Consider the following 139342-nt stretch of genomic DNA (forward strand, 5'->3'; position numbering starts at 1 on the left):
CTAAAATCTTGTTGATTCATTATATTTATTTATTTTATTGTCTTTATTTCTTTTCTTTCTTTCTTTCTTTCTTTCTCTCTCTTTTTTTTTTTTTTTTTTTTTTGAGACAGGGTCTTTCTGTATAGCTCTGGCTGTCCTGAAGGGAGAAGGCTAAGGAGAGGAAAAGGAAAGGGAAGAGGGAAGAGAGAGGAGGAGAAGGAGAGAGGGGAGGGAGACGGGGGGGGGGGGGGAGAGAGAGAGAGAGAGAAGGAAAATGTGTCCACAGATTGTGAAACTGTCCCCGAGGCACTGGTAGTCTCTGCTCTTGGCTTCCTGTTCCTTTAAGATGAGGAGTTGAAGCGGAGCTATTCCTCTGACATGCCTTCCTGGCCCTGGTGGACTGCACCACCAAAATGCTAGTCTGATCGTCAAGTCCTCCCTTCTAGAATGGCTTAAAAAAGCCGAGAAGACAGCCAGTCATGGTGGCACACACCTGTCATCCTAGCACTCAGGGAGGCAGAGGCAGACGGATCCTCTGCTTTCCAGCCTGGCCTACAAAGTGAGTCCAGGACAGCCAGGGCTACACAGAGAAACCTTGCCTCGGAAAGAAAACAAAACAGGAGACTACAGTCTAATTCTTGTACTTTTTAAATCTTATATATTTTTTCATTATTATTTTGTGTGTATCTGTGTGTTCACAGTGAGTGTGGGGGGATGCACGGGTAGAGGTCAGAAGACAACTTTGTGGAATCAGTTCTCTCCTTCACCTTTCCGAGGTTCTTTGGGGATCAAACTCAGGTCCCCCAGGCTTGTAGAGCAAGCTCCTTTTCCCGCTGAGCCGTCTTGCCAGCTATTTTGTAACAGCAGCAAGAAAAGTAATGATTATTGCCACTGTCAAAGAAACAGAAAACGAAGCCGTGGAGGAATCAGAACCCCTGTGCACTGTTGGTGGGACTGTAAAATAATACAGTTGCTCTGGAGACCACGCTGGCCTTGAACTGGCGGAGCTCCGCCTGCCCCTGCCTCTAGACTGTGAGACGTGTGCCGCCATGTTCAGCGATAAGTCAGGATCTTGAAGTGTTTGCACATCTGCATTCCCTGGAGTGTCATTTACAACCGCCAGTGTGGAGTCACCTACTGAGTGACGACGTAGAGAAAATACGGTGTGTTCCGCTGTTTTCCTGAGGTTATTGAAGAAGGTTATTGAGCCCCTAGAAAGAAAACAAGAAGCGCATGAGGCGGCACACATCTGTAACCACGGCGGAAGGGAGCCTGTGGGAGGCCAGCCTGGGCTACCTTAGCCCAGAAACAGAACGGAGATCCAGTCGAATGCTGCCACACGCAGCACAAACTTTGATGACATTATGCAAAGCAAAACAGGCCAGTTACAAAAAAGACAAATACAGCAGGATTCCATTAATATGAAGTAATCACACTCATAGAAACAGAAAATGGAGTGGTGGTTTCCAAGGGCTGGGGCTGGGGGAAGTGGGAGATGTTGTGCAATGAGGTTATGATCCCATTCCTGCAAAATGAGACCATCATGCAGTCAGCTCCGCAACAGTGGCTGACAGCGAACACACTCTGCCATGCGTTTAATAGGTTACAGGTTTTCTGTGTGTTTTTTTTTTTTTTTTTTTTTTTTTGGACAGGGTCTCCTATAGCCCAGCGTGGTCTTGAAATCGCTGTGTAACTGAGGATGGGTCCTGAACTTTGATTTTCCTGCTTCTGCTTGATTAGGACTTGGATTACAGGTGTGCACCACCAAGACTGGTCTGTTGTTTGGTTGGTTGGTTTTTTACAATAATCATGATGATGATGATGATGATGATGATGATGATGATGATGATGATGATGGTGGTGGTGGTGGTGATAATAGACAGCAGCTCTAGAAATATTCCTGCAGCTTCCTGTGCTTCTCGAGCACTGTCCTCCAGCCAGGCCCTCAAGAGACTGTTTTTTAAAAAATTAATTTATTTTTATTCCATGTGCATTGGTGTTTTGCTTGCACATATATCTGTGCGAGGGTGTCCAATCCTCTGGAGCAGGAGTTACAGACAGTTGTGAGCTGCCGGTGCTCTTAACAGCCGAGCCATCTCTAGAACCCTCAAGACTTACTTTCTAAGCTCCTTCTCGGAAAGGAAAGATTGCTGGGTACTCTGGAGGCTGAAAGGGAAGAAGAGAGTCATACAATGTTAAGGGGCAGAGCCCGAGGGCCTTGCATTTGCAGTAAGTCCCTAACAGTGCCAGGGAAGATGGTAAAGGAGAGCCGGCACTCCAGCAGATGGGGAGGAGATAATGCCAGGAGGGTTACCAGTCAGATTCCCGAAGACACAGTCTTCAGTGTCATAGTCTCCAGGGTTGAAGTCCCAAAAGGTTAAAAATCAGAAAGTTACCGAGAGTGGTGACACAGGCCTTTAAGCCCAGCACTTTGGAAACACAGGCAGGCAGATCTCTGTGACTTCAAGGCCATCCTGGTCTGAACAGTGAGTCCTAGGCCAGTCAAGGCTACATAGTGAAACCCTGTCCCAAGGAAGAAAAAATTATGGGTGCATGTGTGTACATGTTCATTTGTGGAGGGGAGTGTGCATGTGTGTACAGGGGCTAAAGGTCACTGTGTCCTCCTTAACCACGCTCCTCCTTATACTTTAAGACAGGGTCTCTCACTGAACCTATAGTGTACCGATTCTGTGAGACTAGCTGTCCAGCAAGCCCCAGGGATCCTCCTGTCCACGCTGGTGTTACAGGCTGTGCCACTGTATGTAGCCAATGTTAGCTCCTTTGTGGGTTCTCCTACCCTTCCCCCTTTGCCGTCTTCTCTTTCAACTTCCTAACACTAGATAAGAGAGAAAAAGGATAGAGAGGAAAGAAAAGAGATCCCTGAATAAAGCCAGGTCTCGGAAAGGGGGCACCACATTCTTAGACTACTTCCTGCTGGTCAAACTTCGGGGCAAGTTTGAGCCTCACTGTCAGTACATTTAAATTTCTTCTTGTTGTTTGTTTCTTCTTTGTGCATGACTATTTAACAAATCATGACCAACAACAACCCACAACCAGCCCACAACCCATGCCCAACCTCTCAGGGCCCTAGCATTTATATGCCCTCTGAAAAGTTCCCAGAATCCCAAATGTCACACAATCGCAGAAACTATCTACATCTGGTAGAACCACGCCTCTGCCAGAGCACAAGGCAAATCGCAGTCAGCTGCTGCAAAGTGGCCCCGTATCCCCACACCTGGGATTAAAACAAAAACACATTATTTTTTTAAAGAAGCCAAAATTCCACAGTTCTCACAAAAGCTGTATCCAGTGGCTTCTTTCTTTTACATTTTTTTTCTTTTAAAATGTTTTTTTACTGATTCTTTGAGACTTTCATGCAGTGTGTTTTGATCATATTCATACACACCCACATTCTCCAGCTCTTCCCAGATCTACTCTGTTCTCTCTCTCTCTCTCTCTCTCTCGCTCTTTTTAAACCCAATTGAATCCAATTTGTGTTGCCCAAATACTACAAAAAAAAAAAAAAAACAAATACAGCAGGTGGGAAGGGAAGCCTGTCCTGGAGCTTGGTAGGATTATTGGGGATCGTACATCCTTAAAGGAAACTGACTCTCTCCTCTCAGAGCAGCTACCAAATGCCAGTAGCTCCTCAGCTACTCTCCCTCTCACCGTGTTGAAATTAGTGTGCTGAGGCGGAAGTTTTTATTTCTTTAAAAACTCAGTTATGGGAGGCTGGAGAGATGGCTCAATGGTTAAGAGCACTGTCTGCTCTTCCAGAGATCCTGAGTTCAATTCCCAGCTACCACATGGTGGCTCAAAACCATCTATGCCTTCTACTGCCCTCTTCTGGCAGGCAGGTGCACATGCAGATAGAGCACTAATATGCATAAAATAAATAAATAAAATCTTAAAAGAAAACAATAAAACCCAAAAAAACCTCAGTTATGTTATGTTATGTAAACAGGTTTTTGTTTTAATCCCAAGTGTGGGATATGGAGCTGCTTTTAGTTTGTCCACAGCTGATGATAACCTCGTTCAGCTCAGAGAGGGGCATAGCCACTGCCAGCTGCAGATAGGGGAAGAGGACACTCTGAGGAGACAGACAGAGGAGAGAGAAGGCTGCTCCCCATTTGCTGGTTACTTGGATTGCTGGATATCCTGATGACTGAGATGGGTAGTACCCCAAAGAATCCTGTGACCCTAAATAGCCGCAAGTAGCTAAAGAGAACTCTGCCCTTTTGCCCTTTCACCTTCTTTCTCTCCTACCTAATGTTGGCGGGTTGGTGGAAGGGAGGTAGAGGCATAAGAAACCAAAATAAAATGGCACCAACAGTGTGCGGGCAAGTTTTATGTCAACTGGACACAAGCTAGAGTCATTAGAGAGGAGGGAGATTGATTGAGAGGATACCGCTATACAAACAGGCTGTAAGGCCATTTTCTTTTCTTTTTTTTTTCCTGGAGCATTTTTATTTATTTTTTATTAATTACAGTTAATTCACTTTGTATCCCATCTGTAGCCCCCTCCCCCATCCCCTCCCAATTCCACCCTCCCTCCCTCTTTTTCTTCTATGCCCCTCCCCCAGTCCAATGATAGGGGAGGTCCTCCTCCCTTTCCACCTGACCATAGTCTATCAGGTATCATCAGGACTGGCTTCATTGTCTTCCTCTGTGAACTGGTAAGGCTGCTCCTCTCTCAGGTGGAGGTGATCCAAGAGCCAGCCCATGAGTTCCTGTCAGAAATGGTCAAGGAATGGCAGAGAAACACTTAATGAAATGCTCAACATCTTTGGTCATCAGGGAAATGCAAATAAAAACGACCCTGAGATTTCACCTTACACCCAGAATGGCTAAGAGCAAAAACTCAAGTGACCACACATGCTGGAGAGGATGTGGAGAAAGAGAAACCCTCCTCCATTGCTGGTAGGAATGTAAACTTGTGCAACCACTTTGGAAATCAATCAGGAGCTATCTCAGAAAAATAGGAATAGCGATATCTCAAGACCCAGCTATACCACTCCTAGGCATATATCCAAAAGATGCTCAAGTTCACAAGAAGAACATTTGCTCAACCATGTATGTAGCAGCTTTGTTTGTAATAGCCAGAATCTGGAAACAACCCAGATGTCCCTCAATGGAGGAATGGATACAGAAATTGTGGTACATCGACACAATGGAATACTACTCAGCAATTAAAAAAAAAGAAGTCATGAAATTTGCAGGCAGATGGTGGGATCTAGAAAAGATCATCCTGAGTGAGGTATCCCAGGAGCTGAAAGACACACAGGGTATATTCTTTTCTTTTAAATCTAACTTTTTATTGGATTCCTTGTGAACTTCATGTCATGCATCTGAATGCGCTGATCTCCCCATCTCCTCATACTCACCCTCTGCGCTTGCAACCTCCCTCACCCCAAAGAAAAAGAAATCTTGTGGAAGCTGCGGTGTGTCACAGTGTGTCCCACATTATACCCTTTGGTCCACACTTCTTAGCTTGCAGATGTTCATTGCAATGGCTGGGTTCATCTGGTCGAGGCCTCTGGCTTCTGCTACTCTATCAGTACTGGATCCTCACTGGGACTCCTCTCTGATGGCCTGTTGTTGCCCTGTGTCATGGAAGATCCTACAGCTTCATATCTGTAGGACTGGTTCCTTCACACTCCAAAAGTTTATAGATGGGGTAGATGTTAGAGTGGGCCAACTCAAAGCCCCAGATCTGTAGCAAAGCTGGTCAGAGTGCCAGCTCTCCCATACCCACACTGCCAGGGTTAGCTCTCTATCACTGCCTCAGCTGCCTCATCCAATGCTACAACTGGCAAGGGGCGAAGCCAGCTCTCCCCATCTCATGTCCTTCGAGGTGGCTTACCCACAGCCCCCGCAAGCAGGACAGGCTCTACTGTGCTGTTCAGGTGAGGAGCAGAGCCCCACTCTCCTGAGTGCAGCAGCCAGGGAGAGGCAGGGACAGCTCTCCCGCTCTCATGACCTGAGGGCAAGCTCTCCTGCCTGTCATAGGTGGCAAGGGGCAAGGGGGCATCTCTTCCTCACCCATGCTACCGCACAGCATACAAGTGGTGGGACCAGCTCTCCCACGACCACACCCTTGAGGCTGCCTCACCCACAACTCCTACAACCAGGAGCAGCTCTCCTGTGCTTCCTGGGAGAGGTATGTGGCCTCTCTCGGGAATACTGCAGCTGTCAAGAGGTGGGGCCAGCCCTCCGGCTCTCATGGGAAGGCATTTTCTTTATTAGTGATCCGTGGGGGAATGCCCAGCCCATTGTGGGTGGAGTTGATTCTATAAAAAAAAAGCCAACTGAGAAACGGGCATGGTGGCCCATGCCTTTAATACCAGCACTCAAAGAGGCAGAGGCAGGCAGATTGCTGTGAGTTTGAGGTCAGCCTGGTCTACAAAGTGAGTCCAAGACAGCCAAGACCACACAGAGAAAGCCTGTCTTGAAAAACAAAACAAAACAAAACAGCAGACTGAGTAAGCCACAAGGAGCAAGTCTATAAGCAGCACCCTACTCCATGGCCTCTGCATCAACTCCTGCCTCCAAGTTCCTGCCCTGTTTGAGTTCTTGTCCCACTGGCTTCTTTCAGTGATGGACTAAGCTGTGGAGGCTTTGCCTGTCCAACTTGTTTATTTGTAGTGTATCATTATAGCAATAGTAATCCTAACTAGGAGAGAGATCGGTACCAGGATGGTGGAGTGTTGCTGTGACTGACCTGACCGTGTTGTTTTGGGGAGGATTGTGTGGTAGGACTTTGGAACTCTGAGCTAGAAAAGCCATTGAATGTTCAAAGCCCAGTGAGCTGTTTTCTGGGAGCTCGGGCGATAAGAATGTTGAGAGCAGTGCAGAGGATGGAGGCCTGCTTTGTGAAGTTTCAGAGGGAAGCAAAGACTCTCCCGGACTGTTTGTGTGAAGAATCTGTGGTGTCTGGTCAACTGGAGCTGAAGAATCAATCTGTGATTAACAAGAGACCACAAACACGAAAGTAAAACCTCTGTTTTAATGGGACCACTGGTGCTGGTTTTGCTGGAGCTGAGAAATAAGTGGTGATTAGGAAGAGGCCAGCATCACTGAGGTGAAACCTTCTGGGAAGTGTTTCCTGAGGGTCAGCACACAGAAGCTGCGGTCCGCAGGCGGCCATGGTTGCACTTACTTGTTCTGGCAGCCAAATGAGGTGATGTAAGAGTCGCCCAGGTGGCGTTGGTTTTAGAGGCACAAATAGGTCTTGGAGAGCAGCTGAGGCTTGGCACTGTGAGAGGTCAGAAGAGGCTGTCGGTGAAGGGGCGGCCTCGGTTAGAACACCTAGGCTTACAGAGGTCAAGCGGAGAAGCTGAGGCTTGGCACCATGAAGGGAGTGTATGAGAAGCTACGGGTGAAAGTGAGGCCCAGTTGCAACAGAGACCCCGGCATTTTGGAGGCACCAAGTACCATGAGATGACCACCGAGAGCAGCGGCGGCAGGAAGTTTCCTGAGCTTGGAAGACAAGCTGTTTGTGCTGCAGAGGGCAGAGGCAGAGGCGTGACCCATGCCTCTTGGAGGAGCCCAGAAGATCACAAGTGATTTCCAGATATTGGACATTGAGTTATCTACGCTGTTGGAGTGTGGTTTTGCTTAGCTTTGGTTGTGACTGTGCAGTAGTTCTTCCCTCTTGAAGTAAGAAAGTGTTTAACTTATTTTTTTTTTAAATTTTATATGTGCCCACAGTTGAGAGATTTTTAGATTTTATTGTTCGTTTTTGTTTTCACAGACAGGGTTTCTCTGTGTAGCCTTGGATGTCCTGGACTCACTTTGTAGACCAGGCTGGCCTCAAACTTATAGAGATCCACCTGCCTCTGTCTCCCAGAGTGCTGGGATTACAAACATGTACCACCATACCCGGCTGAGACTTTGGATTTTAAAAGAGACTGAAATTTCAAGTGTTGGATTTTTTTTCCTTCGGTTTTTCAAGACAAGTTTTCTCTATACAGAACTTGCTCTGTAGACCAGGCCTTGAACTCACAGAGATCTGTTTGCCTCTGCCTCCAAAGCGCTTAGATTAAAGGTGTGCTCCACCATTGCCTGGCTAAGTGTTGGAATTTTTAAAATGTATTTAATTTTATTTTATGTGCATTACTGTGATGGTGTCAGATCCTTTGGAACTAGGGTTATGGACAGTTGTGAGCTGCCATTTGGGTGCTGGGAATTGAACCCGGGTCCTTTGGAAGCGCACATAGTGCTCTTAACCACTGAGCCATCTAGTCAGCCCCAAGTGTTGGAATTTTTAAGGATTGTGGGACTTTTACATTTTGGAATGTTTATAATGTAATTATTTGTAATGTTTATAATGTTAGTAATGTGTGATCCTGGGGTTGAACAGGAAAGAAAAGGTTGTGACTTAACAGTGATGTGTGGAATTGATAAGGGTCACTTGTTCTGGCTAGTTTTATGGCAGTCATCTTGACAGAATGACTTCAGAAGGGAGGGACCCTCAGCTGAGAGAAGACACTATTCGTCTGTTGACAAGCCTGTAGGGCATTTTCTTAATTCGTGATCCATGGGGGGAGGGGAAAGGGGCAACCCATTGTGTTCTCCTGGGCTGATGTTCTTGATTCTGTAAGAAAGCAGACTGAACAAGTCACATGGAACAAGCCAGTAAGCACCACCTCTCCATCAGCTCCTGCCTCCTGGTTTCTGACCTGTTTGGGTTCCTTTCCTGGCTCCCTTCAATGATGGACTAAGATGTGGAAGTGTAAGGCAAATAAACCCTCTCCTCAGCAACCCTGACACATCTGGCTTCAGCAGGTCTTGTGCACTCTGTCACAGTTGCTGGGAGTTCACCCGAGCACCTGCCCTGTTGTATGCAGGAAACACTGTTCCACTGTAATCTTTCTGCCGGGCTGTTCCTTGAGAGTCCCTCAGCCTTGGGAGGAGGGATATGATATAGAATCCTGTTTAGGTCTGTACATTGACCAGTTGTAGGTCTGTGTTAATCACCATCTAATGCCAGAAGAAGGTTCTCTAATGAGGGTTGAGAAATGCATTAATATATGGGTAAAGCAAGAAGTCATTAGGAGCTTAAAACTGTCCATTTGGGAGAATAATAGGCTGTCCCCCAGGGCCCATGAGCTCTCTAATCACAGGTCCTTGACCCTGATAATGGTGTCGGATATGGGTTCCAGCTGGTGGAAGTTTGCTTTTATGTAGATGGTAGGGATCTAAATTCAGATTCTCATGTTTGTACAGCAAGCAGTCTGCTGACTGAGCTATAGCCCACACCCCTGTCATTTTTTTTTGTTTGTTTGTTTGTTTGTTTTGTTTTGGCTTTTTGGTTTCTCAAGACAAGGTTTCTCTGTGTAGCCTTGGCTGTCCTGGACTCATTTGTAGAGCTGGCTGGCCTCGAACTCACAGAGCTCCACCTGCCTCTGCCTCCGCCCCCCTCCGCCCCCCTCCACCCCCCCTCCGCCCCCTGAAGGCAGGTGTTAAAGGCATGCACCGCCATGCCTGCGTTGCACTCAGTTTTAACTGTGCTCATCTGAAACACCATGATAGAAAGCTTTAGTCTTTTGATGTCATCTGTCGAAACCCACAGTGAGTCGGCCAAAGAGCAGAAATCTGAAAATTAAAAAAAAAAAAAAAAAAGGCTTTGCAGACGCCGCTGTCATGTGTCACCTTTTGCTGCAGCCATGGTCAACCCCACCGTGTTCTTCGACATCGAGGCCGATGGCCAGCCCTTGGGCCGCGTCTCCTTTGAGCTGTTTGCAGACAAAGTTCCAAAGACAGCAGAAAACTTTCGTGCTCTGAGCGCTGGAGAGAAAGGATTTGGATATAAGGGTTCCTCCTTTCACAGAATTATTCCAGAATTCGTGTGTCAGGGCGGTGACTTCACACACCATAATGGCACTGGCGGCAGGTCCATCTATGGGAAGAAATTTGAGGATGAGAATTTCATCCTGAAGCATATAGGTCCTGGCATCCTGTCCACGGCAAATGCTGGACCAAGCACAAACGGTTCCCACTTTTTTATCTGCACTGCCAAGACTGAGGGGCTGGCTGGCAAGCATGTGGCCTTTGGGAAGGTGAAAGAAGGCATGAACATCGTAGAAGCCATGGAGCGTTTCGGGTCCAGAAACTGCAAGACCAGCAAGAAGATCACAATTTCCGACTGTGGACAACTCTAAACTAATTCTTCTGGCTTGTGGGCATCTCACCCACCATTCCTTCTGGCGCTCAGGAGAGCACCCCAATCCCATTTGCTCAAAGTACCCTGTGATCTCTGCTCTCGCTGAAGTTCTCTGGGTTCCATGTTTTCCTCATTCCCCTCCAAGTCTAGCTGGATTGCAGAGTTAAGTTTATGATTATGAATAAAAAGTAAATAAGGAAAAAAAAATTCTTTCACAAATTCAGACCTGCAAGCAGGGACATCTCTTTATTTATTGGGGGAAATTTCACAAGATTGATGTTGTCATCATGCGGACAAATTGGCAAAAGAGAGCACATGCTCTGTTAGAATAGCACAGATGGCTCACGCCTCCAGTGCCGGAAATGATGTAAAGTATATAGTGTGCTGACCTGTAAAAACATGCTGACATGTGTCACGTGCCTACCTGCTGTGCTAACTCTCAGGAGGCTGAGCAGGAAGATTATCTGAGACCAGGAGTTCAAGACCAGTCTGTGCAGCACACTGAAACTCCAGCTTAAAAGAAGAGAAAACGGGCCTTGGAGAGGTGGCCCGGTGGTTGAGAGTCTCAGCAGCTCTTCCAGAGGACCCGGGTTTGATTCCCAGCATCCACCTGGCAGCTCCCAACCATCGGTAATTCCAATTCCAGGAGATACAACTCCCTTTCCTAGGCTCTGTGAACATTGTTTGTAGGCGGTACAGCATACAGGCAAAACGTCCACACACATAAAAAGAAATAAAAAGAGCACCAAAGAAAAGTGTGTGCGGGCAGACTAACAAAGGGGAAAATTTTAATAATTCAATACCCGAAAAAGTGTAAGATTGTGATCGGCCACCTGAGGGCAACCCACAAACTCTGCTCTCAGTCAGTAATGAGCTGTATTTGAAAGTCTCACATCTGAGCGGAATAGCTGCTTTTTCCTGTTGGGGCAGGGCTCTCTTTAGAGAGTACACCTACTTTCATTTTCCGTGTGGTGCTCTCCCTGGAACATTCTTCCGAGTTGATACAAAGGGGCAGGAGCATTCCTGCTAAACTTCCCCCTTCTTCTGAGCCAGGCTGCTGCGTCGTGAGTGTGCAGAAATTCAGTCCCGTGCCCTCGTAGGCAACCACAGATTTGGCATAAACAGTGCTGGTGATGGAAGGGGGACACCAGGGCGTAAGTATCCTACTGTGTGCAAAATCATCTTCAAGCTATTCCGTGACTTTGCTCACTTCTGTGGGCAAATGTGGCTTTAATTCATTAAACATTCCTTGGAATTGCACCAGCCAAAGGAATGCCAACCCCCGAACAGGACACACTTTTAAACTAATGTTTTTCTCATTGCCATATTATGTGGTTGATCCAGTCATCTGAGTTTCCTATCAAAAGTATTGGGCTGGGTGGAAAAAAAAAAGTTTGTTGGTTATGTAAAATTCATCTTTAGGAGCCTTGTTTGCGCCTAATTTCAAGTCCATCATTCCGGTCTGGGGTTCAAGTGGGGTACATTTTCTTCTGCAGCACCCATAAATGTTTAAATGAGTGCTTATAGACTGTTTTCATTTACTCAGCCATTAACCAACTCCTAAACAATCAGATGAGTCACCGACTTTCAGCTGGGCATTGTGATGCACACCTTCAACACCAGCATTTAGGAGGGCAGAGGCAGATGGATGTCTTTGAGTTCAAGACCATCCAGGGCTTCATAGAGAGTTCCAGGGCACATAGTAAGACCCTGACTTAAAAGATACAGAGAGACAGACAGACAGAGAGACAGAGAAATGGTGGAGTTTCTGATTGTTTTTCTTTGTTTTATTTATTTTCTTTCCTTATTTTTTTGAGACAGGGTTTCTCTGTGTAGCATTGGCTGTCCTTGCTTTGTAGACCAGGCTGCCCTCGGACTCACAGATCTGCCTGCCTCCGTCTCCCTGAGTTCTGGGACTACAGGTTTGCACCACCACACCTGACTGTTTTTTTTTTTCTTTGTCTTTTCTTTTTTTAAAAAGATTTATTTTTATTTATTATGTATATAATGTTATGAGTAGCCAATGTTCTTAACCTCTGAACCATCCGTCTCTCCAGCTTCCTCTTTCTTTCTTTCTTTCTTTCTTTCTTTCTTTCTTTCTTTCTTTCTTTCTTTCTATCTCTTTTTGTTTGGTTTGGTTTGGTTTGGGTTTTTTGTTGTTGTTCCTGTTTGTTTGTTTTTTGAGTCAGGGTTTCTCTGTTTAGCCCTGGCTGTCCTAGAACTCTCTCTGTAGACCAGGCTGGACTCAAACTCCCAAGTACCGGGATAAAAGGTGTGTGTGCCACCACTGTCTGGCTCAGATTTTCACTACCAATTAAATATATATCCATGTGACCATATAGCTAGAGCAAACATGGTTTAAGTACTCCCCAGAAGTGGAAAGGGAGAGAGAATACTTTGTGAATACCATTTACAGTCCAGATTGTTCTCTTGACTCCGTGGCTAGTGCCACAAAGAATCTGCATCCTGAGAGCGCCGGATAGTCTAGGGACCCTCATCCCACTCTCCTGGCACTTCAGCCCTTGAAGTATGGAAATGTAGCTTTTGATAAAAAGAACCCACAGGCCTGAATGATCTGACCTTGCACCTGAGAAGTCTTTGAAACAGAGTGCCCTGATGCCTGAGACCCTAACTCATTTTATTCTTTGAAAGGAAAAGAGGATGGAGTGGAGAGATGGCTCAGCAGTTAAGAGTACATACTGTTTTTGCAGAGGTCCTGAGTTCAGTTCCTAGCACTCACATTAAGACGATCACAATGGCCTGTAACTACAATTTCTGGGGCCTGGATGCCTTCGGCCTCTGCAGGTGAGTGTGTGGGCACACATACCCACTTTAAATAATAAAAATAAGTATTTTAAAAAGGAAAGTTGTGATGATTTGAGTCTATCATCTCAACACTTGGGAGATTGTTAGGATTGTCATGAATTTGAGCCAGCCTGAGCCAGCCTGAGATCTTCCTCAACCACCCCCCCCCCCCATTACCACCACCAAAAGGAGGAAGGGACAGGCACAGTAGCCCAAGCTTGTACTCCTGCCTATTTTGGAAACTGAGCCAGGAGGATTGCCCCAGTTCAGGAGTTGATAGGAAGAGCCAGTCTATTTTTGGAAAGAAAGATAAGTTTAAAAGTAACTCCACCCCGGGTATGGTGATGGGCACCTTCAATCCAAGCGCTTGGGAGGCAGGGGCAGGTGGAGCTCTGAGTTTAAGGCCAGCCTGGTCTACATAGTGAGTGGCAGGACAACCCAGGGATACACAGAGAAACCCTGTCTTGGGAAAGAAAAGAAAACAACAACAACAACACAAAAACAAAAAGAAAAGCATATCTGGTGGTATTCTCTAAATAACTCCAATTTTCCAGAGGCAGAACCAGAATGATCAGCACAAGTTTGAGGCAGCCTATACCACAGCGTAGGCACCTCTCTCTCTCTCTCTCTCTCTCTCTCACACACACACACACACACACACAAATATAAATAGAAGCGAAAATTTAAAAGAGGATGAACTGCAGGAAGAGACTTGAAAACAGCAAGAGTCATGGGCAAATACCCCAGCCCAGCATTTCTCCCTCAGTGAAAATAATTTCAGCTCTTTGATGTAGGCTTGTTTTTCAAGTAACGATAAACATGAAGCTAAGAGTATGTGTACAGCGGGGCAAGGTAGCAGAGGCCTGTTATCTCAGGACTCAGAGGGAGCAGAATCAGAAGTTCAAGGTCATCCCCGAGGCCATCCTGAGCCTTGTAAGATGGTTTCTCAAAAGACCCACCCGTGAACTAGACAACAGAAACACCGATAGGCACTCAAGCACTGACACGGTAGGCTCGCACAGCGGCTCTAACAGCCGCCGTCGTTTCTGAGCTGAAGGTCTCTGGCTCAGATGTAGCTTGCCTGCCTGGCTTACGTGAGGCCCTCAGTTTGATCTCCAGGACTGCAAAACTCACTGCCATACTGTCTAAGTAATGATCGGCATAACTGATATTTTAGCAACAGTAAAAAGGGTTGGTGATAGAGATGTGGCGACAGCCACAGGTGAGAGCCATGGGTTTTAACAATAATCACAAAATCGTGAACTCACCAACGTTTCAGAAACGTATAGAAATGACGTAACTGTCTTCAAAATTTACCCCTTTGATTATTTCTGAATTCCTTAAGTGGTCCTGCGGACCCCACTTAAAAACCACTGACCCTAAACCTTAACCAAGTAAAACGAGTTAAGTTCTAGATTAGTTGACTCTCGGCTTTTGTGCTAAGACCAGGGTAGGGCCTGGTCTGTGAGTTTGGATAAGTGGTACAGCATGGTTGGATGATTAAGCAGATGCCCAGGTCTCCCATGGAGGGAGATCCGAACCCGTCACCCTGAGCAGCCTCCGAGGATGCCTTACCGATGGCCTAACTGAGAGCCTCTCCTAGCACGATGCAGTTGACACCGAGTCTTTTCCTCTTGGCTTCACTGCGGGATGCTGGGCAGCCCCCTCCATGTCCTCAGACCCTCCTCCCCAGGAGCAGCTCCACATTCCATGGCACTGTGTGTCTCTCAGGCCACAGGAAAGGAGATACTGCTCACCTCCTGGGAGGAGGAGGGGAACTCCCCTAATGCAAGAACCTCCTTGCTTGTTAGCTTGCTGGCTGTGTGGAGACCCCCCCCCAAGAGGAAGGAGGACCCAGCCACTCATACTGTCACCCCCTCCACCCACCCTCTGGCTGGAAAGGGCTGAAATGTCCTGGAGTTGCTAAGCAACAGGACAGAATTCAATGAGAACCGTACCCAGAGAATTGCTACACCCTCAGTATCATGCAGTATGTAACGTAATGCAATGCTGTCCTTGGAGGTCTAGAGAGGGGGTGGAAAAGAGACACCGAATGTCTAACACAGCCTAACAGAGTCAAGACAGGCTAACCACGGAGGCCAGGCTCACCACACGGAGGAGCTTGTAGAGCTCTCCTCCTCCGGCACACCAGGGCCCGTCAAAACCTGTGGTGGCTCAGCAGAAGGCACCCGCCACCGAACCCGATGACCTAAGTTTCATTCTCAGGACCCACTCGGCAGAAAGGAGACCCAGCTCCTGTACGTTGTCTCCTGACCTCCAGTAGTGATGCATACAGGCCAAATAAATAAATAAAAGGCAATTTAAAAAAAAATCTGCCTTCTGTCACAGCCCAAGGGCTAAAGGGAGCTGTTTAAAAAAAACAAAAAACAAACAAACAAACAAACAAAACCTCTTGGGTTGAAGAAAGGGCCCAGTCCTTAACATGCTCGCTGCACAAGCGTGGGGACCCGAGTTTGGGCTCCAGCACAAGAAAAAGTGGGGTGCTGCAGGCTGTATGTGTAGCTGTAGTCCTGGAGGGGAGGATGCCTGGGGCTCCCTGACCAGAAAGTCTAGATGAGTCAAGTAGCTCCAGGTTCCATGGGAATCTTGTCTCCAAAAACAAGGTGAGCAGAAATTAAGGATGACACCCAGGGCTGACCTCTGGCCTCACAGTCATAACGCACATAACACGCACATACATTTCCACACGACCGCAAACCCTCGTGCTGAGAGTGACAGCCCAACACTAGGGGGAATGAGGCCCACGGATTGCTGTACTTAAGGCCAGCCTGGACTACCCAGTAAGAACCTGTTTCAAGAGACGGCTCTTAAGAGTGCTCTTAACCAGAGAACCGAGGTTTAAGTCTCAGAACTCTCGGGCTCCTCATAACCATCTATAATTCCAGTTCCGGGGAATCCGGCACCCTCTTCTGACCTCCCAGGGCACCAGGCATGCATGTGGAATGAAGACACACTCGTGAGCAAAATACTCATGTACATGAAATAAACCAAGCGAATCTAAAAGAAAGCCTGCATGGTTTAGTGGGCTTAGGCGTCTGCCACCAAGCCTGACGACGTTAAGTCTGATCCCCAGGACCCACGTGGCGGAAAGAGAGGGCTGACTGAAGAGAGCTGTCCTCTTCCTTCCACACTTGAAATGTGGCACACATGTGCACCCTCACACACATGCAGAAAATAAGTGAAATGTAATGACAAAGAACTAAAATCAGCCGGGAGTGGTGGCACATGCCTTTAATCCCAGCACTCAGGAGGCAGACGCAGGCAGATCTCTGAGTTCCAGGCCAGCCTGGTCTACAGAGTGAGTTCCAGGACAGCCAGGACTGCACGGAGAAACCCTGTCTCAAACAACACCACCACCACCGACAATGAAATAATAAAATAAAATTAAAGCAAACTAAGAAAACATGTCGATAAAATAGGGCCCAGCAGCCTTGATTTTTTTAAAAGTTCTAACAGTTATTTTTTAAGACAACTGGAAAATTTGAATGTAGGTAAATACAATACTGTTAAGACATTGGGTGCGGTGTCTTAACTTGGATGACAGTGGCGAGTTGCAGAGCAGACTGTCCTTTTTCTGGTTGGGGGGGAGGGGCACGCTGGAGTTTTAGGGGCTGAAGCTCCAGAGTCTAACCTGTCCTGAAGTGGCCTAACAAAACATACATATTCACAGAGAGAAAACAAAAGTGTCCGGTGTTAACTGGAGAATCTAGGTCATGGGTGCTCGTTGTACTATTTTTATAACTTTTATGTAGGTTTGAACATTAAAAAAAGGAAAAAGAAAAAGAAGGAAAGAAAGAAACAAACAAACAAAAAAAACAACAACAACAACCCAAGGCTTGGCACAAACAGCCTGTCCAGTCCGTTTAAGTCCCTGTCATCGTCTGAGTTGATTTTTAAACCTACATGAAGATGAGTTAAACGAGGAGTTGATGCTGCAGAGAAGAGGGAGACGTTCCTGGCAGGGACCTGAGGACTGGGACCTCCCTTCCAAAGGGCATGAGCAGTGTTCCCAGACACACAGAGGTCTCCTCCCACCACGGCTGGCCACCTCACGCTTCCCACCCTGTGGGAGGAAGGTGAAGCCTGGGCCATCAACCAAGTTCGCAGCCTGGCCTTTAGACATCGCCTCTGTGGAAGGTAAAGTGCCAGGGCTTGAAAAGATGCTGTCTGCTCTCAGGCTTGCTGGAGGCAGGCGCCCCCCCCCAATGAGAATGGGGTGAGGTGCTCTGTCCTCTGGAAGACCCACTGTATTGGGGTGTCAGCTGCTCACTCAGCACGGACTGATCCCTTCTCTGCAGACTTGAGGGACTTACTTTGATACCTTACAACTTCCCTTGAAAGAAAATGTTCATTTTTGTTCTTTCTTTCGTCTGTGAATTATTTTGGCACCTTACAATTTTCTTTTTTAATGTTTATTTTCATTTTTTTTCTCATTCTCTCTTTCTCTCTGTGTGTGAGAAAGACAGACAGAGAAAGAGAGGCACACAAGGGCATGCAATGTTGGATCCCTTGGAGCTGAAGTTACAGGGGCCACCCAATGTGGGAACCTGCCTTGCGTCCTCTGAACGAGCTGGAAGCCTTCTTAACTGCTGTCTCTTTATTTCCACTAACTCTTCCTGATAGCGGTTGCACTGTTTATTTCACGTGTGGGGAGATGGGCTCAGAAGAGGTTTAAAGGCCCGTGAGTATCTCCTGAGCAATAGATGGAGGAGGCTGGAGCCGGGGCTTCCCGACCCCTGGGCTCTCTCCGCACTGCTTCTCTCCATCCTTCCACTGGAGCAGAGCTGGGTACCATGCAAAGCCCCATCTCCAGCCTGGTCGGCAATGCCACAGAAGTTAGTGCAGGTGACGTGCTGGGAGACTGAGGTCGCAGAGGGACCTGTGGCAGATCCTGGGCGGAAGACAGGAATTTGCTCATTCTGTGACCTTCACTACCCTCAAAACTCCCTCCATAGCCACCACGAAAGACAGATAAACCCCCCTGAGGAGGGCAGGGTGGGGCTCTTTTACTTCTGTTTTAAGGACAGCATTTGATTGTTGGAAGTGTTTCCCTTGGGGGAATTTTTGCGGTCACACTTGGACTCCCGGACATCTCTCCTGGTTTTTCACCTCTCATGACAACCTGGTTATGTTTCTGCTAGTCCCCTGGTATCACCCCTTCCCTCCTTTGTCTCTGAAAACTCACGGTCTCATCATGCCTAAGCCACATGTGTCCATTTGGGGCCCCAAACCTCCGCTTCCTTAGAGGGACACCTTCTAGCTATCATCTCTTCTGAGTCAGTGTGCCAAATGCCAGATTCCACAGTGGTTCCTGATTTCTTCTCTTGCACGGGTTCCTCTTTCTGTATTCTCATTGTTGCCCTCCATCCCTCCATCCCTCCATCCATCCATCCATCCATCCATCCATCCATCCAGACATGTACACACACACCTATATTCACATAAACACAAACATATACACATTCAGACCTATCTACTCTATTATTTACCTGTCTGTCTGTCTGTCTATCTATCATCTATCCAATCACCTGGTCACTTAATAGTTATCAAATGCAGAGGGACACGAGGCCTAGCTCTTTCTTTGGACAGAGCGAGACAAATAACAAGCGGGGTTAACAGTTCTCCTTGGGGAGAGGGTTAACAGTTCTCCTTGGGGAGAGGGTTAACAGTTCTCCTTGGGGAGAGGGCTACGGCTGGGATACAAAGTAAATAATCTGTGATTAATATAAAAAAATATAAAGGGGCTTGGGAGATGGCTCAGAGGTTAAGAACACTGGCTGTTCTTCCAAAGGTCCTGAGTTCAATTTCCAGCAACTACATGGTGGTTCACAACCATCTAGAATGAGATCTGGTGTGCAGACACACATGCAGGCAGAATGTGGTATAATAAATAAATAAATAAATAAATCTAAAAAAATTTTAAAAATAAAAATTAATAATAATAAAAAGTTCTCCTTGGGAGCTGGAGAGATGGCTCAGTGGTTAAGAGCACTGGCTGCTCTCCCAGAGGTCCTGAGCTCAATTTCTAGCAACCACATGGTGGCTCATGACCATCTATAATGCGATCTGATGTCCTCTTCTGGCCTGCAGGTATACATGCAGAATGCACACTTATGTACAGTAAATAAGTAAACAAATATTTATTTAAAAAAAGGTCTCATTGAAGCGTGTGCTAGAACCATAGATACCAGAGGAAGAAAGGGTTAAGTGGTCAGAAGGCTTCCGGGAGGGCTGACGTCTCAGCTGACTAGGATCCTTCATCCTTTTCTGTTTCTGTCACCACATTCCCCAATTTAGTCACTCAAAACCACATGTATTTTGTTAAAGATTTATTTACTTATCATTTATACAATATCCTGCCTGCATGCCAGAGGAAGGTGCCAGACCTCATTATAGGTAGTTGTGAGCCACCATGTGGTTGCTGGGAATTGAACTCAGGACCTTTGGAAGAACAGCCAGTGCTCTTAACCTCTGAGCCATCTCTCTAGCTCCCCAAACCACTTGTATTTACATATGCTGAGATAGAAGGTAGTTTCTATGAGCAACTATCAAAGGTCCCTTCCCAAAAGTTGATAGGGGCTGGCTTTCCTGCCTTAGTGATGTCATTTCCCCAGGGTGTGTCCCTCTTCTCTGCTCCTCTCTCCTCTTCTCCTTGTCAGAATTTTTCTTTTTATTAGGAGAAACTTCCACTGAGGCAGCTGAAGGGACAGGCCCCAAACTCATGATGTTTTATTTTGGTTTTTTGAGACAGCCTTGGCTGTCCTGTACTCACTTTGTAGACCAGGCTGGCCTCAAACTCAGAGATCCACCTGCCTCTGCCTCCCAGCATGCTGGGATTACAGGTGTGCACACCGAGCCCGGCTTCCTGATGTTTTTGCCTTGTTTTCCCAGCTACTAGAATTTCAGGGCGCTTGGCCAGTGCTTTAACTATTCTGTTCTTAGAGGTTGGTTTTGTTTGTTGAGACAGGGTTTCTCTACATAGCCCTGGAACTCACTGTGTAGACAAGGCTTACCTCCAGTTTGCCTGCCTCTCCCTCTTGATTATGCCTGTTTAAAGGTTCGTTTCTATTATTTTGAATCATGTTTATATGCATATGTCTGCATGTATGTGCTTATGGTTCACGTGCCTAAAGAGACCAGAGGCCTCAGATGCTCCTGGAGCTGGAGTGACAGGCAGGTGTGAGCCACCTGACATGAGTGGCTGGGAAGCGGATTTGGATCCTCTGGAAGAGCAGTATTTTCAGTCTTAACTGCTGAGGCATCTCCCCAGCTCCTATGGGATTTTAAGGCTCTATTGCCTCTTCACTGAGTGTGATGACTTACATCTGTACGCCAGCACATGGACGGCTGAGGCAGGAGGACTACTGTGAGTTGGAATCCAGCCTGCACTACATAGTAGGTTCCAGGACAGTCTTAGCTACAGAGTGAGACCTTGCCTCAAAACAAACAAGCAAACAAAGAAAGTCAAAACAAATAAAAGGCAATGATAGCAATATTCTCTTGCCTCTGTTAATAATACCCTGCAGAGGTTACACGGGCAGCTAATCTCTCAAGGGCTAAGATGAGCAACAGTGAGGTGGGTGTCTTCTGCATGCTCCTGTCCCTAGCTGTTGTACAGTCAGCGTTTGGTTCCCTCCATCTGCAAGCTGGCAGTGAGGGAGGCAGTGGCCTAACAGGTCTGAGGACATTACCAGGCTACTGGTAGGAAATGTTTCACAAGAGATCCTTTTTATTTTTTCCTGCTCCCCAACAATGGCAGGATCAGAGCTGAATCCATGATGCTTTTTGCTTTGGTGGGGACTTTTCTGCTGGATCAGGCAGAAGGAAGCTGAAGAGCAGGGCGAGGTGCTACTAAAGAAGAGGCCTTCAGCCTAGGTGGTGGTGGAGCACACCTTTAATCCAAGCACTCAGGGGGCAGAGGCAGATGGACGGACCTCTGTGAGTCTAAGACCAGCCTGGGCTCATGTTTCCCTGGCTGCTCCCAGCATGGTGGAGTACCAACACTGGACTATCATTTCCCCCTTTGAGATTGCCTTCTGATGGGATTTCTCTTACAGTCCTGCCATAAACAACAGATTCAGGATTCTTCCTGGATTTTCATCTCACAGGTATAGGCTCTTCCCAACTCCCTGCTCCTTACCTGGCTGGTCTGAAACTCACTATATATATCAGCCTGGTTTCAAACTCACAGCAGAGCGCTGAGGTTATAAGCATGAGCTGTAATGGCCAACTAATTTGTTTCTTCTTCCTTTCCATTCCTTCCTTCCTTTCTTTCTTCCTTCCCTCCTTAGCCAAGATCTTAGGAAATCCTTCTGTCTAGGTCTCCCAAGTACTGGGAGCACACATTTACTCACAATGCCTGAGTTCTTCCAGTACATTTTTGGCACATTAGATTCTATATTCACAACCAGTTGACAAATCTGAACAGACTGCATTCATGGTCTGGGGCTAGTAGCACCAGAAAGTTGACCTTTGGGGGTGGGCAAGCCCGTCAGATTTGGAGAAGCCTGCGGACAGAATCAGCTGCATAGTGTTAGGGAAGAAGCCTGGAAGCGGGTGCAAAAACTCAGAAGAAAAAGAAAATGAACACATGGCCCACAGCAAGCACCACAGACTGGGTCACCTGCAGTTCTCGTAAGCTCGCTCTCTGGAGGCAAACACTAGACGGAGCTGGGTTTTAATCCTCAGTCTCTTTCCCCACCTCAGGCCTCCTCTCTAGGATAGAATCAGATTTTACTTACTATACTGAGTTGTGAGGAATGCATACACTACAGATTGGGATCTTAAAATTTAGAGCAGCCATCGTTAGTTACTATTTTTTTTTGGAGTCTGGAAAGCAGGTCAGACAGAAGCTGGCTTGAAAAAGAAAAGTCACGGGGGTCCATCCTAGGAGAGGGCTTGGGAATCTGGCCCTCTAGGAGAATTGGGAATTGGACCCCCTAGGAGATATGAGGGTTCTGTGTTCTCCTGGAGAGGTGGTTCAGCAGCTCTTCTGCACTTATTATGGCTTCCTGCAGGGTCCTGGGTGGTGTGATCTCCTGCAGGGAGGGAAAAGGACCTGAGAATTTAAGGTGACTTCTGTGCCAGACAGCCCCAGACAGGCAGAGAAATAGATGAGCACTGGAGCTTGGAAATGGAGTTAGGGTTCAGACTCAGGGGGCCAGACCCTACGGGGCTCCTTCCTTTTCCTCTGATCTTGGACCCCAACCGTGACAGAAGTTAGACAATGCTAGTCCTATCCCTCTGTGTCCAGGGAACCTGAGTTGTCCTGGGTGGAGTGACTTTTAAAGGTGCCCTTGTTCTCCTAGGGGCCAGCCTGTAGTAGAGGGTTTGGCTCTGGCTAGGAGTCCCAGCTGACCCAGGGGAAGGGAGGAATTCTCAGAAGGTGCAGTTTTGGAGTCCAGTCCTGAGAAGTCCCTTTCCCTGGTGAGCCAGAGCCCAAAGCCCCTTCCAACTCTGGCCTGGGCACTGAGGGAAAGCCAGTTCCCACTGGTGACAGCTGGGCCCCACAACTCTTGTCATTTCCTTGAGGATTTAAAAACTCTTCTTCTTTTTTTTTTTTAATTAAAAATTATTTACTTTACATTCCTATCGGATCTTTCCCTCCCTCCTCTCCTCCCAGTCCCTCCCTCTCCCCTCCCCTCCCTTTCTCCTTTGCCTACCTCCCTTCCTTCTCAGTGAAGGGAGACCTCCAACGGATATCAACCCACCTTGGCACGTCAAGTAGCGCTGGGCGAATCTTCTACTGAGGCTAGCCAAGGCTGCCCAGTTAGGGGAAAGGCATCCACAGGCAGCCAACAGCGTCAGAGACAGCCCCTGCTCCTGCTGTTAGAGGTCCCACATGAGGACCAAGCTGTACATCTGTTACATATGTGTGTGGGGCCCAGAGCGGATCTTTTTTAAGAAGTCCATTTCCTGGAGAGAAAATTTAGTGACAAATTCCTTGGCTGACTCTAAGCAAAAAGGCCCAGCAGGTGCCATTTGTCTTGCTGCTCTCTCTGCTCTAACCTACACTTCTTCTACATCACAGCCGTCCACCTCTGGCTAGCAGGATCCTCAGTGGCCCAGCATCCCTTTTCTGCCAGGTGGACAAGAACCAATAGGCTAATCAAGGATCTCATTTTGCCCTTCCCCCCTTCCCCTTCAGAGCAGTGCTCCTAGCCAACCAGTTAGGCTGGGTTCCGTTCTTTCCAAATCAAAGAGCGGAGACATTTTGCTAAATGCTCCCACCCCCTAGCCCATCAGTCTTTCATGTGAGTCCTGCCTTCCTAGCCTTTCTTCTCTCTACTCCCGCCTTCCACAAACTTTCCAGATCCCCCAGCCCGGTCAGTGTGGCCCATCTGTCTATGTGTCTGCCCTTTTCTTCTGCCCTCCTCCTTGGGAGGCACGTGTCCCCGGGGTGGACTCTTTGGGCGGCTACTCACACGCTCTGTAAAGCAGGATGATGATTTAGGGAACTGAACTCCTCAGCATTAAATGGAATGAAACAGAGCCAGCAGCCGGGCCTCACATTCTCTGGGCTTCCTAGGTTGCCTGTGGCACTAAACAGGAGACCAACTGGATGATACAGGTTCAGAATTCCTATAAGCTCCGGTAAGAAAGAAAGAGCAAGAGTGGAGGACTCCAGAGGTGCTTGAGGCTCATGGAACTTGTTGACAACCCCTTTTTGTAAATTCTCCATGCTTCCCTTGCTCTCCCAGCAATCCCCCTTCTTTGTTTGGAAATACTGGGGTGTGGGCTCCTCAGTCAAGTGGTATTCCTAGCTGGTGTGATGGTAGGCACCTATAATTCCTGCTACTTCAGAGGTTAAGGCAGCTCAGATTGTATGTTAAGTCTAGCCTAGGTATAGTAAGACCCCCCCCATCTCAAAATGAAAAATACAGTGGGGCCACCTTGCCTTTAAAAAAAATTAGCCAAGTGTGATGGCTCCCACCCTTAATTCCAGAAGTCAGGTGACAAGAGGCAGGTGGATCTCTGAGTTTGAGGCCAGCCTGGTCTATATATCAAGTTCTAGGGCAGCCAGGGCTACACAGAGACCGAATTCCATCTAAAAAAAAAAAAAAAAAAAAAAGGTGGGGGGGGGACTCCTATCTAACCTAATGCAGAGTCCATGCCTCGTATTCAGTCCCTTCTTCAAGCTTTACTTCACTTTTAATCACATGTATAGATCCGTATGGGTATATGCCACGTGTGTATGGGTACCCACAGAGGTCGGAGCCGTTGGCTCTCCTGGAGCTACAGGCAGCTGGGAGCCACCGGAGATGGGTGCTGGGAATCGAACTCAAGTCCTTGTGGACGTAACCGCGAAACCAGCCCTCGTTCCCTTTAAAGGCTAATCCAGGTAGGTATGCTATGTACCTGACAGCACACTGTCTATCCCTGGCTGGCCTGGAACTCCCTAGACATACCAGGCTGGCCTCAACCGCGGAGAGCATCCGCCTCCGCCCCTAGAGTTCTTGCAGTAAAGCTATGTGCACTCCTTTCCCCTGGCGGACCTCGTCTTTTAAGTGGCATCTTAGCGACGGAGTCTGTGAGCCTATTACGAGTCCCAAAAGGCTCCATGGTGTGACAGGGGCTGCCGGACCTGCTTAAGCAGGTTTAGTTACTTTGTCTTATTGTTGCTACCTGCATGGTTCCTCTTTTGACCTAGGGAAACAAGCATCGAGGAGTCTTCCAGCACCCACGGGAACTGAGGGGAATCACAGAGATGCTCATTTTGTATATATAAAAAAAAGCTTTATTAAAAGTCAGCCCTTACAAGGATTCTATCAAAATACACATTTTAAATAAATGTATTAGACAAGTGACAGCCAGGTACACCAGCCACAGTCACAGTCTCAAAAGGTTCGTAGGGAAGGGAGGCTTATTGAATTTGCTCCAAGAGCTCCAGGAAGAGGTCAGGCACAGGGGTCTTTGGATGCTTGAGGGCCTGGGTCTTAGAGCTGCGAGGTAAGGGCCCCACTTCACTCTTTCTTTCCCTAGAAAAATGAAACGGACCTAGCAAGAGTACGAAATTTAAAGTCTGGAGTAGAAAAGCATGAAATTCATTTCTAAGGCACCACAGCTCACGCCAGTCCTGAGGTCCATGGGGAGGGTGAGCAGAGGGTTGGAGCCATTGGTCCTAGGCACCGTCATGCCATTGCCTAGTACCACCTTTGGGATTTGGCCACAGGTTAAGTTACAACAGGCCCTGGAGCCTGGAGCAGCCAGGAGCCTGGGGTCAGTCTTGCGATCAAACATATGGCTTTAATAACACGCTGGTGTCCAGACAAGGATGCCACAGGCCTACGAGAGTCACCGGTGAGAGCAGCAGGCCTCCTTTCTAGATCTGTCCACTGAGCCACCGTGGGCAAGGACCTCCTGTGGACAGTCCCTACCGCTGGGATATGGAGACACCTAGACAAACCAGCAAGCCCCGGCAGCAGGAGTGTCTCTCAAAGACGCCTCAAAGCCGCTGGCATTAAATCCAAACTCCAAAAGGTGCTGGCCTACCGTCACTGGTGACAGGCTTCCCTGGTGACATTGGGCAGCGGATAAGCAAAGAGGGAGAAGTCCAGGATATACTTGGGCAGCACATCTTGAAGCAGGGCCCGTGGAGCATTGCACAGGTGGTAATGCAGACTTTCTGGGCTAGCCGGCCGGTACCAGGCCTGGCGAGCTGGGAACCGGACGTGGGGTGGAGCCCGCACCCACTCCAGCACCTGGTTGGCATCGGCCTCCAGCCTCTCATAGGAACCCACAAAGTCGTAGCGCACGGCACACGGTTGACACAGGTGGTACACAGGCATCCAGTGCTCATTCATGTGCTCAGGGTCCTCGTCCACCAGGTATCTGAGGAACTCCGGGAAGGTGACATCGTCCCCCGCAGGACTGGGGCCCGCCCCAGCCCTGTAGCGCCTGACAATCTCCGCCCCGTAGCGCTGCTGGTACTCTCGGATCTCCCCAAACTTGTTGCGGTAGGCAGACAGGAGGCGTTCTAAGGGTTCTCGCACAAACAGGAACTTGAAGTAATGCTGCAGGCGGTAGCGAATCTCCTCAGGCCGCAGGTCCGCCAGGAACACCAGGTCACTGCGGTGGTCCATCTTGAGGCGAACATCCACGCTGTCCAGGACGCCCGCCAGCACCTTGAGCACGCGCTTCCAGTTAGAGCAGGCCACTTTGGGGACGTAGCAGTAGAGGAAGCGGTAGCGGTCACTCACGAGGATGTGGCGCAGCAGGGTGCGCCGCTGTCCCACCGGCAAGTCCCAGGGGTCCCGGGGCATGCCTGGTTGTCCGCACACCGCCCTCAGGGTCCGGTTTCGGACGTCCTCCCGCACTTGCAGGTCCGAGTCCCCAGCATCCAAGGATAGGCCTCTGGGCTTGGGAGCCGTCTCGCGCCAGGCCTCGCCTTTGTGGCTGAGAGGGTGCAGGGGAAGGGGTTTCATTTCCGACAGGATGCCCCGTTCGATCATGAGCAGCAGCCCGCTGGAGGCCACGATCACGGCGAACATCAGCATGGACGGCAGCAGCAGGGGCTGCCCGCCGAGTCCAACCCGGGCCCTGCCCGAGGGGGGCCGCCTCGGGGTGCGGCCCAGGCTCTCGGCGCCTTTCGGGGCCGCCAGGGGGGTCAGAGGGCGGGGGAACATGGTGCTCCCGGCAGCCCTCGCCGATCTCGAGGCTGCGAGGGAGGCGAAGGCGGCTGGGGCCGGAGGTCTCGGGAGGGGCGGGTTAGTGGGTGGCCGGCTCCCGGGCGCAGCGAGGGATCAGGCCCGGATGTCCCGCCCGGCTGCTCTCCGCTCCCCGCCCCCCCCCCCGTTGTACAGGCGCGGGGGCGGGCCCACGTCGGGGGGGCGGGGAGAGGGGCGGGTGCCCGAGTCCCGGGAACTGTCTGCCGAGGCCGCAGGCGGACCCTCGCCCGGGAAAGGACGCTGGAGCCGGGGGACCACTCCAGACCCCTGGGCCTAGCGGACAAAAGCCCAGTGAGACCTGAAAAGCGGGAAAGAGCTAGGCTGAGGTCCCGCGTCTCTCGACACGTGCCCTCAGGGTGCTGGACTTTTAAAGTTTGCACTCACCATCCTGCCTTAAACTGCTTATCTGAAGACAGGACTGACTGCCCACCACTCGGCGCGTCCAGACATAAAGGAGATCTGTCCTGTCTGGAAGCATGGTCCTTAGCAGCCCTTACCGCTCCCAGCCCAGGACAGGACCCCTCTGTCAAGTTCTGGCTAATGTCTCCACTCAATCTTGACTCTACATGTGGGGGAACCAGCAAGGCTGTGAAACAGAGACAAGATTGGGGGGCAAAGAAAGTGCCTGCCAAAAGTTTTGCATCATTTCCTCCAGCGGTCCCAGCCACTTGCCGGGTGTTAGGGAATCTATGAGTATTCCTGTTGTATGGGCTTTGCAGTAGCTATGACTGCAGGGCTTTTTGTTCTTTAGATGTTTAGAGGGTTTCACTGGACAGCCAAGGCTGACCTCCAGACCTTCCCGCCTGACTCCCTACTGCTGAGACTGTAGGCATGTTCCACAAAGTCCATCTGTTGATCTTACTCTATAACAATTTCGAGTCACGACAGAGCGGGACACTAGATAGGAGGAGGACATGTTGACCTGGGGACACGTTATACCCAGAGGGTGATGGAAGGACTAGGTGATAATGGTGACAAGACCTGGCAGATGAGGGGAGTTGAGGGTTAAGATGAAGTGTGTGTTGTTCACAGACAGCCCTCCAAACCCCGCCACACAGAGGACACGGGGTAAGAGGCAGAACTGAGAGGTTCACTGGCCTCCCTGTACCCCCAGCTGGATGCTGAGGTGCATTAGAGGTCCACCTGTGACCCCTCACTCCACAGCGGTTGGCTTGCAGTCAATGGACATAGATTTCTGATGGTGGGATTCCTTGGTACTACATCTGTCTGTAAAACGACACCCCTTTAAACTCCTGCGGCCAGCACACACTGATGTCTGTCCGTAACACAAATGGAGAGCACTGTGGAGGAGCTTTCACTTTGATGTGGGCTAGCAGGTGGGGCTAGGTTCCACATCACCATACCAGAATGACAAAGCAGTAAAGAGGTCCCTGCCAGTCAAACCACTGGACCCAAGATGTGGTCCGGTTTCCACACCACAGGAGTGTCAGTTGCAATACATCAGATATGGAAGTTTCTAGCCAGTTCTCCATGGTTGCAGCATGATATTCTTTATGAATCTAGATTCACTCCCACCCAGGTCACTGAGCAGACCAGGACCGGCAACCCAAGAATTTCACAAACCTAGACGGTCGTTGTGGCTACCTCGTTGTTAACCTCAAGCTCCCATCTCATGTCTCTTCTCACTTTCCTGTTTTTCTAGCTTCGCACCCTCATTAGCCTGAGTAAATACTTGTGCAGCAGGGCGTAATTAACCAGAACCCCTGCAACAAGCATGGTGAGCCCATTCATATTTATATGCCAAAACCCAAACCAACTTCCCCAAACAAAACCCTCAAAAATGACAGGACACACAGACAATGATTCTTTTCTAAATCAATACAATTTCTCAAATTTATTTATTTTTCTTAAAGAAGTACTTCTAATCTCTGTCAAAAGGGAGGTCAGGAAAGTACCCCCTCCCTTGTAAACACTGAAATACAGATCTGGGAAACCAGGATCGACACACACAAAAAGTGCATTTTACAAAATATCAACTAAAATATATTTTACATGGATTATACTTCCATTGAAATTCTACCAGCTGCATTTTCATGTTCGAAAAAATATTTCCACATCTAAAGAGATTCCAAAAGCATTTAACATCTGGGCAGTAGCCCCACCTGCTAGGAGGGCTTTATCTCCTCTCCTGTGGGTGAGGCTGGGCTCCTTGGCAGCACCCTAGAATGAGCAGGCTCCAAAGGGGTCTACCACAACTCTGACAACTTACTTATGCCTTGCTCTCTCAGACTGATGCCTTCCTCCAAAGAGCTTGTTCAATACAAAGTCTTTCCTTTGGGTACGGGACAGGGCTTCCCAGACAAAAATTAACCTCTGAAGCCTTCAAGCCTCGCCCAGCCCAATTACCCAAAGGAATAATTTATCTTCTAAGGATCAGGACCTGGACCTGGGGTTGCCAAGTCTTTGCCTTCAGGGTTCACTTCTACCTCCCACTGCAGCCTGTGCCTGACTGTCCTCACCCCGGTGCCATATCCTCGAACTGCTGGACCCGTGTCTCTCCTCTCTAGGAGGACCCAGTGCCACCTTGCACAGATTATGCCCCTGAAGCATGCTCTTGTAGAAGTGCCTGGGTGGCAGGGTCCCAGCACTGGGCCCAAACCACACCGCACCACACTGCACCCTCCCAGACCCCATGCTCCTCTTTGGTACAAACAAGGTACAGATAGATAACCAGGCTTTCGGCCCCTCGGAAAGCCCAGGCCAGGCCAACAGGGGACTGAGCCTCCTGATCAATCCCTGGCAGGGAGCACGAGGCCAGAACGATCTCTGGGCAACAGGAACAAACTGAAAATGCAGGTCCTAGCTCCTAGAGGAAGTGGCTGCAGCTCGGGTCTGTGGACTGATACAGTGTTGATTCTCACTGGGATGTAAATTAGTGCAATCTACAAAAGACTGGGGTAAGGGGTGGCAGGGCAAGGGGAGCCACAGCACTCCTTTGGTTTGATTTCAGGTGGGTGTGGCTTGAAGAGTCATGTGTGAAGTTCTGCAAGAGGTTTCCCAGAACCTCCAAGTATAAGGCAAGAGGAAAAATCTTCAACAAATCAGGTAGCAATTTCCCTTGTCCCCTGCCCCCCACCCTCTCTCCCAGCACTCATCTGCTCTTCCAGACTTGACAAACTTCATATTGACCAGTATTCTGGGAAGCCAGACCTGCTGGGTGGCCCTTAATGGAAAGCTGACAGGAGGCTGACACCCATGGGTGGGCAGGGTCAACTTGTGCCAGCACCAGTGGCTACTGCAAGGGTAAAGGAAGAAAGCCAGGGAAAAGCCTCAAGTCCAGGAGGAGGAAGTCAAAGCTCAGCTCCCTTGACTCAACTGGAACAAGCCAGCGCTGTGCTGGAATCTACAGAGCCAGGCCCCAGGCTGACAGGGAAGCAGTGGGTCACAGTGGGTGAGGTAAAGCTGGCTCCTGCTCCCCTTGGAAGGCCTGGGGAGGCTAGAAAAGGGCCTGGTGGGCCTGGTTCTGGAAGGACCTTACCCCTTCTACATGCCCCCACCCTTCCTTGGCCCATGTCTCTCAGGCTTGGCCCAACCTCAGGGAAGACTGAATCTTCGGGAATCTCCACCCCGGGGTGCTCAGATGGGCACCCCAGGCCAAGCTAAGGACTTAGATGCCTTTCTCCCATAGGACCCAGAATCCATAGGGCCCCTGCCCTCCCTCCCCCCCAAGAGAACCACAGGCCAGCAACCCATGGCCCCTTAACCAAGTGCTGTGCTTCAAGCAGTGGCCCCTGCCCCAGGCCCCACTCTCCCGAAGGCAGCCCCAGTATGAGTATGAAGAGGCTACTGGGGGTTCTTGAGGATGCGGCCATGGCGGAAGTCATAGACGTGACGGCAAAGGAACACCAGCTCAGGGTCCGTATCTTCCGGCACTGTGCGGTGGGGCGGGGTGGAATAGTCTGCAGACGGGGGCACCAGTGCTGTCTTTCGGCTGGGAAGGCCCTCGCCCCGGCGCTTGGCCATGGCACAAAATCTGCATGACAAATCATTACTGTCTTGAGCACAGTCACTTTTTCAAGAAAACCAATTTCTTCTTCGCCCTACCACAGAGCTGGAGCTGAGAGGGGACATGCCTCTACTCTTATCCCCAAGGCTCTGTGCACTCTGCCAACTTCCAGTTGACCTCAGCCCCTGAACACATATACCTTCCGAGGCCTCCTCCCCAGATAGCTATTTTCTTTCTTACATTTCTCTCAGAACAGCAGTGGGCCACAACATGCTCATGAGGGTTGGGTTAACTTGTGATTTCTAATTACCTCAGTAGGGGACAGTTCTATTTGTTAATTAAAAAAATAAAACCCCAGCCAGGTGTGGTGATGCACACCTTTAATCCCAGTGCTTGGGAGGCAGAGGCAGGTGGAGCTCAGTGTTCTGAGTTTGAGGCCAGCCTGCTCAGAAAGTGAGTTCCAGGACAACGAGGATTATCTTGCCTCAACCAAACCAAACAAACAAATAAACAAAAAGGTCTACTTAAGAGAAAGGTTTTAGGGAAGAACATTTGGAATTGTAAGACTGGGCCAGGGCATGACTAAAGCCCCATGCAGTCACCCTGCATCACCCCGGTTGAGTCCGAGGGAGAGGTCAGACGCTGGTGGCCGAGGTACCTACCTGCAGTACTCGGCAAAGGTCAGCACATAGCATTTCTCTTCAATGCAGGCCACGCTGTTCTGGTCCTGATGTCTCGATGCGAAAACTTCATTCTGCAAAGGCTCAAGGGGGGGACAGGAGCAGGTTGGTTATGGGAGCTACAAAGAGGCACCTAGCTCCAGGGACAGGGCAGGCGCGAGTCCTCCGCAGGGAATACCGATCAGAGCCAACTCCAGCTAGCAAAGGAGTTTAATCTAACTGCCCACACCAGCCCTACGAGGAAAGGAAACTGGTCCCTATCTCCCCCATGAAACGAAAAGTCCCACAAAGGGGCAGTGCGTGGTGCAAGCCTTTCGTGCTAGCAGATGAATCTCTGTGAGTCCAGGGCCAGTGCGGTCTACCCATAGCAAGTTCCAGGCCAGCCAGAGCTGTACGGTGAGCCTTTGTCTCAAAAAGGAAAAAAGAAAAAGAAAAAAAAAAAAAGAAATAAAGGGGTGGAGGTGGGGAAGAAAAAGGAAAAGTCCTTGCAAAGGGGAAGGAAATAAAAGGTGAGCTTGGACTGCCTCAGCCACGGGAACTGAGCTCAGAGGGGCTAGGCGCTAAAAGCGGCCATGTGTGCCACCTATCACCTCACCATCCTGTTGTTAGACCCTAACTACTCACTCCCATTTTCAAAGCCCCTGGCCCTCAAGGGTCATTATTCCTATTTGGAACGTAAGTTGGGACAGTGTTTGGGGACTTGGGGAAAGGATTTCTCTGCTTCCTAGTTGCCCTTTCCCTATGCTGTGTCTTAATGCCACAATCTCCTGTTATGCCCGTTACACATCCCACCCCCCGCCAGGCAGCTCACCTCATGCATGCTGGGGCTGCGGCCTCCCTGTAAGTGCTCAGGCCTGTAATACCACAGGAGGCTCATCATCAGTTCTCCTAGGGGGACAACAGAAGAGGTCATGGCTGGAGCTGACAAGCCTGCTGAGTTAGGACAGTGGCCACCTGCCCTTGGGGTTTGTCCAACCCGAGCTCCCGGCCCTATCCTGCAGGCTCTGGCCACCTGTGTCCCCCGACCAAGGCCAGGCATTCGGCAACCTGGAATGCTGTTAGACGTGGAGAGATGGGCAAGAAGGTACCGATGGGTGATGTATGGGACAAGCGCTCAGGCTCTGGGGGCTAACATGAGTGCACAGTAACTCAAGCCACACGGTTGCCACAGCCTCTGCAGGAGAAAGACCCAGATGAAGGGTAGGCAGAAAGAACGGTGGCTTCTGCCAGGCCAAACTCTAGGCAGGGGCCACCTGAAGGCAGCTGTTCCTCTGCTTCCCAGTCTGAGGGAAAGGTACCTGATTCAGGATTCTCCCAGAGGGCAGAGATCTTGGCCACATAAGGTGTAGACGTCTTTCTTGGGCCTGACTTGAGGAGGACAGTGTCACGGACTCGGATTGTCTCTCCATGTCGCTCAACTGCCTGGTAACTCTTTCGGATGGCGGGTTCCGGCTCATCCTGGGCAACGAACCAGTGATACAAGTAAGTTTTCAGAGCCCCTCTCGAGTGAGGACTGAGGGACACAGACTAATATCCACTCTACTTCCTCAACGTAGTCAACCCACTTAGCATGGCTGCAGGCTGGGTCCGCCTGTCCAAGCCTGGCTTTAGGAGACAGGATTGGGGGTGGGGAAAAGAGTAATGTGAAAGAGTGGAAATGTGGCTGGCTCGCTAAGCATCTGAGTAACGGGACAATTTGGATTTAAACCCTTAGATAACCGTTTTAAGTGGCAAAGCCTTGGGCAAGTTAGCTTAGCCTCAGTTTCCTTATCTGTAAAAGAGACCATGGGAGTACATAACACAAGTGGCAGTGGTGAGGACTGAAGAGGATAAAGCAGGTGATGGACGTGCTTGGCTTGCTCAGCACTTTAGCTGACACGGCTGTCACCTCCTACCGTTGCTCTCTGAAAGGGTGGAAGGTGGACGGAGCAGGGATAGGAAGCGGAAACTCAGGTCACTGAGCAGCACGTGACAGTAAGACGCCACCAGGGCATGTGGTACAGAACTGGCGGAGAGGACTAGAAGCCACATGACCAGTTCCTGAACAGGCAGAGCCATCTTATTACATGTCCCGTGTCCTACTGGGACACGTGTTCCATTCCCATCAGCTAAGCGCTAACACTCACCAGGACATACACTGCCTTCTCACAGGCGGCACCTACAGGCACCCAGCCGTTAGTGCGGCGGCGGCGGCGGCGGCGAGGGCGTGGGCGCTGGGCACGAGGCTGCTTGGGGTGGCTGGGCCTGCGGGCGGTCTTGCTCCTCGCAGTGTGTCTACAGCTGGAGCCGGTGCGAAGACCTGACTTGGAACCGCTCGGAGGCTTGGCACTCTGCGGGCATGCCCGGGCTACCGTCTGGGGCTCTGAGGTGGGCGTCTGGAGATGGGGGATGGGCTCTGCTGCAGGCGGCACACTGGGCACAGGACATCCCAGGAGGGGGTGGGCAGGTGAGGCTGGGTGGCCAGCTTCTGGGAGAGGAAATTCCAACTGACCGAGGGACCTGCAGCCTTCTGGAAAAAGGAGAGTGGGTCAAGGCAAGTAGGGCAAGCCCCTGTCCAGCGACCCGCTTTCAGGTCTCAGGCCCAACTGCGTTCCAAGGTGCAACTCAAAGGCTAGTGAGGTGGCAGGTGGGACAGGGGCCTTTCTTCACCTTGGAAACCAAGCTGCAGACATTTGGGTGTCCCTTTCTGACTAGAAAGAGTAACAGCACAACATCCTCATTAGCTGTGACTTAAGTTTCTCTAGGGTTTGCACAGTACTGAGGAGCAGGGAGGGGCTCTGGAGTCAACCAGACTGCGACTGAGTCCCACACCTACCACTTACCAGCCACGTGACCTCAGGCAAGTCGCTCTGGCCCCTCTGAGCAATGTTAAGTAGTGCTTAGAGCATGACACAGAATTTCCTGACTGTTTTTGTTATTTATATATTAACTCGTTTCACCCCTTACAACATCCCTGAGGTAGGTACCAATACTGCTGCTTGTAAATGCACGAAACAGGCTCCTGGCTTAGCCAATGGTCGTGAGGAAAGAGAGCAGGGGAGAGCATTCCAGTGAAGCCACTCTGGAGGAGTCTGCCTAATTACACGCCTTGTGACCCGTGTGTCAGGCGCTGGGAATGGTGCTCACTGGTGGTCTTGCTTCCTAGGGTGAAGGGTGAGGATCTAGGAAAAAGAGCCAAGCAGCAGCCTGCTCGTTTCTTAGGACTCCAGTTCGTGCTAGAACCTGATATAACCAGTCTGGCCAGAGCCAAGTGGGCTATAAAGTTGTTTTATAGACCCCAACATGAAGGGACGTGGGGGGAAGAGGGAAGAACATAGGGAGGGCCCAGCCCTCACCTCTCTTGCGCAGGGCGGACCTGCTGGTCAGGGTGGCTTTAGTCACCTCACTTCTAGCCAGAAGCTGGTGAAAGCAGCCTGGAGAGGCAGGTGTTGACAACCTACAGTCTGATGCTGTTTTACCAGCTGAGCCAGAAACATGCAGGTGTCTGGGGCTTGAAGACAACATGGCTGCGGGGCTGCTCCCACCGCAAGCACAACAGATAGCACTGCTGTCTCTTCCTGAGTAGGCCCACTCACCCTGACCACACCCAGCCCTTCACAAAGCCGTGCCCTTGTCGTACCTTGCCTTTTTCAAAGCCTGTACAGCCAGGACAAAACTATCCCACCACAGCTGGCACTACTTCCTGAGACCATAACCACCAACCTTCCCTGTGCATGCTGAACTCAGCCAGCACAGAGATGGTCCGGACTTCTGGAACATGAAGAACATTAGCTTTCCAAGAGAGAGCCCAGGACAGAGGAGACGTGGGGATAAGTTGGCAAAGACAGTAGCCTGGTTTTCTCCCCCAGGATCAGGGATTGAACCTAGGGCCTCAAGCACACTAAGTGAGCATTCCTATCACCACTGAGCCCAGCCCTTTTTCTCCTTTTGTTTGAGACAGGTCTCTTTCTGTGACCCTGCCTGGCCCCAAACCCTGACTCAGCCTTCCATGTAGCTGAGCTTATAGGCTTGTACCACAGCGCCTACAGAAGCCCAAGAAGGAGAATATCCCTGTGTGGGAGGAGAAACCTTGTCCCAGTTCTACGGCAATGTTAACTAACTTCCAAGCCAAATCTCCCTGACAGTCTGTGCAAAGCAGGCTGTAAGAGCCGACCAAGGGCACTGGGATTGTTCCCAGGTCTAGAACACTGCCTACGTGAGTAGATACTCCCCTTCTCAAAGCTCCTGCCTCCCAGGTAGTAGCTAGACCCAAGAGAGCCCCCCCGGGACGCTGCATCTCGGCTTACCTGCAGTAAAAGGCATCTTGTAGGGGCAGCTGCCACAGGTAGTGCCAATTCGGGTGAGAGACAGGGGCAAGACCCCACAGATGCTGTAGCCATTCACTCCAGTGTCCTCACCGGAACAGTAGCGAGATGAGCTCCAGGGAGGGTGCTGGAAAGGGATGCCAGAGGGCACTGAGCTCGGGGCCATGAGCAGCCCCTCATTGGGGGCTGCCACCGGAGACAACTTGCCTTCCGGAAGCATGGGGCAAGAGGAGTAGCCCCCACACTGCAGCCCGTCTTGGCCACAGTACAGGTAGAAGCTGCCAAGTGCAGTGAGCTCAGGCCCTCCACACAGACCACTGTAGTCGGCTGGGTTGCCGGGCATCGGTAGCGGAGACAGCTGAGGTGCAGGGAAAGAGGGCTGATGCAGTTCCTGCTTGGGGGCAGGTGACTCCTCGCCTGGACGCCCAGGCTCTGGCTTCAGGGCTGCCTGCCCACCCATCAGCAGAGGCAGGTTGGGGCGCAAGGGGTTCTCCAGAGCCTTGCCTGGGGCCTGGGGAGATGGCTGGACGGGTGACCCGCGAGGAGTAGCAGATGGCCAAGGCTCATCAGGCTGCTCTTGCCAGCTGGGTGGCCCGGTAGCTTCCCCAGCGCCAGGCCCCTGCCGAGCCTTGGGGCAGTTCTTGCCATTGACCTTGGCCCACTTTGGTCGCAGGATCTTGGGTGCCAGGGGCTCAGTGGAGCGCCCATCTGCTTCTGCCTGGGCTCGAGAAGGTCGGAGAGGTAGCTCCCGCTCCTGGCTGAGCTTCAAGAAGGCAGCTGCATTTAGGCTGGCCAGTCTCTTGGGAGCCGGGTCTCCATCTCGACGGGCACCTTCATCTGGGGCTGGCTCTGGGGACAGGTCTCGGCTTCCTTCTCCAAGCTCTTCCAACCGAGGTCGCTTCTTAGAGAAAGACCAGGCCCCTGCAGCCCGGTCCCGGCTCCGGTGGGGGTCCCCCCCTCGGCTCCGGCGCGCACCTGCCGGGCTGCTGGTGTCCTCCCGCTCCAGCAACAGGTTATTGAGGGCCTCTGCATTAAGGGAGGCGAGACGCCGCTTGCGGGGCTGAATGAGGCCAGCATCCTCACCAGAGGGGGTCGGACTTGGGGGCTTGGGCAGGTCGGGGGGCAGCTCGTCAGCCTCATCTGCACTCCGTGGACCAGCCACACTCTCCAAGCGAGTCAGCAGCACTTTGCAGGCTTTGGGCTTCTCTGGAACCAGTGAACGCTTACGCAATGGGTAGTTCTTGCGGCGCCCTGTGAGATGTCCAGGGCTCTCAGGCATGCCAGGCTCCACATCTTCAGCCCCCTGCTCCATGTTGCTGTCTTCCATCTGCAGGGGCTCCCCTCGGCCAGTGGGGCCGGAACTCAGCATAGGAAGGGACTTCCTCCGAGTGTGTGTCATGGAATCCCTCCAACCTATAGGACAAAAGGCAATGAATGAGAAAACCCGGAAACGCGCCCTTTCTCCCCTGCTGCACCCCATCTACTTGCACCTGAGTGACCCTGGCTCACTTCTGCTCTTGTCCTGCAGCTTGGAATTTCCAAGGACATGCCTTCCACAGCAGCTGTGCAAGGACTGGCTCCCCCTATCTCCCTGGAAAGCCCAAGGAGTGCCACAAATACCAATGCCAATGCACAGGAGGGGCCAAGAGTAACCAGCAGACCTCGTCTTTTCCTCCCACTAGACACTTAAGAGGATGCTCTGAAGACACAGCCAGAAGTGGGCTGAGGTGGTAGGGGCCTTTCAGAAACATGACCAAAATATTACCAACTCCTTCTTCAGCCCTGGGCTTCCGAGACAGGCCACAGGAGGATGAAGAGATGGGTAGAGAGGTCTTGAGCCAAAGAACCTGTCTACTGGGCAGGGGAGAAGGGCAAGTCCATCCTGGTTATAATACTCTACAAAACTTTTGATTAGATACATACATCAAAAGAGCCATAACTGAATCTTTCTGAAAAAAAAAAAAACAAAAAAAAAAACAAAAAACCTACGAAAGGTAAGGCCTGAGTATGCCCATAATTTGATTCAGATTCTAGAGAAAGGAAGCTCAGAGACCAGTGTTGGTGAAAGATGTTAGGCTATGATCAACCCTGTCCCTCAGATCTCCCTGATAGGCAAGGTATCAGAGAGTGGGCAAGGAGGGGCAAGGAGGGACAGAGGGTTGTCTCGGGAAGCCTGAGGAGGCCTACGACCAGGCACGATCCCCTAACTTTGGCTTCACAGACCTTACTTACTATACAGACTCAGGGGCAGCCTGATCCCACGTTCTAAGTAACAAAGGCCAGACAGAGCTAGCTGGGCACCGCACACTTGTGTACCATGAAGACAATGCGGAGCTGCAGGGGTGAGGAGGTGGCCAGGCTGCAGAGCTGTTCGCTTCCTATCTATTCTGCGAAGCACAGGGGCTGCCAAGCGAGGCGCCAGACGCAGCACCCTGGGACCCCTCCCCACCCCGCAGCAGGCTGGGCTTTTCCGCTTAGTCTCCCCACTGTTGTTATTCATTCTGGGAGAAGTCCCTGATGGGCAGGGACTTAACCCCGAAAGCCCCAAGCCTGAGCATTTCCAGGCTTTGCCAAGTTCTTCCCAGTTAGTTCTGTAGTCTTGGGCCAGTGGAAGGGGTCACTGGGAGGCCCCTCTCCACAGACACACTGCACTGGCATTGAAAGGGTGCTGAGAAAACTCAGCTGATGGGACAGTGTAGACGACCCTCATGGAGAAAGGACCCCTCATGGAGAAAGGACCGAGACAACTGCAAAAGGGAAGAAGCAATTGGGCCACGTGGGGGCGGGGGGTGGGGCGGATTGCCACCGTCCAGAACTCAGGCCCCAGGCAAGACAGTCACAGGAGGTGAAGCCATTCATTCCTAAATGGCGGAGCACCTAACCCTCCCAGATCTGCGACGCCTTAGGTCTCTGCTGCTTTGAATCAGTGACCACTGTCCTGGCTGCTCAGCACACTCGCCAGCATGCCCCTTTCACTCTCAAAGGTATCCCAAGCGCAGACAACCCACAGGCCCTTTTCTCAAACCAGGGCGCCCTATGCCAGTGGTGGAACAGCCAAGAGCAAACAGCACCACGCCCCAACCATATCTGCATTTCTAGGCAAAGCCAAGTCGTGCTTCCCCATCCCCGAGGAGCTCGGAGATGAAGGATGAGGGAATAGACAATGCAGCTAAACATGGGCTGAAGCCCCTCAGCAGGCCCCAAGTCGCCAGAGCAGCTGGGCCTGGGAATGGCTTGGGGCCAAGGGTGAGGTCACCTGGTCCTGTGGCCTTTGAGGACATGGACACCAAGTACAGAGCAAAGGAGGGTGGGGGTGGGGGAGGGAAAAGGCACAAGCTTGAGAACAGCATGGCTGGTGGAAGGGCTTTGAGCAGGAAGGAGAATGGCTGCCTGCTGGAAGCTGGTTACATGGGTGGGTGGAATGTCCTGGGATATCTCTTTGTACTCAGCCTTTCCTTCTTAGCACCCTAAAGGTCCCAAGCAGAGGGCGAGAAAGAGCAGTGGCCCCTTTCAGGAGCCTGCCCCTACAGCATGTAACGATGGTTTCACTTTCCTCCCATTCAGTACTGTGGGAGCCACTGCTTCCCCCCTCCCCACCAGGGCTGGACATCCGGTAAACCTCTGCAACACAGGGTGTAAGCCCTGTTTCCCAGCCGAGCGCAGGAGCCTCCTGCTAGCCTTCGCCGCATCTGCCAAAGCTCCTGTCGCTGGCTAGAGACTGCCAGGGCCATCAAAGCACCCTGCAAAGGAACCTCCAGCTTTCATGTGGTGGCGCAGAAGCCGTGTCGAGGAGAGGCTGGGGTCTCTGCTGCCGGCTTCTGCTGGACTTGCATAGAGGAGAGCTGGTGTGAGTCATGCTTTGAAGCACCTGTGAGAACCTCAGCAGCAGCTTTTCCCTGGGGTGGGGCTGGGTGGAGGGGCTCAAAGCCTGCCAGGGGCCCTCCGACCTGCAAGAGGTGGGCCCTGGCTGGGGAAAGGGGATCCCAGGCACTTGGCCCCCATTCCAGGAGGACAGCAGTTCCTGCCAGCTCTCCCATTTACACTAGTTTAACCAGGACCTTTCTACTGCTGTCAAGTGGTGAGGCTGCTCTTTGGCTCTCTAGGACGCCCTGTCCCTGCACAAACAGGGCTGGCCCCCTGAGAGAAGGTTCCTGGGACGGACACCCCAGGGCAATTACCTTTTACCTAGCTGGTATCAAGCAAGCTCTTGCTGGGGAAAACCAGTCCGACAGTCATCAGTTCTGAGCAGCTGCCCTGAAGGACAGTGGCTGGCCAGATCTTCTAGGCCAAAGACCCCACAGGTCGAACCCCAAATCCCCAAGAGTATATGCCAAAGTTGGCAGGCCAGCAATCTCCACTCCAGGTACATCAAAGGCTCAGCACTGAGGGGGATCTGAAGTGTCAGGCTGAGTGAGGCTAGGCTTCAGTGTGACTCAGCTCCGCCTGGGGCTGGCTGAAGCCATCCCCCAGAAGTAGAAACGGCAAGATGTTCTGTCTCGTGTGCACAGATCACCACATATCATCCTGATCAATAGAGGCAGTATACATGCAAGGCGCTACGTGTCCAACTAAAGGCTCCAGGAGGGGAGGTCAGGGGCCCCGGCTCCAGGTCAGAGTATGAACCACTCCCCTAGACTAAATGTGCCCCTGGGTAGGAAAGGAGAACTGACTCCTGCTCCCCTGACTACACTGTGCCCCAGGCCTCAATCTTAGGGCCGGAGCTGCTCTACCTCTTAGAGAAGAAACCTTTGCCAGAAACACTGGCTTTCTTGAATCTTACTGAAGAAGAAAAGCAACAAGTGTGCAAAGGCGCTGTTTCCTTCTCATGTACACGAGTGATGTCGCCTGGGGAAAACAGCCGCTTCTGCTGGACTGTTTATGGTGAAGCCAGGCAAGGGTATCGCACTGCTTGAATCTCTTTGTGAAAAGCAGATAGAACTGAGCGCCTATCAGGAGAGGAAGACCTGGCTTAGGCTGGGCTGCAGCTCCATGGTAAAAGACATGTCTACCAAGCATGAGGTTCCAGGTTCTAGTTTCAGCTTTAGCAAAATGTGAAAAAAAAAAAAAAACAAAAAAAAACAAAAAAAAAAAAACAGCTAGCCCTGCCTCAAATGAACAAGTTACTTCAACATCTCTGAAGTTGAAGTTTCTTGTCTGAAATGGACACAGCAAAATAAACCTTACTTCCCAGCCTTGACAAGGATGGCAAGACACCCTGGGGAAGCCTAGCAGGAGAGCAGAAGCCTTTCTCTGCCAAGGAAGAAATACCAACCGTTAGTTCTCTACGGGAGCAGAGAGCAGCCTAGGCGAACACGCAAACATCAGCCTGCCCTTGAACTCTGCTGTTACCATTCTGCCCCCAAACGCACCATCCTAAAGAAAGATGGCAACACTGTCCCTTTTCCCTTGTGAAGCCACTACAGGTCAATGGGGTGGGATGGGGGAAGCGCAGGGCCACATTTGAGATGGGGTCAGGGTGGCAGGTGTATCTTGAGAATCCACTGAAGGCATCCACAAAGCCCTGGCACCACCTGCTAGAAGAGCAGTGGCTCTGGCCGCAGCCCTGCCAATTTGGCCTCACTTTGTTGCAGGTACTCAAGTCACCTTGCAACCAAGCTTAACCATAGAAACCCAGGGCCAGGAAAGACAGCGCAGAGCACACCCATGTGGCCACTGGCTTGTCTCTGACTGTCCTTAGGCCTGGCATGGATCTGAGGCGTCACACTTGCCATCCTGAGGCATCGATACTGTCTAGGGCCTGTAAGACCACACCTGCTCCTCCCAGGTCGCACTGAGGCCTTTGGGACCCCTGAGAGACAGAATGAGAGCTGTGCAGGGGAGATTCATGCCCACCCTGTGCAGGCAGAATCTGGTTCTGTCAGGTCGGCTGAGCCTGACAGCAAGGTCTGACTTTTATCAATTCTGACAACCCAGCATGAGAGTTTAAATGGCCAAAGCTTTGGACCTTGGCTTATTACTTCTAGCTCCAGAGAGAAGGTGGCCATCCCACTCCCAGTAACTATAAAGTCACACACATTCCCTGGGGGTGGGGGAGTTAACTCAGGCTACAGACTCTCATGTCTAGCGGTCAAGGTTTAGGGTAGTAACTGCAGACGGAAACGGTAAGCTTTTGATGGCCAGAAACTGCCAGTGCCTCAGAGCACTGAGGCACAGTGCTTTCTACAGGTAGGGGCTGAGGATAAGGAGTAAAGACATTTCCTCTCCCATCTACAGATTCCCAAACAAGGACAGTGGGCAGAGAGCATGGTTTTCGTCTGTGCTCTGTTCCACGACACAGTCTTTAGGGGCTTTCTCTAAACATTTTTTGGTATGTGTGCATAGGTGTGTGAGTGCATACACCAGTAGTACATGTGGTGGTCAGAGGACAACTTGTGGGAGGAGTTGGTTCGCTCCTACTGTGAGGGCTCTGAAGGCTGAACAAGACTGTCAGGCTTGGCAGCAAATGCCTTCACCCACTGAGCCACGTTGTTGGCCCTAGGGGATTTGTTTAAAGGCCTGAGCCTCTCTCTCTACCTTAGCTAGCTGACCCTCCCCTAGCTCTTCCTGGTGCACCCTGGGAGAACCCAGAGCACCCACTGCTCATACCCAGGCACCTCTTTTGACCTTTGCCTCTGCCACCAGCCATTCCCACAGCAGAGCTGAGCCCCGATCGGGACTGGAAAGGAGCCTGAACTCCTTGCTTGGTTTACTTTTCAAGGCAAGCCTCTTTGTTTTAAAGATTAAGTAAGGACAGGTGCCTAGTAAATACCAGGTGCTTAATACAAGCCCATTTCTTTCTTTCTTTCTTTTCCTTATTTCTAAAAATCACCATTTGCGTACGAAATGTTTTTAACTGCGTGTATGTACACCATCTGAGTGTCTGATACCCACTAAGGTCAAAACGGCATCAGATCCTTTGAGACTGGAGTTACAAACATCTGTGAGTCACCATGTGGGTGCTGGGAATCAAGCCTGAGTCCTCTGCAAGAGCAATGACTGCTCTTTATTTTTCACTTTATTTTATTTACATTGGTGTTCTGCCTCCATGTGTGTCTGTGTGAGCATGTCAGAAGCCCGGGAACTGGAATTACAGACAGTTGTGAAATGCCAGGTGAGTGCTAGGATTTGAACCTGTGTCCTTTGGAAGAGTAGCCAGTGTTTTCAACCACCGTGCCATCTTTCCAGCCTATTCTTCCCCTCCTTACCCTACAAGTCCCAGGCTAAGGGATAAAAAGAAAAGTACAAAAGACAGAACCTGGAGTGTGGGCTAGTGGAATGGGGGACTGGGGACAGGTGGACACTGCATGAGAAGGCTGTGATGGGGAGCCTGGAGCTTGGCGGAGAGGTTTGCAGAGGGCCTACGACACACCAGGTGCATCATGAGAACAAAAGCCCGGGCAGGGAAGGCAGCGCTAGCAATCCCTGAGTAATCCCTAAGGGTGCAGGAAGGCGAACGGAGGAAATCTGCCCTAGATTCAGCCTGGTGGGTTCCAACAAGGGTTACTCCAGGGTGGAGGGGGCACAGGGTCTCCAGGTCAGGCTCCCTCGGACCCCACCACCCGGGCTGGGTTGCCAGAAGCAAACTTATGTTTGGGGCATGACCCATTTGCTCCGGCAGCTGTTTAGAGACAGGGAAATGGACAGGGCTTCCCATATCCCAACAATGGGCTTTTACCACCAAGGAAAAAAACCTTGTACTATGGCTGCACCGTTCTTCACAAAGAGTCCACAGCTCACCAACCTGCTCTGTGAGCCTGCCCAGGAGCAGCAAAGAATGTGTGTTCATCCACCAGGAGAGATTTCTGGATGGAGCTCAGAGGAAAAGCACTTTCTTGCTTAACATTTGCAAATCCCCATCAACATCAGTTAAAAAAAGGGGGGGGGGGGCAGGGGGAGAAGGGATTTTAAGCCAAGCTCAGCAACCTAGGAGTTTCAAGTCAGCCTGAGTAAGACAGGAGACCCCAGTGGCTCGCCAGCTACCTCAACAGAAGTCACCCACCAGGTCAGGAGAGTTCCGCCCTAGACCTTTCCAACAAAGAACCTCCTGAATGAGGCAGCCATGAAAAACAAGTCCCAGGGCCTAGCCTTCCAAATATTCCTCTAAGGGAAGGAGACACAAGGCAGGCTCGAATGCTACCTCAACAGGTTGCAAGCCTCAGGGAGGGAAGGTCAGGTAGGCTCTGCCTTCCCCGCTACTAAACTCCATCCACAAGGTTTACCTGGCTGCTGGCTTGCAAGCCTGACTCACAAGGGTTGAAAAACCCTTTATTCAAAATTCTTGGATCTGTAAGAATTTTAGAATTCTGGGTTTGTTTGTTTGTTACCAGTTCATTTTGGAAAATGTACACATACTTTACCAGCTGCACACCTGAAATCCAAAAATCCAAAAACAGAATATGCTCCCAAACAAACAGCTTTTGAAGCAACCTAAGGACTTCAAATATCTGGATTAGGAAGCCCTCTGACCGTCAACTTCCCCTCATTCCCCGGAGTCCATTGTGCCTCCTGAGATTAATCCACATTCATAAATTAATTTGTATTTACTCAACTCTTTCATGACCCCTTTTCTCTCGCAGTTTGCCCTATCCACCTCAAGGGAAGACACTACCTGTCACCCCCACCCCCGCCCATTAATGAGTAAGTGTATACACATTTATGACAAGGAATGCTAGTGACAGGCTGGAATGAAGGGCAGTGCTTGCCCAGTGCAGGCAGCAATGGGTTTGATCCCCAGAACTTCGGGGTGACTGATGGACAGCTGTAACACCAGCATGCTAGAGGTGGAGGCATGAGGACCAGAAGTTCAAGGTCATCCTTGGCTACACAGTAAATTTGAGGCTTGCCTGGGTAAAACAGGATTCTGCCTCAGAACAAAAGAAGCAATAAATCCAGAAAAGGTAACAGGAAGGGGGACTCAGCAGCAAAGACCAATCCCCCAAATCTCTGACTGGGCAGGGAACTTGATTAACCAGGGGCTCCTCTTGCATCAGGAATGTTACTTTGTGTGTTTGGTACCCAGCACCACCTAGCACACACGACACCCACTGCATCTGTCCTAACGGTCCTGGGAAAAAGTGTCGCCACCACATCTTCAGCAGACCGAAACAGACACAAAGAGCTCATTAAGAGGGGGTAGGGGAGGGGGGCTGGGGGAAAAAAAAAGAGGGGGCAGGGGGCTATGGGGTGGGAATACTCTGCAGGTAAAGGCACATACTGTCAAACTTGATGACCTGAGTCCACGTGTACACGTCACACCTCCTCCACCCCACCTCCTAGAACTGCTACAAGCAAGAGCCAAGGCTGGACATCCAGGCGTGTCGCAGAGCCCATTCTTCTTCTACACTGTTATCGTTCGGCCACTTTTTAGGGCCTTACATGATATGGCTGCTGGGTCAGAGCACAATGGAAAAGTAGCCTTTCTTGAATCCTCGGCTTTAAGAACTGTTCACACAGACAGATGTGTTCAAACATCTGTAATCCTAGCACTCCAGGTGAAGCAGAAGGGATGGAGAGTTCCAGGCAGATTTGGCTATAAAGGATCCTGACTCCAAATAAGGAAAACAAACAAACAAACACACAAACAAACAAACAAACCCTATAAAAAGTTGGCTCAAAGTTCAGAATAAACTCTTATAAGCATTTCTGAAACAAATCAATTTTTATTACATAGAAAGTAGTGAGTGCTCCAGAGATTGTATTTTACAGTAAAGGCAGAAAAAGAGCCTTTCCCAAGCACCTACGAAAGTCTACAGGCTTGAGGGAGTTCCCGCTCCCCTGGCTTAGACGGCAAATGGCCAGTCATAGTGTAGATAGCCACCTTAGCTTACAGACAGTAACTGCTCCTGGCTTCCCTTCCTCAGAGCAGATAATCTCTAGTACTTTCAACTTCCTCTAAAGTTTTTCCTCTCTATAGAATTCTTTTTACACTCAGTAGAAACTGTGTGAATTCTTATAAGTGCAAAAGCAAGGGACCCCCAACTCGGGGCTGGAAGCAGCCAGCGACCTCCATGGCAGTACTACTATGGTTTTATGCTTCCGGCAAACCTGTCAGGATCTCCCAGCATCAACTGGTACCCCGACAATAACTATCCTAAGAACATACTTCTAAACCACCTTGCCACACAAAAACCCGACAAGTGTCTACATTTGAAGAAGGGCCCATTCCTCTCTTCTGTGGCAGGAAACTGAAAAAGTTTTATTGGTGGAAGCAGACACTAGACACTAGACACATCCCTTTACTCCAGGCCAGGGAATCAACACATCTGTTCTTCCCAAATCCCACAGAGGCAAGAGGAAATAATTAGTCCCAAGTAAGTCCTTAGCTAGTACTGGTATCATTAACTATGAAAAGCCACCTGTCTTTTTATTCAAGTAACTTGGTTATGGTACCTTGGAAGTTACCAATTCATAAAGCCAGACTGAGGGACAAATCCTTATTCCTCCCTGGCAGATCAAGCCTGTACGGAAGCTCACGGATATCGTCAGATAACCATCCTGGCATGTATCACCCACATGCAAAGAGAAATGTAACGACCACTTCTCCAGCATAGTGACTGCACCCTGGGTCCTGTTTTCCAAACCCAGAGACCTCTGATCCCCAGCTTTCTCACCTAGATGCCTGGGATGGACACCCATACCCTCGCTGGGACCCCAGGACCTGGCAGCCCTGAGCAGGTCGTTTGAAGCTCACTGCTTCCTCCACCTTTTTAGCCATCTTACAGCTCATTAGTGGCGAAACCAGGAGATGGGCTGGAGAAACATAAAGGAGTTGAAATTCAAACCAGTCCTTTTTAGTCCAGCTAGGTGCCTCCCATAAAACTAGGCAGGATCTCATCGTTCAAGACCTCCTCGGACTGACCTCCAAAGATCTACGTAGCTTGAGGGGTCAGGGGCTACAGAACCTCAGATCACCTGGTGTCAGGAGCCTTTGGCTGCCAATTTTCACGAGCTCGGGACCACACACGGTATTTTTCCATCTTTTTAGGGCTAAAAGACATTGTGTTGGCTCATAAGACAAGGCCAAACACATAAAGCCAGAGTGTCCAGAGTGCCCTCAGAACCAAAGCACACTCTGCTTACACTCCCCCTGTCTCTCCAAAGTCGAAGGCACAAAGGAAACAAGCCTTGCCAGACTGTGCTAGCAAGTTCCCATAAATGCTTGGGCCGGGGTAGTGCTGCTTATGTGAAATGCTTCCCCATTGAGAGATGCTTTATTTACATTCTTCACAACCCATTCATAAAAAGGAGGTCCTTTAATGTCGGGACTGTTCATATAATGCTCCATAAACTCGGCAGCTTTGGCTGGCAGCTCTAGTTCAACACAGGCTACTTTTCAGCTATGGGGATTTTTCCCCCCTTAAGATTTTTTTCCTCCTCCTTAATGACTCACCTTGCGACAGGGCACAGAGGCCAGATGTTGCCTGAGCAAGGCCAAGAGGAACAACAGTAGATAAAATGAAAACATTCTAAGCCCTCTTAGATGCTATGATGGAGAAGTAGGAAGAAATGAAAATAATTAGCCAATTTTCATTGAACTACAATTTCAAGTAGATATGACAGGCTGAATTTCTTTCAGGTCTGCTAAAATTTCCTTCTCTAGTGTCAGATGCCACCCAATTCAAGCCTCTAAACACCGGAGAGCATACGGAGGACACTTCCTCTATCCCTACAGAAGAGAGAAGGGCTCTTTCTGGGTTGTAATTTGCATCATGGATGAATAAATTAAAAGGTTGTTTCCTCTCCTGACTGTTCTAGAGCTGCTGGCTCCAGGAGGGGCAGAATCTGATCAATGTGAAGAAACTCAGTCAATGCCCGTGAAGCGGGAAAGGACTGTGTCCCAGGACGCACACTTCAGGCGAGGAGAACGCCCGGGAAAGGTGTTCTGAGGTGGCTTTTCTGTTACAGTAAAAGGAGAAGTAGTACGATTTTTTTTTCTTCTTAATTGATGGGGGAGAGGTCTGCATTGCCATAGCAACTGTGAGGGGTAGTCTTCCCGACAGGAAGGGAAACGCTGGTCCATTAATCATCAAACGGGGGCACTAAAGAGAGGTTTGGGGAAAGAGGATGGATGCAGGAGATGTTTCTTCACCACTTAGCCTCAAACCAGTCACCAGCCTTCTCCCGCGTCCCCATCGCCCAGGCTTGATCATCAATACAAGCCAACTTCTAAGACACCTGGAAGGATAGTATTCCTACCCCAAAGGTCCAACTTGGGGCAGACATAGTCCCAAAGTCAGTAAAAACACTTCCTACAGAAAGGAACACTACAAATCCCATCCATGGGACTGATCCAGGTTTATTTTTCGTCTCTGTTCTCCAAATAGTGTTTTCTCCCTCCTTTACACCCAGATGTGAAGAGGTAAAACATATGGATTCATTTAGCATGGACAACAAGTAGACTGCAAAGGAACAGCAAAGCTGGGTACAGAGAGAACGGTTTAGTGGGGACAGGAGGAAAACAAGATTCAGCCCCTTTCCAATCCACATCTGTGTGGCGTCATGTGAACAAGCTACAGGACTGATTTCACCAGCGGATGGATCAGAAAGAGCAGTTCAAGTGCCCATGCCAGGGCTTCACAAACATGCCCTATTTATATACCTTTCACAGAAAAGGTCAGAGACCTCCAAGGACTGAATCCATATGAGCATTTCTAACAAAGCCAAAGGTTCCCCTGCATCCCCACATAATTCCACAGCCAACTACATTTATTCATTCAACAACAATGCACACAAAACTGGGAGGAAGATTAGAGACACACAGACACGCCTGCGCACTCGTGTTTAGCTCATTCCTCCTATCCTTAAGAAAAGTTCCAACCTACAAAACAGTCTAGAAAATACCATGTAAGAAAATCCATTTTCAAAGCTCACTGGCCTGAGCAACAAACACGAAGACAATAGACAAGTGGGAGAGAAGGGAAGGGTAGGAGCCAGGAGCAAAGGGCAGGGGACAGACAAATGTGCAAGGCATGACTAACAAATAGCCTTAGGGACGCTGACTAGGGTCAGGCTGCAGGAAAAAGAGAGCAACCACAATTTAGTAAGAAACTGACTTGTGGAAGGGAGAAAGAGCTAGTAGCTGTGTGCAGACTGAATCAGAGGAGCCAGAGGAAGGAGAAGGAAAATGACATGGGAACATGGCAACAGAGAGGGAGAGAGAAAGATAACAAAAAGAACAAACTAAAACCAGCAGGGTAGTGCACACAAAGTAAGGCCAGCTCTCAGGAGGCAATCAGGGAGGAACGCTGCAAGTTCCAGGCCAGCCTTGGTTATAGAGTGATAGAGTGATGGGAGAAGGAAGCGAGGAAAGACAGACAGACAGAAAGAAACAGACAGACAGAAAGAAACACATCTCATTAACAGCTCAACTCCCCAGAGCCAGCTCTCCTAAACACAGGCATGTGTCTCCTGCCAGGTAAAAACCCTGTCACAGAGGAAAATGTTATTTTGGCAACTCCCACCTTTCAGCAGCCAAACCAGGTCACCCTTCTAACTGCCACCAGAAGTCACATATAGTGCAACCTGGCAATAGCACAGATTCTCCACCTTCTCTGGATTTTAGACATACAATTAAATTCTCTCAAACAAACTTCAGTCTCTTGTGTGAAGTAATAAATACCCCCCTTTCCTCACAAGCCTCAACTCCACCCAAGCTGGGGTCCAGACTCTCCTGGGGAGAGAGACGGGGTGCTTCGAATGAACTCCACACCCTACTGCCCCTTTGGCAGACAGGCAGCTTTCTCAAGGTGGGCTTACAGCCAACCACAGCCTAGTAAGCTCCTGACCAGTCCCACTGGTGTGCCATTCCAGACCAGATTTTTCTCAGCAAAAGGCTATGTTCTCAGCTGTTATCAGCCTCCTCTCTTCCTGTTCCCAACAAGATCACGGGGGAGGGGGCGAGGGGGGGCACAGGAACCGAGTGGATTTTCACAAGTGGGTAAAAAGCATACAGCCTAGAGCTGGTCGCCGCTGGGGTTAGCGATGCGCACAGCTGAAGCCAGGGCTTCTAAAGCGTCCTAAGACAGTGGTGTCCCCGAGAAATGTTGCCCCTCTGAAGACTGGAAGGTGTGGAAGATGGGGAGGAACGTGTCAGGTGGTACAAAAGACGAGAACTGGAAGCCTTATTTTATCTCCTCATCAAATTTCTGCCTGGATTCATAGATCTAGCTCACCGTGTCCCCATGTGGGTACCTTCTTGCCTAAGGAAAACTGCTAGAGCAGTAGTGAGGGCACAGTGTGTGTGTGGGGTCCCTTAGTCCCAAGCCAAGTAGTCTTCTGTGCTCTTCAGACTGCCGACAATGGGCCACTAGGAGACATCCCAGGTGGAGTTAAAGCTCTCCCGGTAGACAGACTCGCTGAAAGCCTTTCACTGCTGGCAGGCAGCGCTGACCTCCACGAGTCCAGCACCCCGTTCGCCACCGGCCAGGGCACTCGGTGCGCACACCCCCCCCCCCCACCCCTGCCCCTCCGCCTTGGCTAAGTCGACCCCACTCTTCCCGGAGCCGCGAGGCGATCTGCGGCCAAAGCCCAGAGCCAGTGCCGCAGCTCCTCCCGGTGGACGCCCCGGCCCCCGCAGTCCCCAGGGCAGAGTCCGGCCCCGTCGCCCGCCCCTTGGGGTGGGTGCCCCGGACTCGCTCCCCTCCCCGATACCTCTACCTGTGCCCACTCGGGCGCCGCCTTTGTCCGGCTCTTCGCCGCCGAGCGGGCCCCTCGGGCCCGACCTGACCCGGCCCCCGGCCCCGGAGGACAGGCGGCGGGGCTGGCAGGACACGACCAGGCCGGGCCTGGAGCACCGGGTCCCGCTGTCACTTGGAGGCGGTCTGACAACTTCGATTCCCCCCGCCCCACCTCGGACTCGGCCGCCGCCCCGCACGGTCCCCACAGGGCCTCCCGCGGCCCACACTCGCTGTTCGAACCGGTCCCCTTCCGTCTTCGGCGCCTCCCTTCCTCCAGCCCGACCCGATCGCGATCGGGTCCGCGCTCCCCCTCGCCCGGGCGCGGCCCCCATCCCCACCCCCCTCCGGTAATAGCCGGTCGGCTCCCAACCCGGGAGGGCGACCCCCCCCCCGAGAGGGCGATCCCGCGGCGACGCCCCCCCCACCCCGGCCGCGGCCCCTCGCCTCGGGGACCACGATGGGGGAGGGGGCGCGGCGGGGGCCTCGCCGCCCGCGCACTCGGAGGCGAGCGGGCTCCGCCGCGGCGAGGAAGCGCCCCGCGTCCTCCCGCCCTCCGTAGCCCGGGACGCCCGCGCCGCCGCCGCCCGGCCAAGCTGCCACCCTGCGGCCGCCACCCACCCCGCCCCCGGCCTGCGAGGCAGGCGCCCCCCGGGGGCTGTCACCTCGAGGCGCGCTGCGCTCCCCGATGGCGGGACCGCGGCGCCGGACCCGGGGGAGGGAGGCGGCGCGCGCGGGCGGGCGGGCGGGCGGCCGCACCTGCTTCTCGTCGTCCGTCCGTCCCTTCCCGGGGCTGGCGGGGGCGGCGGCGCGGCGCGCTCGGCGGGGCGCGCTGACGGGCGGCCGGTCTTCTCTCCCTTTTGCTAGTCCGCCTACCTAGCTCGCTCGCTCGCTCGCTCTCCCTCGCCCGCCCGCCCGCCCCTTCCCCCTCCTGGATCCCGGCCCCTAGCTCACCGGGACGAGCAGCGCGGACGGCGCGGCTTTGGGCGCCCGCAGGCCCCGGCCGGGCTGGAATCCGGCGGCTGGAACCCCCCGGGGGCGCTCAATTCCCGGGCTCCACGCTGCTGCGTCAGCGCCTCCTCCTGGGGGCCGGGGCCGGGCGGGCGGAGCGGGGGCCGCGGTCGGGCGGGGCCGTCGGGGGGGGGGCGGGCGCGCCTGGCCGGGGCGGGCGAACGGCAAGGGCCGGACGGGCGGGGCAGGCGGCCGGACGGGCGGGCAGCGGGGGCCGGGCTCCGGGATCCGCTACGCCGCTCGCGGTTCCCCCACAAACTCCCCGAGAGCGGAGCCTCCGCCGCCCTCCTTCCTGCTTCCTCGTCCCCAGCCAATCAGCGGCGCGCCCCTCGGCAAGCTCCGCCAATCAGCCGCCCCGCCCTGCGCTGGCCCCGCCAGCCAATCCGGCCCTCGGCTCCCCCTCCCGGTGTCCAACCAATCAGAATCGTGGGTCGGTCGTCCCGACGCAGGGGGCAGCACGAGGCGGCCGGGGGAGGCGGTGCGGGGAGTGGTGGGGCCTTGGGGGAGGGGTACGGTGCCAAGGGTGGTGGCGGGGGGATGATTTCTCTTTGCCGGCTTCTTGGGTTTTCTCCTCGTCTCCCCAGCCTGGGCCAGTACCCCAGGGTGACCTGACCCCGAAGCCCCAGCACCCCAGCCGCAGACCCCCCACCCTGAAAAACCTTAGCTCGCCTCGGCCCTGACCATCACCCCTGTACATCCCTCTTCCCTCGTAACCTCTCCAGCACCGGCGGCGATAAACTGAGGGCCGAGGGACACCCCACCCTCCTCGGGCTGCTGCCCCCAGGGGCAAAGCCTCGGGAAGACTGGCCGGAAAAAAAAAAATCAAGAACAACACCCCCTTTTCCTGCGGGAAGGGCCCCAGACTCGTGCGAAAGGGCCCCGACTGCCGAGGAGCCCCTCCCGCCCTTGCCTCATCTTTCCGACTTCCCTGCTTGCCACGTCTCCTTTCCTTCCCAGCAAGGTCGGTCCTGGCTCGGGAACCCCTCACCCCCTCACTCTTTTTCCCCTTTCTGCCCTTCACCTCTCGCTCTCCCCCCCGCCCCCCCCCAACCCTAGCTCCCAATTCGCCCTCTTTCAGGAGCCGAGTGTGGAACCCTCATCCATTTCCAGCTGACAGCAGAGCCTAGCCTGTGAGTCCTTGACACCCACACACCCTCTCCCACCACCACGGGGAACATCGGAGCTCTCCGGGGGAGGGGGAGAGGGGCGGGCAGCCCGGCAGGCGCGGCTGGACACCCTCCTTCGCGTCCCCAAAGCCGGCGTAGAACCGGTGCAGACACTTACCTCGCTTCCCCACAGTCACCTTAAGCTGTGGCTCCGTCTCTCACACCCACAGACGTGCTTTCCCAAGCCTGAGCATGCTCTCGGGGTCAGCCGGGTGGGTGGGCACAGCAGGCTGAGGTCATACGAAGGGGTGGGAGGTCCCTGGGAGGTGCGGGAAGGTCCAGGGCTGTGTCCTGGACACCTGGTCGCGCCAGAGCCGGCCCAGGACTTCACTTCAAGGGGCCGGAGTGGGCGCACAGTAGGTTCTTGAGAAATGCCGAGTCCACCCCTGAACAAAGCCTCATTCCCAATTCAGGCGGGGGAGGGGCGCTTTGGGAGGTAAAGGAGCAGGAGCAGAAAGGGTAGTGTCAAGTCACCCGAGCCTGGGAGCAGCCGGGGAGGGGCTGGGCCCTGGAACGCCTAGGGCAGAGAAGCGCCCAGAGTGCTGAGGAAGCCTGGTTAGTAAGCAGGAAAAACCGAGCCTTGGAGAGTGGCTTAGGGGCTCCTCCTGCCTAGGCGGTTCCCCCACCTTTCCTAGACCGTGCAACTGAAGCACTGACCCAGGCAGTTTTTAAGGTAACCAGGGCTGCCAGCCTCTGTGGCTGGCCAATAGCCTCCCCTCGGAAAAGAAAAGGGGGTGGGGGGGAGACAGTTTATTTGCGTCCAGATTGCCCCCGGGGTTCCCAGACCACCTAGCAAGTCTACAGAACATGATTTACCAAGGCCGTGCTAAAACCGTGGTGCACAGACTTCTCAAAGGGCCAGAATCTCTTAGGACCTCTGCCCTTAACTTTTACTTCCCCATCCATAGGGAACGCAATATCCCAAACCTCGGAAAGTAGGGCACTGAAGGACCTCTCCCTTCCCTGAGCCTCCTGAGGCAGAGATAGTCGGCAGCCCTCCTCTTCCACGTCCAGGCCAGCTCTACTTTCTGTCTCACAAGAGCAGCCCCTCTCCTCAGCCAAGTCCATTATCATCGTGTGTTATGGCAGACCCCAGTCCCGCTGGAGGTTGAAGTATTAGGGCGGTCAAGGCAGCCTCTGACAGTGGCAGCTGCCTTACCTCTGATGATGATGATGGTGGTGGTGGTGGTGATAGTTGGGATTGGAAATGTGAGGGTCAAGAAATGTAACCGGTTACAGGGAAAGAAACTCAGTGGCAGCCCCTGTTCAGCCTGGGAACTGACAGAGCAAAAAAACTGCTGGAGTGGGCTACTCCCTGGCACCTTTGGGCAAAACCCCCGTTGCCCTGGTACTAGAGGAAGGTGATGTATTTGGAACCCAGGAGGGAGAGAAGAGATAATCCTGACTGTGGAGGAGGCAAAGACCCCAGGAGCTGCTGAGACTGCCCAGCCTGCTCATAGCCAAAGGAGCTTTCCCTATGGGTGGCTGGCTCTTTTGCCCCAGGAGGCTCTGGCTCAGTGGGCTTATGGCTTATGTGTGTGGGTAGGTGGGGGTGGGGGGGCACAGGCTTGCTAAAGGCAGGCGCTTGATGTTCCTCCTTTAGCAGCTCGTTGATCTCCTGGGTCCCTCTTCTCTCTTGCTTTTTAAAGCTGGTTAACAAGCCAGCCAAGAGGAGGCCATGTTACATACAGGCTGCTTGTACCCCCCAAAGGGACTTTCTGGCCTCTTGTCCTTGTTGACTCCATTTTCAAGAACCTCTGCATCTTGAGCGTCTTCCTTCCCAATCCAGAGCCTTTCCACATCTAGAAGAGGCTCTGGCTCCCATAGCTTTTTCAGCCTTTCCTTAGTGCATGCTGCTTCCATCCCAGTCCACCAGAACAGCTGTGCCAGTGCCTGGGGGCTGTCACCTTTCCTCTCTCTGGCCAAAAAAAAAGGTTTGTGATTTGGTCTGGAAGGGGGAATGGATGGATCCGTGAGGTCTCCAGGGCTATCCCCCCTCAGCAGAGGCTTGCTCGCTCTTTACATAGGCACCTCCAGACCCATCGGTAAAGGGTAGCCGCCTCGGAGCAGGAGAGCCTCGAGGAGGGGATAGACAGACACCTAGATACCTGGAGGAGACCATCCAGGGCTGGGGAGAACACGCCGCACACCCTCCCTCCCCCCACCGCGAACAACCAGACTGACAGCAGGGACAGACTAGCTGCTCTGTCATCCCTAGTTCAGCTGAGAGGCACCTCCCCCCACGGCTGCTGCTGCATGCAGTCCCAGCAGACCGCCTGCCCTGAGATCCAGCCCCACCTGGCACAGGGCAGGGCACCCAAGCCCGCAGCGCAGTTTCTGTGACGGCGGCACCGACCACTTTCACCTGCCCCGATGTCATGCCCAGGCTTCTCCACTGTGGGTGTGGGCAGGCAGCCCTCCCTGCCTCTTCTCTGAGCGTCCAAATTCCAGGTCCCAGTGCACCGAGCTACCCGGCCCCTAAGCCCCGCTGGACAAGACGGAGGACCGGCTCTCGCCTGGAGGGACTCCTTGTCGTGGATTCAATTCGACGCCAATACTTAACCCCTCCCCCATCAAAGGAAACCCCCAAGGGTGGGAAATAAAGCTGGACTTTTATAGTCCTTTTGCTGGGACCCGCTCACTGTTAAAGGGATCAGAACACCCCCCTCCTTAAAGGGACCTCCGGAAATTATTTGCCCCCAGGCAAAGCCAAGTGTAGAAGTCTGGTTTTTACCTGCTGTGGCCTCTTTCCCCAGGGATGGGAGAGTCAGAACTGCTCCCTTTGGAACTAAGCAGGAAAGGCCCCCTTTCTGCCACCAAGGAGCCAGTTGTTGAGTACTCATCATCAGAGAAAGACGGTCTTTTCTCTTCCCTAAGGGCACCTATCGCCCCAGGCTGGGTCCTAGGGGCCAGGGTGAAATAGGGTGTCTGTGTGGGACCAGTCTTCACATAAGCCGCCTGCGCTAAGACTTGGGGGGCCGCATTCCATGATGCTATGTCCCGAACCCCTATCTGTCCAGCCCTGATGGCTAGCCTGGGAAGCCTTTGCAGGCTGCCCCTCCCAGCGAGAGCTGTGTCTGCCTTCGCCTTCCCTTTGACACCGGACTTCTACCCTCCTCGCGTCCCCTGGCCTTCCCCTCAAGACACGTCCTCCACCCCACACCCAAGTTGCCTCCCTGCAGTGACAACAACCGCCGCTCCTTCCTAGTTCAGGCTCCTTCCTGCCCTAGCCGGCGTTCCAGGGGTCCGCCTGCACCCCCACCCGTCAAGAGGTTGGGGGATGGGCACACCTCGGCTCCCCAGAGTGCAGCAAAGCTGCATCTTCTCTCCGGCGCCTCCTAGGCACCTAGGTTCATTCAGTCCTTCGGGCTAGAAGGTTGTTGGGGGGTGGGGTGGGGGGCATCCATGGCGGAGAAGGGGCCCCGAGGGCACTTCAGGCGAAGAGGGAGAGTTACAAGTCCGCACTCACTAAAACCACCTCCCTCTGCCTTCTCCCTTCCCCGGTGGAGGGTCGGCACTGCTAGGGGAGGGCTTTCCCGACGCTTGGGAACCCGCCAAGGCCCTCACCCTTGCCGCTCCCAGGAGATTCCCCACCAAGGGCTGCAGCAGTGAACACTCCCCCCCCCCCCCCCAGCTGCGGCAGCCTCCGGCTGAGGTCAGGCTCCACCTCCTTTCTCCGGCTGGAGAGCGCCGAGGGTTGTTTGTTGTTGGGGTGTGTTAGAGAGAAGGTTCGAGATCACCTGGCCGGGTGGGCACGCCTTTGGGAGTCGGAGCTGAGGCGGGTGGGCTGGGTTGGGCTGGCGCCCGCCCTAGAGGGCGAAGTACTAACCTCCCCCACCCCCGCCCCCATCCCAAGGTTCGGGCTGGGCTCGTGGGTCCGCCGCTCGGTTTCTGCCCCCGTCCGCGTCCCCCTCCCCCAACTGCGCTCCATCCCCTTGGGAGTGAACAGAATGTCCCTAGGCAGAGGCCAGCAGGAGAGTGACTTCCTACTTTCAAGATGCTTCCAGTCCGGCACCCGGATGGGTTGTGGGTAGAGGGAGGAGGAGACTGAAAACTAACTTTCTGAGAACGTCGTGTAATGGCTGCTGGGGAGGGGCAGGTGCCAGGGTCTGTTCCCGGGTGTGGGTCTGGGAAAGGTGCAGCAGGCGTTCTGACAAGCCGCCACGACGCAAGCTGACTTAGCAGAGGAGCCGGCATTTCTTTTCTTTTCTTTTTTTCTTTTCTTTTTTTTTTTTTTAAGGCAGACCTTGGGGAACAGGAAAGATGAGGACACCGGCGATAAAGGGTATCCCCTTTTAACATAGGCAGAGAGCTGAGACCGGCTGAGAGTAGGACACGAATGGACAGCCTTTGGGGCCACTCAAGTTTTCTAAAATACGCCACGCCCTGCCCTAAGGCTTTAGGGCACTCTAGGTCGTTAGAGGAAAAGAAACTCCTGGCCTGAGATCCGAAATACAGACTGATGGGACAGTAAGATCGACTCATGCAGCGGTAGTCGGGTGTCCCTCGCTTTTCTTACCACCTTAACTTTTGGGTCTTACCTCTCCCAGGTAAGAATTGGGTGGAAAGGGTCCCTCCTGGGGCATAGAGCCCTCAACGATCCTGCCAACCCTAACTCTGCCCACCATACCCGGGAAAGGCTGAGGAAGGCAAAAGCGACTCGCTTTCATTCTCCTCATAGAGCCAGGCAGGCTTGCCAGCCGCCAACCATTGTTTACTGGGGCAACTACTGAAAAAGATGCCAACATGGAGACCAAGATACCTCAGCCCTTTTGGGACTAGAGCTCTCAGGCCATAAAAGCCAAACCGTAGAGAGACCAGTATGGTGGCAACCATCCGCCTCTAATCTCATCCCTTGCTAGGCAGAGGCAGGTAAATCTCCTTGAAGTCAGCCTGGTTTACACAGGAATTCCATGTTAGCCAGGGCTACTCAGTGGGACCCTGGGAGGGGCCATCGTATGTAAATGGAGAAAAGTGAGTTCCTCAGTTTTCACCACAGCCCCACTTGGGATACAGTTAACTGTGGCTGATTGGGAGATGAGGAAACGTGCCTATCCCTAGTCACAGCAACAGACTCACATGTCTCTTGACCCCTACCTCAGGGCTCAGGGTTTACCTGGAGTTGTCTCCCTTACCCCAGCCCACAGCACTGCCTTTGTCTGCCTTGAGAGGTACCTAAGGCCTTCCTTGCTGTATCTCCCACCCACCCCCAGCCCCCGTCCACCCTTTTACATATATTATTTAACTTTATTTAACTTGCAAGCAAGTTCTCTGGGGGCACACAGGTCGCGCCTACTCATCTGTTCATCTGCTGAGACAGGGTCTCGCTAGATAGCCTAGGCAGGCTTCAGACTTTCTTTATAGTCCAGGCTAGCCTCAAGTTCTTTTCTCCTGCCTTTCTCCTGCCCCAGGCTCCAGAATGCTGAGGTCATGTCCTTGTCCCACTTTACCCGGCTTCTGTTCAGTGTATCGCCTTCCATTCTGGAGCTCCCTAGAATGTCTGCCTCTGGAATTGCTACTCTCAGAGTCAATCCTGACTTCTGGAAAGATCTTCTAAAGCTCAGAGTTCTGGGAAGCCTACATAGCTCCTTGCCTCTGCTTTCCGGGCCGTCTCGTCTACTGGGTCTACAATGAGTCCTATAAACACCTGACGGGGCAGGTCTATGGCTTCCACATCCTCTTTTGTGGTTTCCTGTGGGTCTAGCACTGTCCTGGCCCCAAGGAAACATGGCCTTTCACATCCCTCAGCTTTTGCCCCTGGACGCAGCCCTTCACCTCTCTATACCCTTTCTCAAATCTACTTAGAGGTAATTTAGTCTCTGAGAACAACCCAGCAAGCAAGCATTGCTGGTTTTCACAGGACTTTCAAAAAAGACTAAAATTAGAAGCCAGTGCTGATTTTTTTTTTTTTTTTGAGATTTAAAGTAAGCTCCAATTTCTCTTGTAAAAATCAAAAGATTTGCCACTGTTGGCTCACATTCTGTTTGCTGCGATAGGCTGATAGGAAGTAGTAAGTGCCATCTTTATGGGGTGGGCATGGTCTGCTTTGCCCATAGTCCCTGCTTTCCTACTTGGGATACTTTTGAGATGCCTTGCTTCAAGTTTATGATTCCTAGCCATGGGATATCTACCTCCTCTGGACACTCTCAGAGATCCTTCCTGTCGTCTTTTCTCTAAAAGCACCTTCATTATTGATTCAGGGGCAGTTTTCCTGAGCATGCTCTGTCCAATACCCACAAACCAGGCTGCTGATGAAATGGGAAGTTAAACAGAATTCATGGACCCCTCCAGGTGGCGAATTACTCCTAAGAACATGGCATAATACCTGGAAAACTATAGGGTGCCAAGTCATCTTTTGTGGACCGAACAGTAAGTGCTTGGCAAGGGGCATCCTCATGGGTGAGGAGAGGACCATTCCAAGAAGTGTGAACTGCCTGTGATGAGCTAGATCCGGGTTGCTTGCAACCTTGCCTTCCAGGGCCAGCACCTCCACCCTTATCTGTCTGCTCAGATATAGTGGAGTGAGTTAAATGAGTCTACTTTCCTGAAGCACCTTCAACAGACGCTGTGGCATCAAAAACCAGGGTGTACACCCTACGGTTCCAGCAAGCCTGTAGCCCCTGGAAAGATGAGGAAATCCGGATCTGGAATGGACATTATCTCGAGAGCCTCTGAAACCAGTGGTGTCAAAGGAGGCGTGGACAGGCACTCTTGGTGGGCTCTTTGATTAATCCTCAGCAATACTGGTGGGCCAGTATCATGCTCAGATTTACAAATGAAAAAGGAAATGGAAATCTGAAAAGTTTGAGTAACTGCTAAGATCGCACAGGCTTGGGGGTGGTTCCAAAACATTTGCTCTTGTTGTTGCTGCTGTTTGTTTCTGATATGGCATTTACCATAGAGGTTAAGCAGAGGTCTAATCCTTTATGGATCTGAAACATTTTTTTTTTCTTTCTGTATTTCACACAGGAGAGTCATTAAGAATACAAGCTCTGCTGGGTGCAGTGTCGCACCCCTGTAATCCCAGCACTCAAGGAGGCAGAGGCAGGTGGATCTCTGTGAGTTCAAGGCCAGCCTGGTCTACAAAGTCCAGGACAGCCAAGGCTGCACAGAGAAACCCTGCCTTGAAAAACCAAACCAAAAGAAGAAGGAAGAGAAGGAGGAGGAGAAGAAGACTAGCTCTGAAGGCAGCTTCTTAGTTGATGTTTCTGCTCTTTGTCTTAAAGCAGTTTAGGGGTTTTGAACAGTGCCTGACAATAACCAAGTGCCCCTAAAGCATTAGCAGTTGTGAACTAGTTATCCTGTCTCCAGCCTTGCCTACAGCCTGCTCTGCTTCCATTGTGCCCAGACCTACATCCTCTTCTCTACCCTACCGCCTCTCCTGGATCCCCAGCCATGACGTACTTGAGGCTGTCTTCTGTCTACCCAGCTGCAGCATATCCTCTTCAGCCTCAGTCAGGCTGAGTGGCTTCCTTTGCTGGGCCGGCTGGCTTTTCTATGATTTCCTTCTCCACCATCCAGCACCAAGACTGACTTCATGGCCTCAGGCACTGCCCTCTGCATTTGGAAGTTTCTCAGTGGCAACCCCTAACCTCAGTCCTCAGGTAGAGGATGTGGCTCTACCTGTAGGCTTTCAAAACCCAGAGCAGAGGGAGAATCACCCAGGTTCTATTGCCGTCTTCCTTCGCCTCTGATGGATGAACTTGTAGTAAGAGCCAGGTAGAGACTTAGGAGTCTGGGCCACCAATATTGGGCTAACCAACAGGCCACTGCTCAGCACTGTTTGGGGCACTCAGCTCCCAGCCTCACCTCTTTTACCCATTCTCCCATCACTTCTTCCTAAATGAGTTTACCCAGCAGTTCCCTATTCTTCTATTTTTCCAAAGGGCTGTTAACAACTCATTTGAATTTTCCACGTGAAGTTGCTGTGAGCAACCTTCCTTTCACTATGAGATTGGGGCAGAATGTTGCAAGTGGGTTGCCCTATTTCTTTATCAAAAGAATATTCCCTCAGCAAAACATCATCAAAAGTACTCTTTCCCTACCCTCTGTACTTGTTTGACACTGGAGCAACAATGGGGCTTTGAGGAGCCTCAGATAGACTAGGAGAACTGCTGCTCTCATGCTGTCACCTCCCACCCGGTTCTGAAAACCAAGGACCTCCCAGCCATTGGCATGTCCCTCCTCCTCCCTGGACATTACCCGTCTGTCGTCTGTCCACTAGTACTATGCTCATCGTAGCTTATCATACGTCTGTACGAATCAACCTCTCTGCCTCTCCATCCCCAGTGACCCAAAGCCCTGAGCTCTGTCTGATTGCTCTCCCCAAGCCAGACTGATCTCTGTGGGATCGTCCCAAAGCACCCAGCTTTGTCTCTATGGCCTGCTTAAACCCTTCAGGGTTTTCCCCCTTCACCCTACCACCCAAATCTGGAGTTCCCTTTGTGGCTCACCAGCTGGGGGCTCTCTAGTCTTATCCTCAGGCTCAGTTCACTCCTAAACCTGTGATGCATGCTCGCTCTCCCTCCCTTTCTCTGTCCCTCTCCTTTTCTCTCTCCCTCTCTCTCTTTCTCCCTCTCTATCTCCCTCTCTCTCTTCCTCCCGCTCTCTTTCTCTCTCTCCCTCTCTCTCTTCCTCTCTCTCTCTCTCCCTCTTTCCCTCCATCTCTCCCTCTCCCTCTCTGAATGCCAGGCTGGCTGTGGTTCCTCAGGCCCGTCTATCTTCTGCTAGGTACTCAGGCCTTGCTCCTGGGTGCAGGGCACTCCAGCATGAGGGCCTTCAGGAGGCAGTTACTCAGTGGCTAGCCAGACAGGGTTTCTCTTTATAGTCCTGGAACTTGTTCTGTAGACCAAGCTGGCCTTGAACTCAGAGATCCACCTACCTCTGTCTGCCTGTGCTGACACCACACACAGCTGGGAAGACTCAGATCTCGAGGTCGGAAGATCCATTTTTAATCTGGCCCACACCTGCCGGCAGCCTGTAGAAAGCCTGGCCCCACGCTGCACTGTCTGGTCTGACTGGGCTCTCGCCCAGGTAGATGTAGTGCTGGATTTCCTTTCCTTTTCAACACAGAACGCTAGCTGGTACGGCCACACCGTGCCAGGCTCTACTAACAGTCATAGGCTCACTCCTCCAGACCTGATCAGTAACTTCGATTATTTTCTATAGGAATAGCAGTGTTATTATGGCTTCTTGTGTGTGTGTGTGTGTGTGTGTGTGTGTGTGGTTTGTTTGTTTGTTTGTTTGTTTTAAGATTAGTGCACAGTTCTTGCTATGAAACCAACTGATTTCATTCACTGGACAACTGGATTAAAAAGGCTATGGGTCTGACACAGTGAAGGTGGTCTTGTGGAGCCTGAACACCCAAAAGTTACAGTTTGGTTCAAAGCTCTCAATTCCATCCTCAGAACCGAAAAAGGGTTACGATTCTGGCGCTGCTTCCCCCAAGAAGGTAGATGCTGTGACTAGAACCGACTTTTTAAGCTGCTACTAAAACTCTAAAAAGGGAGAATTTAGTTCAAGGCAAAGCCTTGAGAAGTCCCCTATGTACCCTTTCTTTTCCTCCTTTCTCCAAGGCTGCCCTTGATGCTTCAGTTTAGTCTGATATCATTTAGATAAGCTTGCCAGAGGGCCTTGGGAAGGGAGACGATCCTGGTCAGGTGGCAGTAATCTACCACCATATTTATTAGGCAAGTATTTCCTGCCTGGAATTCTAGTGCTCTGAGGCAGGAGACTCGAGAGTTCCAGGCTAGTCTAGGCCGTAGAGTAAGACCCCGACTCAAAATTAGGCGCATTAAAAAAGATTTTATTTTTAATCACCTGTGAGCAGATGTGTCTGTGCACATGAGTGCCTGTGGGACCGGAGGCATCAGATCCCCTGGAGCTGTGGTACAGGCTGTTGTGAAGCTACCTGACCTGGGTGCTGAGAATCAAATCTTCGTCCTCTGCAAGGACGGTAAGCACTCTTAGCCACCGAGGTTTTTTGTTGTTTTGTTTTTGTTCTTTCAAAGCAGGGTTTCTCTGCGCAGCAGCCCTGGCTGTCCTGGAACTCGCTTTGCAGACCAGGCTGGCCTTGAACTCACAGAGATCTGTCTGTCTCTGCCTCCCGTATGTATGCTGGCATTAAAGGTGTGTTCCACCACACCAGACAGACACTCTCTTTACTTTGTATTTCATTCCCAGACCAAGAACTTCAATTAAAAAAAAAAAAAAAGAAAAAAAAAGGTTACATCCTGGTGGTGGTAGTTGTACGCCTTTAATCCCAGCACTTAGGAGGCAGAGGGGGACAGGTCTCTCGGAGTTTGAGGGCAATCTGGTCTATAGAGCAAGTTCTAGGACAACCAAAGCTACACAGAGAAACCCTGTCTCAAAAAAAAAAAGAAGATAGATAGATAGATAGATAGATAGATAGATAGATAGATAATAGATTGTGTGGGCAACTTCATTAAGCCAGAGATAGGCAGGAAGAATAACATTAAAGTGGATCAAAGGGTTGGGGATATAGTTCAGTTAGAGTATGTGCAAGGCTCTAGGTTCAGTTCTCAGCACAGCAAGCCTAAAGCTGAGCATAGGAGCATATGCCTGCAATACTAGCATTCCGGAGGCTGAGGCAGGAAGATTGCCATGAGTTCCAGGCTAGGCTGGGTTACATAAGGAATCGCAGGCCGGCTATGGTTATGTAGCAAGCTCTTGTCTCAACATCAACAAAACAAAACTGATAAGGGTGATAGAAATAAGAAATGGTCTTTAAAAGTTTTAACTACGTGTTTTATTTAAACATCTCTCCTGCCCTAACTTTTAAACTTTGTCGGCTTCATAACCAATACTTGCCTTTGCCCCGGCAACCCCTGCACACAGCAGCAACTCGGCAAATGCAAATTGATCTTAAACCGGAGGAGAGAATTGGTAGAGACTGGGCAGGTCCTTTAAGTGAGCAGAGCACCTGGGAGAAAAGGCTGGCCAAGAAAAGGCCTCCACAAGCAGGACGGTGGGAAGGCATGAGGCCTTGGCACATTCTCTGAGGTATGGAGTGTCCCCATGGACAACAGGGAGATGAGCTTAGTGGCTGCTCCTGGTAGGCTTCTCAGAGGACATTGAAAAGGAAGCGTTAGATGACCAGTGTGGTTCCCCAGCTTGGGGAAGGGATGGTGCGGAGTGGGTACCCTCCAGTGTGGGAGCTGCTATTTGGATTCAGACAGTAATAACTCTGATGTCTCAGGCAGTAGTCCCTGGCAGGGCTGAGGCCATGTTCTCTGGGGAGACCTAATAGCCTCTCCCACAGAGAGCGGTCTTGTCACTTCTTGGTGAAAGGTTTCACTCTCTACAGAACATCTAGAACTCTTGCCATGTGCCCATTACCTCTCCCCAGACTTAGGAGTCCAGAAGTGGGGGGCCGAGGGGAGCTGCCGCCCCTATGAGTGACCAGGTAGCAAGAGCAGAAAGTCACAACTATGTGTAGGTTAGCAGATGGGACAAAGAGATGAGTGTGCCTTGGGCATCCTGGCCACAGGACAGGCCTCAGTTGCTTTCCAGTGAGGCTTCTCCTTTTTCCTCTCTTGAGGCCAGGCAAACCTTAGGGAGGGAAGGTATCCGGAGGATATGGAGCCCCTAAAACCCAGACTATTTCCCATCCTTCTCCAGCCCCACCGGGGCACAGTATACATTCTCTCCAGAGGCACCGGAGAGGGAGGTGGGGGCAGGGAGAGAGTTGCTGAGAGGGGCTAGGATTTGCTGAGTCTTAGTATCTAAGTGGCAATTCTTTAGCCTGAACCGGACAGCTCAGGATTAGGGAGCAGACCTCAGCAACTCTAAAAACTACAGCCATATAAAACTGACTTACGTCCACTCTCAGTGAGCAACCTTGCAATGACCCCAACCTCTACCCTTCCACTCTTGTTCATGATGCTGCAGGCTCAGTCTGGAGCAGTGTCCTCTCTTCACTGGCTTCTCACCCTCTCAGATTTTTCCACTTTAAAATTCATTTCACTTCTCTTCCTTTCCTTTCTCACTCATTTCTTTCTTTCTTTTTTTTTTTTTTTCTTTCAGAGCCAGGGATCAGCTGAACCCAGGGCCTCAAGTAGGCTAGCAGACACTTTATCACTGAATTACACTCCCAGCCCAGAACCTCATAGCACACTCCATTAAACTTTCCTTCCACAACTAAATGAACCCACTGAATACCTGACCCTGTTGAGCCTGCCAGCGTCAGCCACAACCCGAGTCGGACTGAGGGAATTTGCTACTCCATTCCCGTAAATAGAACAAGCCCTTGAGGGTGGGGCAGGGTGCCCAGGCCTTTCTGAAACACAGCCCTTTGCAGGGGCTGCCCCCGGGGAGCCCAGGCAGATGTATGAGGTGGCTTTCCAGGCAGGCCGGGCAGGCAGGGCCGGGGGGGGTGGGGTGGGTGGCATCCTGGGCTTATCTCTCCCCGGCAGCTGCGTGTTCACGCTCACCGCTTCTGCTCCTGCAGTGCGTCTGACAGGCTCTCTCTGGCGGTGTGTGTGGCGGTATGCGTGTCCCTGTGTGTGCTCACCCATGTCCGCTCCAGACAGGCGCGAGGCGTGCTTGGATGGATCTGGTATTCTGCCCTTCTCTGTCAGCACTAGCGTGGACCCGGTCTCCGACAGGCATCTACCCGCTGTCTCCGAAGAGGGCGCTTGCTCCGGTGGAAGCCCGGAACAGCTGTCTTCTCTTTAAGACAATCCCCACCTCCTCATCAAGCCCTTCTCTCCCCCAGGGTAAGCTGAAGAGCTGGGCCGAGTGGCAGAGTACACGGAAGCATAACTGTCCTTCTGAGCTTTGGTCTGGCCTCCCTTGCCGTTATCGAAACACCCATGGCCTAGCGCATGGCTCTTAGTGGCCTGTCTAGAGAGCTTTGCCGAATGTGCGGATCATGGGCTCTGGTCTGCCATGCCTGTCCCCTAGGTTCTGAGTCATTTCCTGTGAGATTGTTCTAAAAGAAAAAAAAAAAAAAAATAGACATACCGCTACTTTGCTTTAATTTTTTATGACATCTTTATTGTGCATTCATGTTGTACGTTTGTGGGTGCGCATGTCCTACTGTGTGCACTCGGAGGTCAGTGGACAGGTTTCAGGGGTTGGTGTCCTCTACCGTGTGGGTCCCAGGGACTGAACTTAGGTTGTCAGGAAGGGCAGCGGGTGAGCCGTCTTACCCGACCCCAGACCACTACTGTGGAAAACAGCTCCGAGGGTCCTTTTCAGGTTGGTCACGTCCCTACCCTACAACAAAGGAATTCCATCCCTGAGGATGTACTAGAGAACCCCAGCAACACTCGCAACCAGAAGGCGCCCCCAGGGCCACCGCACCTCGATCTCAAACTAGAAACCGCCAAATGCCCAGCAGAGGACGCCGGACATTAAATTGCAGAATTTCCACATGAGGGAGTGCTAGACAAGAAAATAGTTGGACAGACATAGTTCTGCTCATTAGCCTGGAGGAAAAAAAAAAAAAACAAAACAATGCTATACAATGAGGAACCAGACAACGGACACACACGCACACAAACATTCGCGCACATGCATACACACGATGGGAGTCCAGCTATTAAAAGGACGCTGACACACCCGAAGGAGGCTAAAGCAAGAGTCTAACCTGAGCTTGGAGTTCAAGGCTAGCCTGAGCAACATAGTGAGGCCATCTCAAAAGCAACAAATAGACAAATGAAACACAAAATCATTGGGGGTTGGAGATGTAGCTTGGATGAACCCTTGCCTAGTATGTTCGAGGCCCTGGATTCCACCTCTTTACCATAAAATAAAATAATAAAACAAAATGGAGGAGGGCTTCAAAGGAGTCAGCTAGCTAGAGACAGATAGATAAATCATGGTCTTGCTGGGTAGCCCAGGCTGTCCTGGGACTGGCAGTCTTGCTTCAGCCTTGCAAAGGGTGGGATTGCAGGTGTAAGCCACGAGGCCCGCTCCTGCCTCTTTACTTTTGACGCTGCATGCACGTGCGTCCTTATGTACACTGCACACTGTGCTGTGGAAAGAAAGAGCGGTGTGTGGTCCTCCTCTGCCCCCTCCCCCCCCCAGCCCCCCATTCTGTCCCCAGCCGGCAGAGGAGGAGCTAAGGTCCCTTATAACAGCTCTTTTCTTCATTCCTGAGTGGGTCAGAGGAATATGGGGGGTGGGGGTGGGTGAGGGCCTCCCTCCCGCAGCTGGGCCCTGGCTACTCCAGGGTGGGAAGGACTGGGGAGAGCAGGGTCAGGCGAAGCCGGCTGGCTCTGCTGTTTGTGCCAACTGTGGATTAGGCCAGAGCCCTGGCCCACCTGTTGCTTCACTCATCCAGAGTGAACATAGCCGCTGGGTACTTACTGAAAGCACCGGGTGCTGCTGGAGGTGCAGAGAAGTGGGAGGCTTTAGTACTTGTTGCCGTTGTTACTGTAGTTTCGTTCTGTTTTCTCTCACCTTGGAGCCCAGGCTGGCCTCAAACACGAAATCCTCCTGCCTCTGCCTCCAGAGTGCTGGGACTGTGATCACAGACCATCATGTCTGCTGGGAGATGATTTTTGACCTCTGAAATCTAACAGGACAACTAGAGGTGACCAAACCATAAAAAAACTCTGTTATCAGCAAAATGGGGGCTGGGCAACACATGACCGCCCACCAGAAACTGCTAGAGGTGTTCCTCCCTCCCCAGATCTAGCCTTTAAGTTGACAGCCTAGTGGGAGTGGAGCAGTTACGTCAACTAATACAGCCTGCTGTGCATGATGGGGGCTTTTCCTCCCGCTGGCTAATCTAAGGGCAGCCAGGATCCAAGAAATACTTAAGAGAAGTGGGGCAGGTGGGTGTGCAGGGCTGTATCCTAGAATCATCCCTTCCTGGAGGAAGCAGGCGACCGAGAGCGCGCCCACCTTGCCCTTGCCCAGGTTGTTTGCCCATGGATGCACTTATGCCAAGACAAGGGGTGTGGGTGGGGTGGAGAGAGAGGGCTGGAGAAAGGCCGGAGAGCTCTGAAGGGGTTCTGCATTGCGGCTTTAGGAACGAGAAAGCGAGAGCACGGTGGAGGGCTGGAAGGACTTCCCAGATGGAGAAACCAGACGGGGGGGAGGGGGGGAAGGCATAGTAGGCTAGAAAACAAGGCAATTCACAGCCACCTCTGAGCACAGCTCTGCAGCGGGGAGGGGAGCCACAGAGACAGTCAAGGTGGATCCAAAGAGTGTTTGCTTTGCAACCTTTAGGTTCCCCCAGCCCCCTCTCTTTAAGACAAGGTCCCAGTAGGCCTGGATGACCTGGAGCTCTCTCTATTGACTACGCTGGCCTTTGAACTCACAGCGTCCTGCCTGCCTTGCTTCCCAAGCGCTGAAATTAAAGGCATGTGCCATCATGCCTGGCCCTCCTCTTCCTTTTTAATCCTGGGTCTAGTGTGTTGCTCTGGCTAGGCTCAAACTCCAGAGCCTGAGAGATCCTCCTGCTTTCAAGGTATCTGGGCAAAGGTGCTCCATTGAAATGTTGGGTCTTTATTTAGGGGCTTTTTACGTAGCCCAGGCTTGCCTTGAACTGGATATCTATGTAACCAGCCCAGGCTGGCCTCAAACTGACAGCAATCCTTTACTTCAACTTCCTGAGTGCTGAAAACACAGGATGCCCACTCAGCCCAGTGTAACCTTTGACCTTAGATGTGCCGGGATACAGGGGAGGCGTTAGGGGAGGCTTCATTGTTCCCTCTGGCTCAGGGTGAAGGTGGGGTTCAGCGGCCTGGCCTGGAAGAAGGAAGGCAAGTTGGATTGTTGTGCAGAAGTCAAATTCCAGAGTGGCTCCTGGTTAGAGGAAGTAGGCGGAGCACAGCAGAGGAGAGCACCAGCCTGGCTTAGCAAGGCTTTGAGTTCCTGCACTGTGGGGCTGAAGGCAGGCAGAAGCAGAGGCCATGATGTGGACGAGTCCCACCCCCACCCCCACCCCAATCTTCTCCAGGGACTTTTTTTTTTTTTTTTTTGAGACAAGGTTTCTCTGTATAGCCTTGACTTCCTGGACTTGCTTTGTAGACCAGGCTGTCCTCAAACTCGCAGAGATCCGCCTGCGTCTGCCTCTACCTCCTGAGTGCTGGGATCACAGCATGCGCCACCACCGAGCCCGGCTCCAGGGACCTATCTAAGTGCCTGTTGGTGGACAGGACTCATCTGGATAGTGAAGAGATATGCTCACGTGACAAGACTGTCCGTAAGACACAGTTACGCACGTTAAAGCACTCTGCTTAGGAGGCCCTACAACCGAATCAATCCATAGGGCATGAGAGGCATGGTTAGCCAAACAGAAACTCCTTACAGACTCAGAAGTGGCTTTGTCCTGGGGGAATGGAAATGGTTCAGGAGGAACAAGAGACGGGCTCTTCCGTTCAGTCAACATGGACTGCTTTGGAAGGTGGGGAGACAGCTCCATGCTCAGGAGCTCTTTCAAAGGATCTTGTCTGGGTCTCAAAGCAGCTCAAAACAGTCTGTAAGTCCAGTTCCACAGAATTCAGTCCCTCTTCTGGCCTTTGTGGGTACCAGGCACGCAAGCAGAGCACATACATGTAGGCAAAACACTCATACACATAAAATACATTTTTGACCAAAAAAAAAAAATATCAATTTAAAAAGTGACCATAATTTTAAAAAGGCACACCACCTGCCTTTGCTCTGTTCATGGTTTCCCTATTTTCGTCTGGCCTTCTTGTATGAGGTGGTGGTGATGGAGGATGGTGCTCTTTCGAGCTCCTCAATTCAGGGTGACATTCCAGCACGAGAGTGGGAAAGTGGAGCGTCCAGATCCGCGCGCCTGCGACCCCGCGAATGGCCGGCAGGGGTCAGGCGAGCTCCACGCAGCGCCGCCGGAGCAGGTCCCGCGAGTCACCGCCGCGGAGCTTTGAGGCAGGAGGTGAAAACTCTGGATCTGCTGGGGGCAGATGACGGGTGAACATCCAGGTACGGCTCATCCGGGTCTCAGCTGCATTCAGGGCAAGCAGTGTGCTAGGCGCTTCCCCTAACCCTGAATGCTACGGCTTGGCCGGAGTCCTGGAGCCACCTAATCTCTGCGGAGTCCGGGAGTGGCTGACTCGCCCTTCCCTTCCTAGGTTTGAGCAACTCACCTTGCAGGGCTTTGCATGGGGTCCTTAAGCAATCTTGCCTTGAGCACCTAGTTGGTTGCAAAGGTCAGGGAAGGAGCTGATGTGAGGAGTGAAGCAATATTACAGGCATAAGGACTACCGTTGGGTTATAGGCTTAAGGCTCAAGTCCCTGGGAGAAACTCCCTTCAGGCCCAACACAACAAACCTGTGTGGCTGCCTTAGCCCAGGATCACTCCCCAGGGACCCCAGGTGTCCACATAAAAGTGTCACTAGATTCTGATAAGGAGGCTAACCAAGCCACACTTAACTCATCTCGGTAGAGCCCCCCCCCCCACCTACATTTCGGACATTGTTTTGTCTTTTATTTAAAAACATTTGTGTGCATCACATTACAAAACAAACAGGAAAACAAACACATTCTTCCTGTTGCTATAGCTGGAGGCACACGCCTTGGGTAATTATATTTAGCTCAAGGTTCCAGAAGCTGGGTATCCAAAAGCATGACACGCCCACCTCCAGGATTTTCTGTTGCATCAGAACGTGGTGAGGACCTCACAGGAGAAGGCAAGCACAGCAGTTTAATGTTCCCTCTTCTAAAGCCACCCAAGTCATGAGGGTTCTCTCAAGCGAACCATTAACAAATGCCTGGGATTAAGGTTTTTATCATGTGACCTTCTGGGGGACACTCTCAAATTAGTAGGGTTCCAGCGGGCGAGACTGGGTGAGAGGGTTGCATCCTGTTGACTTCTGGAGGTCAGAGGGCAGCTCTCCACCCACCACAATGGTTCCAGGACTCCGACTCAGCTTGTCTTGATTGGTGGCAAGCCATCTTGCGGGCTTGTGGGACCCCTGCCTCATTTAGAACATCTTCGGTGGGTCATTCCACTGGTCTTTCTCGGGTCACCACCAGAGCAGGGCCCAGAGGGGGAAAGCCAAGGGGCAGCCTCGAGATCCGGAACTTCCCCTTTAGATGGGGCTGGACTGGGGTCGGGAAGGCACTAACTCCACCTCTCTCAAGCCTCAGCACTTGGCCGCGGGCCTGGACCAAACCCTGCTGGGCTGGGAGCCACGAAAACCAGTTTTACTTTTGGGAACCTACTCCTAGGGTGCTATCTGCGGCGGCCGCAGGTTGGGATCCTCCGATTCTGACCTTGACCAATATCAAGGTATTAAAAACAAAACTAAACAAACAAACAAAAGCTGCAAAGCTTGGGCGGGGCATGGTGGTAGCACACGCAATTAATCCCAGAACTCAACTCAGGAGGCAGAGGCAGGAGGATCTCTTGAGTTCAAGGCCTGGACTACACATGGAGACAAAACAAAGCTCAGAGATGTGCTAGGTCTGGTGGTTCGTGCCTGTGATCATGGCACTCAGGAGGCAGAGGCAGGGGGATTCTGTATTACAGGTTAGATCATGTCTCAAAAGACAAGCGCCCCTCAGGGGTGGCCTCCAGAAGGTTAAGGTTCTCCTTCTATCTTCACACACCTGACTCCCCCTCCCTTTAAGGAAAATCACATGGGGCTGCCTGTGGGTCATGCCTGTAATCCCAGCACTCTGATAGGGGCAGATCTACAGTTCAAGATCTTGGTTCAAGGCTAGCCTGGGCTACAGGGAGGCTGAAATCAAACCATGGAGAAGTTGGCAGGGGGAGGGAGCTGACTCAGGAGTACAGTGCTTGCCAAGCTCAGGGACATGAAAGAAAAGGTCACTGGGAGATTCGGGTCTGAGACTTTCCACTCTGGCCTCTAGTCCTGTTACCAAAGGGGCGGGACTCTTCAAGGACACCCTCAGGGTGTAGGCAGGTCACGGCAAACTGCTTGCTTCTCCTCCAGAACACTGCTTTGGGCACAGAAGGCTTTACTTTGCAGTATGTTAAATACAAAATGGCAGCAGCCACTGGGCGGTTGTAACAAAATTAGCTTCAGGGTGTCTAGAGAAATGTACAGTCAGAGAGGCTGGAGCTGAGCCAGGCAAACCAGGCCGGGCCACGGAGCCTGTCAGCTGCCCAGTCAGCTGCAGAAGGTCACATGAGAAGGCCCAGTTCTGGCCTGTGACAGAGTGATGCAGACAGACTCAGGCACGCCAGCAGGAGCCACTCTGCACACTGTCTTGGCTAGACCTCGGACTCTGCCCTTCCATGGGTCTGCCGCACAGGCATTCTGGAGCTGTTTAGACCTTGGGGAAACAGCCAGCAGGGACAGGTTTCTGCCTTTTCCTCAAGAAAAGAGACCACTAAAGCTGGGCGCAGTGGTGCATGCCTGCAATCCCAGCACTCGGTAAGGCAGAGGCAGGAGGATCCCAATGAGTTAAAGGCCAGCCTGGTCTACAAAGTGAAGTCCAGGACAGCCAAGGTTACACAGAGAAACCCTGTCTCAGAAAAAAAGAAAAGGGACCACTCTGTATAAGAAAATTGAAAGAGGCAGGGCATCTGAAGCTCTCCCCACAAGCCCCAGAAAAGCCAAAGTCCTTCTTGCAGTCATTTTTGGGCTCTTCTGACTGGCTGGCTGGAGGATCCAACCTCACACGGAACAGAAGGCTGGCATGAGAAGGGCAGCTGAGCAGTAGAGCTTCCTTAGACAGGTAAGAAGGCTGCCATGCCTCTGCTTCCAAAGAAAGGCCTCTTGGTGCTAGGACCAGGGGTCGACGGGCCGTGGGGCTAGCGGAAGTCTGCATTGAAAGCTCTGCCGATGACCAACCGCCTCACCTCGCTGGTCCCAGCTCCAATCTCATACAGTTTGGCGTCCCGAAGAAATCGGCCCATGGGGAAGTCGTTGATGTAACCATTCCCACCTGTGGAACAAAAGTGGGAAGAGAAAGGACAGAATTGAAGGCAGGGGGCGAAGTGAGAAAGCAAATAGAAGGCCAAGGAGTCATCCTTCAGGAATCAGAGGACTGGTTCCTTTGCATATAACCTATGAGCGTTCTCCGGACTCCCTCTCCTCTCCCTCCCAGTCTCTGTCTCTGTGTTAGGATTGGGCATGGGCCTGACACTCTAGGCGGGTGCTCTACCACTGGGTTATAATCCCAGCTCATATTTTAAAACCTCTAGGTTATCTGTATATCTAACGGACCTAAGTACCATTTAAATTGTTACTCTGGAATGTTTAGGGGATCGAGACACTAGAACAAGTCCGTGTCCAGCTTAGGTACAATTTTTCTTTCGTTTTACATTTATTTTGTGTGTATGTGTGTACATGCACATCTGCCTAGACACACGTGTAGCACTCAGAGGACAATGTGTGACATGTGTCAGCGTTCCTCCTTTCACCACGTGGGTCCTGGGGACCCAACTCAACTTTGCCAGGCTTGGTAGCACCCAAGGGTCCATCTTGTTGGTCTTTTTTCCCCCCGCCCTCCAGTGCTGGCAAAATCCCGAGCTACTGATACAGTTTTTTTCTGAACATTTCCTTCCCTTTTTGAAACAGGGTCTGCCATATTCTAGGCTAGTTTGCAACTCGCAGTGTTTAGCCATGATGACGTTGAACTTCTGACCCTCTTACCTCTGACTTCTGAGATTACAGGGGTGTATCCCCCACCACAGTGCTGGGGTGCTGGCTCTGTATGCTAATGTCCGGGTTGGCCAAGAAGTTACTCTGTAGCCTAGGCTGGTCTGAAGCTCCTGAATGCAATCCTCCTGCATTCCCAAGGGCTGGGATTATAGGAATGCACTACCATGCCCAGCCTTTTCTGACTATCTGTCGGTTAAATCCATAAGGGCCCCAGGATACGGTGGCTATGGGGGGAAGGTCTGATTAAAGAGAAGCAAAGGCAATGAGGGAACCTTGTTGGGGTCAGGACGGGACAGTGGCACTGATCTAGGAGGTCTCGAAGAGTGCTGGAGATCCAGACAAAGAGAGGGCAAACTCCGGGGCCGGGCTGAAGAGTGTCCACCTAGCTGGCCCAGAGTTCTGGATTCAGCTTGTGGCACACGCCTATGGGCCCATTACTCAGGAGGAGTAATGGGAGGTGGAGGCAGGGGAGCTGAAGTTCTAAGTCAAAGCCATCCTCAGTGACCCCACGTGCTCACCTGTGTGAGACCCCGCTTTTTAAAAAAAGGCAGAATAATAAATAAATGAATTTTAGAAAGCCAGCAGTGGTGACACAGACCTTTAACCTCAGCACTCGGGAGGCAGAGGCAGGCGAGTTTCTGTGAGTTCAAGGCCAGCCAGGGCCTCACTCTACAGAGTGTGACTTCCGGGGCAGCCAGGGCTACACAGAGACCCCTTCTCCCTCCAAAGTGCAGAATCAGTGGCTGACACGGGCAAGAGAGGTGGGATTCAAACCTAAGCCTGTGCCCTTCACAATTGGCCAAAAAATGAAGGAGACTGCTCCAGCTGGGGCATCCCTCTCCCCACTTCCTGGTGACCTTACACCAGGCAGGGAAGATAAGGACAGCTTGTAGGTTCCCTTGCCAACACCCCCTCCCCCCTTTTTTTTGGTGATAAGAGTTTCTCTGTGTAGCCCTGGCTGTCCTGGAACTCACTCTGTAGACCAGCCTGGCCTCGAACTCAGAAATCTGCCTGCCTCTGCGTCCTGAGTCCTGGGATTGAAGGTGTACATCACGACCTGGCTATTTTCTCTTTCCTTTAAAAAAATATTTGATTTTGTGTATGTGGGTACTTTGCCGGCATGCTTGTCTGTTCACCGCATTTCATGCCGGGCACTCTCAGAGGACACAGGAGGGCAGTGGTTCCCTTAGAACTACAGTTACGAGAGCTGCGAGGTGAGGGCTGGGAAGAGAAGCTGGGTCCTCCAGAACAGCAACCAGAGTTCTTCACCACTGTGTCCCGGGCCCCGCCTCCCCTCTAAGATAACAACCACCCAACTGGTAACGGACTGCCATCACCAAAACCTCCCTCTCTTCTTCGCTGCGGGCAGGGAGAGCCTAGAGGTGCCAGCCTGGCTGTGGCTGGCTTAAGGAGTGGAGAGGGACCCCGGGGGTGGGCAGTGGGGAGCCGCTCACCTAAACACTGAATGCCGTCCAGGGCTACCTGCGTGGCGCACTCGGCTGCGTACAGGATGACGCCGGCACAGTCCTGTGGAGGGAGGCTCGGCTCAGCAGGTCCTGACAAGCGCACAGGTGCCCGCCCCCGAGGGTGCCCCGCCCTCGCCCCCTCCCGCAGAGTCAGCCCTCACCTTGGCAGTGACGTGGCCCTCATCGCAGGCCTTGGCCACGTTGTAGACGTACTGTCGGCACGCCATGAGGCGGGTGTACATGTCAGCCATCTTTCCCTGCATCAGCTGGCAACGAAGAGAGCCGCGGGTCAAGGTGCTGGGACACCCTAGTTACCCACAGCAGGTCAGTGGCAAGGACGACCCGACAGCCAGGGATGAGGAACCAGGGGCCCAGAGCAGAGATGGGACTTTCCTAGGACCATGGAGACGGCAGAGAGGCCGGAGAGCTGCCTCTTGGGTGGCTAGCTTCCAGCAGCGTCTTCTCGCGAGAAAGGTGGGATTTAGAAACACAGCTCCCTTTTCTCCTAAGCTCCCGCGCTCTGCGTGCCGCCCTCCGGCCTTACAGCATCTCCTTCGTTCATCTCCGCAGGGACAGGTGGAACAGTGTGATTAAAGGCCCAAAGCTAGGCTGAATGTGAAGGGAGCTGCATTCTACGAACTCAAGCAAGGACAGGACAGCCATCCCCAGATGCACGCCTCCCTCTTCCACGTAGTGGAGCGGAAGAGGACATTTCAGCAAGCATTCCACTTACCTGGAATTGGCCAATCTTCTGGCCAAAGGCTTCCCTCACATGCAAATAGGGAATGGTGTGGTCCAGGACAGCTTGCATGATCCTGCCAAAAAGGAGAAAGACAACATGGAGGTATGATGACAGCAAGTGGGGTGGAAGGATGCCAGGGGATTAGGCCTGAGGACTGAGGTGGGAGGATGGAACTGAGTCCCCCCGAGAGAAACTCCCTGCTACCCATACTCCCTTGCACCTTTCTCTGGGATCAGGTGGGTGTGGCTGGGCAGCGGGCAGGTATGAGAGTTTGGGCTCCTTGCCTCACAACCACATTGCCTAACCTCCTCTGTCCTCACCTGACATCTGTCACTGAATGCCATTTCCCTTGTGTGTGAAGAGGTTCAATGGAGGAGGAGATTGTCTAGGACAGGCCTTGAAAGAGCTTCCCTCCTTATCGGGGCGAGGCCGTTAACCTAATAAGGAGGCCGGAGAGCTTAGGGGCCCCCAGCCTCACATATCCAGAGGCCCACCTGCTTCCTCGGTAGGCCTCCAGCCCCCTCACACTTACCCAAGGGGCCCGCCTGACAGCACCAGGCGCTCCAGGTCCAGCCCGCTCATCAGTACGTAAACACCCTTACTCTCTTGGCTCAGGATGTTAGCAGCTGCGGGGGTAAATGCCAGTCACCGAGGGCTGTTCATGGCCTCTTTACTTAGGTAAAAGGCACGAGAGTGTGTTACTCCGCCTTTAATTAGGGCTTCTCAAGTGAGAGGAAAAGCAGGCAGAAGCAGAGTCTTCAGGACCTTCCCTCTCCCCCTCCCCCCACACCATCCACAACACTACAGAGCCCCAAGATGTTAGCTCTTTCCCTTCCCACCCTGGACTCCCTTGGATGAGAAAGAAAAAGGGACTGGTTTAGAAGTAACTCCACCCCTCTTGGCTTCTTTCTACACCCGTGTCCACTAATAGCCAGACCAGAGAACTCATGGTCCCGGGGTTCTCTGCTTGGGTTCAGGGTCACCTCTCGGCAATGTTTGTGGAAGCTGCTTTGTCCAGGAGTTAGGGTGCTAGTGACCGAACCTCCTGAGCACCTACCCCCTAATAAGGACTCCTGGGCAGAATACTTGGTAGAAACTCGACAGCCTAACTGGCCTTTAAGGTTGGTGGGTGAATTTTCTTTCTTTCCTACAAAGATGGGTCTGCATGGATACTCCTTTCTAGAGACCCCTTCTGACAACAGCATGTTGTTTCGGGATGGTTTACTGCTGATGCACAGAGCAGTCCTAATTGAGGACGAGATCCATGCCCTCAGCTCTCTCGCAGTGCTACATGGTGTCACGTTTACAGCCTCAGCACAGGGGAGAAAACATCCCTGCAAAATCCAATTACCTCTCCTTCACCGAGCCTGGCTTCTGTCAGTTTATTCTGACGGGCTTTTAGCATCATTACCGAGTGTAATTCAGAGTGTTGTGGTTTAGGCACAAAATGTCCCCCTGTGGGCTGGTGTGCCGAAGGCGTGGTTGTCAGCTCAACAGTGTTCTAAGGTGGGGTTTGGGACGTGACTGGATCGTGACAGCTGGATTAACTCGGTGATGGATTCATAATTTGATGGCATTAGTGGAGACAACGGGAACTTTGAGAGGAAGAACCTCCAGGGAAAACTGGCCAGTGTGTTTGTGTGTGTGTGTGTGTGTGTGTGTGTGTCTTTCAGAGTCTAATGGGACTCCTGCCTCTTCTATCTCTGCTATTTAGCTCCCTAGGACAAGCAGTTCTCCACAGGCCCTTCTTCCCTCATGCTCTGCCTCGCTCCAGGTGCACAAGCAATGGAGCCAAAGGACCACAGACTCGATCCCTGAGACCCTGAGTAAAAACAAGTTCTTCCTTCCTTCAACCAGTTTGTTGGCTTATTTATGATGGCGACAAAAAGTCGGACTAGCTCATGTCGGCTGTACAGGCAGGTGCACAGGAGGTCTGAAGCCTGTCAGCTTCACTTTTGGCTACCAGCAAGATGTGCCGCCCACAGAGGAAACCTGTCCTTCATCTAGGCAGGCAAGCAAATAGCAGCAGGGTCTGTGGCCAGGGCAGACAGCTAGCTGTCCAGCAGCTCCAGGCCCACAGTCTTGCTGCGTATCACGGGACAGATAATGGTAGTGACCCTCTGTAATGGCGAGAAGGGCTTTCCCAACTTGCAAAGGAGTCAGGACACTTATTCTCTGGACACTCACCAGGCACCTTGCAGTCTTCAAAGATGAGCTCACAGGTGTTGGAGCCCCGCATGCCCAGCTTGTCCAGCTTCTTGGAGGTACTAAAACCAGGCATACCCTTTACAGGAAACCAGAGGAGACCCTGGTTAGACCTGCCCCAGAGGAGGGCTAATAAAGGGGAAGCTCACTTTACCTACAGGTTCTGAGAGCTGCCCAGCACGCCACCCTCTCACGCCCGAGTTCTCCCTCTGAATGCAAATCTCCAGTCTTCACACCTGCCAGCCTCATTCCCAACCCCTCTGCTGACACCCTCCATCTCCCCAGTTCTCAGGGAAGCATTCGGTCCCCAGATCTCCTCACTCTCCCAGGGAGGTAACTCCAAAGACACTCTCTCAGCCCATGCCAATCTGCTCTTTCGCCACCTGTTCCTAAAGGAACAGGCTCCAGCCTTCTACATGCTTTGACGGGGATGACACAGCAGGTCGCCAAGTGCCCAGGGGAGGAATGACACACACTGCTGCTACCTGTTACCTCCCGTCCTTCCCAGTTCCAATTTTAGCTACTCCCGCCTCCTCATGGAGTATGCTGCCAACCTTCAGACCACGTACTTGAACTCCAGCATTCCCCTGCAGCTGGGTCCCCAAGCCTCAGTGGCACCTGCCCTCTTTGCTCAACATCCATAGGCAGACGGCATGAAGCTGACACCTGCTCTCTAAACTTACATATTTCCAGCTTTTTTTCCAGGGTAGGGCACACGCCTTTAATCCCAGCACTTGGGAGGCAGGGGCAGATGGATCTCTGTGAGTTCAAGGGCAGCCTGGTCTAGGCCAGCCGGAGCTACACAATGAGACACCATCGTATAAAAAAGCAAAAACAAAACAACAAAAAAACTTCCTGTTTTATTTTCTGTATGCTGAAAACGATCATGTTTCCTGTTTTTTAGTTTTTCTGTTTTGTTTTCTCTTCAAGGTGAGAGGTTTCTCCACATAGCTCTGGCTGTCCTGGAACTTGCTCTGTGGACATGGGTGGCCCCCAACTCACAGAGATCTGCCTGCTTCTGCCTCCCGAGTGCTGGGCTCAAAGGCGTATGCCACCACCGCCCAGCTGTTTTAGTTTTTTGAGACAAAGTCTTGCTTGCTGTATAGCCATGGACCTCACGACAAAGACCAGGCTAGCTTCAAACTTACGGCTGCTTGTCAAGTGCCGCACAGATTACAAACACACGTCACCTCATCTGGCTCATTTTAAAACAAAGCCAAACCCAAAATGGAACTCTTGGACTTGAGTCTAACTCCTGATGTATCTTGTCGTTGTCCACACTATCAGAGGTGAGGTGTCCATATCAACATTTGCATTCCCATCCATGCCTCAGTCTCCCCAAAGCTCTTGCTCAGCTCGTTAAGAGCATCTCATTGGTTTCTTTTCCATTTTCTTCTCCTCGACTCTATGGACAGCTTTACTGTCTTCAAACTTGACCCAGCCTGTTGTAAGTGATGATTAATATTTATTATTGATACATCTTTTGATAGGAGGAGCCAGAGGATAGGAAGGTATGGAAGGAGAGGGGGAGAGAAGGGCAGGAGGGAGCTGGGAGAGAGGTCTTGGAATGACATGGAGAGACAGACTGGACCTAATGTATCCCTAAAAGCAGGTATAATAGGTTAATCTAAATGTTAGGAAACTATGAGGGCTTGGAGGTTTAGGATGGAGTAACTATTGCCCAGCATTGTGTTCTAGGTTAATTAAATAAATCAGTCTCTGTGTGGTGATTTGGTTATACAGCTGTTTAGGATTAACAGCTGTATTAATCATCACTTACAACACCAGCCTCTCAAGGTCTTTCTCTCCTTATTTTGTTTGTTTCTTCCTCCTCCTCCTCCTCTTTTTGTAGTGATAAGCTGAAACCTAGGGTCTATACATTCTAGGCAGCTGCTCTACCACTAAGCAACTCCTCCAGCACCAGACTTTGAGGCTACCTGTTTTTGTTTGTTTGTTTTGTTTTTTGAGACAGGGTTTCACTGTTCTGGTCTGACTTTGTAGACCAGGCTGACCTCGAACTCACAGAGATGCGGCTGCCTCTGCTTCCCTGAGTGCTGGGATAGGCTACCTTCTGCTCACCCACCACCTCCTGGGTGCGGGAGTACAGAACACTGATCTCAACCTCCACCGGGTGGAAGGAATGGGTTATCTCTGTCACTGTTGTTAGAGGTGGAGTCTCTATGATCTCATGCCCACTACCCTCACCTTCTCCACCAGGAAGGCTGTGATGCCCCGAGAAGCTGGCACGACAGTCAGGTTTGTCTTGGCATAGACAACTAGGACATCAGCATCAGGGCCATTGGTGATCCAGAACTTGTTGCCGTTCAGAACGTAGTAATCTCCTAAGGGCAGGGCAGGGCAGGGCAGGGCAGGGCAGGGCAGGGCATGGTCTCTTGTCCTGGTCAGCCAGTCAGCCCACAGAACTGCTGCCGCCCAGCTAAGAGCTGGTACTGGGAACCAGCAGAGACCGCCCCCAACCGCTACGCCCTCACCCTGGCTTTGTTTTTCTGTCTTTTCCTGCTGCCCCGTGGCAAATGGCCTTACCTTTCTTTTCTGCTTTCAGCTTCATGGAGACAACATCAGAGCCAGCATTGGGCTCACTCATGGCCAGGGCACCGATGAACTCACCACTGATGAGCTAAAAGGGAAACCGAAACCTGTTTGGTTAGGACATGGGAGCTGCTCCCCAAGACTGCCCCTTCCTGCCCACTTTCTGCCCCTCAAACCGCCCCCCCCCCAGCAAAGCAAGTATTTACAAAGCCTCTCTTCCACTCCGGCTTGCCCCAGTTTTTGGGTTCTAGGGTCTCACACATGCTAAGCAAGGAATTTACCACCGAGCCCTCCCCTTGCTCCCCAGTCTTTATGTTTTAAAAATTGTATTTTAACTTATTTGCTCTGCGTGCGTGTGTGTGTTTGTATCAGAGGATTATGTGTGGGAGTTGGTTTTTTCTCCATCGTGTGTTTCAAACTCAGGTCACCAAACTTGGTGGCAGGCACCTATACAACTAATCCATCTCACTGGCTCCCATTTGATTTTTGAGACCGGGTCTTGCCAAATCCTCCTGCTCTGTCTCCCAAGCAGCTGAATCTCTACATTTATGTCATAAGTCATCACAGTGCTGGCTGAAGGTTTCTTTCTTCTTTTTAGTTTTGTCTTTAGAGACAGGGTTTCTCCGTGCAGCCCTGGCTGTCCTGGAACTCACTCTGCAAACCAGGCTGGCCTCGAACTCACCCAGCTCCACCTGACTCTGCCTCCGGAGTGCCAGGATTAAGGTGTTAAGCTCTGTCCTTGTTTTCTTTTTTTTGGAGTGTTGTATGTTTACATGTGTGCAAGTGTGAGAGGCACACAGACACACATGTACTCGTACATGTAGAGACTAGGGATCAATACCAAGGATCCTCCTCTATTGCTCTCCAGCTTATTAACTTATTTCCTTGCTTCACCTGCATGCATGTCTGCATGTATGTGTGCGGTGCCCAAAGTGGCCAGAATCATGCAGTCATAGAGGGCTGTGAGTCACCATGTGGGTGCTGGGAATTGAACTTGGGTCCTCTAAAAGGGCAGTCAATATTCTTATCTAATGGGCCATCTCTCCAGCCCCCTCAGGTATTGACTTAAGCATTTTAAAGCAGTCTTGGTCCCTTTCCTGATTATATTTAGTTCGTGGCAGCCAGCCAAGGGTGAGAATGTGCTTGGCTCCCCCCGAGGGAGAGCTTGTCATAGGGTGGTTGTGTTCAGTCAGCGGGTGTCTGCATTCCCACCTCCTCACCTTAGGCAGGTATTTCTCTTTCTGTGCCTCATTCCCGTTGCGAACGATCTGGTTGACACAGAGGTTGGAGTGAGCGCCATAGCTGAGCCCTATTGCTCCAGAGACCCGGGATATCTCTTCCATCACCAACACGTGTTCTAAGTAGCCCAGGCCAGAGCCACCATACTGAACTGGGAGCGGGGCCGTGTGGGAAGCAGAAAGGGAGCCAGGTTACATTGGCACACAGACAGGAACCTTACATTAACTGGCAGAGCAGAGACACCCTGGAAGCCAGCCCAAGCTCCGCCAGCAAGGTCGGAGGCTTGTGGCCAGGGTCTCTGCTCAGAAGGGCACAGGACTGGTTCTGCTTGCCGCAGGGGCGAACTGCAGTTTGGAAGATCATCATCTCCAACACTGGCTTTATCCCAGACATTGTCAGCGAGGACAAGCAAGAGCCCCGAGCACACACTCTTCGGAAGTCACAGGAGGCAGAAGCAGATGGATGATGGAAGAAGGCAAGGAAACACAAAGGGGGGGGGGGCGGCGGAGGGGCCTACATTCAGAGCAGCAAATCAGCTACAGACTGCGTGTGCTGAGGCCTTGGGAAGGAGAGATTGTGAAAAACAAAACAACTTATCAGTGTTTTTTACCTACCTATGTGTATATTTATGCCACATGTGTACCAATGCCCCCAGAGACCAGAAGAGAACCCTCCTGGCCTCCCTAGAGTAGCAGTTCTCAACCTGTGGGTTACAACCCTTTGACAAACCTCTATCCCCCCCAAAAAATTATTACTGTTCATGACAGTAACAAAACTGCAGTTATGAAGTAGCAATGAAAATACTTTTATGGCTGGGGGGGTCACCACAACAGGAGGAACTGTATTACAGGGTCTCGGCTACCTGAGGCCTTATCTCAAAAATTAAGAAGGATAGGAAAAGAAAGTGAAAAAGAGAAAGCATGTTTTCCTTAATAGCTGTTTCAGAAAAAAAAATAAATAAATAAAGTGGCTGGGTCCATTGGTCCCTTAGCTCAGCTGCCTGTAAAGACCCTGAGAACAGGCTCCTTCTGATTGATTGATCAGGCTGCCCGATGCTCTACAGAGCTGCAGCTCCAGGAAAATAAGCAGGAAAGCAGAACTCCTCCCGTCTGGCTTGCAGGACTGGGGCTAGCTGGTGTCACTTGAACGGCGAAAGAACACATTCAAGTCTGACAGAGTGAGTTCAAGGCCAGCTCCAGCAACTTCCGGAGATTAGGTTTCAAGATAAAATAATAGGAAAATGGTGGGGACAGAGTGGGGCATAGTTCAGTGTTAGGAATCTTGTCTGGCATATGCAAGGCCTTAGGTTCAATCCCCAGTAAAAATAATAGCCTTCGCTTTCTTTTCTTTTGTTTCTTTCTACTATTTTTTTCTTCTTTTTTATTTTGAGGCAGGGTTTTACTGTGTAGCCTTGGCTGTCCTGGGCTCGCTCTGTAGACCAGTCTGGCCTCGCACTCACAGAGATCCACCTGCCTCTGCCTCCCTAGAGCTGAGATTAAAGGCGTGCACCACCACACCTGGCTCTTTAGTGCTGCGCATCAAACCTAGGGCTTCATACAAAGTATACGCTCTTTCTACTAAGCTACACTCTGAGCCCCAGCTCTCCAGATTCCCTCCATCCTTCCTTCCAGATTTTTTTATTTATTACGTATACAGTGTTCTGCCTGCATGTGTGCCTGCACACCAGAAGAGGGCACCAGATCTCATTATAGATGGTTGTGAGCCACCATGTGGTTTCTGGGAATTGAACTCAGGACCTTTGCAAGAGCAGCCAGTGCGCTTAACCTCTGAGCCATCTCTCTACCCCCCTCCCCAATTTCTTTCTTTACTTCTTTTTTCCTTTTCTTTCTTTCACTTCTCAAACTTATGCTGTTCCTGCCTTACATTTGAGTATTGGGATTTCAGACACCACTGTGTTTCTGCCTTGTTGAGGACACACAGACATTGTAGCAAATCAACTGCATCCTCACCCTCTCCCTCAGGGTATCATGCACCTTAGGGTGGCCTTGAACCTACAACCTTCCTATCTCTATCCCTCAAGTGTAGAGGGATTTTAAACTGCTTCTTTGTTCCATAAAATATATTCTAATTTAGAAACATATTATGTTGGGTAAGATCAGAAACCCTTAAAGCACAAAGAAAAATCTTGTTTGGGGGTTCTCAAAAGGCCCTCCCCCAAACTCCCTCACACCGACATGATTAAATGCGTCATCCAGTGGCTTTTTTTATATCATTATTCATGTAACTTCCGGAGGTCAACTCAAATCCCAGGACCTATGCCACTTCAGGAGGATACAAGATGAAATATACAGACACAAGTCCAACAGACACCTGCATCCTTGGTTTCCGGACCCCTCTCCGATACCAAATCCAGGCATGTCTTACACAAAATGGCAATATAATTTATGTATACCTGCCCACATTCCTATATTATAAAGAGTACAGGTTTTATACAAATAGTTGTCAGCTTATTTCCCCTTAAATTTTTTTTTTTTAGATTTATTTTATTTTATGCACATGAGTGTTTGTATGTATGTGCAAGCCTGGTATACTTGGTTGCCAGATCTCCTGGAACTAGAGCCAACAGTGCCTGTGTGCCACCGTGTGGGTACCGGAAACGGAAGTCGGGTCCTTTGCAAGGGCAACAGGGGCTCTTCACCGCCGAGCCATCTCTCCAGCCACACCACCACACCCCCTTTTTTTTGAGCCAGGGTCTTAGCTCTATAGCCTAGGTCAGCTTGCCTAACAGTCTTCCTGCCTTACCCTCCGGGTACGGGATAGGAAGCAGCTGTTCTTAATGGTTTGGGAAAGAGCGACAGGACAAAGAGTCGGTTGCGTTGCTCTCCCGCCCCAGGAGTGAGGCTGGATGAGGAGGTCAACAGCTCACACATTCGCTGGTACAACCACCCAGGCAGAGTGAGAGAAGGCAACACAGAGCCAGAATATGCCAGCTCCCTGCCTCCCCCACCCCAACCACCCAAACAAGTCATGGCATCCATAGGGCACATCCCTCCTAGTCCCATTTCTGACCCCAAATGAGCTCTGGGGACAAGCTGAAAGCAGAGGCTTTAGGCTGTCCCTCAGGGGCGTACCTCTTACAGGCCACTGGTGAGACAGAGCTTAGGAATCACCTAGAGAAAGCTGATCAACAAGGGCGGTGACCTGACTTAGAATTTTCTAAACTTCCCAGAATCCTCTGGAGGAGTCTGTAGAGCATGCGGATTGTCCAGGGTGCAGGCTCGCACTCAGTCTTCAGTGTGGAATAAGCAGAGTCTATGGGATCCTGCCTTCTGCCGTCACTGGTGAGTGAGAACGTCTTCTCTGTGCTCAGTGGGTGCTGCCTCAGGTTCAGGGGGGAGGAAGTTCTTTGGGAATGGTCCTTCTCCCCTCTTCCTGTCTGATTTCTCTTGAGTGTATGTATGGCGAAGCGTGCGCACGTGTGTATGTGAGTGCACACACCTGTGGACACGTGTGGGCATCCTCTCCTCACTCCCTACCGTTTTTTTGTGAAATGAGTAGCCAAGGAGCCCCAGCAAGCCCCCCACCCCCACCCAGTGTCAGCAGCCGTCAGTGCGGGAACTACAGACATCGGGGCGGGACAGGCTTGGCTTTTACATAGTGCTGAGATCTGAGCTCTGGCCCTCAGGTTTACACAGCAAGTGCTCTTCGCTTGAGCCTTCTCTCCAGCCCCTTGGTTTTTTTTTTTTTTGTTGTTGTTGTTTTTTTTTTAATCAGGGTCTCACTCCGTGAACTAGGATAGCCTGCAACTTACTGTACTGCACAGGCTGTCCTTGAACAAAGAGTAGGCCTCCTGTTTCAGCCCCCTGAGTGCCGGGGTTAAAGGGATGTGCCACCATGCCCACTTCCCTTCCTGCCTGTTCTGGCAACGGAGGGAGTTCTCTTAAGGGAAAGAAGCCATACTCACCAGGGGCCGTGATGCCCAGGACTCCCAGGCTCCCTAGCTGCTTCCAGAACTCCTGTCAACAGAGGAGAGTGGGACGAGTGATGAGGAGGCAGTTAGCCATGTGTGGCCAGAACAAGAACAAGCCATTCAGAGGGAGAAGCTGTACTCACTCCCTCCTCAAGCAGCGAGGCCCCTGTCGCTAGGACACGGTGTGCACCTTTCTAGGCAAAAGTGCACTGGGGGCCACCCCGCCCCCAGAAGCCTCCACTCCCACCCTCACCCCTGCAGCTCACCCTCAGGTTCTTGAACTCGTTGATTTGATCAATCTCTTGGGCCTTGGGAGCCAGGTGCTCCTGAAGGAACTTTGACATAGTCTGACGAAGCTAGAGGGAGAGAGGCAGACAGAGACTACTGAGAGCAAGACAGGACTGCCCCTGTGGTTGAAACGGCACATTCAGGGAGCTAGGCCACAGGCAGTCTCCCCACGAAGAATCAGGTTGAGGCTTAGCGGCCCCTCTAAATTATGCTTCATTAGAGGTGACTGTGCAGGCAGGTTCTTTGACAACCGGACAGAAGCTAGTCATCAGAAGGAGGGAGCCTCAACCAAAAAAAAAAAAAAAAAAAAAGTTTCCATAATATGGGACTGCTGCAGACTATCCTGTTGGGCATTTTCTTAAGTAGTGATCAATGGGGGTAGGGCCTAGTCTATTGTGGGTGGGGCCTCCCCAGAGATGGTGAGTGGTCCTGGGTTCTATAAGAAAGCAGGCTGAGCAAGCCACGAGGAGCAAGCCAGTAAGCAGCACTCTCCCCCATGGCCTCTGCATCGGCTCCTGCCTCCAGGTTCCTGCCCTGTTTGGGTTTCTGCCCTGGCTTCCTTCAAGGAGGAACTGTAAGCCAAATAAACCTTTTCCTCTGCAGCTTAGTTTTTGTCATGGTGTTCACTATAGCAACAGTAATCCTAACTAGGACAATGACCGCACCCTCTTTCGTAAGATTCTTGGTTTAGACATCTTGGAAATGATTAAGACATTATCATTTTATTAATTTTAAGATTGAGTTTTGCCCAAGCTGACCTTGAATTCATGTACCCTAGCCTCTTAAGTATTGAAAAAGATTCTATCAATCATCTATCTATCTATGTATCTATGTATCTATCTATGTATCTATGTATCTATCTATCTAACAGAGCTTGCCTCAGGTTTATCTGTAAAAACAGCATAGGACACAGGTCATCTGTAAATAGTGTGTAGGTGGATGTGTCACACCAGTCCGTCTGTCTTCACATTAGCAGAAGTCTTTCCTGTGTGGCCTTCACAGGGGCCTGGGCACCTTTGGGAGCCTGAGCTGGAGCTGAAGCCTGGGCCTTAGCTGGAGCTGCGGCCTCTGCCTTGGTTTGAACCTTGGCCTTTGGTTGGTAGAGCCTATGACCCTAGGCCATGTAGCTTCAAATCTGATTCCCAAGCTTGGGGTGAGCGATGAAAGCCAGACAGCTGAGGTTGCGGCCGGGGGCCTTTGGCATCTTGGGTTTAACAGCTGCAGGCTTCAAAGGGGCTTTGATGGCCTCTTGCACACTCACTGCCTTTGCATTGTTTGCCTGCATCTTCTTCAGGCCTTTCCTGTTGTGCTTCTTGGCAAAGCGCATGTTCCTCAGGAACGTGGGGTCCACCCCCTTAAGAGATTCATGCCTTTGTGACCGGGCTTTCTTGAGGCCATTTCTGTGCCATCTTCAGGACTGGTTGGTGTGTTGCGCGGTTTCTTGGACTTGGCCATGACTGCATGGTAACCCACAGCTTCCGCACTCTCTGGCGTGCAGGCACACATGCAGATAAAATGCTCATACATAAAATAAATAAATAAAATCTTAAAAAAAAAAAAAAGCTAGTTATGGTGGTAAGGAGGCAGGCAGAGCTCTGTGAGTCCAGCCAGGTTTATATAGTGAGACGCTGTCTCAGAGAGAGAGAATGAACACATTGTAAGAGGGGATATGTTTAAAGTGCGTGGAAAAGTCTTTACGCAACCCAACCCCGTGCCCAGTGAATAGACACAAATGGGGTGTGTGTTGGGGGGGGGGGGCGGATGCATTATAAATCTGGATATAGAGATCCAGGCATGTAACCCAGCCCTCAGGAAGCCAGGCAGGAAGACGGCTAAAATGTCCAGGTCCCCCTGGCCATTAGCAACATCCTGTCTCAAAACAAAGAATGTATGCAACTGTAAATGAGGGTGATACTGAAGGTGTTCAGGTGAGAGCACTGGGACAGTATTGATTTGAGAAGGCAAGTGAGGGGTGGACACGTGCTTCGGTGGTTAAGAGCGTGTGCTGGCTGGTTTTCTTTTTTTTGTTTGTTTGTTTGTTTTTTGTTTTTTTTTTTTTGTTTTTTTTTGGCTGGTTTTCTATCAGTGTGATACAAGCTTTGCGTCATTAGAGAGGGAGCCTCATTTGAGAAAATGCCCCCAACAAGAGGCATAAGCTTATTAAGTGATTTAATCGGGGTATTTTCTTAATTAGTGACTGATGGGCGAGGGCACAGTCCATTGTAGGTGGGGCTGTCTCTGGCCTGGTGGTCCTGGGTTCTAAGAGTGGCTAAGCAAGCTAGGAGGAGCAAGGCAGTAAGCAGCACCCCTCCATGGCCTCTGTATCAGCTCCTGCCCACAGGTTCCTGTCATGTTTCAATTCCTGTCCAGGCGTGGTGGCACATGCCTGTAATCCTAGCACTTGGGGAGGTAGAGGCAGGTGGATTGCAGTGAGTTCAAGGCCAGCCTGGTCTACAAATCCAGGACACCCAAGGCCACACAGAGAAACCCTGTCTGGAAGAATCAGACAGACAAACAGACAAAAAACAGAAAGAAAGTAGGCTGAGCAGGCCAGTGTCTCTCCAGAGCAATGATGGACCTACCCAAGGGTGCCGCTTTTGCAGGTTCAATCCCCGGCACCCACATGGAGGCTCAGAACCTTCCCTAGCTCCAATCCCAGGAGACAGGACACCTTCTTCTATCCTCTGCAGGCACCAGGTAAGGTAAGCTGTGCACATACACACAAAACACTCATACACATAAGTCAAGTAAATCTAAAATTAACTCACAAAGGTAAATGAGTCAAGCAGCGAACATCCAGTTCCTTTATTAACATAGGCTGGTACAAGAACAAAAACAGCACTCCATACGAATGTGTCACAAGCGTGGGAGCGTTATATCCTAAGTGTGTTTGCCTCAAAGGTCTGAATGTAATCATTATTTCCCAGGACACAGGGAAAGTAACAGCTCAGGAACCAGACAACGGGCTAGTGGAAACGACAAGCTGGACCTTAGAATCCCGGAAGATTCTAAGACAGAAGGTGCTCTGGGGTTTCCAGATTCTTCCTCCACCCAGGTTAACATTCACAGCAACACTGGCCCTTGGTCATACATATACATATATATATATACATACATACATACATACATACATACATACTCATTCCCAGGACCCAAGCATCCTTGGGAATTACTCATTGCCTTTAATTAGCCAGAACAGTCTTAAACCCAGCAATACGAGGAGGCAACCTGTATGAACATATTTTTCAAGATCTTGTCCAGCTTTGTGTGTTAGGCCTTGATGAGGGGAAGAAAGCAAACTAAGATTGCATCTCAGAACTCCTTAAAGCCTTCCAATGCAAGAAAACAGTGCCCTGGTGGTTATGGCTCAACCATACATAAACGGAGAACCACAGTTTTAAGCCACCTGGTGTGGTGGTACACGCCTTTAATCCCACCATTCTGGAGGCAGAAGCAAGAAGATCACTAGAGTTGTAGGCTGGCCTGGTCTACAAGGCAAAGTCAAAACTATACATACTGAGACCCCAGGGAAGGAGATAGATACATATAGAGAACAGGCTGCATTGTAAGTGATTGCCACCGAAGGTGGGGGAAACCAATCTGCCCAACCAGTCCAGTCTCCCAGGAGCTTTGGTCCTTACTCTTCTAACTCCTTCTAGCAGGAGTTCAAAGTGAGGAATCCTTTCGCCTTGCTGTCTCAGATCTTCCCTCGTTAAAGATAACGATGAGAGCAGAGGCTTGGGCATTGAGATCACTAGCAAGGAGAAGGGCGCGCAGTTTCTCTCCCTAGCTTCCAAGGCCCGGCAGGCACAAGTCATTTGTAGGGTAAGACACGGGGCACGAGGCCTCCGGGCAGGCCTCCCTACCTGCTTCTGTTCCCCGCTTAACCCGTTGACATCATCGTCCACAGGCAGTAGTGAGTGGGACCGCCGCGGGACAGCGAGGGGAGACGGTGATGGCCGCAGTCTCCAAGTGGTCACCCGCCGGCCCAGCAGCCTGGTCACAGTCGCCATCTCTGTTTTGAGCCAGGAGCTTGGGGGGGTGTTTTAGCCTACAGTCCACCAATCCTAGCTTCCCCGTTCCGTCCAATCGGAAAGGGGGTGGGTCTTCAGCGGCCAATCGCGCTCGGAGGCCAGAGCCAGGCAAGCCAATCCGCCGTGACGCGGTAACCAGTCCCAAGCTCCCTGGCTGGCCCGGCTCCCGGACTTCCTTAAGCGTTCTTCTTGGGGAGGAGAGTCCCTGACGCGTGGAGTTCACATCGTAACCTTTACCGTAACCGTGAATCTGCAGAAGACTTACCTTCATGGGAAGGCAACATGGGGTGGTCCGGGCGCCTAGTTTGGAGTCATGAAAAAACTGTCCAAACAGATCCGGGCTTGCGAAGGGCTGGAAGGAATCTCTCGTTCTAGAGCACCGACCTGCAACAGGGAGGTTCGCTCTGTTATGACGTAACGGGCTATGTTGAGCGAAAGAGGCTGCTGCCCTCCAGGTTCTGGAAGGACTTTTTCTCCTGGGGATGACAGGGCAGGAAGGGAAGAGTGGGCTTCGGGGTTCCCTGAAGAACAGAACAAAACCAAACCCCCCAAAACCCACGTGTGTGAAGAGTCTACAGACCCACTAGAACTTTCTGGTCGTGCAGACGGGGCTGCTGCAGATTTACAGCCCAAATTCTCCTGGGGAATCTTTCGTCCCTGTGGTAGCCATTTCTCTCCACCTGCGGGTAAACCTCACCGGTTCGTGCTGAACCCTTGAAAGCTGTCACGGCTGGATCCCGGGGCACGCTGCCACCTGTTAACCCGCAAACAGGAAGTGCGCAGAGGCCAGAGCTCGGCTGTGAGGCTGGGGAGCTGGCTCCTTGGCCGAGAGTGTTTGCCGCTCCTCCTAGAGGACCCGAGCTCCATTCCCCCGACCCAAACGGCAGCACACAACTGCCAGTGATTCCAGTTTCGGGGATCCTAGGACTCTGGCCCCCAGCATTTTAGAGTGCTGCACGCGCGTGCACATACCGCCCCTCCTCCCCGCCCCCCGAGAGTGACAGAGAGGCAGACAGAGGGAAAGAGACAGAGTTTATTTTAGCTCACAATGGTTGCAGTCAATCATAGCAAGGAAATCAAGGCAGGAGCTCAGCTAGTCACGCTACATCAAGGGCAGTGAGAAGCCCATACATGTCTCTGCTTCTATTCAGTCCAGAGTAAAACAAACAAACAAACAAAAAAACTCACTCGGACGCATGCCCTCATCAGGGAACATGAGTTTCCGGAGAGGTAGCAAACTCTACAGGGATTTCTTGTTTGGCTTATATGAAAACCAGGGGATACCTAGGGTTATTATTGTTATTATTTTTTTGAGTCATTTATTTTATATGTGTGCGTGTTTTGCCTTCAAGGCCTGGTGCCTTCTGAGGGCTTCAGATGCCCTGGAACTGGGATTCTAGACAGCTGTGAGCCACCACGTAGGTGATAGCAGCTGACCCTGGGCCCTCTTTGAGAACAAGTGTTCTTAACCACCGAGCCATCTCTCTAGCCCCACACACTAGTTCTTTCAGTAAAGTGATTTGACAGGGACTACTTCACGTCAACGGTCAGGTTAGACGAGACATCTCGGCAGCAACCCGGGGTTCTTCTCCCTTCTTTTTAAAGGAGTCTCATGTGGCCCAGGCGGGGCTTCAGGTCAAGATTATATTTTCTTATTATATTTTCCGGGCTGATCTGACTCACTGTATAGAGCCGGCTGGCCGGGGACTCACAGAGGTCTGCCTGTCTTTGCCCCCTAAGCGCTGGGTCTAGCTAGGGGTGTGTTACACCACACACTTCACTGACGTTCTTAGGCGGGTGGTGTGTCGGCGTGGGAGGCCGACACGGGAGGATCACCACTTGAGCCCAGCTCTGGTTGCAAGTCTGCTCAGTCTAACATCGTTGCAGGCAACAACAAAGAGGTTGTTAGCTGGGTAATTCCAAGTATGTATTTCCTAAGGGACAACTCTGTTAGAACAAATCAGACCCTGTGCAGCTTGAGGGAGGGCATAAATCTAAACACAGCAACCAGCCCTGAAACAAAGAAAGGACAGATGAAGGTTCAGCCGGGAGGCGATGGCCGTAAGCGCCCAGTATCACACACAGTCCTTACCCACTGTCGTCTTGTGCAGAAAGGAGGCTTTTCAAGTATAGGTTCATTTCATAGGCGCAACTTTATTTTATAAGGATTGTGTTGTTGTTGTTGTTTAAGACAGGGTTTCTCTGTGTAACCCTGGCTGTCCTGGAACTCACTCTGCAGACCAGGCTGGCCTTGAACTCAGAGTTCTGCCTACCTCTGCCTTCCAAGTGCTGAGATTAAAGACATGTGCCGCCATTGCCCAGTAAGAATTTCCAAAGCTACAACATTTTAAATAAAGGATTTTTAAATAAATAAAGGAATTTGTAAGTAAAAAAAAAAAAGTTTTGTATCTGAGCAATCAGTGGTAGAGCTCTTGTCTAGTGAAGACAAGTTTGGGCTTGATCCTTAGCAGGGAAAGGAAAAATTCTGAGCAGGTGTGTGCACCTGGCATCCAACATGTGGGAGAGTGAAGCCGGAGGATGATGGAGCCCAGCAATCCAGCAAGAACACAGGAAGATGCCTCAAAATACCACCACTCCCAGAAATTCAACCCAGGCAAATGCCAGGAAGACTGCTTTTGTAAAGACTCAAACTTAGCAGCAAGTTTTTTTCAATTTACATTTTTTTTTTTTTTTTTGGTGGGGAGAGCCGTTTCTTTGTGAGGGGTTGTTTTAAGATAATGTCTCACACAGTAGCACAATGGCTCAGGATGGTCTAGAACTCGCCATGTAGTCCCCGCTGGTCTCTGACTTTTAGCCATCCTCCTGTTTGATTATCTGCTGGGATGACCAGTACTTACTTTGCTTTTTGTTTTGATGGTGATTTTTTTTTTTTTTTAAACCCAGGAGTGGACTCATTGCCTTGAGTACTGCCTTAGGATGCAGTTGAATTTTATCTTACCTATCTCTGAGGACAGGCTGTCTACAGGCCAGAAGTCCCTCCTCAGTTAGATTAGCTGAAACTGGTTGAATCTAAGATGGCTGCCAGAGTGACCAGCTGATAACTCCCAACGTCATGGCAATACCATATGCTAGCCACCTGGCACAGCCTCTATTCCCAAAATTCAGGTCTACAACCTGCTACCCCAGTTTCCCTATATTCCAAAAGAAATTAGGAAACAGAATTGGCAGAGGAAAATGGATTTCGAGGTTAGCCAAGGCAGAGGAAGAACCTGATTTGTCTCCATTGTTCCACAGTAATTTACTTACTGTGCCTGAGTGCTTGCCTGCACACGTGTCTGTGTCACATGCTTGTGCCCAAGGAGGCCAGAGGAAGACATCAGATCCTCTGGGACTGTAGTTACAGATGGTTGTAAGCTCCTGTGTGGGTAGTGGAATCAAACCCAGGTCCTCTGGAAAAGCAGCCAATGCCCCTAATTGCCGAGCCACCTCTCCAGCCCCCTTTTTTATACATTTAAACACAGGTTTGTTTTTATTTATGTGTGTGTGCGCGCGTGTGCGCATGTGTGTGTGGTGTGTGTGCATGTAAGCGTGTGCATGTGGGTGCCCAAGAAGGCGAGAGGGCACCAGACCTCCTGGAGCTGGACTTACAGGCAGTTAGGGGCTGCCTGATATGGGTGCTAGGAACCAAACTCTGGTCCTCTGGAGGAGCAACAAATTCTCTCTACTTCTGAGCCACCTCTCCAGCACCTTCAGACATTTTGATTTTTAGTTAAGTCCAGGCCTGAAGAACATGGGATAGCCGTTCCACTTCAAAGATACATAGTAGAGGACATTTTGTGGGGACAGGAAAGGGTTTGGCATTAGATGAGGGCAGCACTAGAAGTTTAAATGTGCTACAGGGCCAGGCAGTGGTGGCACACACCTTTAATCCCAGCACTTGGGAGGCAGATGCAGGTTGATCTCTGGGTTGGAGGCCAGCCTGGTCTACAGAGTAAGTTTCAGGACAGCCAGGGATACACAGAGAAACCCTGTCTATAAAGACCAAAAACCAAAAAAGAAAGAAAGAAAGAAAAGGTGCTGCCCTGGAGATGGCTCAGAGATTAAAAGCATTAGTTGGTCTTGCAGAGGACCTGAGATTGGATCCTAGCACCCATGTCTTGTGACTTCCAACCTCCTGTGACTCTAGCTACAGTGAATGAAACATTCTCTTCTGGCCTTCATGGCTATTTGCACACACACACACACATGCACGCAAGCATGCAAATAATTTTTAAAATCTTTTTGAGCTGGTTTTAGACATATAACTTCTAGATGTAGCCTCAAAAAAAAAAACAACAAACAAACAAAACCTTTTTTTGAAAAAACGTGCTGCTGTAGGAATGTGACAGGATTTAGGGTGTGCTACAAAATTCAGCTGGCAGGCCTCGATTATAGAGATAAAATAATGCTTCATATCCATACCACTTAACACTGCAACTCCTGACCGAACAATTTCTTTAAGTCGAGGGAGCCTACTGTGCTGTGTAGAATTCTGCTAGCGCTTTCTTTATTATTCCTTTAGCCATAGATTCCAGGCTTCTGTCTTGTCCGTGTGCCCATGTGGGGGTCCTTGAGACCCTCTTCTTCACAGTTCCTGAGATAACTTATACCCATTTTACCATCCTGTTTCCATGTATAGGAGTTATACATATTGTGAGAGGCCCACACGCTTATTCATTTTTGTGTATGTGTGTAAATATTTCTTGTGTGTGAGGAGTCACTGTCCAATCTGCATCTGTCATCAAACTTACTCTTAGCAATCATTCTGTTCTGTGACAACTAATTCAAGAAATAATGCTTTCTTCCTACAGGGCTGTCTTCTAGATCACTTAATATCCTGCCAGCACATAAGAAAGCGTTAGATCGCTTGGTCAGCCTAATTTGGACTAATTGTAAACTTTTAGCTATCCAAGATTCCTGGGAGACTGACAGCGATGTGATAGGCATTAGAGCCATGCACACTTCCCAGAGCCCACATTTCATCCCGACGGCATGACCATGTTTTCAGTTGGTAAAAATGAACTTCCACCCAACAGAACGGGATCTTAGGAAGCTGAGGATACAGAATCTAGGAGTCTTCATCCTGGAATCCTGTCTCAGTGACCGATGTAAGACAACGCAGGGAGGGCTGGAAAGATGGCTCTGCCATTAGTAACATGTACTGCCCTTGCGGAGGATCTAAATTTGGTTCCCAACACCCAACCTCTGGCTCCAGGAGATCCAACGATGGCTCTGACCTCCGGAGGCATCGATATACATGAATGCGCACAGATAAATATGTGCACACACAGACACATACATAACTTAAAAGAAATTAAAATCTTTTTTTCTTTTTTCTTTTTTTTTGAGACAGGGTTTTGTTTTGTTTTAGTTTTGGTTTTTTGAGACAGGGTTTCTTTATGTAACCTTGGCTGTCCTGGACTCCCGTTGTAGACCAGGCTGGCCTCGAACTCACAGAGCTCCCCTTCTGCCTCTGCCTCCCGAGTGCTGGGATTAAAGGCCTGTGCTACCATGCCTGTCTTCAAAAATAAAAATCTTTAAAAATTAAAAATGAAGTCAGTACAGAAAAATGTTTAAATCACTTTGCCCATCACCCAGCACGTGTTTCACAGGGTCTTGGGGATATAACCACGGCCTGTGAGCTCACTTGGAAGAGACTGTGTGTGATTTTGCCTCTCTGTTGCACTGCTGGTAAAGTACTGTTGCCTGGGCTGCACGCGCACCATTAACCCCAAGGTCCAGCGCTGTTTCACAAGTAGCTTCCTAACTGAAATCACCAAGTAGGAGGCACGAGAAAGTGAAGTGTTACTGAGGCTGAGTGGCTGGAAAGGATGAAAAGATATCAACAGATCTGCGACTCATGGTAAGTGAAGGAGTTGACTTAAGGCCCAAGGAAAAGTCAAAGCCTTTTCCACGGGGATCGACAGGACCGTTTTGAAGAATGTTATTATCATCCAGGGGACTTAACTATACTAGGTCTCACTATATTGGACCGTGGTCAGACGTGCACACCCACACACACACACACATACACACACACACACACGTATGCATGCATTTTTAAAAAGCTTCAGAAAAAGGCATCGGGTCCCCCAAACCCTTAAGTATAACTTCTGGATGTAGCTTTACCATTTTTAAACTGAGATCAATGCACCCGGCCGGAGAGGAAAAGTGAGATCAGAGGCTCAAGAAGAGGCCAACCAAGTTTTTAGCTGCCTCTTGAGAAGCCTCTAAGCCAGACGGGAAATGCTTCTCTGAAGACACCAGGGAGGGAAGCTTACTTTAACTGCCAGCAGCCTCGACATTGGAGCAGGGGATGCTACAGAGCAGCAAGTAGGAGTCACCAAAGACACTCCGCACCACCTACAGGCAAATGGGACACTGGAAGTAGAGCTGCCCTTGACTCTGGAGAGCTAGAATAGCCCTGAGGGGTGGTCAGTCTTTAGCCATGTCTGACTGAAGTAGCCTGCCGCATGGTAGCTTTCACGTTGAGGGGGGGGATGGAGGAGGAGCCCTAGACAGTTCCGGGCAGGCTCCTCAACCCCTACCTCTGCAAAGGCCGCCTAATCCAGCTTTATCCTGTCACTGCACCATACTGTTAAGGGGTTTTGGGAGGGGGCGGAATTTATTGTGTCTGGGGTGAGCACACAGTTACCCATCAATTTCTGGTCATTCACGAGTGTTCTGTTCCCTTAGTGATCTTTGTAAGGCCTCTTGCAGACTGGGCTGTTCATGATATCCCACCTGTGAGGGATCCAATTAACTAAGCGTAGTTAACACTGATGAACCTGAATTCCATTCCCTATAGTAACAGATGAATTATTCCAAGAAATATGGGAGGCCACACCCAAATATGTGCAGTTCGCTACCATTCTCAGAAAGGCTGTCCAGACGGTGGACTTCAGACACATCCGAAGGCAGGAGTCCCTTTGCTACAAAAACTCCAGTATGCCCAACAGCCAGAAACAGGATAGGGTATCCGCCATTAATTGATAAAGTTCTCAAAAAAAAAAAGTTTAATCGGGTCTTGTCAATGTCCGTGTAATACTGTCAGCCTTTTTCATTTAGCATAAGACCTTGTTGCATTCATTTTTCCTGGAGAAACACAGTTGCCTAGTCACAGGCTGGAGAGATGGCTCAGTGGTTATGAGCATTGGTTGCTCTTCCAGAGGAACTAGGTTCGTGGTACATTACAACCATTTATAACTTCAGCTTCAGGGGATCCAATGTCCTCTTCTGGCCTCCGCAGGCACCAGGCATGTATGTGGCTATAATGTTCTTGTGGAATGTATACAATTTACCCTTGTTCATTCAAATGCTGATTTCTCTACCTCACTATCTGGTTTCGATCCAGACATTGCATTGTGGTGTTTATTCTAAGCATCACCTGTCTCGAGTTTGTGTAAACATGCCACCATTTGTTTTCTGCATTGTCAATAAAACAACCAGCCAATGCTGAGCAATGGAGAGACTAGGGTGGGACATCCTGGTCCAGAGGGGAGAGGAAGCAAGTGAATGAGAGGATTCAGAGAGGAGAGATCGGTAGGCCAGGACTTGGAACCATGAGGAGAAATGAACTGGACCTAAGATATGGCTAAAATCAAGTAAAATGTGGGAAATCTGAATGGAAGGAAACTATGTGGGCTTGGAGATTTAGGATGGAGGAACTATTACCCAGCATTGTGCTCTAGGTTAATTTAAATAAATCCTAGTCTCTGTGTGGTGGTTTGGATGTACAGCTGGTTTAGGACTAACCACTGTTTAACTAAAAGATAAATCCATAATAAATATTAATATTCAGCAACACATGTATGTGGTGTGGTACACAGACATATATGCAGGAAACATTGATACACATAAACTAAAAATTATTTTTTAAAACAAACAAACAAACAAACAAACAAAATATATGCTTATTCCCTCCAGATGGGCACAAAAACAGTTCAGAATACCAGCAAACCAAAGTCTACTTTGGTGAGACTTGGACCCAAAGAAATCCAGGACAAATCACTTAGCACCTGTCTCATAGCACTTCCCACTCCGACCCCTACCCTACCTCTCCAGCCCAGAGACTGGGCTCCCTTCCACCAGCTCCTCTTCATATAGAACCCAGCCATTTTGACTACATGTTCTCTTGCTTCTTCTCCTTCTCTTGGTCCTCTGCTCCTGACTTCTGTCTTGGTCCATTTGCCCTCTCCATCCCCTGCCCTTTTCTTCTGCTCTTGCTCCCCCAACCCCTTCTCCTTTCATGGCCCAGTTCAACCTGAACCGCTTCAAATGCCTCCAGTTGAACTCTCCCTCATATCTACAAGAAAACCTTCTCTTCAAGTCAGGCATGGTGCATGCCTTTATCCCAGCACTCAGGGAGGCAGAGGCAGGTGGATCACTGTGAGTTCAAGGCCAGCCTGGTCTACAAAGCAAGTCCAGGACAGCCAAGGCTACACAGAGAAAGAGAGAGAGACAGAGACAAAAACAAATAAACCCTTCTCTTCAAAAATGGCTAGGTCATGTCCTCTGATGAGTTTACTGGGCTTGCTCACAGGTGGTGGGTGAGAGATCACCTACAGGAGTGTGGGTAATTGGCTGCCTCACCATGTGAAAGTATTGCCCTGCAGCTCTTGAGGGCACTTTCAGCTGGGGGAGGAGGAAGAACAGCAGCTTAAGGTCTTAGGCAAGGGTCTCCTGACTCTTTATCTCCACCTACTGTTACCACAGACCTGGCTCCCACTGTATTGCATTGCTGTGGTTGTCATGGCTACCAGGGGCAAAGTCCAAGATGGTATGTTGTTATGACCTGTGAGAAGTAAATGAAGGCGGTTTCCCCTGTAGTTCCCAATCTTTATACATCTTCAATCAAATGTTCTTGGCCACCATATAGTTTAGTGTCTTGGATTTAAAAGATGCTTTGTTAATGCTGCTTCCCCCTCAGGGGGAGGTAATTGAAGAGCAGGCCAATCAGTTCATGTCAGAGACAGCCCTGTTCCTATTACAATGGAACCCACTTGGATACTGAACTGCCATGGGCTACATCTGTGCAGGGGTCTTAAGTTATCTCCATGCATAGTCCTTGGTTGGAATATCAGTCTCAGGAAAGACCCTTGGGCCCAGATTTTTTGGTTCTGTTGCTCTCCTTGTGGAAGCAGCATTACCAGGCCACAGAAGAAGATAACGCAGCCACTCCTGATGAGACCTAATTGACTAGGATCAGAAGGAAGGAAAAGAAGACCTCTGCTATCAGTGGACTTGGGGAGGGGCATGTATGCAGAGGGTGGAGGAAAGGAGAGATTGGGACAGGAGGAGGGAGAGAACCACAGGGGGATACAAAGTGAATAAAGTGTAATTAATAAAAAAAACACACATGAAAAAAAAAAGATGCTTTGTTTATTTACTTTTAGCCACTCAGCCCACACTCACGTTATTTGTTTGCTCTTGAACGGGCTAATCCAACTAAAGTTATGTGATAATACATTTGAACAGTCCTTCTTCAGGGATTCTAAGACAGCTTTCATCCCCAGCACTGGGATTAAAGGCATGTGCCACCACTGACCGGCCTAGCCTTCATCTTTTGTTTGTTTTGCTTTTGTGTTTTTCCAGACAGGGTTTATCTGTGTAGCCCTGGCTGTCCTGGAACTCATTGTGTAGACCAGGCTGGCCCCGAACTCACAAAGATCTGCCTGCCTCTGCCTCCCAAGTTCTGGGATCAAAGTTATGCACCACCATTGCCAGGCCTAGCCTTCATTTTTTTAGCAATGCCTTAGCTCGGGAACTTGGAGCTATTTCTTAAGGAGGGAGCCTGTCATGAATGGGATATGCCAGAAACATATATAAACTTATTTGTACCTTCCCACAATACCATATTTTTTTTTCAAGGCAGAGTTTCTCTGTGTAGACTTGTTTGTCCTGGACTTGCTTTATAGATCAGGCTGGCCTCAAACTCACAGAGGTCCTCCTGCCTCTGCCTTCCTGGGTGCTGGTGTAAGACCTGGGGTCTCACAGCTCAGGAGTTTAAGATCGAGCCCTTCCCAGAAACTCCCCCAGACCAAGACTCGTTGCAAAAGCAAGAGGTTTATTAACCATTGCACAATGGGGTCACCCCTGCTGGTCAGCAAAGAGTGGCACTGGGAGACAAAGGCCTTTAGGTTTTTAAAAGAAAAATTGCGGGAAATTTGAAGTTGCAGTTTTGGCAATTTAGGATTGGATGAGGAAGCTATAAAGTAAGATAATTGGTTAGTCTTAGGTGCTCAAGCTTGGCCAGTCCTGCCAAGTGTGGATGCAGCTGCAATTTAAGGTGGGGGTGGTTAGCTCATCCTTGAAGATTAGGGGCTTCGGACTTTTGGCTGCAGGTCAAAAGCTACTCAGAAGAAGTCTGGGTTCGTTGCTAAGAAATGCTATCTCAAAGAAAAGGGTCTGGTCCTTTTTTCCTTTTTTTTGCTGAGTGAAGGTCATTGCTTGCTTGCCCTTTTTTTTATATCTGTCCTCACAGATGGCCAGGGTCGCATTCCTCCATTCTCTGGAAAGGTACTAAGAGGCTTTAGCTTAACCTGAACCTCAAACTCAAAGCTATAGGCTTTAGAAGACATACAGGTTACAAAGTTAGTCTAACCCTTTCACTGGGATTACAGGCGTGTGCCACCAAGCTCAGCTCAATGCCAGAATTTGTTGGAAAAACAAAACAAAACAAAACCAAACATGTTCAAAAAATAGAGCTCTCTGCTTCCTGTTGTGGACAGAATATTGCCACACTGCCTCCTCCGACTATTTCCATGTCTTCCTTACTGCGGTGAACTCTGTCCCTCTGGAACTACAGCCAATGAGGCCAGGCAGTATGCAGGGTCACAGTCCCTGTGAGGAGGTCCTGAAAGGCCATTGCACGAAGGCCTCACGAAGCTGTGAGGATGAAGCCTTGGTTAAAGTGGAGAGAGACCCAAGATGATGGAGATGATGGAGTCATGAGAAACCTGCCAACAAGAACCCCATATAGAGGAGAACCAGGCCGAGAGAGAGAAAGGTATGCTGTAGGCACTAAAGTTAGAAGGGCAAAGCCAGCTAAGCCCTTTGATACTGAAGGCCCAGACACTGGACATAGAACCACAGGATTTGGTGTTTGCCCTGCTGGGTTTTGGTCTTGCTTTGGGTTAATATTTCCTCATTGTACAACCATTTCTCCCTTTGGGGATAAAATACAGGCGCAACTGTATGTTGGAAGTATATACTTTGGCTTTTGATTTCACAGAAAGACCACAGTTAAGAGATTGCTCTGAAGCCGGGCATAGTGGTGCACACCTTAATTCCAGCACTCACGGAGGCAGAGGCAGGTGGATCGCAGTGAGTGTCTGCTCCTGCTGGTATGCCTTCCCTGTCTGTTGCCAAAACGAACCATCTCCCCCATACACACACCAATAAGTTAAAAAAATTAAATACAGTGTAGTGGTTTCAATAGCAGAAAATTTCCAGAAAATCCCACTTCCGTTAGTAATCTGGCTAAGGCTAATGCAGGTTTTTTTTTTTTTTTTTATTCTATTCTCAATGATTAATATTAACTATCAGCTGGGCATGGTGGCACACGCCCATGCCCATGTCATCCCAGCGCTCAGGGAGGCAGAGGCAGGTGGATCTCTGTGAGTTTGGGGCCAGCCTGGTCTACAAAGCGAGTCCAGGGCAGCCAAGGCTACACAGAGAAACCCTGTCTCGACCCCCCATGTTAACCATCATTTTATACAGTAAATCTCTCTCTCTCTCCATATTTATATATAACCTACCTATCTACTGTCTATCTATCTGAACTGGGTTAGAACATCAAGGGTATGTTCAGGTTTAGATAGGAAAGCAGGCAAACAGTCATATAGGCTGTGTCAACAGTAGGAGCTCAGCCAAGGTGAAGCCCTAATGACAGTGGAGAGTCCTCTGCTCCTCAGCCCTTGATCACATGCCAGGTGTCGGATGGTCACTTGGTGGTTGGGGCTGTGTTAGGCCCACACAACTCTACGGGATGTAGGGGAGGGATAACTCCCTTTTCTGATAAATTCTTGATCTTAGTTTCCCTAATATGGTTTTAAATGGTCCCTGTGCCCCTACAGTCTCAGTCCACTGCTAAGTTCGTAGGGTGACACCCATTCTGCTCCCTGGAAGAAGTCATTTGCCAGCCTGTGTTGCAGGGGCGGTACTGGGCAGGTGGCAGTGTTGACAAGTCTGCCCAGGCGTGCAATCATTCTCTACCCTCCAAAGGAAGTCAAAAGCCGCTTATGAAGTGGAGTCTCCTAGGACAAGGTGAGGCTGAAAAGCGGCTGTTTTATAGTCTGGAGTCATTTAGAATGACCTGCTTTCAACAAAGTCTTACTCGGTATAGGCTATTTTTTTTTTGAGACCTCCTTGAAGATGGCTTCACAACCTAATGCAATCACCGTTTTTATTTTCTTTTGAAGATTTACTTACTGAATGTGCGTGTGTGTGTGTGTGTGTGTGTGCGCGCGTATGCGTGTGTGTGTGTGTGTGCGCGAGCACCTTAGTGTATGCATGTGTACCCATGTGTATACAGTGACCGTGGAGGCTAAAACAGGCTGTTGGATGCCCTAGAGCCGGCACCACCTGTGGGTGCTGGGAACCCATGTCCTCTGCAAGGCAAGTGCTCTCTTAGCTGCTGAGCCATCTCTCCAACCAACAAAGATACAGCACTTACGTTTACAAGAATATAAAGTCTCCCGTGGCATGTCCCAAATGCTGGGGAGACATGTACTGTCACGTACAGGTCAGGGGATTACTTGTGTTAATTATACACGGGTGATCAGAGTGAGGGAGCTTTTTTCCTTTTAGACAGTGTCTCACTATGTAGACCAGGCTGGCCTTGAACTCACAGAGCTCTGTTTACCCCTGCCTCCCATAAAAGCATCCACCATCAGGCCCACTATAAACACATGGCTGCCTGCTAACGAATGAAGCCAGATCAAAAGATAAGCGATCATGGGAACATCTTGGGGGAAAGGATTCTCTCCTCCTGGAGTCTGACTGAAGTCCCCCACAGCAGAGAATGGAGGACTCCAACACAGCTAACCTTTGTGTGAAGGTCGCCTACGCAGAGATAGTGTTCTTTTTCGTATGTAGCTACTTTATGTTAAAACGGCAGTGGGCCAGGCTTAAGGCCCGGATGTATATGGCCTTGAGTGGGACCTCGTCTCCTTCCAGAGCCTTTTTGGGAGTCTCCAACGAGACCATAGACTCTGTTTACAACGAGAATCCCAGCTTCTTGTAAGACTGTATCCGAGTCATTCCTTCTGAACTGTGATCCTGTCACTGCCCTCAGGAGTCTCCTTGTGACCTAGTTGAGGCTCCTCAGCCACCTTAGAAGAGAATAGCTTCAAAACATACCAAGAGGCTGCATATGCCCGAAGCAGAGACAGTGGGATGGCCCTCTCTGAGAAGCCCACTCCCATGCTGCTCCTTGTGTTTTTCTTGGAACGCCTCTCTTTCTCTTAACCCCCATTATTAAAATTCTTTAATAGACCCCCAACTCTGCTTCATGTCAGCTGGTTCGGAAGTTCTTTTCTCTGGCAAAGCTAAGGACCTTGCTTTATCTGATTGAAGGCCGCCTCCTTGAGCTGCCTGGAGCGATAGGCAGAGATTGTCCTGTAATCTACTCCACGCTTATGGCATCATTTGGCACAACTGAACTAGTGTCTTTAAACCACTGTCACTCATATTTGGCTCCAGAATAAACTACCTCTCATCCCTTTAGAGACAGGAGCTGTTGGGTTGGTGACAGTATTCTGCAACAGAAGACACTAACTGGCCCTGCTTAGCAGAGAAGTACAATATGGGTAGCACATCTTGACAGTTTAAAAGCGGTTTTAGAGGCTGGAAAAAATGGCTCAGCAGCTAATAGCTAATAGCAGCATGGGCTGCTCGTGCAGAAGACCCGAGCTCCATTCTCATCATCCACGCAGAGGCTCACAACTGTCTGTAACTTCAACTCCCCCGGATCCAGTGCCCTCTTCTGGCCTCTATGGGCAACTGCACTTACCTGGCAGACACACAGATCAAACACATAAACAAAAGTAAATCTTTAAAAAAAAAAAGATTATATTAATTCTGTAACCATTTTGAAATATTGGGTAACTAGAGAAAACATCAGTGAAGTTACTTGGAATTCTTTCACAGTTAATAGGCGTTTAAGAAGTTTATGGTGACACTCGGGATGCAGAGGTAGGCAGTTCTCTGTGAATGCAAGGTCAGCCTGGTCTACATAGAGGTTCCAGGCTGGCCAGGGCTACATAGTGTGACCCTATCTCAAAACGGTTGTGTGTGGGTGCCTGGGGTAAGAGAGAGGAGGAGGAGGGAGGGAGGAAAAGAGAGAGGGAGAGAGAGGCCTAGAGAGGGAGCTAGTGTAGCTGGGCCTGTCAGTCACCTGTCCAGATCACGCCGCAGGAAATCCCACTCACCTATAGACACACTAAGGAGATGGGAGGAATAATTACATCTTAATGAAACAGTGTAGCCACCCACAGGGCCTTTTCTTCCCCATTTCTTTCGGATGCCGACCAAAAGCTTGTAATTTCTTTCCCTCTAGGCTGACTTCCTCTTTCTCTGAACATCCCTCCCACCCTCACGCCCCCACCCGTTTCTGCTGTGAAACGGCTTGCTGACCTCTATTACTAAACGCACCACCTTTCTTAAACCCTAACATCAAAAGCCCTTGGCTTTTTCCACTTCCTCCTTCCTTGTAGCAACTGCTGAGATTTACAGCCTGTCCTGTTGTTTTTCTTTCAAACTGTACCAAGCTGTCCTTCTGCCATCTCTATTATTATTATTATTATTATTATTATTGTTATTAACAAGAATCCAAAGCGGACTCTGATTTTCCTGGTAGCATGTGTTGATCATGAAGGAACCATGAAGAAGCTCTTTGTGAGAACTCAGCAGGTAACCATTCTTCAGGACCGTAGGCGAGTGCCTTCTGGTGGGCTCCATGTTGACTCACCAGAAAAAAGGTCAAAAACACTTAACACTGATTTAGAATCGAGTCGGTCGTGTGTGGTACTTCCATCCAGAAGAGCAACTTCCTGGGATTAAGCCCTCGTGACCTCTGACCTCGTGGTCAAAGCTGTTGAGAGTCCAACCTTCTTACGGCGTTTTGTTCTCTTCTTTTCCCCCAAACTGAGCAGGGTATCTCAGTGTTAACTGTTTTAAGCAACTTTATTTCTGCTGAGCCAATGTTCATGTCTTGGTTTCCACCAACCAAAGGAAATCTGGAATTAAGCAAGACATGCCTCTGCTGATTCCGGGGCCTGCTGGTTTGCCTTCACATGGGTTTCACACTTTTCTACCATTAACTTATTTAAATTTAACCAAGCAAAAGTATATCAAGGTCGAACACAATCTAATAAAAACCACACTGGCAAGAGCAACGACTCCCCTTTTCTTATGGAGGCTTATGAGGAAAGACAACACACAGGAAACTGAGGTGTGACCTGTGAGGGGAGGGGTGGCCCGAGGAATCCCTTGTGGTTGCTCCTGAGGAGAGAAAAATCTCCAATAAAAGAGACATGGAAGACATTCTAAACCCTCGTCTGTCTGTCTGTCTATCTATCTATCTATCTATCTATCTATCTATCTATCTATCATCTATTACAGAAGAGCAACAAGGTCACTTGGGGTGGTTTGAATAAGAATGGTCCCCATAGGCTCATAAGTTTGAATGCTTGCTCCCCAGTTAGTGGAACTGTTTGGGAAGGATGGGAAAAAAATGTGGTCTTGTTGAAAGGGGTATATCAATGAGGGTGGGCTCTGAGGCTTCATGCCAAGCCCAATCTCTTACTCTCCTCTCCCTGAAACTTTTGGATCATGAGAGATCCTAGCTCCGGTGCCATGCCTGCCTCCTGCCACACTCCCCACCACGATGCTCATGAACTCTCCCTCTGAGACTGTAAGCAACTAAATGGTTTCCTTTATAAGTTGTCTCAGCCATGCTATCTCCTCACAGCAAAAGAACAGTAACTAAGACAGTCCCCTGGACTCTCAGCTTGACCCAGACCTTACAATAGAAATTTCTGTTGTTTTTCTGCACTCAAACCTGGCCTGAATTTAAACTGGAGGATGGAAAAGGTAGCCTCAGGGGGGAAATATCAATCACAGCATTACATTTTCATGTGGGGGAGGACCTGAGGACTTAATACAGACAAAAGCCATACAGATTAACAATGTATATACAGGCAGCCTTAACTTATTATATTACACCACATAGTTCGGATCCAACCCTTTTTAAATATGATGATAAATATATTGTAACTATGTCTTATGATACTAAGGAAGGAAATAAAAGAAAAGGGAATCAGTAAGTAGAACAAAGAAATGTTAGAAGTATGTAAGAATAAAGATACTTTTTGGTAAATAAGAATTCTTGAATGGTAAGACTTTATCCTAAAGATAGCTAGACTCTCCCAGAATGGGAAAAATCAGACAAAGCTAGAAAGCCTACACAATTCACAAAAATGTCTGAATAAGTTATATCATGTATGTAAAAAAGCTGAGAATTGAATACATGAGTGACCTTAAGATATCTAAGGTCAAGGTTCAGCATATTAATAACAAACTTTTATTTAAATCAATGGAATTCTTTTATTGATTTCCTCTTGGTAACGTTTACCAACAAGTGAGTAGTAAGATCTGTATCTATGTAATCAATGTAAAATACTTGGAACACGGAGCCTTAACAAAACCAAGATTTAAAGTGTTTCTGTTGCTGTTGTTTGATTTTTCAAAACAGGGTTTCTTTATGTAACCCTGGCTGTCCTCATTAGTCCCTGAGGCTGGCCTCAAATTCAGATATCTGCCTGCTTTGGCCTCCCAAGTGCTGGGATTAAAGGCATGAGCCACTACCACCTAACTAAAAGTGTGTGTGTGTGTGTGTTAAGATTTATTTATTTTATTTTATGTAGATGAGTGTTCTATCTGCATGTACACTTACATGCCAGAAGAGGGCATCAGTTCTCTGTATCAATGGTTATGAGCCAACATGTGGTTGCTGGGATTTGAACTCAGGACCTCAGGAAGAGCAGACAGTGCTGTTAACCTCTGTGCTATCTCTCCAGCCCATGTTTGGTTTTATCAAAGCTTTTATCTAAGTGTTACATAAAAGTTAAAAGTATCAGAGTGCTGTGATTGGCCTTCTGTGTGTTTAGTAACCATACTTGGATACCTTAGCCAGGGAGGACAAGGAGACTAAAACCAAGCCAACAATTTGGCTCTTTCTCTTCAAGGCTGATGAGGTCTCAGGAGGCTAAGAGGCGTCTCTCCAAAGCTCCTGGAGCTCTGGTGAGTCACCTGCTCTCTTGATCAGAGGAGCTGCTAAGACCCAAAGGCTGACCCTTACCCAGTGTAAAGTCTACAGAATCACCATGCTGGGACATGCCTCCTGAGCTCCTGAGGGAAGCCTGAGCCAGAGATCTCGACACACTCCAACCGATAAGAGAAGGTTTAGAGGAGCCAGGGCCTCTGTCCTAGTCCCGAATCACCTCCAAGGACTGGCCCTGAGAGAAAGAGGGGTGGGAGGGCAGTGGGTAATTTTTAAAATTCTGGCAGCTAGGTAGTCTGAAACACCCGACGGGAAAGTACAGCTGAGGATTACAGCGATTTGTGTGTGTGCGTGGTGTTGTGTGTGCATGTATGTGTTTTGTTTTGTTTGGAGACAGGGCCTTTGTAGCTCTGACTGTTCTGGACTCACAGAGATCCCCTCCCTGCCTCTGCCTCCCACATGCTGGGATCAAAGTCATTATACCAGGCTTTTTATTTAATTTTTCCCCAGACAGGTTTTTCTCCTTGTACAACAGTCCTGGCTGTCCCAGAATTCTCTTTCTAGACCAGGCTGGCCTTGAACTCACAGGGATCCATCTGCCTCTGCCTCCCAGTTAAAGGTATGCCTTTAGTCCCAGCACTTGGGAGGCAGGTGGATCTCAAGTTCAGGCAGAGAGTCAGAACTACACAGAGAAACTCTGTCTGAAAAAAAAACCAAAAGAAAAAAAAAAAGGGGGGGGGGAGGAGGTAGGTGGGCCAGGATGCCCATCTTTTTCTTTGATGTTTAAGAAAAATCCAAAGAGCTGCACTCTCCAAGCACCAGACTTAAAGCTATTATAGAAAACCACTTTTCACTGATGATTTCTTTTTGAAAACAAGAAAAATGCTATCCCCATACAGGGCATTGCCACCTTGGATTAACCTCAGCCCTGCAGCACCCAGTGAGACCAACAGCCGAGACAAGACCACTGTCATCCAACCCTGAAGAGCAGATGTGATCTTTCCTTTTCTCTTCTTGGAACCCACCTGGACCTTCACGCTACAATTCCAACAGCTGCTAAAGAGCCTGAAAGGGAATCCTTGGTTCTTGGTTTTGAACCTAGCCTTGAAGGCCAGGGAAGAAAAAAAAACCTGGAGAGGAGCCCAAGAAGCCAAATATAGATAGAGGGATTATAAGGGGCTATGATTCAGACATTAAAAACGAAACAAAACAAACCTCTGGACTTTTGCGTGTGTGTGAGTGCTCTGCCCGAGTTTATGCATATGTGCCATGTGAATGCCTACGGTCAGAAGAACTAGAGTTGTGGTGTGAGTCACCGTGAGGGCGCTTGGAACTGAACCCGAGTCTTCTGCTGATCCGAAGCAGACATTTCCACATGGCATTTGTCTGGCTTCGGGTTCTCAGCCTATACGTGTAGACAGACTCTTGCCTGCTCTGGGGAGGGAGGAAGCGCTGCTCAAAGGGCTCCATTTAGCAACTTCCCCAGCTCCTCTCTGACCTTTGCTCCGTGTTCCCCAAGTCTCTGTCCAGGCACCAATCAGACGCCCTTTTCTAATCTCACCTGGCTCTTAAAGATGGAACCGCTCAAACGCTTTGATGTCCCTTAGATTGGCCTCGTGAGTGCCACACTCAAGCTCGAAGGAGCCAGGTCCGTCATCACCCAGATTCCTTAAGGGCAGTTATTAGTTTCCTGTTCTTGGGGGTGTGTGGGGGGCATGACAAGAGGACATAGAAACTGGTTGGGGAGTTTTAGGGAAGGAACTTGGGGAGCAGTAGCTCCTGAAATGTCCTTGCTGCAGGCCAGAGATGCCAGGAAGGCGATCTGGCCCCTGGTAACTTGTTAGCTCTCCTGGGTGAGCTGTACTGCCTGGCACCTCACACGAGGATGTGATTAAAGCTGGGAGGGGGCATCTGGACACCTCGTGGATGGTTCTACTAGACCGACCCCTTCCCCAGGTCCTGAGACACACCTGTGAGGCCCTGGGGCAGCTTCCCACTCTGGCTCTTCACTCCCTACAATAAAATTCACCCTCTGTGGACCATAAATTTCATTCCTCCACTTCGAAAGACAAGTACCTGGATCCAGTGCTTCAATGGACGTTCTGTGGGCTTCTGACACCCTAACTCCTGAATTAAAGCCCTACCCCAGGTGAGAGAGAAAAGCCTCCGTGAAACGCTAGGACAATGGTTCTCAACCTTTGGGTCGTGACCCCTTTATATGTCCATTGACCCTTGCAGAGGGGTCACCTAGGAAAACAGATGTTTACAGATTTGTAACGCGAGTAGCTGAATGAAAGAAAGGGTCACAGCATTAAGGTTGAGGAACACTGATTCAGGAGCTCAATTTTCAGTTTGTTCTCTCCTCTCTCTCTCTCTCTCTCTCTCTCTCTCTCTCTCTGGGGTCTCACATGACTTCTGGGTACTTTAATCTTCACTTCCAAGGTGCTGGGATTTTTTATAGGCAAATGCTGGTTTTCGGACAGATCACCAGTGCTGGCACCCCAAAAACCAAAGAGATGTCAGGGTGGTGCGCTCAACGCAAAGAGGAAGAACCCACTCCAGCGAGCAGACAACCTTACAAGTGCTGAGGCTGCGCGAGGAAGGCAGGAGACTTTAAAAGGGATCCGCAGCGGCTCCGCTGGGTTCCTCCGGGAACCTTGGAAGTTCTCAGCTTTCTGTGTCCTTTGCCAGATCCACCCGAGAGCAGAGCTGGATTGTGGGTTCTAACTGCTTTCTTCTTGAGAGCTGAGCACATCCCATGGAATAAACTAAGCGCACACTGACATGTGGTTTTACAAACAGAGAAGGGCTTGGAAAAGCGGAAAGCAAATGCAGACTGGCCAGTTTCTTTGGAAGGTGGGGACAAGGATGTGGACTAATAGGAAGGCCAGTGCTTACCCCAGTGAGCTTCTGATCGGGCTAAAATTAACTCCTTTGTGTAAGGATTAAGGCAAAATGAACTTCTTTATCTCTACAATTGGCACTGGAAGTCTGGGAAATTTGTCTGTTACCACATTAATTCTATTCTGTAAGAGCAGATAAACATTTAATTTCACTTTGGTGACTTTAGTTTGATTCTCTGTTGACTTTTGACCTGGCTTTTCAGATCAGTTCGAAAACATTGGCCTCCTGTAATTCTGTGCTCCTTAAACAAACAAAACAAAATAAAAAAAACTAAAGCGGGACACAGTGGCATGCCTGTGATCCCAGCACTGAGGGAGGCAGAGGCAGGTGGATCACTGTGAGTCTGAGGCCAGCCTGGTCTACAAAGGGAGTCCAGGACAGCCAAGCCTACAGAGAAACCCTGCCTCGAAAAAATGAAACAAACAAACAACAACAACAACAAAATCAAAATGAACATAAAATTTATTTTAAAAAGGATTAAATATGCTGGGTGGTGGTGGCACATGACTAAATTGGGAGGGCGCAGCAGGTAGAACTGAATTTGAGGCTAGCCTGATCTACAGAGTTCCAGGACAGCCAGGGCTACACAGTAAAACCATGTCTCCCTCCCCCCCCCAACAACAAAAAACTGGCGAAGAAAAAAAACAAAAAACTAAACTATTGATCATCAGAAACTTGATGGTGCTCAGTGAACATTGACCCTCCTCTGAGCTCACCTCTATTCTAGTTTGTCTTGGACTAGAGGCATTCAGTACAATCAGGGTGCTGTGTTCTGGGGTAGAGAAAGACGCTAGAGAAGGCGCATGGGAGATCATAAAGAGAAACTTTTGCCAAGATTGTTTTGTGTTTTGTTTTATGAGGCAGGTGCGGGGCGTGGCTTTTGCCAGTTGTTAACAGCCTTCCTCATGCTGAACAGAGAAGGGCCTGGTCTAGGGCTGAGGGCATGGTCTGGGCTGAGCCCAGAAAGAGCGTATGGCCTGTAGCAGTTTGGAGAGACCAGGAGACCGGCAGTGTGGCTGTTTGGAGCAGAGAGAGAACTGCTTTGGGGCATAGCGGCTTGAAGAAAACTGCAGGCTGCATTTCTGTTGACTGAGATGGGCATATAGCCCTACAAGAACCCCTTGACCCTAAACATCTGGGGGAGGTAAAGGGGCCCTCTCCCCCCACTAACTTTCTCTCTCCTGTGCAGGGTTGGGTGGTTGGGAGCTTGAGGCCTCAACACCCCAAATAGAGTTTTTAAAAAGAGCGCTACAATTAGGCCTTTACGATCAGCATGGATGGTGTGTGTGTGTGTGTGTGTGTGTGGGGTATGTGGGCACACACGTTCTAACATACTTCTGTTCGGCTGGTGGAGAAAGGCATGTTAAAAAAATCTTCTGCAACCCAGAGCTCTCTGTTCGGTATGCGGTTGACAGATACTTCAGACAACTCGAAGTGCTGATGTGGGTCGTCATGGTGGGTCATCTGCTCCCACGGTGGATCCCATGGCTAGGGGGCGTCCTTCGACCACCCGCAGGCGTGAGCAGGAGAGCATCGTCCCAGGAGACTGCCATGACTGTCAACTCCCTCATCTCCATTCTTGCCACTCAGGACTTGGTGGTCTTGGGAGTAGAGGTGCAGCAGGAGGAACCCAGGATGCACTGCTGCTCTACAGCCACCCCTCCGGGCGCCCCATCTTGCGCATGGTGAGTGCGTGCTGCTGTGCCTGCTGCCTGATGGTCCTTAGTCGTACGTTTAAGTTGAACCATTCCATACATTTGAAAAATAGGTTAAGTAGGAGGCGTTCCTTGGCTTCCCTGGGACTCTGGGCAGCCTGAATGATTTTCAAGGACGTATTAGGCAAGTTTGAAGTAGAAGGCTCAACACAGTGGGAGAGTTAAGTTAAGACAGAAAACATGCCTGAACTTTTAATGACACGGGGGGGGGGGGGGCGACCATGGGTACCAGGCCGTGGACCATAGGACCTGTTGTATGAGCTCTGGGTTGGCTGTGACAGTTAATTGCAGACACAGACAGAACACAGGCAGCGAATGGCCACAAACAGAGCAAACAGAGCATGGCACACACTACTACAAACACGGAAGAACCAGTAATCCGAGGGGCCTTGTCACAAGCACGGAATGGAGAAAACACGCTGGGTAAATCAGAAGACATTGAACACATCCCAGTGTGCTCAGCTCATACAGCTAGACTAAATGCTACGTAGTCCTTCCTCCTTCCTTGTTTTTTTTGACATGAACCACTACAATGGGTTAGAAAGGCTTATTTTCCTTCCCCAGTCTTCATCAGAAATATTTATTTCAAAAGGTCCAGGTGTTGTTTCAGGTATACCTTTACCCCATTTATTACACCAAAAACTTCAAGAATTTCAAGTTCATAACTTTAGCTCAACTAGATGGACAATAATGAGGAGAGCATGGCTCTCAGTGATATCTCCCACACACCCTGTGTGCTATTGTAACGGAGGCTCTCTTCCCGTGCTTCCTGGTCGATAAGAGCCTCTAGACTCTCCAAGGCGGCAGGTCAGCCTCCTGGTTCTAAGGGTCGATGCTCTCTGTGCTGAGCAGGAAGTGAAGTCCAGCCCTCAGGCCCTGCTCTTGCAGGAGAGCTGAGCAATTGAAGGTGAGCTTAGAGGAGGGACCCCGCGTCAGCTGCCCTTCCCGGATTAACTGCTGCAGAAGCTCTTTTTACATAAGGGATGGCGAGTCCTTGAAGATATCCTAAGTGGATTCCTCTGAGGGTTTCCCCAGAAGAAGCCATCTGGCCACTTGCCTGGTATTACATTTCTAAGAGCTTCTCCATTTCCTCCAGGACTTTCGTGAAGTCACTGGCTTGCTCTTTACATGAGTTTTGTTGTTTCAGGAACTGGCCTCTTTCTTCCTCTTTCAGCTTCAACTTTACCTTCAAGGCCTGAAAGGGAAGGTATTCCAAAGGAAAACCTGTCACAAAACTCTTGACTCACAAGAAAGAAGACACATGGACCAGCATGTTACACTGTTCCAGAGAGATCCACGCTGCTGCAGAGGGGAAGGCAGGAAACGCCCCAACGCCAGAAGACCCTGCAGTTCCTACCTTGGAGGTCATCTGTGCTGGTTTGGGGAATCTTCCCACCTTGGCATTTAAAACTGAGCAATGAAATCCCGTGTCTCCTGCCCCGAGGTTTATCTGGCATTCTGAAGCAGTCTAGACCCCAAAATCTCACCATATAGACCTGGCTTCAAACTTACAGAGATGCCCCTGCCTCTGTGATAAAGAAGTATACCACTCTGGCTTCTAAGTCTTTTTTTTTTTTTTTTTAATTTATGTATGTGTGTGTGTCCTCGGATATCCGTGGAGAGGAGAAGAAGGCCTCAGATCCCTGTGCTGGAGTTATGGAGGTATAAGCTGCAGGAGGCGGAACTTGGGACTCTGCAAGGGCAGCAAGCACTCTCAAGTGCTGGGCCAGCCCTCCAGCCCTCCAATCTGGATATTTCAGTCTTAACTCTCAACTTTGAGTGGCCCTCTGGAGAGGTGGAGACTTCCCCCCTAAACCCCCAGGCTTTGCGTTGGGTTTTGTCTCCAAGAACATTTCTGAGTCCTCAGGAACGCAAAAAGAAAAATCTGTAGAGAAAAGCATCTAAAAGAAAAAAAAAACAAACAAACAAACAAAAAAAAAACAAAAAAAAAAAAAAAAAGAAAAAGAAGAGTCTGGGAATTTAGTTAACAACGGCATATCAGTGGATAGCATGATCCACTGGATCATATAAGGACAGTATTATCCTTAGGGGAACTAAAATTTCTGCATCATCTATACAACTTTTCTCTAAATCTAAAATTATTTCCAAATAGTTCATTAAAAACAAACATCCCGGGCCTGGTGCTACTGGCTGCCGTCTGTGATGCAGTGAGTGTGGAATTCACCTGGCCAGCCCTACCAGCTGCTCCTGACACCCTGACCTCATCCCTTGCCTTCGCTCCTTTCTGTCCACTTAAGTGCCTCAGGCTGGTGCTTAGTCATGGTTCCACTGATCTGGACATCATGAGTTGTGAGCCATGATGGGCTGCGCGAAGGGAGCCCAGGCTGAAGCGCAGTCTGTGTCTTAGGCCCCTCCAGAAGGGTAGGAGGAAGCTGGCCCTTGACCCGAGTCTGATCTGGGTGTGTGTTGTTTAGGGGGTCCTTCTATGACTGTTGATCCCTGAGCCAGCCCCACCCCAGCAGGGAGCTGTGGCCATTTGATGGCCCCCTCCCATCTCTACTCCCGCCTCAGCACCGCACAAGCTAAGCTCTTCCCCTCAGCCTCTTGCTCGCAGGGGGCAAAGCCTTAACGGGCGGGGGCCGCTCCATGGTGACCCTCCAGGAGCCCCAGCCTTGGTACTTGGAACCGACTTGGGGCTTGCCTTCCCACAGCCGCTCCCGTGATGGGGAGTGGGTTGGCCCTTAGCTCTGCAGTTGTTGGAGGTTGGGCAGTCAAAACAAACAAACAAACAAACAAACAAACAAACAGGAGCTAGGCATGAGGGTGGGTAAAATAGCTCAGAGGGTAAAGGTGCCTGCCACCAGGCCTAAGGACCTGAATCTGAGTCCCATGTACTGTGACAGGTATATACCCATACATTCAGATAGACATACATACATACACACACACACACACACACACACACACACACACACACACACACGCTAAATAAAATGTAATATAAAGGCAGGGAACTGGAGCTGTATTTGTAGTTGAGCACCCCCTACTCTTTCAGACAACCAGAGTTCAGTTTTCAGCACCCACGTCAGGCAGCTCACAATTGTCTGTAACTCTAGCTCCAGGGAACCGGAAGCCCTCCGTGTCTTCCATGGGTACCTGCACATATGTGACATACATCCACACAGACACATACACAGAAGTAGAAATAAATGTTAAAAGAATAAATAAATAGAGGCAGGCATGGTAGCTCATGCCTCTAATTCCAGCACTGATGAGGCTGGACGTCCTGGGGCTCTATAGGGAGAAGGGGGGGGCGAAGAGAAAGAAAGAAGGATGAAAAACAGATGGTTCAGCAGTTAAGTGGCTGTTCTTGCAGAGGACACAGGTTCAGTTCCCAAGGACTAACATGGCAGCTCACATCAGATCCAGGGGATCCGATGCCCTCTACTGGCCTCCATGGCCACTGCTTCTCACGTGCTGCACAGGCATACACTTAGGCAACATAAAGTCGACAAAGAAAACCAGGGAGAATGATTCCCCCGAATCCACAAACTGTGGTAAAATGGCGGCACTGCCTTGGGTCTGTCTGCTCTTACCTTTAACTCCTCCATCTGCTTCTTGGCCGTTTCATTGAAAACCTTCAGTTCATCTTGCAAAGTTTCTAGCAGCAGCTAAAGTAAAGAATGTGTAAAAAGTTGAGCAGGGTGTGGTGGCACAAGTATTAATCCCAACACTTGGAAGCAGAGTCAGATGGAGATCTCTGAGTTCAAGGCCACCCTAGTCTACAGAGTGAGTTCCAGGATGGTGGAGACTACGGAGTGAGACCCTATTTCAAAAGTAAGAGAGGAGAGAGAGAGACAGAGACACACAAAGAGAAACAGAGACATAGAGAAAAAGCCAGAAAGAGAGAGACACACAGAGAGAAGGATTAAACGGTAGCTATCGTCCTTTTCACTTAGGACATGTTCTGAGCACTGACTGAACATGCCAGGATCTCCACTGGTCCTCTCTGAACCCAGCCCAGAGAAAAGCCTGTCTGCAAATGCGAGCTGCTCTTAGGAATTGTTCTTCTCTACCACAGACTCCTTTATCTACAGCGATAAAGCTCCCTATGCCCCATTCAATAGCCCATAACCTATCCAGGCAATCTCAACGGTCCAGGCCAGAAGCCTGGTTTCTTACTAAAGACCCCCTCCTTGAGATATCAAATTTGTCTCCTACTATGTGATCTGTGCTGACAGACCTCAGGAGCAAATCACAGCACACTCAGAGGGAAGCCAGAGGTGGAGATGCTCAAACAGGCTAGACCTGGGCATTACAGGATTCTCAGTCACGGAATAGGGGAGAAATTTGGTGAAGTGTAGAAAAGAGAAACCAGAAGATCTCTATCCGAGTTCTCCCTGTCAAAGGTTTTGTGTGCACACCTATGTGGATGGGTGGTGTGTTTGAAGTGCTGGCAGTCAACTTTTGATGGCACGCATACTACGTAAGCACTGTATCCATGAGCCTTAAACCCCAGAGTCCTCATGTGTGTATGTGTGTGTGTATGGTGTGTACATACATGGCATCTGCGCACATACATGCAGTTACAAATTCCTGTGGAGGTCAGACATTTGCATCATGGATCTTCTTCACCTTCCACCTTTAAAAATTATCATTGCTGGGCCGTGGTGGCTCATGCCTTTAATCCCAGCACTTGGGAAGCAGGGGCAGGTGGATCTCTGAGTTTGAGGCTAGCCTGCTCTACAGAGTGAGTTCCAGGACAGCCATGGCTACACAGAGAAACCTTGTCTTGAAAAATAAAAACAAAAACGAACAAACAAACAAACAAACAACATATGTAGAGGTGATGAGACAACTCTGTGGAGTGGGTTCTCACCATCCACCTTTCCCTTTTCCAACTCAGGTGGGCGATGCTTATACAGCAAGGGCCTTGGTCCACCGGCCAGCCAGCTTTAGACATCTGACCAGCCTTTCCCTCCACTTTAAACATTAAAGAACAGAACAGAACATTATTTGACACGAATGCAAACATACGTGTGCAGGCACTATGATATGTGTGTGTGGAGGCCCAAATGGCAACTGTTTTTTTCCTTCCATCATGTGGGCTTTGGGGATCAAACTTGGTTGTGAGGCTTGCGGCAAGCACTACTACCTACTGAGCCACCCCAAGGGCGCTCTGCTTACTTGCGTGTGTCATTCATGCCAGCGCGTGAAGGTCGGAGGACCGAAGGAGCCAGTTCAGGGACTGAACTCAGGTCCCCAGGCTTGGCGGGCGGCAAGCATCTTTACCTGCTCGCCCAGCTCCACTTTACTGTTTGAGACGGGGTCTCTAGGTTAACCAGTTAGAAGGCTGGCTGGACAACAAACTCCAGACATCCAGTTTCCACTCCTCCACCATCCAGCTTTTATAGGGGTGCTGAGGACCGGAACTGTTCTCTCCATGCTTGTTCGACAGGCACTTTGCTGACTGAGCCCTCCCCTCAAGCCCCATTCTGTGTTTTAGTTTGTTTTCAGTTCAGATTCACTTCTACCTTCCTGTGAGAGTCAAACTACCTTTTCAAGTAAAATGTGCTATAAGCACACAGCCCATTTATCTTGTCTTTTATCGTGGACGTCCAAAGCAAGCATCTTAGCATCTCTGCAGAGCAGAAAGCAGAGATCTTAGAGCCTCTGGGTGATGGCCAGCCTGACTCCATCTTAAGAGCAAAAGCCCTCATTATAAGGTCAAATAAGTTCATTTTTGCTTTCTGTAAAACTTGGATTTGACAAGGTCTTGACCCATTTTCTGGAATTTGACACATTCCTTACTCTATACCCTAACCTCTCCCCCAATAAATAAGATGATCTTCCAAATAATTTTTTAAATGTTCAGCCAAATTCCTATGGAATCCCCTAATCCTTGAAAATCCACTAAACTTGCAGTTTTGGGGGTTTTATGCTGTCTCCTGTGTTCAATGCTATTTTCTCAAATCCTGCTTTAAGGACATAGCCCTGTCTGACAGAAAATAAAGCTTGCATAATTTAACCAAGAATCTGGCTGATGATCTTTACTCTTGCTTGGTGAATTTAACACTGGGCCCTGGCTGAGGGCCTGCCCATCCACACCCTTGTTCTCACCACGGAGTCCGTGTGATCTATGGTGGGTTTCTTCTCTGATGCCAGGGTCTCGCTGCCTAAAATGGATAGAAACAACAAAGTAAGCCTCATGTGAGAGCCACACCTTAAACCAGAGGGGAAATAGCCCTTCATGGACAAGCACACACATAATCCTGAGGGAAGCGTTCCCCTGAGCCTGTCTCTCACGGCTGCACTCAGGGCTGTTTTCTTCAGAGCTGTCTAAGTTTGAAAATGGCCAGTCTATTCTGTTCTGCTTCTTTCTGGAGAAACTTTGTCCAAGGGAAATGCAAGCGGCAGGCCCCGGGTTCCGTCTCCAGCAGAGTCAGCATTCCTCAATTCAAAGTTCCTTTTTGGGCAGTCTTTGTCTCTTCAGCCTAGCCTGAAGCCATCTTAGCATGTTTGGACAAATTTGCTTCTTGGGGCGGGGAAGGGAGGGACTTGGGATAGAACCTGTGATCTCCATATTCCAAGCATGGGTTCTTCTGCTGAGCTACACCCTACCCAGAGTCCCACGCAGGCACTGCAATGAAGCTGACTCAGGAACTACTGAGACAGAACTCTCCCTCCTGTCACCTGTGAGTGCTACTGCCCTGGAAAGAAACCCAATACTTCTGGGCCTCTTTGCAAGCTCATACCTGCTGGAGTGAATGAATGAAGTAGTACTTAGCTAAGAGAGAAGTTCTCTTGACAATTCTTGTATTCTATTTGTCAGGCAGAAATGGACCTTTCCTAAGAACACTAGGAAACACTGAAAATTGGTTAGTGTCTGATTAAGCAGTTCCTGCACCCACAGGGCACAGATTCCACGCTGCCAACTTCGCCCCAGGAAGGGCACCTGTACTGGCTCGGGGGGTCGGGGGGGAGGAGGGACGGGGGGAGATGGGACAGCAGTGTGTTGCCTCTTACCTGGGTTGAGGCCTTTGCTCTCCAAAATCGCTAAGCAGTTATTCTGAAACTTCTCCAGCAGCTCCACTTTCTGCGTCAGGTCCTTCAGTTCTCCCTGTGGAGTGGCATACCGACAAATCAGGAGCCGTCCTGCCAGGGGCAGGTCACCTCGCCCGTGTCCCTGCTGAGCCCCAGCAGGAGCCGGCTTCTCCTTTGTCTGCGGTGGTCGGCCTGCTCCCACCCAGCAGGAGGCCGCCTGTAGCACCCACAGCTGATGAGGCAGGACTGGGTGGGCTTCTCACCTGAGTCTCCATCAGCTTCTGGTGTAGCTGCTTGTTGACGGACTCTAGAAGCTGGTTTTTATCCTTTAGTTCCTCCTCTGGTTTTTGCTTGAATGGTTTGTAGCTACAATCAAAGTTGTGGTAACATGAAGAGGTAGAGGGTTTGGGAGGACATGCTATTGAGTTATTCGAATGGTTTCCAATCCTGGCTTCCTGACAATGGTCTGTAATCTGAGGCTCTGCTCTCTCAGCTCTGGAATTAAGACAATACCTCCATTTTATAAGACTGCTACACATAAAAGAGAGAATCCGCGGACAACGCTGAGAACCCATCTGCTGACGCATGGTAAACATGGGCTCAACAGCTGTCATCCTCAATATTAAACCCGAGTTTTCAAAAACATCGAGCGTATGTGTCTACGTGCATGCTTACCCAGAGGCCGAAGCAGGACTTCGGGGATCTTCCACTTGCTCTCACTTCATTCCCCTGAGACAGGATCTCTTACTTAGTCTGAGGCTCAGAGCTCCAGCCTGTGAGAATCTACCTGCTTACCCCTCCCGATTCTGGAGTCACAGGCAGGTATGACCCTGCCCAGCTTTTTCTAAGGGTTCTGGGCTTCTAACCCAGGCCTTATACCTGCAGAGCAGGCACTCTTAGCCACTCAGCCACCTCCCTGCCCTGAAACTTTTTTCTTTGGTGGGGAAGGTGTGTTTTTTAAATAGGGGTTTCCCCTATGTCTTAGTTAGGGCTTCTATTGCTGTGCTTGAAATGCCATGGCCAAAGCAACTGGGAAAGGAAAAGTTTTATTTGGCTTATCCGTCCAGATCACTGTTCATCACCGAAGAAGCCAAAACAGGAACTCAAGCATGGTAGGCACCCGGAGGCAGGAGCCAGCATGCCCTACAGCTCTGGTTGGTCTGGAATGGAGCCCAGGATGTCCGTGAACTTGTGGAATCCTGCCTCAGTCTCCTAAGTCCTTCTATTACAGGTATAACACCACACATCTAGCAAGAAGCTTTTGGGGGCGAGTGGTGAGGGGGCTGCTGAGATGGCTGCTGAGTGGTTAAAGGCATGCACTGCTCTTCCGGAGAACCCAAGTTCAATTCCCAGCACTCACATCAGGCGGCTCACAACTGCTAAGGAGTCCAGCTTCGGCGGGGACACTCTCCCAGCACCCGCGCTTACATGCACACGCATGTACACATTAAAAAAATTTTAAATCATTTTTTAAAGGAAGCTTTTGGGCTTTCTGCCATGACTACTGCTCAAGGTGGTGGTACCACTGATCCTTGCCCTGACAGTGGTTCTTCTAAACTTGCTGTGTCTTCGCCCCCTAATTCCATTCGGGTACGTGGCATGGTACCCAGACTTAAACACACCAAGCAAGCTTAATGTGGCTGTCATCTGTGTCCTCAGTGTGAGCCTCCACCCTTAACATCTGCCCCATGCTCACCTCTTTTTGATGTTCCTCTTGCTGGCAATCTCTGCGGCTTTCATCTGCCTATGGAAGCAGAATCAAAGCCAATTAGAGAACCACAGTACTTGGTGCTATGAATAAGGTGCAACAGGGGGCTTGGCTTCATTGCTGTCTGGAGACAGGGTTTGAACTCCCAATCCCCCTGCCTCAGCCTCCCCAGTTCTAGGATTACAGGTGCATGCTACCATACCTGGCTTAAGAGATTTGAGTTCCTGAGGAAAGAACTGAAGAAGACATCCCACTAAACAGCATGGGCTGAGAGCCAAGGGGCCACACATGCTGTTTTCACCCCCAGCGACCTGACAGACCTGAGCTTGCTTCAGATACCACAGCTATCTCATGTCAACATTCACCCGGGAGAGGATCACCGGCTCGGGTCATACAAACATGCTAGATCCCGGGGCTGGACTCTGCTCAGACCCGTGAATAAGGCACACAGCCAGCCTCAGCTTTCAGGACTATGACTGCCTGGCCAGGTGCTGCTGCTGGCGTACTCAGAGCCAGTGTGGTAGAGGAAAGATCGGCTTTCTCAGAACCCTGACCGTGTGTCTCCTCAGAAAGATCAACAAAGGCCCCCACAAGCAGCTACAGGAGATGAGACAGGGGTTTCCATACTTTAGTTTTTACTTAAGAGATTTTTTTTTCTTTTGGTTGGGGGAGAAGGGATTTCGAGACAGGGTCTCACTATGTAGCCCTGGCTGTCCTGGAACTCACTATGTAGACCAGGCTAGCCTCAAACTCAGAGACTTGCCTGCCTCTGCCTCCCGAGTCCTGGATTAAAGGTGAGCGCCACTCTATGCCTGACTTCATTTTAAGACATATTTTTTATGTGGATGAGTGTTTTGCCTACATGTAGATTTATGCGTCAAATGTGTGCCTGGTACCAAGAGAGGTCAGAAGAGGACACTGGATCCCCTCGAACTAGGTTTGAGATGGATGTGAGCTACCATGTTGGTGCCGGGAACAGAACCAGGGTCCTTGAAAGAGCCAGAACTGCTGAGCCATCTCTTCAGCCTCTATTTTAAAATATTTGGTGCTCAGCAACTTCTAGAAAGATCGGCGTCTCTCCTTGCCCCTCCCTCTCTCTCTCTCTGATGGAGAGTCAACCCAGGCCCTTGAACATACAAGGCAAGTACGCCAGCACTGAGCTATACCCCAGCTCTAGCAGGAAGTTCTAACCAGAGGCCAATGATCTGCTCTTACCGGTTCTCTTGTCTTGATTTGGTGACTTTTGTCGTATCAGACTCTGAACTTCCTGGATGAAGATGTCTAAGCCCATCAACTTCTTTGATTTTAACAGGTAGTTTAGAAGTGGCTTGTGCATCTGAAAAGAAAAACACAACCTTGCTAGGCCACAGAGGAGGACATTGCAGCCAGTCCTGAAGAGACCTGATAAACCAGGGTCAGATGGAAGGGGAGGGGGACCTCCCCTATCAGTGGACTTGGAAAGGGGCAGAGAGATGAGATGAGGGAAGGAGGGTGGGACTGGGAGGGAATAAGGGAGGGGGTGACAGCTGGGATATAAAGTAAATAACCTGTGATTAACATAAAAAAATAAAAATTATAAAAAAAAAAGAAAAAGAAAAATAGGAGTGAAACCCCAGCATCATGACCCAACAGCTGCCTCGCTGTGTCACACAGAGCCTCACTCTGAGCTGTCGGAAGCCCTAATTTTCTTCCAAAGACAGACTCCGCACTAACTGGCTTTAAAAATGTCGGCTGTTCTTGACTTAGAGTGGTACTCTTGACTCTGCTGGTTTGCACGGACACACACAGCTTCAAAATTCATTAGAGGCTCAGTGGTGCCTGATGATACATCAAACTACAGGTAGGTGAATACGGAGATAGGAAAAACCCAGCTGGAACCCGAACTCAAGGTTCCCACACCCATTCTCCCTGGACAGCATTAGCTGCTTTCTCTTAAGTGTTGCCTACTTTCACCAAAACGTCTTCCCGATTCCGAGACATCTTTTCATCCTGGTGCCTAGTAAAGTGTCTGGCATATAATCAAGGTTCAGGAGGCAAACACAAGTGGAACAGAGGGAGCAAATCAGTCTGTGTCGCTGCCCTGAACGTGTAAACTATTTCCTCTTCTTTTCCAGGCCCTCATTCTCCCACAGAACTTTTCCTTTCTTGATCCCTTGTTAAACTTAAGAGATTCCTATCTGATCTGGCACTCTTGCTCACCTCCATGCTGGGTTAGGCTGGGTAACTCACTTCCACGAGTCATGATCTAGCATTTACGTGTCACGGGACATGTCATAACCCTGAGCTTTCCTATTTTTTTTTCCAGCTCAGAGTTTTCTAGATTATTCTAACTTCACTTTGGTCACTGTGAAATGGCTCCTTAAAGCTGGATCTAGGTTAAAAGCCATAATAATTAAATAAGTTGAAGAAATGAGGTATAAAGTCCTGAATCATACCGGAGGATACTTTGTATTTAATAGTTTTATTCAAATAACTTGCTGCACAATAATTTGGAGTAAATAGAATTCCTCATTTTGTTTATAGGTACAAGTTGTAGGGTACTAGAATTCTAGTTTCCATATTCAGAACACACTATGCCAATATTAAATGGGTTCTTTTGAGGTATCTGTCTGAAGAAAGAAGTTATTTTGTGGTACTATCTTGTCTTATCTCAAGCAGTAGTAAGTTAAATACAATAATATAGCTAATCCATGTAAAAGTTCATAGTAAATTGAAAAAAAAATATTAATTGCAGTCAGCTCCAACAATCTGCATCTGCTGAACCTTGAGGACTGACTTGTAGGGAAAAAGTCAGTAGAACTGAACAAAGATAGTCTAAAAGGAGAGACACTAAAGAGAATCAAATGGCTAATGTAATGGAAGAGGAGAAAAGTGGTCAAACTTGTTTGTTCAAACCCTTCCCCTCAAGGTCTTGTATAGCCCTGGCCTGCAACTCGCTATATAAACCAGGCTGGCCTCCAACAAGCACCCAGCCTTTTCCCTCTGCCTCCACAGCTGGGAAGAAATTCGTGTACTACACCCATTTCCTGGCTTCCTATTTTTTTCCTTTGCAGGTGGGGTCCACTTAAAAACTTCAGAACTATTGTAGTACATGTACGTGATCAGGAAGCTGGGACAGGGACTGCAGGCAGACAGGTGAAAACTTGGGGTTTGGTTAGGGAGGCTGGTCACTGGTGGCTCTCCAGTGGGGAGAAGGGGGAGAGGCGGCAGCAGACCTCTGTGAGTCCTGGATCCTCTCCTTAAGCAATACCTCTGCTGGTTATGCTAGGATGTTCTGAGAAACCCGGGCAAAGAGAATAACCCATTAAGCCCGGTAGAAGAGCCTATTTATGACAAATTGTTTTCAGTCATGCCTTTCCTCGCTCAGGGTTCTCAGTAACTCTGACTAGGCTGAGTTCTTCTCATGCCACTTAACATATACTGACAGGGTGCTTGGGAGAGCCACTGTGCACCTGTTAGCGTGGACAAGGATTCCTTTTGCCTTCTCCCCACTACCCCACTTCTCAAACGAAGTCTCTTCTCTGAGGCAACCTGCAAGACAACCAGTCCCAACCTGGAAATAAGGATAACCGCATAAAAAGTGATTTCTAGGGCTAGAGAGATGGCTCAGCGGTTAAAAGGGAGACCTCACCCTTCCAGAGGACTGGAGTTTGGTTCCCAGCACCCACTACAGCTGCCTGTAACTCCTGACCCTCCTCGGGCCCCTATGCTTATATGCATAAGCCCCCTCCCCCACCCCCCATTTTAAAACTAACAAATCTTTAGAACAGAGTTCTAGAGAGACAGGTGTGGTGGCAGTGAACATGTAATCTCAGCATTCGGGGGCTGAAGCAAGGATATTGCTGCAAGTTAATGTTACGCAGGGCTACATAGTAAAAACCTAGCTTAAAAAAAAAAAACAACAAAAAACGGAAAAAAAAGTGAGACAGGATATTGGGCATGGTGGCACATGCTTTTCATTTCAGCACTCAGGAGGCAGAGGCAGGATGTCTGTTAGTTCCAGGGCAGCCTGGCCTACATGAGTTCTCCACTACCACCCAACCAAAAAGTATTCCTAAACAACCACCAACAATTTGGGTCTAACTGGTGACCGCAGAAAGGGGCGGGGTCAGGAGGAGGACCGGGAACTCCGGCCCAGGCTGGTTCGGGGTGAGCGGCAGGAGGTCAGAGCTATACAGTTACGCCCAGCACAGTGCGCGGAGCCCCGGCCGGTGGCGGTGTGGACACAAACCTGCGGGTAGGCTGCCGCTCGGCATCACGTGGGGCTGCGCGTCGCACACGGTCTTAGCACTGGCTGTCCCGGCCGGGTGGCTTGGCTGGTCCCTGAAAGTGCAAGGTGGGTATCAGCAGCGCCGGAGCCCTCCACGCCAGCCAGCCCACCAACCCGCCCGCGGCCCAGCCCCGGCCCGCAGAGCCGAACCCCGGCGCTGCCAGCTCCGGCCCGCAGTCCTCTTCGTTCCCTTTCAAAAGATGCTCCTCAGCAACCGCCCAGTCCTGGGTAGAGCTTGCCGCCGTGCTTTCAAAAGGAAACTTCCGGGAGCTGGGCGGGAGGGGGTGCGGCTCCGAGTCTGTGGGCGGGCCTGTTGTACGGAAGACTACTTCCTGTGCCTCGACCTCGGGAGCCGCCATGCTGTACGGAAGGTTCGAGTCTCTGTCGGAGCCTGCGGGTCGAGGCCGGCGCCATGGACGCGCTGGGCAGGCTTCAGTGGAGCTAGTGAGCCACTTTGTCACACTCCGGACTGGCGGCTGAAACGTGAACTGACCTAGGGTCCAAGTCACAATCCTCTTTATTTGGTATGTGGTTGTTAAGGACCCTGCCAGGAGTACAGGTGTACTGAAAAAAAAAACTAGCAGATACCAGGTGAGGTGGAGCAGAGCCCACTTGAAGGACTCCAGCGGGCTGAAACACCAAACGTGCTTAAAAACCTGCTTCTGGATTTACTTAGAAATTAAAGTAACTCATACAAAGCAAGGCAGAGTACTCAGTCTCATTAAAAACACAAATGCCTAAGGAGCAGCAGCTGTGTGCTGGACCCGTTAGGGGGTCGATGGGAGGAGCAAATTCCAGGACTGACTTTAACTCTGCCCTCTTGGAGTTTACAATCTAGAAAAGACATTAAACAGACAATCGCAAATATGTATTTACCATCCCTGGTAAGACAATGAAGGAAAAACAAGATGCTACGAGAGAGAAAAGCAAAGAAACAAGTTCATTTGGGAAAATTGAGGCTGTTGACCTTTTGCTAGAGCAGTCTCTCAGCTAGCTTCTGACTTAACCTGGCTTCTCTGCCTTTCTGCACAAGGTTCTCACTGTCTCCAGTTACCGAACCTTCTTCCTTCTGTGTTCTCTGTCTGCCTAAAGTACTGCCCATACTTCCTGCCTCAGCTCAACAGCTGAGGCCAACAGCTCTTTACTATACAAAAAGCCACACTCCTTATTCAACTAGTAGGCTGGGGTAGGCCACCTTCTCCACAGCAGCTTGCCTTATTTTTAAAGGCAAGTAAGGAAGTGACATTTACATACCCTGGTGGTCTATTGTTGTCGGCTTCAAAAAACAACTAAGAATACAGTTTTTTATAGCCAACAAATATACAATATTTGTGGGTCACCCCAAAAAAGGTGTGGTGGTACACCCCTTTAATCCCAGCAATCGGGAGGCAGAGGCAGGTGGATCTCTCTGAGTTCGAGGCCAGTCTGGTCTACAGAGTGAGTTCCAGGACAGCCAGGAATACACAGAGAAACCTTGGCTTGAAAGCTGGCCCCTCCTCCCAAAAATAAAAAAGCTCTCCAAAACTCTATCCTTGTTTCTCTCCTAGCTACTGTTAGGGGTGAACCGAGGAAGGGGGCAAGTTGGGAAAAAGAAGAACCCACAAAAAGACCCTTAATATCCTTAGGTTCGGCTGGAGAAATGGCTCAGAGGTTAAGAGCACCAGCCGCTCTTCCGGAGGTCCTGAGTTCAATTCCCAGCAACCACATCATGGCTCACAGCCATCATAACGAGATCTGGTGCCCTCTTCTGGTCTGCAGATGTACATGCAGACAGAATACTGTATAAATAATAAATAAAATTAAAAAATATATCCTCAGGTTCTACATGCATAAATTTTAACCAATCATAGCTTGAAAGTATGTGGAGGAAGACGGGAATGGTGGCACATGGGTGTGGCAATGCTCACCTGTAATCCCAGCACTCAGGGAGGCAGAGGCAGGCAGACCTCTGAGTCCAAGGCCAGCCTGGTCTACAAAGCAGGACAGCCAAGGCTAACCAGAGAACCCCTGTCTCACAAACAAACAAGCAAACAAATGAGAAAATATGGAGAGAGGAACTGCACGTGTACCGAATGTTATGACACGTCATGATGACGTAGCGGAGGGCCCGGCCAACGTATACCCCCTTGAGGGATTAAGCCGTGCAATAGATCTGATGTAAAGGAGGTTTATTGGGGGCGGGGCCTGGAGAAGGGGTAGAGACTGTGAGTGAGCCAGGTGGCTGGGATCCTTCTATCTGGCACACGCCTGTCGCACCTGGCAGTGGTGGTGTCGACCAGGTGATGACAGGAACGATTGCAGGGATCCTGAAGGCAGGCCAGCTGAATCACCTGTACGCTAACAACTGGAGTTACAGAGACAGCTGTGAGCCACCAGCTACGTTTCGGGGATCAAACACTGGACCCGTGCATGAGTAGCAAGCGCTCTTAACTGCTGGACCATCTCTTCAGTCCATTGTTAGTACTCTTTAAACAAGGTAACAGTGGTAAAACTGGGGGTGTAATTCAATTAATGGTGCATATGTCAAGTACACAGGAATACACAACCCCTGGGCTGGGTCCCCGGACCTGCACACAGCTAGGTATGAGGCCCATACCTATAATCCCAGCTCAGGATACAGATGCAGGGAGGATCACGGAGTTTAAGGTCATTCTCAGTTACAAATCAGTTTGAGGCTAGCCTGGGCAAACTATTTTTAAAAAAATATATCAATGATGTACATGTTGCTTGTTCTGCATCTCCTGGAAGCCCTGGACACAGAATGAGACTTCCGTGTCACAAGATCTCTGGTTCAGCTGGGGGGGGGGGGTGGTTACAGGAGAAAAGGATTTTCTCCACAACAAGCAGTAGAGCTCTTATACGGCTTGGCTTGAGTTTAAACCAAGTCACTGCTGAGTCCAGCAAGAGAAACTGTGGTTGGTCAGTGAAAGAGGAAGCAGTGAGAGTCAGGAACCAGAGAATAGAAATTGAGGAGAAGCTGGAGGTGGGTTGTGAAGGTCAGGGGATGGTTTTCTCGGAGACGTAGATGCCAGTGGTCATGTGTGGTATTAAGAGAGGAGCAGGATACTTCCACAGGGAGATGGGATGGCTAAAGAGCAAAGGGAAGGAGGTGGATCTAGAGTAAAATCTGCAAACTGTTTTCTTCATGCATGCCCACAAAATAACTGCTGCTGATGATATTCTTTGTTTGCTGTGGAGGCAGGGCTTCATCTGGCCCAGGCTGGCCTTGAACACCTGATTCTCCTGCCTCTGCTGCCCAAGTACTGGTATTACAACTATGTGCCACCGCATCTAGCCCAAAACAAGCTTTAAAAGTGATAAACTAGGGGCTGGAGAGGTAGCTCAGAGGTTAAGAGTACTGGGTGCTCTTCTGGAGGACCTGGGTTCAATTCCCAGCACCCACGTGGCAGCTCACAACTGTAACTTCAGTTCTAGAGGATCCAGTATCTTCACACAGACATAAACATGCAGTCAAAAACACCAATGCACATAAAAAAAATTGTTTAAGAAAAAAAAAAAAGAAAGAAAAATGATAAACTAGGCCAGGTGTGGTGGCACATGCCTTTAATCCCAGCACTTGGGAGGCAGAGGCAGGCAGATCTCTGTGAGTTTGAGCCAGCCTTGTATATGAAGCAAGTCCAGGGACAGAGAAATCCTGTCATGAAAAACAAACAAACAAACAAGACAACAAACAAACCAACAAAGATAAGCTAGCTGTGTGGTGACTCTTGCCTATAATTCTAGCCCTTGAGAGGTGAAGGCCAGAGGATGACTTCATATTTCAGGTCAGTCTTGGCTGCATAATAAATTCTAGGCCCCTGTCTTAGGATTTCTATTGCTACGATGAAACACCATAATCAAAAGCAACTTGGACGTGAAAGGATTCATTTCAATTACACTTCCATATCACAGTCCATCATCAAAGGCAGTCAGGGCAGGAACTCAAGGTAGTACAGGAACCTAGAGTCAAGAGCTGACGCAGAGGCCTCGGAGGAGTGCTGCTGACTGGCTTGCTCCTCATGGCTTGCTCAGCCTGTTTTCTTACAGCACTCAGGACCACCAGTCCAGGGGTGGCCCCACCCACAATGGGCTGGGCCCTCCGCCATCAATCACGAATCAGGAGAATGCAGTAGTCTTGCCTACAGCCTGAGCTCACAGAGGCATTTTCACAGAGGTTCCTTCTTCTCAGGTGACTCCAGCTTATGTCAAGTTGAGATAAAAACTAGCCAGCACAGCCAGACTGGACTACAGGATGAGGCCCTGTCTCAAGAAGTAATTTTAAAGACCAGTGGGATGGCTCAGTGAGTAAAGACACTTGCCCGCAAGCCTCAGTTAATGGTGTAGAATTACTGGAATGTTCCCTCTCCCGACACAAGTGCTTTGGCACACGAGTGTCCGCAAACCATGAGTAAAGGTTGGGCATTATTTTTAGAAGTATGCTTTTGTTTGTTTTTAGTTGATGACTAGGTTTTTTTGTTTGTTTGTTTAAGACACGGTCTCTCACTACTCCGCAGCCCTGGCTGTCTTGGAACGCACTCTGTAGACTAAGATGGCCTTGAACTCCCAGAGATCCACCTGCCTCTGCCTTCTAAGAGCTAGACCTAAAGGTTTATGCCGTCGTTCCTGGCCCTTGTCTTAGGGTTTTGTTATTACTTGTTTGGTTTGGTTTTTGCCCATAATTTTAGATAATTATAAGGGGCATAGTTTTAGTGTAATATACTTTGCACGATTTTATACATTCATATTTTTTTTTGGTGTTCTGGTTGTATGATTTCTTTTATTATGTCCTCCTGAATGGGGGCTGGAATCCAGAATTTGAGTATGCCAGGAAAAGGATTCTACCTCTAAACTACATCCTCAGGCCCTATTGTTACATCTACAGACACACACACACACACACACACACACACACACACACTGCAATTTCTAAGCTGTTGATTTTATCCACTGATTTTTTTTCTACTCTCGACATTTTAGTTTTCACATCCGCTAGTTCAAGGTGGATATTTTTATACATTCCAAATCTTTACTTAAAACATATGGAAAAGAGCTGTAATATGTAATAACCATTTGTCTTTGTCTAATTATCACTTAAAATGTCAATTTAGGCTTCATTGCAGTTGATTTTTTTTTTTTTCCCTCCTGATGGGTCATTTGTGTCTTGCTGGTAATTGTTTTGCTAGAGACGCCTAACATTGTGAATTTTGTGTTTTGTGGGGCTGGTTGTCTTTTGATTTGTATAAATATTTTTGAGCTTTTCTGGGATGCACTGAGTTGCCTAATGAGAGTTACTCTTCTCTGGTCTGTTTTAAGATTTGACGGAATATGAGCTGGGGGTGCATCTCAGTGGTAGAGTGTGCACTTAGAATGTGTGAGGGCTGGAGAGCAGGCTCAACCCTTAATCAGCCATTGGACTCTCCAAGAGGACCCAAGCTCTCACCACACATACAGGGAGGCTTACAACTGCCTGTAACTCCAGCTCCAAGAGATCTGATCTGCTCTTCTGGACCAGCATGCTCACACAGATATGCACATATCTATATGCAAACACACACACACACACACACACACACACACAATTTAAAAATAATAAAAAGTAAGTAAGTAAATAAATAAATAAATGTGAAATCTTGTATTCACTCCCAAACACCAACCAACCAACCAACAAACAAAAAAACCAGAAAGGCCAGATGAGGTGAGGAGGTCTTTAATCCCAACACCAGGAAGGCAGGGGCAGGTGGATCTCTTATGAGTTTGAAGCCAGCCTGTTCCATATAGCAAGTTCTAGGCAAGCCAATGATACATAGTGAAACTCTCATGAGAGAGAGGAATGGATGGATAGAAAGGCAGGTAGGTAGATAGATAGATAGATAGACAGACAGACAGACAGACGGATAGATGTAAGGGTGTTCGATGGAACCGAGCAGTGTTTAAGCCAGGCCTAAGGACCCTTCTCCACAGCTGAGGGAGTGTTCCATCTGGCTGGTGGGAACAGGCACTGATGGGGTCTTAGATGGGCAGTAGTGACCTCATTATTTTTGGTGGATCTATCCTTGGGTTCAAGTAGTTTCCTTACTCTTAGATGAGGGTGTGAAGTTGACTGAACAGCTCCAACTTCAAAAGCTGGGGGATGACACCTTTTCAGAGGCTCTCAAATTCTCTCTTTGAGTGCTCTCCCGACTATGTTCTGACTATGTCCCGGACACCTTCCCCAATCTCTGACCTGACACCCCAGGCTCAGGAGTCCTCGTGGATTTGGCTGAGCTCTCCCTCCCTGTGCCTGGAAACTCAGGCACTCCTAGGCCTGGCGTTATCTATTTCTTATCTGTCAGGGGCCACTGGTCTTTGCTATCTGATGTCCAGCATCATGAAATCCACCATTTCCTGGATTTTGCTATTTGATGGGTTGCTTCAGACAGGGTGGTAAATTTGATCCTTGATCTTCTCCATTTTTTTCCGAAAAGGAAAGTTTTTTCTAATTTTATTTATTTATTTGTGTTTATTTTTGAGACAGGGTTTCACTTTGTAACCCTGGTTGGCCTGAACTACTCTGTACACTAGGCTGGCCTTAAATGCATGGCGAGCTACCTGCCTTTGCCTCCCTGGTTCTTGGATTAAGGCTTTGTTATTTTACTTTTTGGATTTTTTTTTTGTATGAGTGCTTGCCTGCATGTATGTATGTGCACCACATGCATTCCTGGTACCTACAGAGGTCAGAAGAAGGCATTAGATCCTCTGGAACCCAGGTAGCTATGAGGTGCCTTGCTGGGAAACTTGGGTCCTTTGGAAGAGCAGCAAGTGCTCTTAAGTGCTGAGACATCTCTCTTAGACCCATTGACTTGTTTTCTTATAGCACTAGGGATCAAACTGAGGGCCTTGCAAATGCTAGATGTATCCGAATTTTAAATATGTTCTTACTTAAACTGTGGAGCAGATTGAGACTGTTCTATTTTTGGGGATAACTGATCACCACGTGTCTTCTTACAAGCTGAGAGAAGCCGAATTTCATGAACCAGACTGCTGTGAACTCAACTCTACTGCACTGCCTCTCGACTCACTAAGTCAACCAAACTGCCTGAACAGCATTGACTAGAACTCAGAGATGGGCAAGCCTGTCCCCTGAGCGCTGGGATTAAAGTTGTGTATCACCACACCTGGACCTAAGCTTTTCTTTACCTGAAACTTGCTCTATACCAGGCTGGCCTTGAACTCAGAGATCTGCTTGCCTCTGTCTCCTGGGATTAAAGGCGTGTCTGTATTCTAGCCAAAGTCATCCAATTCCCCTCAGGCCGAAGTTACAGGTTATTTATTGTCAGTGCTTAATCTCCCAGACTTTGAGTCTTCTGGAAGAGTAATGTGACATTCTTAACCAATCAAGCCAGCCTTTCGACCTTGCTTTCAATGTTGAATTATTTTGAAGGAGTGGTGGGGATTTGAACCCACGGAGGGCTACACACATGCTAGGCGAGCACTTCCCCACTGACCTGCACCTGGTGCCATCATGCAAGCACTTCCCCACTGAACTACTCCTGATGCCATCATCAAGTTGAATGCTTTTGAAATAGGTCTTGCTATACAGGCCAAGCTAGTCCTGCACTGAGGCAATCTTCCTGCCTCTGCCTACTAGTATTGCCGCTACAAATGCTCCTACCATCCCCAGCAAAACTGAACTTTTTTTTTTTTCCACAAGGGGGGCATTATGTACGTGCAGGCACACTTGCTTTATCGTGCTCCCGTTGAGGTCAGAGGACACCACCTGTGCTGTGGTGGAGGTGTGGCCTTGTTGGAGTAGGTGTGGCCTCCTTGGAGAATGTGTCACGGAGGGTGGGCTTTGAGGTTTCAGAAGCTCAAGCCAGGCCCCGGGGCTCACCTGCCCTTCCTGCAGAACTCTCAGCAGCCTTTCCAGCACCATGTCTTCTCGTGCCATGATGACAGTGGACTCAATCTCCGAATTGTAAGCCACCCCCAGTTAAATGTTTTCAATTCTTGAGAGTTGCTGTGGTCATGGTGCCTCATCACAGCACTAAAACCCTAAGTAAGACAGGGCCCCTGGAGGCCAGGGGTGTCAGAGATCTCTGGAACTCGTTGGAGCTGGAGTTATAGGATGTTGTCAGCTGCCTGAAGGGGCACTGAGAACTGATGATCTGCGGGAGTCTTGTATACCCTCTCTAGCTCTCCTTTTAAAATGTGATTAGGAGTGTTTTGCCTTAACCTATGTCTGGTGCCTGGAGGCCAGAAGAAGGTGTCGAATCTCCTGAAACTGGAGTTACATGTGGTTGTGGGTTTCCACGTGGGTTCTGGGAATCGACTCTGGGTCCTCTGGTGACCAGTAAACGTTCTTACCTTCTGATGCACTTCTCCAGCTCCAGCAGGATGTGCTGTCAACCATATCTCTCCAGCATCCTTAAACTGTATTTTTATTTTATTTTATGTGTATGTGTGTGCACCATATGGGAGCAGGAGCCCTTAGAGGTCACAAGAGATGTCAGATTCTGAAAACTCAACTTACAGACGATTGTAAGCTGCCATGTGAGTACTTTGAAACAAACTTGGGTCCCCTGGAAGAGAAGCTGGTGCCCTTAACCATTTGTACCATCTCTTCAGCCCCTGTATTCTTAAACAGAAAAGTCAGGTAACAGCCAGAGGGCTGCCCCTTTGTGAGTTCTCATGGGAGTTCTTCTAACTTTGTTCTTTCAAAATCTTGCTCACAGAGCTCATTCATATGCAGTTTTGTTGCTATGCTACAAAGCAGCTGTCCAGAGCCACCTGAGTGAGACAGGGAAGGTTCTACCAGAAAGCAGGCTGAGCAAGCAAGGAGGAGCAAGTCATTAAGCAGCACTCCTCCATGGCCCCTGCATCAGCTACTGCCTCCAGGTTCCTGCCCTGTTTGAGTTCCTGTCCTGACTTCCTTCAGTGATGAAGTGTGATGTGGAAGTGTGAATGAAAGAAACCCTTTCCTCCCCAAGTTGCATTTGGTCATGGTGTTTCACCACAGTGATAGTAACCCCGACTAAGACATGAAACAATGCTAAAAATTAAGTTGCGGAAAACTCAGTGTCCCCCAACTTCCCAGAAAGTCTTCATCTTCCTGGAAAAGCACACCTTCTTTTGTGAAAGGCTGACATGAAAAGTGAAAGAAGACTCTATGTCACCATCGCTGCTTTCCTTCATTATCATAGAAAAGATGGGGAGATCCAGGCCAAGGCGGAGATACCAAGTCAGTGATTTCATAGCTTATCTGGGGTGGTTTCTTTTAAAGATTTTTAATTATGTATACTTGTGTGTGTCTATGTGTGGGTGTGTATGGAGGCCAGGGGCACCAGATTCCCCTGGAGCTGGGAATTACAGGCTGTTGTGAGTCGCCTAGCATGCTGGGAACCAATCTTAGGGCCACCTCAAAAGTAATATATGCTCTTAGCCACTAAGCCCTCTCTCCAGAGGCTTTCTTTCTTTCTTTCTTTCTTTCTTTCTTTCTTTCTTTCTTTTAGACATGTTTTCTCTAGGCTGGCCTTGAACTCTTGATTCTGGTGTCTCAGGTATGTGTAACACCCCTAAGATAATCCCAGTCCTCCTGGGGTTGTGGGCTTGAGCCACCAGGCCTGTAGGTCCCTTGTTTCCCTAATGAAGATTGAGGTTTTTCTCTTCTCTAAGGCAGGGGTGGGAGGAGCTAGGAGAGCAGAGAGCACCTGTGTTTGGAAGAAGGCAGGAAGAACAGTAAATAGTCATCTCAAATGATGGAAACTAGTAGTTGGAATTGACCTTCTAGAGAGGCAGGGCTGAGGGTGCGGGTAAAGCTTTGAATTCAACCCTGCGTTCAAAAGAACCTCATCAGTCGGCTTCAGTGTGTGACACTGTTTGTTTCAGAGACGTAGCCCAGGCTGACCACATGTAGCCAAGGATGACATTAATACTTTCTGCTTCCACTTCCTGCGTGCTGGGCAGGCACTCTACCGGCTGAATAAGTCCTCAGGCCCTGTTGTTTCGTTTTAGACATGGTCTCACGTAGCGCAGGCTTGTCCTGCATAGCCTTGCTATGTGGCTGAGGCTGCTCTTGAAATCCTGCCTGCCTGCTTCTGCCTAATGAGTGCCGAGATCACAGACCCGTGTCACCTTGCTCAGCACCCGGATGAGTGCTAGTGCATTGTGGTTTTAAGTGCTCCTCAGAGAGAAATTTTCTTTTGAATCTTGCAGAGCACACGTGGTTACTTTGATTGCTTTTCACATGCCCCAATAGCATGCTCTCAAAACTCCCATGTCCAGGGCCATACACCCAATTCAACAGCCCCAAATATCAGGTAAGTAAACAGGTATAAAACTTGTAACGCTTGAGAAAAGGCATCACTGGGCTTTTCCAGTCTCCTGGGCCTGCTGTCATGGAGAACAGAGATGGTCGATGTATCAGCTGCTCTTACTCCCCTGCTCTCCTGTAGAGTTGTGTGGCAATGATGTGTAAGAATGGGACCTAGGAATCCTTAAAAAAAAAAAGATTCTTAGGTGAATCCAGACCCCTGATACCTGTACACACACCCTCCCACACACACTCTTAAGATTATGGGAGAGAAGGAGAAGCGAGGAAGGAGCGCATGCTTGCAGATTCTGTGTGGGAAGGGCTCTTTGAGACTTGGGAAAGTCCCTACTCAAGGGGACAGGTTCAAATTAGGTATTAGCGCCTGCTTAGGTCTCCAAACTTCCGCAGCTAGCTCTTTTCTTCTCCTTCTCCTCTTCTTCTAGACATGGCATCTTGCTTTGTTGCCCAAGCTATCCTTGGTCTTCTGAGCCCACGTGATCCTCCAACGTCAGCCTCACAAGTGTCTGAGACTACAGGACACTTGCATGGTGTCCAGCATGATCAGGAACCATCTCAATTTGGTTATCGTGCAAGGAGCTGGCTCCCACGGCCAGCTCTCTGTAGTCATGAATTCTGCACCTACAGATTCGACCACACAGACCCTGAATATTCAGTGTGGAGGTGTGTGTGTGTGTGTTCGTATGTAAACCACACCCAACCCTAACACATTCAAAAAGAAAAGAAACAAAAACTCTCACACACACACACACATTTTTTTTCTTGTCATTATTACAACAACAACACGGCATTAAGGACTGACATAGCCTTTTCGTCCTATTAGGCATTATAAGCACTCTAGAGACGACTTAAAGTATATAGGAGGATATGCATCAGTATCAGCAAATACTACACCATTCTACATAAGAGACTCAAGCATCCTCAGATTTTGGCATGACGTGGGGGTCGGGGTGCACTGGAACCAGTTCTCCAGAGAATCTGAGGGACAGTTGTCTTCCGTCTTTTCCACATTCTTATGTTCTCCTTTGAGTTTCTGCTCCCCTGGTCCTGGGCTACTTGGGGTGGGAGGTAGATTTTGATAAGACAGGAACGCAACAAAGCAAAGCAAAACAAATGAACAAAACCAAACTGCCCTCTGGCTTGCCTCTAGCTTGCCACAGATTGTTTGGTGCTCAACAATTCCTTTCACTTCTGTTACTCATAGCTAAGATGGCCTACATTGCTGGTCTTCATGTCATGTCCTATGGATTTGACAGAAACCTGGGGGGCCCCTGGAGAGCTGAGCTGGCTGCTCCCCTCCCCCCCAACTCTTGCACCCATTGGAAAAGCTACTTTTTAGACACAGGAGTCCTTTGAAAGGCCCTTAGGGGACCTTTGAAGCAAGGCCACCATGCCTCCTCCCAGCTTGATCTTCTGAAGCCCAGCTGAAGCCATTTCTCTCCAGGAGATCTCCCTGGTCACCTCATGCTGGGAACCCAGGTTCCGCAGTAGCACTGACCCGCTAATGCCTGCCTGTGTTTGGAAGTTGCTTCCCACGCAGAAGACCAGCTGTCCCTTTCCCATCTCTCTTCCTTACAACGCCATTCCCAAAGCAGATGTTCAGTCAGCTGTCTGATGTTGCCTAGTGTCATGAGCTGTGTCACCTGAGATAAAGCCTCAGGACAGATTCTTTGCTTTGGGGGTGGGGGAAAGCCAGACTTTGGTCTTGAGTCCCCCTGGCGCTCTAGAGAGACCTAGTCTTTAGAATATGACCTAGAGAAACTTCAGGTTCATGAACAACCTCACAAAAACGAGTCTGCACTCCTGTTTTAACTAGATTCTGTTCACTCGGTAACTCTCCCAGCAAAGCCTGTCTGTAGGCCTCATCCATGGAAGAGGCATGCCCTTGAAGCCTAAGGTTGGGCTCGGCTGCTCGTGATCTGTAGTACAGCAAGCAATGGTGGTACCCCATTGCTAGTAGGCATCTCAGAGAGTTTCAGAGGGGAAGGTCAAAGGAAAAGAGCAACCCCGGGCTTGGCTCGACTACAACTCTTTCTGGAGGTGGAGGCCCAAAGAGGAAGGAGGCTATACAAAGAGACACTCAAGAAGGGAGAGTGGGGAAGGGCCAGAGGCAAAGGATCAAGGCAGCCACGGGCCAACGGCCCTGAAGCAGGCAGTCAGGAGGGAGCTATAGTAGCGGAATAAGCAAGGAGAGCACTCTGCCGATAACTAGTGACATGACTCTGGGTAACAGTCAGTCAACCTTCCTTAGTCAGTGTCTTGACCAACTGCAGGCCCCTGTGTCGTGAAGTTGCAGGAGCCCAAGAAGCCCGGCAGGAGAGGCAAGAGGCGACGGAAAGGGATGTCTATCATTCATTAACGGGGGTGGGGTAGGGTGGGGAGGAAGCGCATTGTGGAGTCAGCTTCCTGCGAGGGAATCTTGGAATTTAGGGATGCTCCAAAGCCGGCCTTCATGTCTCCTGCTTCTCTCCCAGAAGCTGCCTCTGTCCTACTTTTGGAGAGGGTCTGGTCACATTGGGGAGTGTGAACAGAATGGGGCGATGCAGGACAGAGAGCCATGCTCAGTTCCAGCCCAGAGAAGCTCCCCCAAAAAGCGAAGTGTCCCGATTAAGAGCTGACGAGACGGGATGAAATTCAGTAGGCTGTGGAGGGTCTTCAGGGCTTTTCTAGTCAGTGAGGTACCTCAACAGGATCCCAAAGAGAGGGTACCTTAGAGTCACTGAATTTCTTGCCACCTGGGAGAGCTGATGAGCCTTCCCTGACACCTGGAGCTGCACATCTGGCCTCCTCCCTACCCAGAGGAGGGGTCCTTGTTGGCACTGTGGGGGCAGGTGAGTCCTCAGCTGGTCACAGGGAGAGCCTAGTATTATCTTGTAAGGCCCTCCCACTGACTCCTCCAGATGTAGGGGTGAGTAGCAAAGAGATCAAGGCTGGAACATCTGGCAGGGTTTAGAATCCATAGTAGGAGGGTGAGACATCACGTCGATACGGAGAAATACCTTCAAGCTCTAGGCTAAGGGTGGCACCTGCTTTCTCTTCACCAACAGGGCTCTGGACCCTGGTCTGGCCTTCCTGGGCCTCTCTCAGCTGCTATAGCCAGAGGTGTAGGTGTTAGGCCTGCGGAGCCAAACATCCGGCAGGTCTGGCTGACTGTTGGGAAGCACCACGGGGCTGATGTCACCCGGCCCACCGCGGCCCTTCCAGGATAAGCTGCTGTGATGAGGGTTGGGCAGGCCTGGGTCATAGATGGCCTCCTTGAGCACCAGCCACAGGGTGTCACGTTTCCCGTTCAGCTGGCCCCGCTCCAGTATGGGGTGCCCAGTGCCATTCATGACTTCCGGAGAGGTGCCCACAGAATCTGGCACACGGACGCTGGGCTCAGAGGCACAGGTGTCATCTGAGACGCTGAGTCCCTCCAGGGTGCTGCCTGAGGAGCAGAGGCCATCGGGGAGCTCTTCGACTCTGGGCTTGGGGCAGTGGGCAGGGGCTATCGGCAGGGCCTGTAAGATCTGAGCTCTCCGTCCCTGGGAGTCCTGAATGATCCAGGTTTGGGGGTTGGGGCCAGCCTGCTTATAGGGGGAGGAGGTCTGCAGGGCTGGACACTGGCTGAAGACTACCTGGTGGTCCAGGAGCAGATCCCTGGGGTTGGCAGGGACGGGGACGTGCCGGAGGCAGCAGCTGCCGTCATGCAGCTGGAAATCTTCAGAGAGGATGGAGGGCCGGTGGGACAGCTTGCTTGTGGCTGTGCTGGTGTCAAAGCTGGGGCTCCGGCGCCGAGACAGGGGCTGCAACTCATAGTGCTCCGAGAACCCCGGTGGCCCTGTCCGTCCCTTCTCATCAGGGTCCTCGGTCCCGGCATCCCACGGCAGGTGGGCGCAGGGCCACAGGATCTGCCCACAGTTCTTCTCTGGCCCAAAGAAACAGCACAGGGACTGGAAGAAGAAGCTGGCAAAGCCACAGCCAAGGAACTTGACCATCATGACGATGATGCCCAGCTTTCGATAGAGCAGTATGGTGGAAGGCAGCATGAGCACGCCGGAGGCAAAGAGCGCTCCGGTCCCCATGGCTGTGGCCCGGCTGGTCTGACGCAAGGAGAAGGCCACCCGGCTCAGGCGGTCCGGGTGCGGGCACAGGTGGTAGGAGATGCAGTAGTTGACCGTTAGGTCTACAGAGAGGCCCACGGAGGCGGAGAGGAAGAGACACTCGGCAGGGTTGAGCTGCCACTCGAGCAGGACCAGCAAGCCCACGGTGAGCAGGACGGTGCCAGCCACAGCCGCCACCGAGAACAGGCTGAGGGGGACGTTCCAGGTGCCCAGCAGTAAGGTCGCGAAGGCCAGGGCCAGGGCCAGACCAAGCACGACAGCAGGCTCCGTGCTCAGGCTATGCTGGAGGCTGTAGAGCTCCAAGGTGCTCGTGAACCAGCCCTGGTTGATGCCCGGAGGTGCACTGCCCATCTCTGTTGACAGCCAGCGGCTGACTTCGGTGTAGAAATGGTGGACCGGGCCGTACTCTGTACTGTACGGTAGGTTGGTCTGGAACTTGAGAACTAGAGCCGCCAGGTTGCCGTGAGTATCGAAGCGGAGCCCCAGGTCACGGCTGCCGTCGGGACTTTGCTCCAGAGCCATCATCTTGAGACAGTGCAGGTAAAGCTGGGGGGCCCAGGGGAATTCCGACTGGCCACA

At 50.2% G+C, this 139342-nt stretch overlaps 6 protein-coding genes and 2 long non-coding RNA genes across 14 annotated transcripts in view; 3 read left to right on the forward strand and 5 right to left on the reverse strand.

Moving 5' to 3' along the window:
- Positions 1–9620: 9620 nt before the first annotated feature.
- Positions 9621–10144, forward strand: LOC110550614 (peptidyl-prolyl cis-trans isomerase A-like). The gene has a single exon (XM_021640600.2). It carries the CDS (start codon positions 9648–9650, stop codon positions 10140–10142), a length of 495 nt encoding a protein of 164 aa, XP_021496275.1. The 5' UTR covers positions 9621–9647; the 3' UTR covers positions 10143–10144.
- A 14540-nt stretch (positions 10145–24684) lies between these two features.
- On the reverse strand, positions 24685–26749 carry Chst14 (carbohydrate sulfotransferase 14). Its single transcript, XM_021640561.2, has one exon. The coding sequence runs from the start codon at positions 26593–26595 to the stop codon at positions 25465–25467; it is 1131 nt and encodes a 376-aa protein (XP_021496236.1). The 5' UTR covers positions 26596–26749; the 3' UTR covers positions 24685–25464.
- Positions 26750–28461: 1712 nt separating this feature from the next.
- On the reverse strand, positions 28462–52813 carry Bahd1 (bromo adjacent homology domain containing 1). Of its 5 annotated transcripts, none has more exons than XM_021640584.2 (7): positions 52556–52813; positions 35571–37001; positions 33411–33793; positions 32583–32742; positions 32096–32172; positions 31267–31367; positions 28462–30631 (listed from the first exon to the last, which is right to left on the reverse strand). In XM_021640584.2, the coding sequence occupies exons 2-7, from the start codon at positions 36985–36987 to the stop codon at positions 30442–30444; spliced, it is 2328 nt and encodes a 775-aa protein (XP_021496259.1). In that variant the 5' UTR covers positions 36988–37001; positions 52556–52813; the 3' UTR covers positions 28462–30441. The 5 variants fall into 5 exon arrangements, with proteins under 5 accessions (XP_021496259.1, XP_060227629.1, XP_021496260.1 ...); XM_060371646.1 differs by lacking the exon at positions 52556–52813 and adding an exon at positions 51215–51557 and having other exon boundaries at positions 33411–33790; XM_021640585.2 differs by lacking the exon at positions 52556–52813 and adding an exon at positions 51215–51555 and having other exon boundaries at positions 31267–31358.
- LOC132648997 (uncharacterized) lies at positions 51794–65418 on the forward strand. Its single transcript, XR_009587379.1, has 4 exons — positions 51794–52232; positions 52350–52401; positions 62267–62392; positions 65174–65418. It is a non-coding gene; the product is annotated as an uncharacterized LOC132648997 (long non-coding RNA).
- Positions 65419–71344: 5926 nt separating this feature from the next.
- On the reverse strand, positions 71345–89480 carry Ivd (isovaleryl-CoA dehydrogenase). The gene is made up of 12 exons (XM_021640603.2): positions 89301–89480; positions 85413–85502; positions 85141–85192; positions 81197–81366; positions 79971–80064; positions 79632–79768; positions 77409–77505; positions 75754–75847; positions 75213–75294; positions 74641–74745; positions 74468–74540; positions 71345–72294 (listed from the first exon to the last, which is right to left on the reverse strand). The coding sequence occupies exons 1-12, from the start codon at positions 89445–89447 to the stop codon at positions 72161–72163; spliced, it is 1275 nt and encodes a 424-aa protein (XP_021496278.1). The 5' UTR covers positions 89448–89480; the 3' UTR covers positions 71345–72160.
- On the forward strand, positions 74781–77069 carry LOC132648998 (uncharacterized). The gene is made up of 3 exons (XR_009587380.1): positions 74781–74953; positions 75050–75323; positions 76936–77069. It is a non-coding gene; the product is annotated as an uncharacterized LOC132648998 (long non-coding RNA).
- Positions 89481–110100: 20620 nt separating the features above from the next.
- Knstrn (kinetochore localized astrin (SPAG5) binding protein) lies at positions 110101–124713 on the reverse strand. 2 transcript variants are annotated; one of them, XM_021640598.2, is made up of 9 exons: positions 124505–124713; positions 124316–124407; positions 121300–121420; positions 120073–120120; positions 118640–118742; positions 118359–118452; positions 117453–117508; positions 114929–115003; positions 110101–112566 (listed from the first exon to the last, which is right to left on the reverse strand). In XM_021640598.2, exons 1-9 carry the CDS (start codon positions 124711–124713, stop codon positions 112435–112437), a joined length of 930 nt encoding a protein of 309 aa, XP_021496273.1. In that variant the 3' UTR covers positions 110101–112434. The 2 variants fall into 2 exon arrangements, with proteins under 2 accessions (XP_021496273.1, XP_060227461.1); XM_060371478.1 differs by lacking the exon at positions 110101–112566 and adding an exon at positions 112582–113272.
- A 10681-nt stretch (positions 124714–135394) lies between these two features.
- The window catches only part of Disp2 (dispatched RND transporter family member 2), a 15014-nt gene continuing 11066 nt past the window's right edge, over positions 135395–139342 (reverse strand). For both annotated transcript variants that reach the window (XM_021640589.2, XM_060372094.1), the window contains exon 8: positions 135395–139342. This exon is cut by the window's right edge and continues 1629 nt beyond it. In XM_021640589.2, the coding sequence (XP_021496264.1) occupies positions 137744–139342 (1599 nt within the window). In that variant the 3' untranslated portion in view covers positions 135395–137743.

This window comes from Meriones unguiculatus, chromosome 18 (assembly GCF_030254825.1).
Source record: "Meriones unguiculatus strain TT.TT164.6M chromosome 18, Bangor_MerUng_6.1, whole genome shotgun sequence".
Classification (NCBI taxonomy): Eukaryota; Metazoa; Chordata; class Mammalia; order Rodentia; family Muridae; genus Meriones; species Meriones unguiculatus.

Excerpts from the sequence above, each read along its gene's own strand:
- LOC110550614 (XM_021640600.2), top strand. The coding sequence starts at position 9,648 with ATGGTCAACCCCACCGTGTTCTTCGACATCGAGGCCGATGGCCAGCCC.
- Chst14 (XM_021640561.2), bottom strand. The coding sequence starts at position 26,595 with ATGTTCCCCCGCCCTCTGACCCCCCTGGCGGCCCCGAAAGGCGCCGAG.
- Bahd1 (XM_021640584.2), bottom strand. The coding sequence starts at position 36,987 with ATGACACACACTCGGAGGAAGTCCCTTCCTATGCTGAGTTCCGGCCCC. Across the intron at positions 33,794-35,570 it reads CAAGATGCCTTTTACTGCAG|AAGGCTGCAGGTCCCTCGGT; the intron begins GTAAGCCGAGAT and ends TCCTTTTTCCAG. Across the intron at positions 30,632-31,266 it reads ACCTTTGCCGAGTACTGCAG|ATTTTGTGCCATGGCCAAGC; the intron begins GTAGGTACCTCG and ends TTTGTCATGCAG.
- Ivd (XM_021640603.2), bottom strand. The coding sequence starts at position 89,447 with ATGGCGACTGTGACCAGGCTGCTGGGCCGGCGGGTGACCACTTGGAGA. Across the intron at positions 79,769-79,970 it reads GCTGAAAGCAGAAAAGAAAG|GAGATTACTACGTTCTGAAC; the intron begins GTAAGGCCATTT and ends CCCTGCCCTTAG. Across the intron at positions 72,295-74,467 it reads GGACGGCATTCAGTGTTTAG|GTGGGAATGGTTACATCAAC; the intron begins GTGAGCGGCTCC and ends TTTGTTCCACAG.
- Knstrn (XM_021640598.2), bottom strand. The coding sequence starts at position 124,713 with ATGGCGGCTCCCGAGGTCGAGGCACAGGAAGTAGTCTTCCGTACAACA. Across the intron at positions 124,408-124,504 it reads CCGGAGCTGGCAGCGCCGGG|GGACCAGCCAAGCCACCCGG; the intron begins GTTCGGCTCTGC and ends TTGCACTTTCAG. Across the intron at positions 115,004-117,452 it reads TAGATCACACGGACTCCGTG|CTGCTGCTAGAAACTTTGCA; the intron begins GTGAGAACAAGG and ends TCTTTACTTTAG.